The sequence below is a fragment of the Neodiprion pinetum genome, chromosome 1 (assembly GCF_021155775.2).
Source record: "Neodiprion pinetum isolate iyNeoPine1 chromosome 1, iyNeoPine1.2, whole genome shotgun sequence".
NCBI classification, from domain to species: Eukaryota; Metazoa; Arthropoda; class Insecta; order Hymenoptera; family Diprionidae; genus Neodiprion; species Neodiprion pinetum.
In genome coordinates this window covers 34,117,103-34,226,473 of record NC_060232.1, presented here as the reverse complement: position 1 = coordinate 34,226,473, position 109,371 = coordinate 34,117,103, and the positions used below count along the sequence as shown (strand labels likewise).

The 109,371-nt window shown below is 42.1% G+C and overlaps 2 protein-coding genes and 1 long non-coding RNA gene across 19 annotated transcripts in view; 2 read left to right on the top strand and 1 right to left on the bottom strand.

Annotated features, from left to right (window-relative positions):
- The first annotated feature begins 4,066 nt into the window (after positions 1–4,066).
- Positions 4,067–97,362, top strand: LOC124222020 (protein split ends). Of its 12 annotated transcripts, XM_069136219.1 has the most exons (13): positions 78,960–79,217; positions 79,603–79,703; positions 81,632–82,616; positions 82,696–82,876; positions 83,013–83,304; positions 83,477–91,758; positions 91,870–91,998; positions 92,074–93,422; positions 93,499–93,615; positions 94,171–94,284; positions 94,530–95,276; positions 95,686–95,844; positions 96,001–97,362. In XM_069136219.1, the coding sequence occupies exons 1-13, from the start codon at positions 79,110–79,112 to the stop codon at positions 96,127–96,129; spliced, it is 12,693 nt and encodes a 4,230-aa protein (XP_068992320.1). In that variant the 5' UTR covers positions 78,960–79,109; the 3' UTR covers positions 96,130–97,362. The 12 variants fall into 12 exon arrangements, with proteins under 12 accessions (XP_068992315.1, XP_068992332.1, XP_068992331.1 ...); XM_069136215.1 differs by having other exon boundaries at positions 91,870–93,422; XM_069136212.1 differs by having other exon boundaries at positions 83,477–91,998.
- On the bottom strand, positions 73,235–74,729 carry LOC124222061 (uncharacterized). Its single transcript, XR_006883929.2, has 2 exons — positions 74,464–74,729; positions 73,235–73,504 (listed from the first exon to the last, which is right to left on the bottom strand). It is a non-coding gene; the product is annotated as an uncharacterized lncRNA (long non-coding RNA).
- A 1,530-nt stretch (positions 97,363–98,892) lies between the features above and the next one.
- Positions 98,893–109,371, top strand: part of Dlg5 (Discs large 5) — a 15,936-nt gene continuing 5,457 nt past the window's right edge. Inside the window, exons 1-14 of one of the 6 annotated variants that reach the window (XM_069136238.1) lie at positions 98,893–99,306; positions 99,782–99,873; positions 100,100–100,208; positions 101,001–101,018; positions 101,342–101,489; positions 101,879–102,227; positions 102,623–103,042; positions 103,324–104,412; positions 104,597–106,481; positions 106,597–107,572; positions 107,661–107,902; positions 108,077–108,306; positions 108,462–108,681; positions 108,785–108,961. In XM_069136238.1, coding sequence (XP_068992339.1) covers positions 100,166–100,208; positions 101,001–101,018; positions 101,342–101,489; positions 101,879–102,227; positions 102,623–103,042; positions 103,324–104,412; positions 104,597–106,481; positions 106,597–107,572; positions 107,661–107,902; positions 108,077–108,306; positions 108,462–108,681; positions 108,785–108,891 — 5,727 coding nt within the window. In that variant the 5' untranslated portion in view covers positions 98,893–99,306; positions 99,782–99,873; positions 100,100–100,165 and the 3' untranslated portion in view covers positions 108,892–108,961. Of the gene's footprint in view, positions 99,656–99,781; positions 99,874–100,099; positions 100,209–101,000; positions 101,019–101,341; positions 101,490–101,878; positions 102,228–102,622; positions 103,043–103,323; positions 104,413–104,596; positions 106,482–106,596; positions 107,573–107,660; positions 107,903–108,076; positions 108,307–108,461; positions 108,682–108,784; positions 108,962–109,371 lie in introns of all 6 variants that reach the window. The other 5 variants (XM_069136232.1, XM_069136237.1, XM_069136235.1 and 2 more) reach the window with 5 other exon arrangements.

Genomic DNA, 109,371 nt, shown 5'->3' with positions numbered 1-109,371 from the left:
TATATATTATTATTGACTTAAGATTTTTAGATTTAACTAACTCATAACAATACCAAAGTTTAATGTAGCAACATCACTTTCTTTGTTTCCTACATTCCCATCGTGTGCAACGTCTATCAGTGCTCGTTTTTTTTTTTCAATCTAGCCACATAGTTATCGTACAACGTCATACCGATTCTTGTATTAAAAAATTCAATAAACTAATAAATGTAATAAACGGCAACAAAAAAGGAATTCAAGTTTTACAGTCAATTAAACAATGTTTAGCACAAACAGTATAGGTATTACCTGTGACTCGTGTGATTAAGCTCAACGCACGTCACTTTAATCATTGTATAACATCACAGATCACTTACTTTTCTGTATTTTTATCAAGACAAGAAAAATATCGCACGATCCTTGGAAATGAAAATGAAATTTGTTCTGATTCTATGCAAATTACTACGGTAATTGTAGACAATTCTAAATTCTGATTGTGTCCAATTGTGTCTATCGTTGTTCCCGTATCAGTCCAGATAAATTGAAATTATCCACACTGAACATGTCTATTGTATCTACAACTGTAAATATATAAAGAATCGTTTTGCTGTAGCTTTTGGGCTGAAAAATACGTATATGTCATTGTCTCTCTTAGCCGAATGCTCGTATTTGTCGTTGATTTACCATCTATCGTGTGATTTCTATAAGCAAGCCTTGCAGAATCAAAGAAAGATTACCTTTATCAAAAGAAAAATGTAAACCATTATATTATGAGAAAGTATACTACTACACACACACACACATATATATTATATATTTTATATATCTACGTCTTCTACATCTATATTTATTAAGAATGAGTCACATACGTCTAACATTGACAAATCTGCAAGTAAAAATGAGTAGAAAATAAAAAAAAGCCATCTAATACTGAAATTAGAAAATAATTTCCTTAAGACCGGTACATAACTATAGTGATTCCTCTTAATTGTGCACACTGTCAGTCTCGATTTTCCAGAGTAATATTCTTCGCCAATAAATGAAACTATGTATGTAATTATATTGATATTTCTGTCAATTTTTTTCATTTACGAAATCGCAAGTGGAACATCTGCTCCACGCCACGATGCGACTATCTCGTATCGGTGATAAAGTCTTAAATCTGCTTGTAAAGTGATTTACTGGTGGTATTTAAAAAAACACTTCTGAATCATGTTTAATTGATTTCGCTTCATCATCACAGATAATTAAAGGCTGTAACATGAGCATTAATTAATTAAGGCAAACTCCTAAAATATTTCGTAAAGAAAATATAACTCGTGTGGCTCTGCAGCTCGCTAGGACTTACCATTGAACATGCAACACTGTATTACCGACCGTGCTCAATAGTGCCTATCTCATCGCAGCCCTCCCCCGCCTGCCGCCACTTACAGCCGGCAAGTGCTGCCCTCTGCGTATCGTTTAATTCAGATCGATATTAACGACGCGATAGACTTATCAAATCGAATAAATTGAAACCGTCTATAATTCTAATGCGTTATGCAAAGTCACGGGTCGATCTCAGGCCACGCACAACGCACACGTATTTAACTCGCTCTTCATGATCGATCGACATGATCAACTTATTTGTGCTTCGCTCGTGTGCTTGGCTAACGAGAACCCACGATACATTATGCGTAAGAACGATATCTAGATGAAAGTTCGAAACGGCAATGGTGAACACAATATGAAAAAGTAGTCGAGTGATTTGAAAAAGCGTGCAACAATTACTCCGGATGAGAATGCTTTGTTAGACTATGGAACCTCGTACCTTTCGTTTTATCGAATCGATCTGTAATGCAGTAATGCAAGTATTATCGATCAGCGTTGGATGGTAAAAAATTATTATCTCCGTAGATATTATTTTACTTTTTCTCTATGTACTTACGTAGATGCATGTAAAGGTATGAAGTACCTACCTGCTACGGAATAGAACACGCTGAATGGGACGTCACATACGCAATACAACATAGGTAGATACATGTGCGTATGCAAATCTCTTCCTATAACATTTGCGATTTTAACGATCCCGTCGTGACCTCAGTGCTTCTCTATAATTTCATGATTATTCCAAACGACGGGTTGTGATATTTCTTGTTATTCTGCGTAATTCCTCGTCTTTGTTTTCTTCCAACTGGTAATTTTGTATGTTGCCAACAATGGCACGCGATCAAGAGTAACTCATTTGCCGTTATTAGCTATAATACCGTGGATTTCACCTGATTGCGATCAACCGGCCTGAAGTTGGAATAACCTTTATCGGTTAAGGTAAACAACTGTTGCCGCATATGCATCCTCACACTTGCCATCTGGCTCCTGAACGAATATCCGTTTCAAATTGGTCGATTCAGTGGCCGGTTTCTATCTTACAATGAAAATTGTGTAAGATGTTAAAATAGAACTTAAACACCAAGACGGTATTATTTTAGTTTAAGCTGCTGCTACACACTAATAAACTTACATAACTAGCTTATACCCACGTGGTTCGTGTCAACGCGTATGCATACTAGACTAATTATATACTCTGCAAGCAACACGTACGTACATACGTACACATTGACGTTTTGTGGAGATTGCACGAGTAAATATCTTTTAGCTACGAATAATTTTTGGAATTGTTATTCAAGTTAAATGTTTCGTGCGCTAACGGATCCAGCGGTACCTCAAACCAGCTGACCAGCCATACATTTCCTGTTGACAGTGATATCTCTGGAACACGTTAGATAAGACAGTTAAAGCCTGACTGACTTTGAAAAAATTCAGCAAATTTTGCGTAAATCAGGAAATTGCTTGTGTATTTCGGATAATAAGAAAACGCTGGCAACGTTAATTCTTCCAAGGCGAACCGCGAACTAGCGTACGTGAATAAACACGCGTAGGAACGTTATTCTTCTTGCATGAATATCGTCGCGTGGTGGATCGGCGGTTCGAACAGAGACTAGCCAGTTTCCTCCCACGCAGTGTTTAGCTTGCTTACTCGCCGACCAGAAAACGATAGGATTTATCTCGCGAGCGTGTATTTGTATACAGAGCCTAACCGGTAACGATCCCTGGAGAAGCTGAACAAGATGGGAAGAAACAAACTTATAGAGAATATCGATAACCATAGAATTACATAATCTTTGACAGAGCGAGTGAGCAATCCAGCCAGCCATCCATCCGTCTCTGTCCCCCAGCTTTTGAGATTAGTTTGTGAAAAGATTACGTCAACGTAAATACGCGTGTGCCACCTATACATGTACCGTATAACCAGTATATTGCGTAACAACAGAAATACGGACACCGTCCGACGGCGGCCGGTACGTATCTCCTTCGAGCAATGGGCGAAGGAAGGAGTTTCGTACGGGGCCAAGTTTATTTATCGTACCCAACGCAAGTATTTGAATTACACTTGAAATAACTGTTTAAGCCCAGGACAGAGATAGAGAATACCAAGAGAGGCAATAGTTCGCGTCAGCTGTCGCTAAGGGAGTACTGGACGGCGGCGTGGCCGGGAGCAAAGCGCGAGGTCGAACGTGTACCGCGTTATGTATCGCGGATGGATCCAGGGTGCGGAGTGCCGGCGGGGAACTCGAAAAAGACGCGGCAACCCAGCAACTACGGACTATCCGCGAGGGGAGTGAAACGAAACGGCGCGGAGCGACGAGGCGACGAGGAAAGAGGTTAGGAGCGGCGGGGCGGGGCGGAGAGGAGAGCGGAGGTCGTCGTCGTCGTCGTCGTCGTCGTGTCGACGCGGCGCGCGGCAAGGGCTGGGGTTAGCTCGTTCGACCCGTTATTCCCCATCTCCTCCCCCCTCCCCCGCCCCTCGGCCACCGGCGTCCTCGCCCAACGAGAGCCGCCGCCGGAGTCGCAGCTCCCCCCACCGCTCCGCGCTGCCCCCACTCTCCCCGCCTGACCGCGTTCTGTCGTTCCCCCACCAGGAGGGATGCAACCGAACGGAGGCAGACTCGCTCCGCTCCCCACCATCGCTCGCTTCCCCACCGCGACCCGCTTGCAGAGGCTGACCAGCGAGCCACGTTCGGATCCCGCCACGGTGACGTCACTCCGAGTAGTGTAGTGCAGTGCGAAGGAGCAAAGTCGGCTCCGTCCATGTACATGCCCAAGTGAACAAATCGTACGTATCACATACACACAAGTAATAAACCGCATACCCCTAATTATAAACTTATAAACATAGATAGATCGAGATCGTTTTATCACGTTGTCGCTGCATTACCGCACGAGTACAAAACGATCACCTATCCTCCCCCAACCCCATCTCCGCAACCCCCCCCCCCCTCCTCTCCATCCAACTCTTAGCCAACTTGTTTAACAATCGACAACAGTGTAATAATAAATAGTATATACCAATATATATATATATATGTATATATATATTTACATATATACGCATATGCATATATAGTATCTCTACGGTCAGTGTGAGGTGTGAACTTCTGTAACCGCCGTCATGAGTTAAAGCATTACAGCCTAGTGTGTAATCGATCGAAATCAATCACTTGAAAGGTTAAATGTAAGGTATATAATAATAATAATAACAATAACATTAATACTAATAATAATTAATAATCAATGATATCGGTATAAATATAACACCGTATGTACGTAGGTGAAAAAAAGAAAATAACTGAGATGACGGTATAGAAGTTATACCTGCGTAGGGATCGCCGCGTCGGTCGTCGATTTTAAACTCAGTGCCGAAAGTATAACAATGATAATAATAATAATAATCTAAATAACGATAATAATCGCATAAATGTATAATTAACAACCGTGTGGTACACCCTATGTGTAACGGAAAGAAGTATAAATCGCGAGTGAAATAAATAATAATCGTCGGAGAATGGATAAGTGTGGTAGTAGTGGGTGGTGTGATGTGTGATTAGCGGGTAGATAGATAGTGTGTACGATGTGGTGTCTAGCAACAGCCTATGCTAGTGGTGTCTCCTCCTCAGACCCGTCGCGGTTTTATCACGAGCATCTGATCCCTCAGCGTTGTTGCTACAACCCTCGTCGTTGTGCGTGGGGCCGTAAGCATCTCCTTGCCATGAGCATCCAGAGTGACTAGTGACCGCGCGTTGTGTGATGATCGTTGATCCGCTACTCGTTCGTCCTCCCGCAATACCGGTTGTTCATGTTAATGTTGTTGTTGGTTTATTGTGCGTTTACGGCGGTAATGTCGCAACGTAAATAGAAGGAGAGGATAAGTGTTACTGAAGAAATAGTTTTTGGTATCACTTGTTTTGTTCTCAGTGGATATAAGAGAAGCGAATAGCCGCTAGATCTAGATATCGCCGATAGTTTGGCTGTGGCTGGCTGGCTGGCTGGTTTTGTTACGCTGGCCTCCGATACTAGTTCCTTGTTGGTGCAGAGTGCGCGAGATCGGGCGAGAGTTGTGTGTCGTTGTACAGTGTCGCCAAACGATACCACAACATCCGATCCCAAATGAAGAGTTCGGAGCAAAATGGTTAGAGAGACACGACACCTGTGGGTTGGAAATCTGCCGGAAAACATCCGAGAGGATCGCATAAGGGAGCACTTCAAACGGTGAGTGGTTCTCATTCAAAACTATCTACATTTCACCCGTACGCACTGTAATCAGCTACCTACATACGTATAACACCGCACGCTCGCGATGTTCTCAACCGGCGTTCGACTAACAATAAGCCTTGTTGTTTCGCCGGCGGACGCGTCGTCCTACGAAGCAAACTCATCCCTGGAGGCGTGCCGTGCCAGCTTTGCGACATGCGTTTGTACTTTCTCATCGCTCTGATATGCCCAAACTCGTTTTCCATGCACGCGTCGTCAAAGGCTACTCGGGCGTTATTTTCCTGTCTTTCGAGCCCGAATCGATGGCTACCCTACCCTACCCTACCCTACCCTTCCCTTCCCTTTGCATCCCTTGCCACGCGGCCTTTCAGATCCAGTTTCAAATGGTCCGTAGGTAGGTAGAGGAGAATGGGTAGGTAGCTAGCTAGTTAGGTAGGTAGTCCCGAGGTACGCGACCGTAATGTTTTTGCCTCAGGGCGTAGTTACCCGAGGTGGTACCCTGCACACAGGGCCTTGGACGCCACGAACCGTGAGTACGCCATCATTTGTTTTTTTCCCCTATGTAATAATAGCGTAGGACAGCCATTTTGATCTCTCGCGGCAGCTCGGCGTTATTGTTGCCCAGTGGCTATCAAACCGAGGATCCCGGGGCGCCGACTGATATTCGACTCTGTATACCTCTCTTTCTCTCTCTCTTTCTCTCTGTCGAAATACCGAGCAGGTACACGACCCAGAAGGAGAAGGAAAAAAGAAACGGAGGGAACAAAAAGGAGAAGAGAGATTTCAAAGAAGCGTCCTCTCCGCGTTGACCCAGAGTACGCCCGTTAGGAAATATAATTCCACGAGCGAGTCGAGACAGCAGGCGCCGCCTCGGGACGACGCTCCGAGGGCAGATGCCAAGCTTAAGTCCAGTTTAATTAAATTCAAGATAGGTCTCTCGCTCTCTCTCGCTCTCTTTCTCTCTCTCTCTCTCTCGCTAAGCCATTATTTCCGAGTCGGACGTTCGGTATCCTTTCAATGGGCGATCTTTGAGCCTGGGAGGCTCATCTTCCCCCTTGATTAATCTCAGAATCGTGAACCGAAATTACCTACTCCTCTGCGACCACTCGCCCATTTGCTCTCTCCGTGGCTCGGGACAATCCTTTAAATAAATTGCACCGGGAAGGCGAGAGAAACCGTCCAAGTTTTCCAAACGAGTCGTATTCGCCTGTGTAAGAGGACGCGAGACACTCGTTCCCGCGATAAATATTCTCATATTTGTGGGTATCCGGTGATCTGCCAACGCTTGCTCGCAAGTTCTATGCCGATAGATGCTCATCGTGCCGTTTGGCCGGTCCGTTGCCAGCAGCATAAGCGTAACGCTGCGCGACGTCGTTCTTTTTCGATTCATACGGTGTTGACAACGACGACAACCTGGAATATTAATTGGCCGACAATGCGTACCTTGGGTTCATGTTTGTCTCTTTTCAATACGTACGACGAACGGACACGGCGATGACAAAATGGCCGCCCGTCCCGACGCAGCCGTGACCCCTGGTACCGAAATAAATAAACTCGTAACATCGAAACTACTCACGTATGTCTCTTGTACACACGGTTCTCGATATCATGCTTCGTACGTGTATACAGTCGGGGTAAACGGGACGTTTTGACAATAATTTTGAATATAACCTATTCGTCAACGACGGATCCAAATATACCCAAATATCGTCTCTGCATCGGGTGCTCTTCAACCAGTGTCGATTAGGTTTCAAATAATTTTTCATTCTTGTTGAAGATAATCATGTTTTAACTGACAAGCATCGTCTTGTGTGTAATCTTTATTCCATCTATATCTATATTCGCAACAAGTATCCTGCACGGAAATATCGTCCGAAGAAAAGTCATGATTTTTTCCCTGCAACACCCTGCTGAGCGACGCGTTGTCTCAACCTCGCGTACGTTTCTATCCACCTCGGCTCTTGATTAGAAATGTAATTACGAAGCCACGAGGCGCGGTGAATTGAATCGCCGTGGCGGCATGTACGCAACGTGTAAGAATATATATACATAATATATATATAACAACAACTCTCAGCTGACTGAGAAAGCCGTGGGAACATCGGTAACAAGTCTCTCAAGGAAGACGAGGAAGAAGCCTCTACTTCTGCAATCACGTGTTGCAACGCGTTTCTTTCGTTAACACACGTCGTCAGCTGGTGTGAATTTATCGTTTCTACTTATCGCGAAAAGATAAACGGCACATTATCCCGATTTGAATGGAAAATGTCACCGCTCGGCACCTGCCGCTTACATTCTTACATACCGACTAGTCCTATTCTACAATTCACCGTCACAATTCTACATACATACGCATATTGTACATGTAGCATTTATATATACTATATTATTTCTAACCAACGGTATTGCCATTCGCTCCCGCATAGCAACTGTTATTCCTAAATAATATCCGTGCTCTCTAGTTTGCATGCGTAACTTTTTCGTGGAGGCAAGGTTTCTCTACTGGAGTCTCGATTTGCGTCGCGGTGTCGTCAGTGAGACGGATTTGTGTCTATAGAGCGCTTTCAAAATTGCATCAACCACTTTTAATCAGGTTTCACGTTTCCAACGGGTCGTCAGAATTCATTCAATTAGACTTCCCTCCGGCGTTTGTTTAGACGCTTCGTGTTTATTCAAAGTTCGCTTTATAACGATCAGTCTATCGGTCTTCGTTTTCAGAAGTATTGATTAGCAAATATTTTGAAACAACTTCAAAAGTACGGTTTTTTCCAATCCCTCTAACTCTTATTAATACCGAGTTTAATACACTGACCGACGATATTTTCCTCTATACAATTTTATTCTACACTGTCAGACTGTTAAAAATTGAATGATTATTCGCGTGCACATTTTATCTAATGTACGAATTTGTACAGAATTTTAGTGAAACGTCGATTAGTAAAATTTCCAGAAATTTGTGCAAAATTAAAATTGACCTATGTAAACGGGTTGACTCGATCAACAGAGTATTGGAAGGATCTTTCACGTGGAATCGTAGAAACTGTTCTACTTGTTTTATATTAAATTTGTAAACGTAAGCGAATCGTTGAAAATAACTAACGTTAGATAAAAACTGCAGAACCATTAAAAAAAAAGTAGTGAATAAACAGAGAAATAAATTCTCGGTAAAATTGCGAATGGTATTTAATCTTTGTAATATACGTGTAAAAAATACGGGTTTTACAGATAAAAATCTCATATTATCTCTACATGCGATTATATTTTCTATACGTGTTGTGTCGAAACGGTAAAAGTAGGTTGTAATCGTACGTCCACCTTGTAGAAGAATATATACATATGCAATTTTTCCCCCGGTTTTCATTGCGGCCGTTCAGACGTTAATCGGCGTCGTATCTCTTCCTGTTTTTTCTCTCTTCTCGATCTCCTCTTTTTACATCCTTTATTTACCAATTCCGGGGAGTAAACGAGGAAGAAATGACCGGGAAACGTTCCCGAAGTATAAGAAAAGACCTAGAAAGACTCGGAGGGAAGGATACGGGGATGATATCGCTGTCGCTGGCGCCTCGTGCAGCTCGCTGCAATCCACCTTGCCTTATCCTTATCCTTATCCTTATCCTCCGCCACCCATCCGATCTCTCTCTCTCTCTCTCCCTCTTTCTGTCTCTCTCTCTTCTCTTAACTTGAGCTCCGCGCTGCCTTCTGCCGTGGCGGTGGCTTGCCGGCGTATTTTGGTATATTGATCGCGCAGCGACTCCTCCACCCTCTTCCACCCACCTCACCCCACTAACGCCGCTCCTCTACCCTTGGCTAAACCTACGTTCGGTTCCCTGTACGCGGATCTGTGCATATACACGTGTCTATATAATACGGTACATACGCGACTCTTCACAACCCGCATACGCGTTTACTATTCTATATATACAAACATTTATATATATATGTGTGTGTGTGCGTTTTTGCGTTTGTAACAGATATATACATATGTATGATGTATCCCTACGCACGAATCTCACGTCGATACTATTTCCCCGCGCATTTCGATGTGAGTAGATAGATGTGTGTGTGTGTGTGTGTGTGTGTGTGTGTGTGTGTGTGTGTGTGTGTGTGTGTGTGTGTGTGTGTGTGTACATGTGTCCCAACCTAGAACGTGTGTATATATATAGTAACATCCGTGAATATGATGGGATGTTTCTGTATAATGTGTAACTCGGTGTTTATACTGTGTTTTAATTTTTTTATAATTCTATTTTTATTCCTTTCCTTCTCGCATTTTCGCAGAGGCAGACTTGGCAATATCTATATGGTTATTACAACTGTTTGGTTAGTTTTTTTTTTTTTTTTTTAATGTTTTTTTCTTGAAACATTTCGGGTTTTAGGATTGTTTGTATAATATACTTGAAGGTTTCGGAAACGTATAGGGGAATTGATAGCTGTTAGGAATTCCGATCGTTTTGAAACGACGAGTATGTATTGAATAAACATATGTAGGCTCCTGTTTAAATACATCGACTGAATCCACGTGATACTGTACAGGAATACTGAAATATTTTCGAATAAAAAGTAAAGAAAGGATCATTTATTCGGTAATAGTTCGAAATGTGTGTCTTGTTTACGTGACGTGCAGCTTTATTTAGTTAATTTACTAAACTCTATTACGACAATATAACACTACTCGATGATTGGAATTGTTTTTGTTTGATAATGAACTTATGCAAATTGGTTTGATGAAAAATTTTCATGTTCTTTCTTCGTTGAATTTTGGTATTATTCAAGTCTAATTATTCCCGCAGTAGTAGCCGGTCTTGTTGCCTAAAGTATAAAATTAAGTTCAGCAAGAAACTTTTTGTCCTTGTCGGCTGGGAAAATGTCGGAAAAGTGGGAAAGTTTGAAAAGTGAAAGTTTGCGGCAAAAACCACGCTGACTGTACGAGCCTATCCGCTAGACCCTAGACTATATCGTCTATATACGTTACGTAGATCCGAGAGCAGCAGCAGAGCTAAGGCGAAATTAAGGTACACTGATGATGGGTGATGTTTGGTTGCGGCGAGTGTGTGCATTCTGTCGGTTTGTCCGTCGTTGGTTGGCACGTCGGAGAAACTCGAAACCAAACTCTAGAAATCTCCGTCAAATGGAAGGAGAGGATACACAGCCGCAGACGAAACGAGTCGACGACTCGCCGGAAGTCATCGGCGTTAAGTTTAGTCCTTCTATTATAACTGCGGCCGATATTCACCCGTGGGAAAAGAAGACATACGTACACGTACGTGGATGGATCCTGAGTGTCATGTCGCTTCTGCACACCCTAATGTCTATTACCAACCCTGCCACGACATCCGAGGGACAGACAGACGCCGGGGTGGCGCTGGAGTGGTTTTCGCTTCCCTTTTCTCTCTCTCTCTCTCCCTCGAACTCGAACTCGAACTCGAACTCGAACTCGAACTCGAACTCGAAGCTCTCCGACTCGAATGATGACGACGAACGCGTCAAGGTCGAGTCGACCCTCGGTTAGGAATATTGCCTGTAGACTAGAGTCGTTCCTTACTCCGAGTGGAAATATGCGGGGGGGGGGAAAAAGGTGAAAAATTAAGTAGAAAATTTCTTACGGATACGAAAAGCAACAAGGCTTAGGTCGGTGTCCGAAATCACAATTGAAGTGAGTATTTCCTCTCGCAAAGTTCAGCTGAAACTTTAGGGGTATTGGTATGTATATAACTACTCGTGAATAATTTCGAGGATATATGTTCTGGCATAAAAGATATACGATCAAAGAATTTGGTAGTTATTAGAAGAAAACCTGGAAAAAAAATTTATAAACTATTCGACGATTTATGGGAAATCTTGATCTTTAATAATGAAAATAAATGAGGAAATGAATTTATTCACAATCGCAACACCGCACCAAGTTTTGATTCAAATTTTGGAATCGTGGTTCGATCTGACGACGTCAGCTGATTTTTGACCTACGCGCCGGATAGTATTTATTGTTTTCATCTCACCACAAGTTAGCGGGCGCTCCGAGATTTTGCGTAAGCGTGTAACCACCCTCGTGAAACCAGATCCTGGATACCATTCACCAGCTCCGTGGATCGTGGGATACATGTGTATAGATTCTATTAATAATCCCGAAGCCCCTCGATGACCTAATCGCAAGTAAAGTAAGTTTATCGAACGTATGCAAATACATCCAGTGCCATGTACGTATATATAGCATTGTGCTACCCAATACAAGATACGGAAGCATCGACGTTGTTCATTCGACGAGGAAGAAGACTAAAAGAGAACAATACATTTTGTATGTATCTGTATGTGTAACGTCTCGTTATCGCGATCTTGGTCTACATATATTGTATGTAACAGGTAGCGAGGGAACATTTGATCTTATTTATCATTAGACCGTGTGTAATATATCCACCCACGCTCGTACGTTATACGTGTGCGTTGCCTATCATTACATACGTTGCATGCAAAGGTAAATATACGAGTATCCGAGGCATGGTATTGTTGTTTGTCTGCGCGTATGAGAGACATCGCGAGGCGGCTGCTGATTGTGAGATAGACGCCCGATTGCCGTTGAGCTTTGACATCATCGAGAGATCGAGTCGCGGCGGCGTGCCGCTGATCTCGCGTTATACGTGTACATATATCTCGACCTAATTCGAGCATTCGGCATGACGGCATTCGAATCCGAAAGATCCCGGCCGATCTGCGTCTCGAGCAAGAAATTTATTGCCTTGCACGAGTGCGATGTAGAATTATTTAAAGAACGAAAAAACTTCGTCACGTTATATCGTCGATTCCCGATTCTAGCATTCTCTCTTTTTCTCTTTCTTTCTATTTCTCTGTCTCTTCTCGTGGCCGTGCACTACTGAAATAAATGTTTACTAGTCGTCGTTATCTGCAGTTCGGCCTTGCCGGCAGGCGTGTAACGTCACTTCGTGTAATCGGCCGCCTGTTTTGTAAACTGCAATAGTCACGGGCGTAGCAGCGAGGACACAGTAGCGATAGAGCATCGCGATAAAAACTGGACTCGGAAGTTTCATTCTAATGACTGCTGAGATTTTTCTTCCTCCACGTACCTAGTCATTCGAATTTTTTACGCTATCGCGGGTGTATTAACGATTCGTGTGTGTGTGTGTGTAATCCATTTCTGAAACCTTGTGTAAATACATTTTTTTATTGATTATTTTTTCCCTGTCAAGTCACATATGCGCAACTCCACCTTGAATTCTTCGCACGCTATCGATGCCTCTCCGTCTATAACATGCGATATATTTATCTGGGCGTTGTCGCGCCCCCGTTTCTGTATAAACACGCACACACATATAAATGTACCGTGTATAACACTATATGATACACCGAACGACGAGGAAAAAGAACTTTCAAACTTGAAACCCTGGTTCGAGGCGCATATTACACTACCTGGACACCCAGCCTTGGATAATGTGCCCTGCTGCCTACTTGTACCTCCATCCATCCATCCATCCGCTACAGCTCAGAACTTCGTATAGTATTATTTGTAATTATAAATAATTGCTGTACCGCGTAGGCAATTCGATGCAATCGTCCCCCGTACGTGCGTGTATAACCGAATATAATGTTTGCTAATAAACGTTATTCGCGCTGTTCGAATGTTCGGAATTAACACTGGTTCGAAAGTGTTGGAATTGGAATAATAATTTCTAAAAAAATGGACCCCATTTATTCGTATTTGTGTATTATATGTATTTGTTTTAGTAACCAATTCCTTTTCACAATGGTGCAATCGTTTCGAAAGATAACCACTATGCAGGTTTTTTTTTGCCAGCTTTCGTGTTTTCATTGGCACCGCGAGTTAGATTATAACGCTGATTCTTATAATCACCCGATATGTTACGTTATATAAAGATATCGTGTAGATTTTGTCCTCCGTATAAAGATAAAATTCTTTTTCTAATTGCAGTGTATTTGCGTCTTGTACGTATACATGTGTGTGTTTATAATACATTACGTTACGCATCGAGTTCTGTTTTTCTTTATTTTCAACAATTGTGCAGCCTTGATTTGTACACCTTACAATTAGTCTTGATGTCCGCCGTTCTTAGTGCTGCTACAGGTTTTTATCCGGAACAACGTCAAAGGCTGTAGAATCAGACCGAAAAAAGACATTAACCATTCGGATTATATTTATTTTACCGCTGTCGTGCGGTTATGAGTAATCATTTTTTGTTCGCGAAATGACAAAAAAAAATGTTGACCGCCTAAATGTACATATAAGTGTATACTTGTATACTTTATACCGTAAATTACAGGTGTGAATTTTCTCTTGGCTTACGTTCGTCCAGGAATTCGTTGTAGCACTTTTCAATTCTCACAATATCGTCGCTAATGTCATTCCTCGAATAATTATCACCGCGTAAGCGGCTATAAATGACAACGCATGAAAGTTTTCACAATTTTCGTACCGTGTTCAACGGCACTGTGTAGAATCGGAGTTCAAGCTTTCTGAAACCAATCAATTGCGTACAATCGAGCATGCGATTATTATGAAGAGATGAAGAGACGACAAAAGATTTCGACAATATGACTCGTTGTTGGATCGTTGGTCTGATTTTTCTTTTATTGCATTTTGAATAAGAGGTAAAAATTCGATGGTCGGAGAATGTTTATTTACACTATCAACAACAATTATTCACGCATAACGTAAACATTAAGACTAAATACCGAATTGAAATAATCGATCTCTATGACAACTTCTTTAAGGGGGTACCCTGGTCGATTTCGATGTTATTGAAGTGTCCACGTATTTCAAACGCAAAAATGGGCTTAACAGTTACATTCTATACGCAATTTTGAACAAAAATACTCCAATAAATTTTCATTTAATAAGCCCCTTTAAGACTGGCAATGAAATTTTGTTTGTTTTCTATCGAAAGTTGAGGCGATTTCCTGCGGATTCGTTCAAGTTCATCAAAGCTATACATTTCTGCAGCAATTTACATGCGCGCAATTCACCATTAAGCAAGAATATACGAGCTCATATAATAACTGCGCGGCGCAAGCATGCACAGTATTCATACAGACACGTGTGTGTACGTCTACACAACGTGTATGCTGTGCATGCGGCGTGGAAAAGATAAAGAGAAAAGGGTCGCTGGAGTGCGTACGGCCGAGGAGAGGGACAGAGCCGATTGCACATGGGAGAATATATCTGCTCGTGTGTCTCTCTCTTTCTCTCTGTCGTGTGTCGTTTGCGACTGCAGGCCAGTTCTGACTCTGTGTACGTGTGCGGTCGTTCGGAGAATTGAGTAGTGTCGTAGGCTGACTTTCACCGGCTGCAGCAGCAGAACAGAGAACAGAGACTACAGAACAACCGAGCCGAGAACCAGAGGCCGAAGCTACGTCCCTTTCTAAAAACGTATTACCAGGGCAAAACCGAACCAAATTCATCAACGTAAGGTGGATGGATGGGAGGAGACTGAGACTGAGACGTGACGAAGAAGAAGCCTCTCTGGCGCAAAGAACAGTAGCAGGTCCAGGGACTCGCGTCCTACTCTTGCGCGGAGGAAGTGCCGAATACGACACGCTTGTCATTATATCTTAAAACTGGATTCGAGGACAAAGAACGGAAAGAGAGACTTTGTCTTCTCTCCCCTTGTAACCACTTGACTACGCTTCTCTTCTTCTCTTCTTTTCTTCTCTTCGCTCGGTGGTTTCGAACAACGCAGTTTCTTTCCCACATCGCATGCTGCGGCATTAACGTACCCTAGACGTTCATACGACTATATTTTTCTGTAACAACTTACTTTAACGTTGGAAACTCTTGTCTCTGGGTGTAAAATGTAACAATAATAATGTTGATAGTACAGTTGCTGGGGGAAAAAAAACAATTTATCTCGTCATAATCGTCTCGCAACTGATGAAATTAATAGGAAAAATAAAAATTATCTTTGTTATTAATTTCGAATGATATCGTGCAGTTTATTGGAATGTTCGCGAAGAAGACAAGAAAGTGAATGAAAAACAGAATTCTTCAGAGCGTTGAAAAAAAAAAAACACCTTTTATGCAATTCGATTCTTTACAAGAAATGACTGGGTGCGCTATTCATCCATTGTGTATTATGTAGAATAACGTATACTGACAATGAGAGAGAAAATCTCCCAGCTGCTGCTGCTGCTCATTGTCATAGCCATGCTTCGTATCTTGCGCCATGCGAAATCTTGTTCCCCATTTATGCTAATGCAATTTAGCCACCCAAATGGGCAGATCCGCTTTAGTATACGTAAGTCACCAGGTAATCCAACATTGAAATAAGGTTTAAACAAAAAAAAAAAAAAAAAAAGAGAATAAGAAAAACAAAGAACGAAATACGCTCGGGAAAATCCGGGATTAACACAAATACATAAAAACATGGATTAATTAGACGTCGTTTTTTGGAATCTACGACATAAAACGAAATCGATAGATTACTCGTTAATACTATTTCTACTTCCTTTCTTCATTCGTATGAAGTAGCAGTCATTTCCTCTTCTACTCAACACATCGCACAGTTGCCAATTCTTGATGCAGACGGTGAAACCCCGCGAAAAAAGTAACGAATAAACGAATGAATATAGTTAAAATATAGCTCAGCACGTACATCGCGAATCACAATTTCCCTATTACTTTTATCGTTACAACTCGCCGCATCGGTGCAATTTGTTTTTCCTTGTTGAACGGATATTATCGCATCGCTCTGAGTGCACGATATACGTTTCTTTTATTTATTTATTTATACATGTATCGTGGCCACATTCTGACCACGCATTTATGTGCCACCAATCCGTCATTCTCCTTAATCATTCCACTGCACAGCCGGATTAGACCCGATTCTTGACCCCCGCGCCTATTTTTACTTATTTGCAACCGCCGTCCCCGACACACTTAGAGTTCATTTCCATCTCTGAACTCGCGAGAGCCTCGCGTCCGAACAGCGGGCCGAGTAAAAGGAAAGGAGAACTCGAAGTTCGTACATGCCGATCTGGAACAACAACGTAACCCTCAGCCTGCATTTCTTCATCAATTATTATATTATCCCCTATCAAATTTTCATTCCCGTTAAACCATCATAGTCCATCCAAGCCTACCACCTGCATACTAACAAGGATAAAATTGTGCTATTTCTATGCAAGTGTGAGTGAGCTGTGCCAGTTAGTTTAACGCTAGTTCAACTACCCACCCTCTCCTTCACTCCCTTTTTACCTTATTGTAAATGTTTGATCATGTTGAATTAGCCGTAATAGTCTTCTCGAGAGGAAGGAGAAGGAGGGGGGGTCCAGGATACCTAATTGCGTCTCTAATATTAACGCCACGAACTAGTGTAGTGGTAGAATTGTTCGTGCCGGATATTTTCGCGCTCCAGAAGACGGGCAAAAGACGTACGACCGAATCGTTTCGTATTCTCCTTCCAGGAGCTGCATCTTCCGGAATTAATTTATCAGTTTTACGACAGGCGTATCGGGATCGGGAATCTAACTCACCGTTTCAAGTTATAATTTTACGTCCCTCGGGATACCGCCGCGTTCTGTAATATAACGATTTTCGTTGCTGTCTAATGGAATATCCATTATTTACTTACGAGTTGAAGTATATTAATTGATATTTCGACACCTGCAAAATCAAATGAAATTATTTTTCTGACAAGGTCTATCTTTGTTATGTTATAACATGACGATGTATTTTTTTCGGAAAACTTTGTCAATTTCACAACTTTAAAATTGTCTGAAGAAATTTCTGGCACAAATCGTTATGAAGTGAATTATGTATGATCGTTTATCAACAAACGAAATTCCTTCAAAGTTATTCGTAAACTTTTAGAATGGTATTTTTTTTTCCCTCCTATTCTTTTAGTATGATTTCCTTACCTGAACGTTACAAATTTCTACCTTGAATTCATATAATCACGACGCATGCTCAATCGATTTTTCTGATTTTCGCGAAAAAAAAAAATAAAGTAACTAAAAGGCTCGACCAAACACACACAAAGTGTGATTAATCACTCTCCATTGACGCAACTATCGCAAAAAAAAAAAATAAAAAAAAATAATTATAAAATGAATAATCAATTGGAAAAGAAGTGAATAAGTTTAAAGATAATTATTTTCGTCCGGGTTTGGGCGAGGCCGGAAAATAGCTCGCGTTATACATACACACGCTATATATACATGTATATAATTATATCAAGTCCCGACGACGACGAAGACGAAATTCTGCGTACGGAACATGCGCGCTCTTTCATTCATTGACCGAGAGTCGAGTTTGTGCCGTGCAGCTTTCTCGTCTCGCGGGGCTCGGTTGTTCGTTATCTCGGTCTCTCTCTCTCTCTCTCTCTCTCTCTCTCTCTCTCTCTCTTTTCGCCGTTGCTCGTCGTCTCAGCAACCCCGCCAGGAGTCTTCCGAGCCCGAGAAACGAGCCGCCTCATGAGTCAGGGGTATCCCGACGTCAGGGGACGACCTCCTCCTCCTCTTCCTCCTCCCTCGTCTTCGTCTTCGTCTCCGTCTTTCCTGCACCGCGTCGCGCGTGCATCTTTTCCCACAACCTTTGGTTAATTCTATATTCCCATCCTGTATTTCAAACCATGCTTCAGAACTGACTAACGCGTTTATCATCATCATCATCATCATCATCATCATCATCATCATCATCATCATGATTGTTATTATTGTTGTTGTTGTTGTTGTTTTCGTTGTCGTTGTCACTTTTGGATTACTTTGCGTTTTATTTTAGTCATATATACATATCTTCTTTCTTCTATCTCTCCTTTCCTCACTACTCTACTCTACTCTACTCTACTCTACTCTACTCTACTCTACTCTACTCGTGCCTACCTTTGATGTCAGTCTTGTCTACTTGCATTTTTGCCTTTCTCGTTTATAATTTTTCACACAAGATAGTGCCCAAGAGACTAATGCTTTAATTTTAAACTTGTTTTTGTTACTCACTTCTCGTAATCATAATTGTAGAATACTGTTTTCGTAAACTTTGTCGAAAGAATGCAACGTTTAATTCACGAGGGTTGTACGAATTTCCATTTGGTAAAAAAAAAAAACTCTGCAACAGTTTTATAGTTAGAGGAAATTTATGTTTTGAATTATAAAATCAACGTACATTATATAGTGCAAGAACCAATTAAAACTGTTAGAAATACTTTTCATCAAATTTTCAGTTTTTCTATCCTGACTTTTTTTTACACCCCAAATAATTTTGCCAACGGAGTTTCTCGACAAACGTCCGGTGGAAAGTAGGCAATAGTACCGGCATGGGGGCTGAGGACTACCTGGAACAGGAAGGCGCGCCTTAAAACTTAGGTCAGCAAACAAAGGAGCACCGAGCATAATGCAATTAACGGACGCAATACGGAGTCCTCGAGTTCCGTTGCTTCTGACGCTGAATGCCGATACTGCAATTGGTTTTGTGCTGTTTTCTTCACGCTGCAGGAAGCCAAGGCAACCTCGTCTTGGGGGTTGTAAATTTCATTTTAACCATTACTTCATTTCTACTTCACGTTTCCGCCCGTTTTTCACAAGGTCAGGGAAATGCTGTATTTTAATTTATGGATATTTGTAAGCGAATGACCGGAACTTGCGGATCTAGTGCGCATAGTCGTTATTTCGACTATCGGTCTTCTTCCCTTCGATGCGTCCATGGTTGGGTGTTGATGCCGTTGAACAACGTACACCGCGTCTTTTCAAACTCGTTAACAAGTTCTCGAGGGTCCGGAGACTTTTGGCACTTCGTCACGTCGCGATATTTATACCGTCGACAACTTGGCTTCCTGTTTTTCTCGGTTAATTTGCATGTCCGTGCTTTTCCCGTGTATCATCGATTCAAACTTTGCTTCACAAGCTTACGACAAGAAGATTGATTATTTTCGAAAGAATGTAAATTCGAAAAATTGGTGATTTCGAAAAATTAACGACGGAGCCAGAAATCGAACCTGGCGTCTAGAGATGCTTGACCGGAGCCTTACTCCACTAGACCACCTAGCCGCCCTGACTCTGTTGTCGTTAATTCCTCTCATCACCAGTGAGTTCGAATTTGTTTTCCGGTTTATTTGTGAATAAGAAGTTTCTTCTCTTCAAGCACTGTGATTTGCGTAAGGTGCATAGTGGGTAAAATGTTTCTTTAATCAATTGTAAATATCTTGCAGGTATCAATTGCATTTCAATAGATATTGCGTCGTAAAACTGAAATAAGATATTGGCTTCTACGTCGTCGAAAAGTTCAATCGAACGATAATAATTCTATATTTCGTAACAAGGAGGCAAACTCGGTCTTTTCGGGCCGGGCGTAAGTTTGCAATATGAGTCGTAGGTGAGCCCGAAGACGAATATTGCAAATACGCGAGGCAAATACATCGAGTTTGTCTCCTCGTTGCGCACGATTGTTTATACAACAAGAGCATGTTACGCGTTTTTTCACGAAGCACGAAATTGAGGTTAGGGTCGTGTAGTGTCGGATTAGTCGCGACAGCGCAGGCGCGCAATCGAGAAAAGACCACTTTTAACTCCTAGGACTTGAAAGTGGTCTTTTCAGTACTCCGCGCACGCGCATTCACAGATTCACTCTACCGTCATAGAAACGAGTACTTTGTGTACGAAAAATATGCATCGAAAAACGCTTAAAACATACTCGCGTTATATAAAATATCTATTTGCTTAATCAGAGATATATTTACCATGAGAAATATAAGGGGAAAAGGAAACTAATGAAACAGGGAAACTGGGAAACTGGGAAACTATGACCATTACATGTAATGAGTAGAAAGTCCGGTGTTGTAAACAACTCTGACAGGCAACAAACAGAATCAGCGGGTCTGTGTTATGCGGTGCACCAATTTAGACGTGCAGGAACGGAAACGAAGTTACTCGTCGTGATTCCTTGTGGATATTTTTAGCACTCGACGCGTCCTTTTACAGCATTTCTCTCTCTTTCTCTCCCCGCAGCAGCACGCCTGCACTTGAGTTGGTGCCAGTATTCCGAACGCGTTTGAAACATCCTCGTGATCTCTCGCGTCCATCGCTGATGAGTTTGATTGACATTAGAAACGGAGTCACTATCTTCCCGTCCGTATCGTTGAAAATTTATCTCCATGTATAATTGTCAGAAGTTCGTCTAAGCATGGTCACATCGTGGATCGCCGGATGAGAAAGACGTCAAGGTGACCGCCCTTCGTCATCTCATTGCCTAAAATTACCGTTATTAAATATTCCAACACCGGTGGGTACCGCATATATATGTATATCAACTGAAGTTGAGCGGTGACACGGGTTTACATGAAAAAAAAAAAAAAGAATAAAGATGAAAAATTTGAATCTATTAGAATAACAAAGAAACATACATATGCTTCGCAGGAATAAGCAAAGAGAAAAAACTAAAAGATGACGAAAAAAAAACGAAAATGAAGAATAAAATGACAACGTTCCGCTAACGAGCCTTTTTCGTTATACGGCGTATATACTTATTATACCTCACATAGGGATATACCTAGGTAGATTATACAATGTGTAACTCACAAAAGTGCATACCTACATTGTACCTATGTATTCATCCATCCAGCTGCGTGTAGTCAGCGCGTGCGTATAATATCCGGTCTCTCTTTCTCACTCTTCCTTCCTCGTGTTCTATCCGTACAATATTATTCAGCTGCAATGCATCACGTATGTAGATGAAAATGGAAATATGTATATCATGCTAATCAAGTAAAGAAAGATGCATGTACAAGTAGGTATAAGAGTTTCTAGTTGGAGAGCGCTTTCAGCGAAGCGATGTACTTGGTGTACTTCGTGTGTACATTGTACACACATAACCTATACTCGGCACCACCTTACACATCGTGCACCAACGATGACGGGTATCCGTCCAACATAACGACCTTTGCAATCGCATAGTAGTGGGCATTTACGTAGTCAGCCGTAGTACGACGGGCAGACTCTAGGAAGGAAGTTCGCAGCGGTGATCAAGATCGATCCGGCAACGTCGCAACCCGTCCCTCGGCGAGGAGACGGCAGCGTCGCCCTGCCGCCGTTATGTAACACCCGGCAACGTCGCCGCGGTGGGGGAAAACCGGCGTTGCCAAGAAGATGCGAGGCGGGGGAGGGAGAGGAGGAAGGTTCGAGCATCCCCGTACGTACGACTTACTGCGTCACGCGGGCAATCCCACCAACCCCTGTGCAATGTATAAGCGTCGTTGTTACTACAACTCGCCGGTGGCCTTTCTCCTTCATTATTGTGTTCCTGGGTCATTATTATTTCCATGACGATTATCGTTATTTTTATTAATGCTGTTGATGGTGTTGTTGTTGTTGTTACTGTTATTTTTTGTTTTTCATGCGAGAGGGAAGTAACAAGCGCTGAGGTCAAACCAGTTCTTGGATTTTCTTTTTTATAGTCCTCGTTTTATCTGGACATCCCTCCCTCTCTCTCTTTCTCTCCCTTCTTGGATATAACGCAAGATCCTTTTATATCATAAGGTATCCTACCTACAACTATTATTCCAGAAACGAACTGGTTGGACGTTATAAGAAACGTAAAGCATTCTTGGTATTCTATCTGTGTACATAATACTGTACAGACTGTGTAGAAGTGAATAGAGGAGACCTTGAAATTCGATGGCGTCCAAGGCAGGGAGAAGAAGAATGAATAGATATACTCTCGTCGCCGCATCACATTCTCTTGTAGGCGGCTTCCTTTCTTGCGTGTATCATTGGTGTGTGAAATAATGTGGCTATTATTAGGGACTTGTCAAATCTTCCTCGTGACAAATCCGACCTTAACAAAAAAAAAAAAAAAAAGTAATAGAAAAAGTATAAGCATTGGTATCTTTTATTTATTTTTTTTTATCCTCCACGAATTCGCCACCGCAAGGAAGTGACGGAACCGAATGCGTGAGTGGTACGCCGGTACAAAGCTAACAATAATACGACTTGTACATAATGTGTATGGATTTACATACTATAGCCGACTGCGTCATAATGTGCGTGCGTGTGTGTGTGTGTGAGATGTGTATCAGAGGCTAAGGCATGCAAGAGTCAACTGCGGATTTGATATGTGGGACGCATTGTTGCGTTTGTGTGTACTGTGTTATATAGATCTCGGAAGAAAAAAGAAAAAAATAACAGCCGGTGTTTTATTCGCAACGTTTTTTATTTTCACATGTAACAATGATATTTCATGTGAATTTTAATTTTATCTCAACTCAGAGGAGGGAGATATTGTCGAACGAAGAGAAACCGGAACTTTACCGCTTGTATAAAATTGTAAAACCCTTCTGATATTTTATCTATTAAAGTTAATGAGGTCGACGGTCGAAGCGGGACGTAAAAAATTATTTCTACGTTGAATTGCGAAAATTTGCGTGTCTTATTTTGATTTTCAAACCGTTCTCTAATCGTCGACATCCTCTCGCTGTCGCAACGCGTTCGGTTGGACGGGAAATTGTTTCTACTTGTATAATTTACGCATAGAGACGAGACCGTATGGACATGTACTTGCAAAGTCTAGGAAATGGATAGAACAATCGAAAGATTGCTTAACGACGCTTCGCTGGCGCATTGTTTGATTTTGCGATTTTCTACGGTAGGGTAAGCGCGACATTGCGAATAACGTTGGCCGCAATGACTGGGCGAAATTGTTCGTCGTCAGTCAGGCGTCTTTGATATCTCGCCACGTTCGCGGATCGTATAATAAGTTCAATACAACGCGGCCCTCGAGTCATCTGTGCATGGCTATTTAGGTTCGCGATCGTTATATATTTACAATTAACGTCCATTTCTTTGATAGATCGTTTCTCGTTTGCTCATTTTTGTTTGCTCGTTCTTTTTCCTTCTTTGTTTGTTTTTTCGACTGTTCGTTTTATCGCTTCCTTCTTCTTCGTATTACTCTTCTCATTTTTTTTTTTTTCTCTTCTTTTTGTTTTCCTTTTTTCTCTTTCATTTCTTTCTCTCGCCGACGTTTCCCAGTCCCCATAACAATTCCATACCTCTCACGTTACTTATACATATACCGACGCCCGTCACTCTTCCGCCTAGACACGTTGAGCTATAACTGTAACGGTACTCTGTTATAATTACACGTCGCTTCTGCAAACGCTTTTCGTTCGCTTCTTATTTATGTATATTACATGCAGACAACTTATATCGTATACATATATTTATGTATATTTGGTATATGTATTTTATGACAAATTGCTGAGTCGCTTATTGTTAACAAACACAATCTTGTGATCGATAAAATTAATAAGAAATTTAAAATTTGTTCCAATGAAATTTACAATCACTACTGTGACATGTCAATTTACGTAAATTACTAGCTGTATCACAATATTATATTGCAAAAGTCGTGTAAATTTATACAAATTTTGCCACTTATAGTGGAATAAATTACAATGGAAGTCATTGACATCGCAAGCATTGCGCGGATTTTAATGAAACTGTAATATAAGGATACGGATCGTCCAAGCAGATATCAGAGCTGGTACATTATTTGTACCCGGCAACACCTTGGGGCGTTTGGTACCCATTATACACGTGTGGCATGACGGCAAAGAGGCGCGGCGTTCGCGACGATATCTGCAACTATAACTGCACCCACGTTTAAAAAGGCGTACGGGAGATCGCGGAAGGCGTTCGCCCACCGTCCGTTCGTTCCTTTCTACCTGTATAATGTACGCAGGGTTACAAGAAGAGAAGTAGATGGTAAGAAGCCACAGCAGCAGCAGCAACAGCAAGAGGATGGAGTTATACAGAAGCGGAGAGCGTGTCCCGGCTCCGTTCGGCTAGGCAAGGCCTCAGCGCCTAGCTGCCGAGAGATCTTCTCGATGTTTTTAGACGGTCACGGTTCTTGTTTTGTAGTTCAACGACACGAACCTCAGCGACGTTGTCGCCGCACCTCCGTAGTCTTGTATCTAGTAGGATAGATAGGCGAGAGCCGCTGCTACTGTTGCTGGGCTTTTACACGGACATTAAAAAGTGCCTCAGAGTGCCCGCCCAAATTTCTATAATATTTTTCAATAAATATTCATTGGGGTCTATCCCACTTTGTGTGTCGACGTCCACGTATCCACCTATATGTATAACTGTCGCGAGGAACGACTAGAGAGAGATCCGCTAGATTTTTCACATGGAGTTTAATCCTGAGTTACGACTTTGAGAAGAAATTCACCGGACCGAGTCCTCGTTTTTAATGGATCTCGAACTGTCCAACAGTTTCTTCCCAATTATTCCATACCTACCTACATTGTATGTACTCTTCTTCTTTCAGCGATTATAAAAAAATTTTACCTTTCCGCGAAAAACTCAATTTTTGCATCATTGTTCGTTTAAAATTGTATTAGTCATAGTTTCTGTTCTGGTATTGCTGCCACTGTACTTGTTCTCCGTCGTTGATAATTTATTAATAATCGATTGGCACCATATAAATGGGAAAGAATAAATAATTTATTATATTCCGGGTTGTGTTGTTGTTCGTGTTATTTATCTCGTTTCGTGTCGATTACGATTTGTGTTATTGCCATGTTTTTCTCCTGCTCACCTCTCGTACCTTTTTTTCGTGCCTCGTACGCCTGCATTGCAGTACGCAAGTATAAAACCGAATCGAATTCATGCGGACCGTTATTTAGCACTGTCATATTTTAACAGAATCGTACTCCTCCTCGGCTCGTATTATTGTAGGCACCACACATTTGCCCAGTCATTGGAACCGTTGCAACGTTACATCTCACGAAGCAGGTATTCACGACCCGAGATGTATAATTTATTCCACTGCTTACCGAGTCGTAATATCCTATCGTATGATGCTAACTAACCACGTGTAAAAAATTTCTGTAATCACTATCAAAAAAGTGACAAAAAAAAAAAAATACTAACCTAACAAATGAAATAGACCCGCTGTTCCCGGTCATTCCCAATTCTCGAATTCTCGATATATTTGCACTACAAGGCCCTTGGGAGGCAGTATAATGGCTTTGTACATACGACGTACAGGTATTTACATACACAGGTATCCATATGAGAACTATAACGCGTCGTAGTGCAAACATGATTCAGCGGTAGCAGAGGTCTGCTGGAGATAGCGGATAGAAGCTAGCTAGGTGCTGCAGTGTTGGAAGGAGGTAAAGGTTCCCTACGTTCCTATCAATCCTGTCTGCCTGCCTGCAGGGATTTTAATAGCGCTGCAAGAATAGGCTGACTCGTACAACGCGGGGCGAACTAGGGCGTCTTGCCTTGCTCTGCCTCTTGTTATTAATATTATTATTGTCGTCATCATTATTATTGTTATTAAACGCATGCCTGCACGCTCGAGAGGTATACCTCACGAAGACGAGAGAGAGGATTGATGGCGGTGATGTGCTCAAAATTGACTCTCAAACCTCGTCGTGCACGTCGTCCGTCCCACCATCCATCCATCCATCCATCCATCCATCCATCCTTTCGTTCGCTCTTATACATATATGAGATCGTGTTGCAGCGGGAGTCGTTGGAAATATTACGTACCTTAGCTACTCACCTCTAGGCATGCTTGTGCTCGCGGAGGATAACTTCTGCACACACGTATGAAATTCGGGGGAGGGAGTTACATGCGTGCCGCTGTGCCATAACGATACAACAGAACGCCTAAAGCCTATTTGAATTCGACTCCGCGTATGTACCTCACAGCTCACGCTTTGCCTGTTCTTGCTGCTCCTGCTGTTGTTACCCGCTGTATAGCAAGGTCAACAGCATTGGCTAGATACTGCGCATTATTTTTTTCACCTGGCCGGTTTACTTGCTAGCCGGATACACATTTTACACGTTTGGGTTTTCCAGAGAACGGTGGGATTTGAAACCTGAGTAATTGTACCTAATAATAACCGATTGAAATCGGGGTTGAAGCTAGTAACGTTATCGTAATGAAACATTGGGGGAAAATAATGACTATTTTTTTATTTTCACAATAACTTTGAAGGAACGTAGATTTCGAAGTACGAGTATGTTATGTTTTATTACGGTTTACCGAATTTCAAACAATTCAAAAATCGTGAGATAACAGTTTTTTTCCGAAGCGTGAATCGTTACGATAACGTTACTAACTTAAATATGGTGATTGAATTCGTTTTAAAGATCAAGGCACTGAATACGACGTGTAAACGGTATATGAAACACATGAAAGTTTCTAGGTACCCTAACGGTTGAATTAACCGTGGCAATGGGATTATATAATTTTTCTTTCCTTGCGGGAAAGATTCTCACGACGTTTCTGTTTCTTGCTGAATTTGGAGCTGGTTCAGAAAATAACTGTTCATTAGAACCGTACCGCGGGATATTCTGTAAATGGAATAACTTGATAGTCGAAATTTATGACATGTCAAGTATTATGACTTGATTACACCGAGGTTAGAGTAAAAACGGTTACGGCGAGGTACCGTACCTGCAACGACTGATTAAATTTCCAGCCTTGATGGTTTTCACGGTCTCTAATTACAGATAATGACCCACCTAAATAGCCCAAAATACACGCGTGTAAGCTCTCTTACCGAATGTAAATATAACGTATAACGCACTTTGACGAAGATCGTATACTTGACTTCAAATTCTAAAACTCACTCATCTCCTAGGAATTCATGGCGATGATTTTTTCCGTCTACTAAAAAGGAGGTAACGAGGCATGTTTAGAAGGCGTAACTCGCTGGCGCAACCTTGTAATTATAAACCATTCAGAGTAATATACCAGCCTCTGTATAACGTATACACATATTCAGTGACATTAGTGCGGTACGCGGAATATATACGAACACATGGAGGAGAGCCCATCACAGCCTTTAATTGTCTCTTTCTCTCCTCGTTCCTTCGCCCTCTCTTAAACCTGCCCCAACAATTGATGTTAACACTCAACTCCACTTCACGTCACAGTGGTCCTGTCCAATCGACGGAGCACGCTGTTAATGTGTGCAATTACGTTGACGCGCCATGATTTTTACTTTGTACATACGTATTATTGTCTGGTTGTGCACGCCTGCTACACGGCTCTTGTGGAGAATTGAGAAAAGAATTTATTTTCTGAATTGATCTTGATTTTTGGGCCTCGTAATTATGGGATTCGTGCTGGTTTCGGTACGTCAACCGTACTTCGCGGGTGGATCCAACTATTGTGGGGAGGAATCTTCTTCCGTAACCTTCGCGAATGTTGGCCTGGAAATATGAATCGCATCACGGTCAGCCAGCAGGCGGCTGCTGCTGTTGCCACAGAAACGTGGAGAAAAAGTTCTCTCTGAAGAAGGAGGAGGAGGAGGAGGCGAAAACAGCTGGTTACAGACGGACCAACGTCCCGATCTCCGTCCGCGCGGCAATAAAACGTGTGTATATAGGGACATTGACTGGATCTGCGAACGGGAAAACACGCGAGCTGGTTGTGCCTCCTCCTCCCCCGCCTCCACCGCCGCCGTGTTTGTAGGTAGATATAGAAAGGAACTTGGAAAACCAGGTGCGTTTGACAGCCGCGGCGGCTGTGCACGTTTAATTGCCTGCCCGTGAGCAACCTGCGATCGTACTTCTGTTGCGTAGAATAAGAAGAAAGAATAGTGGAAGAAGTTGAGGAGCCTTTGGCACTGTTTTATCGTTCACAGTGGTGTCGAAATAATGATGATTCTTATTTTTTCCGTCTTCTCTCTCTCTCTCTCACTCTCTCTCTCTCTCTCTATCTCTCTCTCTCTTGCTCTCTCCCTTCATTCCTGCAGCTGTTTATTTTTCTTCCCTCATCGCAGTTAGAAACGACCGAGCGTTTAAATCACCGACGATTTATCCATCTGCAACAGCTGCCCACGCGATTTCTCTAACGGATAATGACAGCCGGTGAACAGCGTTGCCTATATATCGAAGGTTAAAGGAGTAACGAACGAAGAAGGTTACGCACGCATACACCGATGTGTACTATATTTATGTAGCAACAATCTCGTATACCTCATACCTGCGCCTAATTGTGAAATAAATATCGCGCTAAAACACATCGTTACTAATTATCCTCCAACGCACGGTATGCTGCAATTCGAAATTTCTATACTCCACTCGGTTCGCGGGATACGTTGGAATTGTGTAACAGGTTGTTTGTTTTATTTATTTTTTTATCATTATTATCATTATAATTTTTTTTTCTCCTTTTTAAACACATACGACTTTTACACGAGGCTCTAAACGGTCGAACTATGAATAGGTATATGCATGTATACAAGAAAGTAAAAGATTCTTTTAGCTGTGTGAATCAATTGCTGTTGCGTGCTTTGCTCGCGAATAACTTTGGCGGTGACCTGCTTGAGGAGTTTATTCACCTCGGTTTACTGATGCTACGTACGCTAAAGAAGAAAAAAAAAACACAGAGAGAAAAAAAAGAAAGCTATTGAAGTAAGAAGAAACGACGTCTGTGTACATAAATGTGAATGCGTAAGTCTCTTGCGATCGTTCAACATCACTGGTATAACGAACGATCGCGCAACTCGCGTCAAATCTCTACTCGACTGATAGAATTTTGGTCCAAAATGAAAATTTCATCACAAGTGATCTACAAATCGTTACGCAGGGAAAATTTAAGGTGAAATTTATAAATCTATCGCCCGTTCTCTGAATTTAAAACATCGGAAGCGTGTCGCCATGGAGATAATTCGAACACATGTATACGAAATTTCAGTCGACTACCGGTTGGTTTATTTTTGGCCAAATTACTAAGCCGCGTGGCCTGTTTTCCTCGTCGCTGGCATCCACTTACAATCAGAGTTTGACCGGCGTCGCCTGATGCAATTGTGGAAATCGTTGCAGCTTGTTACCACGACATAGAACTCGGTATATGTGTAAAACCTGTCCAGAAAAGTCCCGGCTTTAGCCTATGACCTACCTCAATATATCTATCGTTATATTACGAGCTCCACACACAAACACACACGTTCTTGGTATGTCTCCCTGCTTGCCTGCCTGCCTTCTCCTACCGACCAGCTGTGCAGCTCACCTTGTCAGGCTAATAAAACATTGCAGGCTGCCCCGCTGTGGACGTCCGCGTCTGGCCGACTCTCTTTCCTTGGTTGTTGCAGCCTAGGTTAAGTAATTGCGGTTCCCGGGGTTTCGGATATTTGAGATCGTTTTATTTGTACTTATTTTTTTCTTCCTTTCTTCCTTCTTATTATGTTTTCCGCAGCATCGCGTAATCAAGGTTGTGCAAATCTGCGAAAATAGGAAAGGTCGGGGACTTTTACTTTGACTTGTTGAAGACACCGAGTCGCGAATAACGCTCTTCTTCATTCCAATCATGAATCGGACTCGACTTTGGGTCTCGGTTCTAAATCTTATGATTTCAAATCAAAATATAATCAGCAACTGTGTATAATCAAATTTTTTTGTTTTAAAAATCTTTGAACCTGAGGATAACGTGAGAAGCTTTTTAGCGGCAGACTTATGCTCAAGGAGGAAAATACTGATATCGAGAGTGAAGGTATTTGGTCGTTGTCGTAGCAACCGGATCAGCGTGTTCGGTGTTTCACTGCAGCGGAAATCGACGCATTCGACTGCGAACGACGTGGAAGCTGTGTGTCCGTGTGCGTGCTCCGGTACATTTTCTTCGCTAGCGTGTAGAAAAGTAGAGGCGAGGGCCGTGAATTGGGAGGTCTCGAATCAGCGGGAAAGAAGGGTCGGACCTCGTCGGAGGATCGTCACACCCCCCGGGGAGTTTTCCTCAACATTTCCATTTTCGAGTCGTTGCGTTCCGCCTCTTGTTCCCGAGCGGAGAGAGAGCGGAGAGAGCGAGAGACTGATTGTGCGAGACTGAGAAATTACACGGGGAGAAAGGCCGAAAGCGGGCGGCGAAAGCGAGACAGAGAATACATATTCAGCCTCGAAAATTTCCCTTCGAAGAAACCCGTTCGCTCTCCTTAGTCGCCCGGACCTTTGAGAAGGCTGTTCCCTTCTCTCGTCTCTTCTCTTCTCTTCTTTTCACTTCTCTCCTCGTCTCGCGGACAGCTTATTGTGCGACATTCGGTTAAAACTCTCTTCTCTCCTCTCTCTCTCTCTCTCTCTCTCTCTCTCTCTCCCTCCCTACCCGCGGGCTTTATATTCGAGTACGTTACCTTCACACATGCGTCGATGTCGCATGTCGTGAGGGAGAGGCGGCGGTGTATCTCCTCCCCGTCGTCTACGTCGTCTACGTCTACGTCGTCGTCGTCGTCGTCGTCGTCGCCGTCCACGTCTCCGTGGCGGCTACCAATTTAGGTCGCCGCGTTCGGAAACCGGTATGGTAATGCATGACGGGGAAAGGCGCGGGGCAGGGGGGGGAGGGGGAGGGCACACATCTTGTGGTACAAAAAAACATCCCCCACCTTACCCGCCGGCTCCCGGTGCACAATCGTCACCCCGAATCCTCCTCTCTTCCTCCTTACCTTTTTTTTTCCACGCTGACGTCGTTGTTGTGTAATATATTCTACTATTCTGCTATCGTGCACGTTTTCCTTCCTATCGTGGAACCGGTCCCTCCCTCCCTCCCACCCTATCTTCCTCCCTCTTTTTATGTTATACGAATCGAAATTCACGGGAAAGTATTTTTTTTATTTCTGTTTTTAAACGGAAAAACGCTCTCGTCAGTTTCGATAACGTACTTCTTTTTCGCGTTAAAAAAAATTCTTTCGATGATACTTTTCCACCGGCTACTGTATAAGGTGTGCTGCGGGTAATTGGATAAATTTTGATAATCGAACAAACGTTCGTTCAACGATAAATGGGAATAAAGACGTGGAAGAAAAAGAAGACGCTATGAGGTGGGATTGAAGAGGTAGAAATCTGCGGTGCAGGGATTTCGGAGAAATTAAGTTCAGAAATATCGCGGAGGGTGGGGAAGAAGCGCGAACCCTACGTAAGCACGACAAATGCTTACCTGGCACGAAAAAAGGCTTAAGGCTTTCGCTACTGAGCCCGTAAAAATACGACGCTGAAGATTTAACGTCAATATAAAACGAAGAGGAGGAAGAACGGGAATAGGAATGGAAATAGGAACGGGGATGGGAGATGGGAGATGAACGAATCGATCGCATAATTGCCTGCTTACTGTCGTAAGCTCGGCAAGATTGAAATCAAAAACTCATATAGAGGCAGAAAAAAAAAGAAAGAATTTCATTGGAAATGAGTAATCAGTCTGCAGGAAATAGTCGTGTCGCTATATGTGGTCTCTTACTGTTGCGAGTCCTTCGATTCGAAACGTGCATTCGATGTTTCTGAATTAACTTTAATTCCTGCAATTCATTTCAGGATATGGAAAAGTGAGGCATTGCACCTAGTCACTCGCACTCGGTTATAAGACGTATCGTAGGTCCACGGACTGTGTCTGATTACCTAACGCGAGTCGAGTATAGCGGCGCAAAACGCAAACTGAATGAAACTGGCCTCCGTCCACTTCTCGGAATGAAAGCAAACCTCCTTCCATATTCCTTAACTACTGATTTCACACGAAGAACCGAACGGTATTCGTCTGTCGAGGAGCTCGCGAGACAAGTTTTGACTAAATTCGCACGACTCCTGCAACTGCTGTCTTCGGTAATCGTTATCGGGGTTGATAAAGCTCAAAAATTTCTTCCCTTACGAGAAGTTCAAGAGAAAGACGACTCGGTAGTTAAGTGCTGTAGTTTCTGCCTGTCCTCCGTTCGTCATCAAGCTAACGAAAAGATATTAAAAAAAAAGAAACCTCAAAAATCCACGATATTTTTACAAAAAAAAAAAAAGAACTATGTATCAACGTACTATGTTTGTACATGACTAGTTATGTGTGTACCTACCACCCTGCGTAGTTGGTATGCTGCCAGGTTACGGTATAGCTTTAGCACACAGGCTCTTGTTGACTTTCGAAAAAGCTGTCGTGGTGGAATGTAGAAACGAAAGGTGGTGGATGAGGATAGGGACGAGCTGGAGCTGAAGGTTTAATAAGTTGAAACTCAAGGTGGGCGCAGGGCTAATCATTGTTTGGCAAATATTTTTTTCAACTTCCGAGTCGTTAAGTCACCTGCCTTGCAGCTGGTAGCGATTATGTTATACGCGAGGCACCGAGGAACGGGTATACGTATAATATCGATGTTATCCAAACGGTTAGTAGAGTTAGCTCCGGATACTTTACCCGATGCGCAACCCTGCAGGCGTTTGCTACTTTCCCCGTATTTTACATCGATCGTAACGCAAACCGCCGCCTATAATGCACTTCCTCCTACTGCGGCTACCAGCTTTACTACATTGTGTCTAAAATACCCGTCTTGCGATGCAATATCCTTGCGGTTGTGGTGCACAGGTATCCGTGTTGTGAGATCCGAAACTTACCACTGCTGTCATTCCGGCTGTACACTGTACAGGGTGTCCCACTTTGGAAAATACGGTCAAATGTTTCCTCAAGTGTCTTGAGTGAAATTCTCAAAATTTTAAGCCATTCGCACTAAATACCCCGGTGTATCGGTTTCACTGCGAAGTCGCACGGTAATTTCGAGAAATAATCATGTACCAGGGACCAGGTTCACGAAATGGAGATCGAAATCCTCTTTACTTTTTAATACTTCCGTTTGACCTACATCGACAAGTGACGCAAGGCCGACGGTGAATTCCTGATAACTTTGTATCGCGGAAAATTTCTTTTATTTACTCAAAAATGATGTACACGGCCAAAATCTTATGCTACGGTACACTGACGGTGAGGGCAAAAAATCGTTGAATCAACTAAATGTGCGGTCACGGGCGGTGAAATGCATATTGATTTGCGGCAATTCAAGATCTGTTGGTCTGACGAAGTGTTTAAATTTGTAATGATGATGTCCAGAGTTTTGAATGCTTAAATAACAAAATGTACTATCCAACACAACTAAACATTTTGTTGGACCAACAGATCTTGAACTGTCATAAGTACATATTTATTTCGCCGCCCCGTGACCGTACATTTGGTTGATTTAGCGACTTTTTTCTTTCAGTGTATTATTTCATTTTTTCCCTTATTTGAATATGTTTCGAATTCTGACCATCCGATTTACGAGAATTAAACACCCTATGGCACGCGCATGATGATCTTTATCATATTATTATTATTGTCGTATCATCTATAGACAGAATGGCCCGTCGCCTGATACGGTTTAAATCGCATGCGTTAAAAGCCAGGGTGACCAACCGTCGTGAACGTAACGTCAAAAAGTTTGACAGTTGATGCGAATTCACGACCGTGGGTCACCCCGACGGGACAATTGCTCTCGGATTTGAGCGCATGCGCGCTAGATCATTTGTTCGTTAGCAATTCGTTTAAACTGTACTACTTTCTAGGCAGTGTGTTATATACGTGCGTATTACTAATGCAAATAATTTTTATATTTGACGTGGAGGGAATTAAGGCTTGTGTGGGCGCCGTGAGTAACACACCGATAATTTTGTCGTTTGTGTGCGCGTACGGGATGTTATAACACCGATGTGTCGTCGCGGCGAGGTACCTAAGTAGGTAGGGCACCGCTTGCTTTCTCGCATGCAGCGTGTGGTGTGTTACACGCAAGCGCACACATGTGTCATGTTTTGCGGGCAGAGACATGGATGGCGGGTATGAGATGTACGTGTTGAAACGCGACGCGAGTAAAATTCAATGACCTCGACGTGATCATTTTCTAAAATCCAGTTTGGCCGATGACAGTATGCTGATGCTGCCCGCCCGCCTTGCTTGCCTCTCAGAAGGAACAGGTTACCGTTTACGTGTCGAGCCTTGTGGGAAGATAGTCGAGAGTCCGCCTCCAGCAGCTCGCCGTCTTCTTCTTCTTCTTCTTCTTTCTCTTTTCCTCCTCCACGTCGCAAAAGAGCCTCGTTCTGTCTCTATCCAGCTTCATTTCTCTCTCTCTCTCTCTCTCTCTCATCCTCTTGATTCTCTTCTCGCTGTGTTTTCCTCTTTCAGACTTCGGCTGAATCGACTTGCTCGAAAAGAGGAATAAGAGTAAAGAGAATAAAAAGAATAAAAAGAATGAGAAGGTCTCAGTAAGTCTCGACACTTCCATCTTTGATGCTGCTGCTGCTGCTGCTGCTTGGGCGTTTCGAGATGCCCGCGAGTCAGTTTTATCCCGAAGCGCGCGGGCAAGACTCGTTACGGCTTGCCGGTGCTATAATTATCCGTTTTACTTATCTTTTTCTCACTCTTTTTATGAACCAAGATTTTCCTATCTCATTATAGTCGGCGTTCACAGAATTGTCCCTTCCTTGTTTGAATTTCGCTTATTTATCTCGCGGACGATTCTTCCTTGTCGTTTTTTTTTTCTTTCTTTTTTTCCATCATCGTTCTACCCAAACGACGAACTCGATGCATGCGGCGGATACTTTTTTTTTTTTTTTCTCCACCCTTGAGAAAAGTCAATAATGTCGTCTCGAGGTACCGTTGCCTTCGTCATTGTTTTACGTGTCAGAAAGACAGCTCCTTTCATTTCTCTCGAGATGCAAATAAACCCAATAACGGTTTTCTCCTCAAAGTAAACGCTCGAGCTAAAATAAAAATAAAACTGCAGCTGTACCAACAAATAGTAATATTATGCACTCTTCAGCGTAGGTCATGGTGCGCGGTTTAACATATTATAATATCCGGAGACGCGAGGATCATTCTGGGATTCTAAACAGCTACGACGAATGCGACTTTTTAATCGACACCGCAAAGTGTCGGTAAATATAACGAAGGCAGTCGGTTACGCATCATCCGACTTGAATCTCACGGTGTCTTATTACAAGTTTGTTTTCTTTTCTTTATCACGACGAGGAACGCTCAACCCGTCGATTGTTCCTACGCACGGTGGCGAGACAGATCGAAAAAACCGGGAATAATCAGCGAATTTCGTCTATCGGGAAAATTCAGGGAATTATGATGGACCGTTGGGAAGATAAACGTACTTGTTTTTATAAATCGTTTTGAAACTTCAGTTAAGCTAACTTTCGGAAATGGTATTGTTCAATTTCTAATTATACGTGCGAAACGAAGCAATATTATTTGTGTTTTTTAGATCCAAATTTATGCGTTGAAGGTGCACAACTTCTGGAGTTTTTGGTCGTAGAAGCTGCCCAATATTACATAAGATTCGTGGGAAGAGTCAGGGAATTCTGAGATTTGTTTTTAACAAGATTTTCGCAACCCTTATAGATAACAGGTCAAATTGGTATGGACGTATTTTAAGTTCGTCCCGTACGGTCGAACGCTCTTTGAACTGGACGTTTATCTCATATCCGGCCAAGAAACGAGACTTAGGTAGGTACCAAATCGCTCTAGGCACGTATCGTCACGGATATCTTTAACCCGTTGATCCGTGAAGACGGTTTGGTAGCTTCTTCGTCTCTTTCTCCTTAATCTCCCTCTTTACCGGTCAACGATTCGTATAAAACAACCTGGAGCGATTAATTAGTTTTTGTTCGAGGGTCGCCGATCGAATGGAAAGAAAATCTAACACACCTTTACACAGAAGGAGTGCAATCAAAATGGGATACATGAATAAATTTCACAGCATCTTCCCGGTGATTATTCTTAAAGTTACTCGCACACAAGTTGGTGGAAAAAAAAAAACTAAACTCGGCTCGCGAGGCGCCGCCGTTTGCGTATCTCTCTTCATCTCCGCGTCTCTTTCGCGCCTCCACATACGTATGTGTGCTCGTATACACCATCGGGGAGAAGCGTCGTGACGGCGGCGATGCCGATGGCGATGACGGTGGTACACGGAGAGAGAGCGTGCGAGCAAAGCTGCGCCTCTCCCGCTCGCTGACGATGATCTCGTAGCTCGGAAGCGGTACACCTATCCGTGGAATATTTTACCGGCGTCGACACGCGCTTAACGGGAAAATCCCCACCTGCGGGTTAATTACGAACCAAGCCAGCAATGCTCTTCGAATGGGTTTTGCGTTTCGCGCCGCACCGCGCCGCGCCTATTCGCCTATTTCGCTTTGTCTATACGCACACATCAACGGCGAGCGAAACTCCTCGTCGCGTTTCGTTCGCATCCGCGATTTTAATACTTTAATTAAAACAGTGGACGGTAATCAGAGATGGTTGTTTTCGTCGGTCGGACTGCCGACTCGAGATACCAATACCGATGTACAGTATTTATCATCCCACCATCGGCACTGCTAGCTGCCACCATTTTCCTTTTCACACTTGTACGCGTATCCGTCACCTTGTTTACTTCCGCCAACCACCTGCACCGTTAATTATACCCCGAACTCTCCACCTTCGATACGGGATTTCCAGCCGAAAGCTCACTCGAGCGAATTGTGCGCTGTTTGCTCGATAGTTGGTATAAACAACTCCCCCTCCACTCTCGATCTGCTTTTACTTCCGCATCGTTGCTTGTACTGTATGTTATAAGCGTACGTATTTTCCTTCTTCGTATACGCTGCTCTGTTAGGATGAAGGAAAAAGCGGCCTCTTTATCACGTAGTCTCAAAATTTATAATGCTAAAATCGTTCGCGACAAATGACCTGTGGAATAAGTAAAAAGAAAAAAAAATGCTTGACAATCGGTTGAGCCATTTTAGAGATTTTCGAACACGTACGCAAAGAGTGGTGAATCTACTCACGTACAATTTAGACGTGTACGGAGGAGAGAATAAATTATTATTGCATAGTTTGATCACACGATCAATCTACGAACTTGTTTCGTAGCCGTTTCAATCCGTCTTATCCACACACAGAGGCAGAAACAAAAGGTAATAGACAAACGGCATAGAATTGAAGAGGAAAAGTATATGTACATGTTTCCATAGAACCTTCTATACACATACATACGTGTGTACAAAGTGCAGACCGTGACGGTCTGCGTGTAACGCGTAAATTGGGTTGAAGCAAAGTGGCTGCTCGGAGGTTCAATTCGCCTCGCAAAGAAAGCGGGCCCGGACGGACCCAGAACGAACTGTCTGTCTACGTAAATTTAAGCCCCCGCTCTGCTCGGCTCCGGAGGGATATAGATTGGAAAGAGGATGAGGATGGGGATGGGGGCGCCCCGAGGAGGAGGACCCAGCAGTCTGCGGCGGGTTTGGGTTAGGAATTCTGCCTGCGCTGGTGGCTCGGTGGCTCGGCCGGGTCGCCCGAGGTCGGAGGGCGAGTTCGGGGGAGGCGAATCCATTCTCGACCCTTCCACTCCCCCCGAACCACCGTCGGCTCTCTATTCCCTAGCTGATCAGGGACGTCCCACGCTCCCGGCGAACCCGACTCCACGGGATAAACCGCGCGTTCTACCTACCCCCGAATTCCTTGCGGTTTTGGGTAGGTATTCCACGATCTAATTTCATCGGGCTCGGGTTCGCTCTTTCTCATTTCGCAAGGCCTCGAAGATGCTCGTCCGTAATTTTCTACGGTACGAAACTTCGCGATTTTATTAACGCAGGTTTGAAAATGTAGCGTGGATTCGCACGTGGGAATTATAACCGTGAGTCGTGACGTTGGGAGAGTAGCGAAATTTGGATAAATGCATATTCGGAATATATCGTGTAGATTTTGAAGAAGTTGCGAGAGGAATCTTTGACGAAAGCTAATAAACGCAACGTAAAAAGTGCAGTAGGAGATTTCAAAAACATTAACGCAAATGGTTTTCAATATTATAGTTCGATGGAGACAGTTGAGTACATATTATGAGGTTGAAATTTGTAAGGTTACGATTTTAGGGAAAAAAAACTCTATGGGATTATCTGAAATTTGGTAAACCGTGCAATAACAAAGCGAAACGTTTCATAACAAGCGAAGTTACTGCGAAAACTTGCATTGAATCGAAATTCTTTTCTTTTACTCGTTTTTTCTTGTAAAATTACAACGACTTAACCTTTAGAGGGCCGATATTTTCATCTTGAAATTCGATATTTTTTAGAGGTACGCTTGATGTATACAAATAGTCGACACGTCCGATGGTGTTTCCGAATTACCTGCCGACTTCTAAAAAAAGCCGCACCGGCCCTCCAAAGGTTAAATTCGTTGCTGACGTACCGCATTACGTAAATTATACGTACGTCGACGAGGGGTCTCTCTTTCTCTCTCACCTGGATATAACGTATTGATCGTAAAGAAACACGAGGCGGCGGTACGTCCGCGTCGTACGGAGATAGTCGGTCGGTTGATTCTCTCTAGGAACAGTGGCTTAATACACCGATATGTAACATGGGTGCAGCGAATTCTACCATCCTCGGCACCGTGCACGGTCTGAAAAGTCGTCGGGCCCCGTTTCGGCCAGGCGCGGCCCTGACCACCCACCCCCGACCGGCCGGTCGATATTCCGGCGTTGCCGTTTCAGCCCGCACGCGCTCTCCCTCCCCCTCAGCCTCTCGCCCCAACCCCCAAACCCCAAACTTAAAACCCCGCGGCCCGGTTGCCCTCACCCACTTCAATGTCTCCACTTGTCTTTTCTACGCGGGCCACCCAGTGCCACGAGGACAGTAATTTTCCCTCCTCTATCCGTATAACGCGGATTAAACTTTCCAACCCTTCCTCCCTTCCTCCCACCCCGCGATGCATTCCCTCCTAGCTATACGGAGGTCCGCCTCGTTTTTCACGCGTACGTGTGTGAGTGGAAACTCCGGGACCCCGCCTACGGCTCGATCTGCCTCGTTCTTTTCCACCCTACCGAATCCCTTTTCTGTCTCGCATGTTATACGTATGTATGCATGCCTAGGTACAAGTGTGCACGATGATCGGTTGGTATGCGTTCGAACGGACAAGGCCACCGGCGAAATTCACTCGGTGCCGCTGCTTTATCCTCTTTCTATATACATTATACATGTATACGATAAAAATCCCACCCTAGCTTCGACGACGCTGTGCTGCTGCTGCAACACTGCTTTGTACCCGAGAGCATACACGCATACGTATATGTATATTTTATATAGATGTGTATGTAGTACATAGTGAAAGTCGTGAATCGATGCTGAGGGATATTGTTTAATGCGTCTCTTGAATTCGTTCGTTCGTTCGTTCGTACCTTGTTACTTTATACATACATTGTTATTCTCGTTACGTCGTCTGATTTGCATTCGTTATATTTGACAATACGTGTATAAAATCTCTCTATGCGAGTAATGTACACTCTTCGTACAATGTAAATCAGCGTTACGTGTCGGGTTGTTATAAACACGTGGATGTTTCACAAAAATGTTGAAAATGTGTGAAAATCCACAGATTATACCTTATTGTCTAAAACTGTCCATTCGAATCCTGAGGAAAAAAGCTAATTGTTTAAGGGATATTCAAAATTACGATAATCGGCGATGAGAATTACAATTGATGGATAAATAAAAATACGCCTAAAATTCGTATTCAGAACACGCGCAAAAACACAATTATAGTAAGTCAACTATAATCGTTCAGTTACGTATGTTAATACCTTTCCATTGCGGATCGGTTCAGAATATCCGCGCATTTATCTCGGGTTCTTTAATTGGCAATGACAACCGCGCATGATCCAATTATAATCGATGCCCTTCTGTACCGTTGTTATTTATTATAACGTGCATCGAGTTGGTATACCCATGCATCGAATCCTTCCGTGCACCTATTTTCAACTGATTGGCTGACAACCCGTTCCAAATACGTTTTTCTCCCCCCGCTCTTCGTCATTCCCGATTGTCGCACCGTGTATTATCGTTAGTCCGATGATATCCCGCCACCTCGGTGTCTCTCGGATGTTAATAAAATAATGTATATTTTTACTCCATTTCTTTTTTACGTACCCCTCGAACGACTGCGCGGTAAAAACTTGTGGAACTTTTAACGTCTCATTGTGTAAGTTACATTTCAAATCGTCCACTTCGCCTTTTCTCCGATTAGTTGTAACTTTTTACCATCTCAAGAAATCTATTTACTTCCCACTAAAATTTAATCCCCGATCAACTACTTATCGGTTTTACAATCAACTATTGCAGGCACCTTTGCGTTGCTTTCCTTTTTTTTTTTTTTTTTTTTGTTTGCTTTCGTTTTCTAAAACGGTGGAAAACGGAAACCTGGCGGAACAATTGCGAATTTTATAGCAATCCGTACACGAGCATACGTACAGTGAGTTAAAGAATTGATGATTGTATCGTGAAAAGTGCAATAATGTTTAGTGGTACTCGAATACCTGTCGTTTCGATTTGTCTGTAATACTGTTACTTTTTTTTTATTATTATAAGAGTGCACAGCTTTCAGCAATGGTGGTAAAATTATTCGACGTGTACTTTTGAAACCGCAAAACCACGCGGTTTCAAAACCGAACGGACACATCTTGCGATGTTTGGTCAAGGAATATCACTGATTTATAGGATCCTGCGAAATCACTGACGTGCTCATATTATTACGTTCTAGACGACAAGGTTGCTGCAGTGGAAAGTAGAAAGTATTCAAATAAACGACGGTAATGGCAGATTACAGTATCTTTTTGAAAATAACGAATTATGTACTCACGAAATGTACGTTAGAATTACATCGTGACTAGAAAACGAATGATATCGTGCTGGGATTATTGTTATTATTATTACCGTTTAGTGGATACTATCCATATTTTCTAATCTACCGCGCAATACACGCGAAGAGATCGATTAGTCATTTGCATTTATTCTAATTCTTATCGTTAAATTACTTACAAAATATAAATCCAAAATTTTCGCGAGAGAGTAAAATTGCACAGAGAAACTGGATATTATGAAATTTGGCAAGAAAAGAGATTCACCTTGACTCTCGTCGTCCAACGTCACGAGAAGCACGAGAAACGATTCTTTCCAAATTTAGGTCTTTTACTGCAAAAAAATAAAACGTTCTTTGTGCGGTAGATATTCCTAAATAAATACCGCGTGGCCGTTGTAGGTCCTATATAGCCTACCTTATACATACCTGCAAAACGCGACCGTTATACCGTCCGACCTAGTTTCTGCCGGAGTCATAAAATTGTGTATGGTTGTATCCGGGACTACAGGCAGTATAACACAATATGCGTGCAGAGGCAACACGGGCGTACAGTCTGCCACAGAGAGATAGAACGTTTGCCCGGATTGAACCTGGTGCTTCTCATCGCGTCTTGTCGGTGCTGACGAGAAGAGTCCGCCTTGTCATCCGTCGTGTCGTATCGCATACGTATATATCCGTATATGCGTGTGTGTGTACGTATAGTAAGTCCCCGGCTTTGTGCTCGTTTTCATCCTTTTGTATCTCCTTTCATTTCCCTTCCGTAACCCGCCTCTTCCTCATCCTCGTTTCTCGTCCGGCTTTGGCTTTGGCTTTGGCTTCGCGGGCACAGAGACGCGAAGGAGTAAAACCATATAGAATTCATCCAGCGATGGAGAAGCAGCGAGCACAACGACGCGTTCTATTTCTATATTATATATAATATGTATATGTGGTGTGGGTATATACCGAACTCTGTTGCGCCTACCTCGTACACACGTATGAACGAATGTCCCACATATCTCATACCGTATTTCGCGTTCGTATATTACAGCCTTTCTTTTTCTTTTTCTATGTATCCATGTCCTTTTCTCTTCTTCTTCTTCTTCTTCTTCTTCCTTTTTTCATCATCTATTTTATCTGCTTCTTTTTTCTCTACCCTATAAGATAGATTTTTCATCCTGCACCGCAGATTCAATAAAAGCTTCAACAGGCCCCGTCCCGCGTCCCTCTCATTCCATCCACAAATTCCAATATCCAATCTGAAGTTAACACCGAGCGGAATCGTACTTTCATCCTCCTTTTCTTCGCGCTCAGGTTTCGTCGATGAGACGAATTTTTTATTCTTTTTGTTCCTTTATTCGTTACTTGATATATTTTCACCCGGTTATACTCGATATTATTTCCGGCAATTATTTTTGTTAATTAACAACTACGGCGACGAAAATCGAAGATCCAACTTGCTTGCTGCACCCCTTTCACTTTCCCTTTAACTTCCAAGATTTCTACCCTCGGATGGCGTAATATAAAAGCGGTGGTGCGGTTCATGGTCAATTAAAATTTTTTACCCTTGGATTATTACGCGCAGGTATAACCAAAGAACGGTGTTGCTTTTGTTCTCTCGCATCGTTCGAAGACAAAAGACTATTATTATATGATGTTCGAGCTCGTGAGAAAAGAGGAATAAAAACACTCTGTGGTTCTTTGATTCTAACGAATATAATAAAAATATTCGATATATATATAAAATAACGATCAAGATTCAGGGAGAGTGTCGAAAAAGAAGGTGGGATATAAAAGAAAAGAAAAGGAAAAAGAGAAAGAATAGAAATTATACACCGCAGGCGAATGAAGATAAGCTCTAAAAGTGGCAGTTGGGTGCAGGCAGGAGCTGCTCTCATCTTCTTCGCCACCGTCGACGACGACGACGACGACGACGACGACGACGACACGATCAATTGAATTCCGACCGAGAGAGAAAGAGCGGGCGGGCTGAAGGGGGTGGGGAAAGAAAAGAAAATAAAAGAGAAGAACAGAGGCCATAAAAAAACGAGAGAGGGGAAAAAATGAGTTCCTGATTACCAGGCTCCCCGTGGCACGCATTTGTGACTTCGGAACGTTCAATTCCTTCAATTTGGAGGAGTCCTGTATTGCTCCTAGACCCGAACCTCCGCATTACGTATAAGTGTGCATGTGGAGCCTGCGGTGGTGGTAACGCGTCGTATGTACGCTCGTATACTACGAACTCCAATTTTCCTTGTTCGGGGAAATCCCTTTCTCCCCTGCCGCGCCCCTTCCACGTCGGCTGATTCCCCCTCTCCGTTCTATCTCGCTTCCTTCCTTCCTTCCTTCCTTCCTTCCTTTCTTCCTGCGTGCAGGCCAGCAGCGTGCGAGCCCGGCTTCGTGTGCGTGATTCTCTGCACGAAATCCCCCGAGTCTGCGCCCTGCGAACCCCTCTTTCCGCCTCCCCCTCAACCCCGTCCCAACATCGACCGAACCGTCCTCGACGTCGTCCTCCCTTCCTCTTCCTTTCGCTCTCCCTCTCTATCTCTCTCTCGTTATCTCTTTCTTTCTCTCCACCCGGTTGGTTCCATCAACAAACCCCTACCATCAGCCGGTGCTCCCCGCGGTCTGGGATGGGAAAACGCCTCCGCGACCACGTCGAGGACTGCATCGGGGACGAGGACGACGTCACTCCGGCATGAAGTATAACACGCGGATACGCGAGGGAGAATCATTCGAAATGTTTCTGTACCTATAAGGGGATGATCTTTTTACTTTTTTTTTTTTTCTCTTTTGCTAGGAATCTTTCCCCATCAGAATAGACAGATACTGCGGAGTCACGCTTTCTGAGGATAGAGTGCTTTTTTTTGCTACTGACTCTGACTTATGGCAGTATCACGTAACGTGCTTATGCGCCTAAGCTCGCGATGCTGAATTATATACCTACTCTAGTTACGACCTACACACACACACACAGGCACGCATACATACGTGTAAAACTGAGGATGAAGACGAAATTTATATACGTCTATTAATACTGTACGCGGAGGATTTTCCACTTATCGCCATGCAGGCGCCATGTTTATTGATGTGTGCGTGTGTGTGTGTTTGTCAATTCTCCAGATAGAATCGACGAGATGAGTATTTTTCGAAGCAAAAAAAAAAATTAAATAAACAAATTAAGGTACATGATACTTTTATGTAGTAAGTTGTTCAAACTTTAAGCCTGTACAGTCGGTTTTGCAAAAATGAGAAATGTAACCGTCGGAAAGCTTGCTTGAAGTTAACCGTGCAGCTCAGTGCTATTCGAGTGCAAAGAAAAGTTTCGATTCAAAACGACCCCGCGTGCGGACGAACGGTTAAAATTAAAATATCGTATCGTAACGACTGTGTGGTAGAAGAATTGAAAAATGGGCAGAATCTGCAATTCTACAGCTGAATCGTTCCGCTGGTTAAACTTAGAGCCCTATCCATAGAACGAACTGGTCCAATTATCTGTAGTGTATGTACCTACGTACACGGTATGTATACGTGTGTATGAGACCCGATTGTTGAAGACTGTTTTATTAACAGTAAACTTACAAACCGAAGTCGCCTTCCTGTGTATATATACGCGGGTATAATATGCTGTATGCCGTGTGTGCGTGCGTGTGTGTGTATTTGCGTATGTGTGCGGCCTAAGCCAGCTCGGCGGAATATAAGCGCTCTCTCAATGTCCGTCTTATACGCGCAAATATGAATATAGTTTAAACGTGTGTATACATACATACATACATACATACGCATATAAATATATATATTATATACGTATGCGAGGCGGACTGGCTGACACGTCGTGAATGCAGATCCCCTCGTGAATGCGGTAGACTCATTCGTACACGTATCTTGTGCAGATATGCGTGTACAAATGGTGGATAGATTATACCCACACGCGTCGACGTAAGCCCGCGTATCACACACGTACACGGGTGTTGCGGACGCGGTATAATGGATGGACCTCATTCAGTCACCTCTGCACACTGACGAGATAAGGCTTGAATTGAGTTAAATTGGATCTTTGGCCTGCTCGGGATGAAATATAGCAGTGCGAAATAACCGAGGAGAACATCTTGAATCCCAATGTACGAAGGGTGAAGTCGTTGTTTGTACTCTTTATTCCACCACGCCGCGGCGCGCCGTGCCATTTACCTAACGTACGTTCGTGTTACACGTACGTATAATATACATATATATAACCTGCTGTATTTTTTTCCCTGCAAACGAAATCATTGTTTCGCTAATTCGTGTTTTTCTATTATACCTCCTGTTATACCGGTCTTGTACAACAGCGTCGTGAATTCACGAGCCGTAATCGAGAAGCGTCATCGCGTAGGACATGTATTTCATTTTTTAAACGATCCCAATTTACCCGCGGGCAATAAATGTCAGTGTATTAAAATTATGCCCCTGGCAGTTATTAATAACAAAATAAAATGTGCTTTGGGGAATTCTTTTACGTGCCTTACGTGTATCGCATTACCCTCGTCTGTTGGTACGCGTACACTCGTGTAAAAGGGGGGATGAAACCTAGTTTACCTAGAAACCGGATATTAGTGGGGAACTTTTAGCATTAATATTTAACTCATTTACATTCCACGCGCCTTATGTAACCACATGTAGTATACAAGCTAGGCGGAGAACCATTCATTCTTCTTCATCCACCGTCGTCCGACGTCGAGAACTTTACCGCGTGCATGGGGGACCCCTGACAATGTGCTTCTTCCTGAAAGGTGGTTGCTGGTATATCATGTGGTTTGTCCAGCATGAGGCTCGTGCAGAAAAACCGCGATTAATAATTCATCGACTGCAACGCGTTTTTCTCGGTGATATTAATGTCATCGCACAATATGGGTGCCGATCACTAATCGCAATGGAAATGAATTACATATTCTGAAGTTACGAAAAGAGTTGATGTGTATTGTACGTATCATTCGTACGCGTTACTTGATATATTTTTTTAGGGGCATAGGTTATATATATATCTGCGTTATATGTTTGAAAAAAGATAAAGAAAAGAAAAAAAGAAACAATTCAATGCCAGCCCAAAGTTTATAACTACCAAGCATTAACGAACCACGTGCAGTCTGCGTAGGTGGTTCGAGAGGTTGTTGTCTCGTTATTCTTATTTCTTAACTTGACGATCTGAAATATAATCGGAGTCTCGTTGAAACGATTCGATTTTAACGTGGCGATGAAATTATTTCTTTATACCTGTTACGCGGAATGCGTATACACAAGTGCATAGATTTCTTGTTCTGAGATAATTCAACATCTGTTCATTATTCGTATAAATAGTATTACAAAACAATCGGTTGTACAACAAAGTCGTAAGTATAATATGTACGTACACCGAATTTCACCGATTATGCGGATTTGATTTTTCACATTGAAATCGGTATTTTGTTCTGGCTGATTATCTCTTCGGTCATCGCGCAACTTGACCGTGAAAAACGGAAGTTGCCCTGCGGGTTGGATGCACCGATTGCACGTAAAATCTCCGGTTCTTTTCCCCCCGAATATTCCGTCGTCAGTCAAAATTTAGTAAACCACGATAAATAAAACATACTCATATTTTACAAAGCCAACTCGTTGTAAGTCACTCTCTAAAATTGTGCAACAATCATTCTTTCACCGATGTTTCGTTACGTTAACGTTACTAATTTCAGCCTCATCGTCAGTTCGCGTCCGACTTGTACTAGTCTTCTTCTCTGCCCATCGGGTATAATGAGAAGGACACGTAAAGGAAAGAATCGTTAATTTTTAACGAGCCAACCCATGGCTTATTACTCACACAGACGGTATAATTATCTCTTGTTATAAAACAAAAGGCTCGTTTGCCTGCATGTGGCTCTGTTGAAATGTGTTTCTCTCTTTCTCCCTTTCTCTCATTTTCTCTAGCTGTCTCTTTTCTATTCACGAAGTGTCGCGGTTCACCTCGTCGAACTTTATTTCTTCTCCGCTCTTTATAATCACTCTTTGTACGCCGCCGTCGCGTCGTTGCTGCAGATTGTCTTGACGAGGAACGGGGCGCGGCTGACTGCCGTCGTCGACGGTCGCATTCTCACGACGCCAACTTACCGCTCACACCCATAACTCACAATACGTTAATCGATGGGTACGGGTGTGAATCGGGTCTCGGGAGACGGGATACCCGTCATTTTTCACCGTGGAAAGTTTCACCTTAGCGTTCCTGTCGTTTCAAAATAGGACCCTGTTAGATCAAAGCCAACTGCCATTGGATAGTTGAAAATTTCATAATATATTATAATATTCGCCAGACAAAATTATGTACACCTGATCGCGGTGAGTGAATTGAACATCGTTCTGAATGTTTGTCGCACGTTGCATGAAATATGGTGAAATTCTTGTTGACCTCGGATAAATACTTTTTTCTTCTGTTTTTTTGTCTTTCGTTCAGGGTTGTTGGTAATCAGGGAATACCTGTAGAACATTCTTTATGCTTCGCAACCACTGGCGTATCGATGTAGGGTAGGCTAGTTTTTATTGCTATTATACTTTCTCACTAACTCGTGCCAAAGTCACCTTGCCTGAGGGTAGGGTGGGTAGAATGACGTGCCAATTGAAATTTGCCGTCTGAGATGTGCCAAATGAAAACCGCGGTATCCTTAGCTTGTCGACAACGATAACCCTTCAAAGTTAGTAACGTCGAATTTCAGACTCACCCAAACGAAGAGGGGAAAAAAAAAAAAAAAAAAACGAAAGAAACGTATACCTAAAATTGTCTCTAATGTCGAAGTACAAAGCTGCTCGGTAAAGAGTATCCCAGCATTCCGCAGCAATGAATGAAAGTCCACTCATTATTATTCACTGAAGAAAAAAAAAAAAAAAACAACAAATAACTACACGTGGAAAGGAAAGTTTCTTCAATTGAAATGAATCGATGTTACCATGCATCGAGCGGGTACGTTTGTTTTCAAGTTTACTTTGAACAAGTGCTCGCGTCATGTATAATATACGGTAATGTAACGTCAATCTTGCAGTTCCACGTGTCAGTGAAATTGCGATGCAGCGTATCGACGAGCAGTCCTATATAACGGCAGAGGACGAATATAGGTATTATATGCATGCACACGTGTCTACCAGGTTATTTTCAAGATGGTCGATTATACCTACGCTACATTTAGAAACTTGTTTTGCATCCTCGACCCAAAGTCACTACCAATTGGACATAGTCACCCTCAGACTTGGCCATGTTTTTCTCAACTACTTCTTCTGATTCATCGTCTCACTTTCACATTTATTATTACTCGAGAAATTTTTTATTCACCAAACATGTATACGCGTAAATTGTACACACATATGTATATATCGAATACCCCGCAAGGTCGCTCTACAGTCAGACTAACCGAGACTGGTCTGTACTGCTATTTTTGTTTCTCTGTATATTCCGGGCACGTGAGTTTTGCGATACCATTCATTTCCCTCCCTTAAATTACGTTCGATTACCAAATCGGCGCGATTTCCACCGACGTATCTGGCTTGTTGTAAAACGTATTTTGCCACCGGCTTCTGGACGTTCAGAGATTGGTGAATGGTGCTCTGTAACGTAAGAAATACTCCTCGAGCCAGCCCTGCGTGGGTGGGCACACCTTGAGCCGGGAGGCTGCGGAGGTTACACCAGCCAACTTGTCTTTCATCTTTCACATCTACGTGCACGCCATATTTTATCCTTCGTCCCGCTTCTCGTATTCTGTCCATTCCATTATTGTCATTATCGTCATCCCTCTTCCCCGTCTCGTCAATGTTTCATTATACGCAACGCTCGGGTCACATTCGGAGATCTATTTCTCTCTTCTATATATATACGTATATACGCGCGTGTATATATATAGAGGTATGCGTATACTCCTGCTTTTACTCCGCACCATATTCATCGCTCGATCTGTCGTCTCCTTCGTCTCTCTTTCTCTTTCTCTCTATTTCTCCGTCATAGACGAGCGCGCTTCGCTGCCATGCAGGTCAGGCCATCCGCCAGGAGTTCAACTCCGACGGTACGACATCTTCGCTTGCGCAAAACTGTTATATGTATGTACATACATGCAACAGCGGAGGCGGGTATACAAAACGACGAAACTGTGTACAAGACTAATATAGGAGGAAAATAAAGAAAAAAGAAAAAACAATTCCTTCCTCTCCACGGCAAGAGTTCTTGAATTTTCAACATCTCTCTTCTTTTTCTCAATTTCCACCTGTCGTACCGTCTCGGCAAACTCTCGTGTACACTGCGGCTGACGATGATTGACAACTGCTCTTCTCAGCCTGCGGAGCTATGATTATTTCTTTTTATTTTTTATTACTTTCATGTATTTTTTATACATCGTACGTAACGATTATTTCGTTGCGTCGATGTTGAGTTGCGGCCTCGGTTGCGGGCAAATCTTATTTTTGTCGTGTTTTTCCGTCGCGGCGCAAACTTGCAAGTATTTCGTCATGTCTCATACTGTATAGAAAATGTCAATATGCATTTGTCACGCGTGTGTGTACAGTAGCGCTCAGAAGTATTTCGACAAGGATAGTAATTGAGTTAATTACATGCAGGTATAAACTACAAAAATCAATAATATTATTCGTTGAAAGAAATTCGATGTTCTACATAATTGTTTAAAGTTAACTCTCGATTGCTCGAAAATAAAGTGAAAATAAAGAAAAGTAAGAAAGACGATTGATCAAAGTATTTACGAATTTCATATCATCAAAATACTTTTGAGCGCTACTGTATATATCCAGCTACAGGTACTTAATCCCCTCACATGCAACGTTGTACATAAAGGTAGATAGATCGAATCGCTCGCTTCTAATTCGTAACAAATTACGGCCACTTTACATAATAATCGGTACGGTCCCCTCGGTCAAACTGTGTTTTATACACACACGGTCATGTTCCTAGCTGCGCGTTTACCTTGTCTGGGTTACGCAACAATGTAACAACGTAACGTAGTTATAGTCGATATAACGATAATTTGACAAGTTGACCAATTTGGGTTGATTGTTTTTTTTTTTTTTTTTAAATTTTATTTCTACTTCCCAATCGGTTTCCTTTTCTTTTTACTTTTATTCGCTGTCGTTAATTTTCTCTCTTCCTCGTACGGCTTCTCTTTTAATTCGACGCTGCCCTCTTTTTTCGCTACCAAAGTACTGCTGCTGCTGCTACTGTAGTGTTGCGTCAATATACTGCCCACGTCACTACTCCCTGCTTTACTTATTTATACCTACCGGGCTTGCTTATGGACGGAGTAACGATACGTATGCCCATATAAGATTCAGGCATGGTACCTGGTTCAAATGCCTAATAATCCATACATCGGTAACAGAGGTGCGGCACGGAATTCGAGCATGTGTAGGTAGGCCGTGTTTATTTTATAATACATACCTTCTCTCGTCTTACAAGATGTCAGATTCTACACGTCTACAGGTGAGATCCGCATTCAGGTTACAAGCAAGGAAATAAAAAGTATTGTAAAGCATCGTCTAGACGTCGTAAATTGATAAATTGATCGAACTCGAATCTTTGTTGTGCAGTTTTTCTTCTTTCTCTGTTATTTTATATTTTTTTTTTATCGATGTACCAACAATTAAGCTGAAAAAGATGAGCTGAACTTTTTTTATATTGTGAGGTGTGGGGAAAAAAAAAAAAAATTACAGACCCCGATTGTTCGTAGAAATTTTTTGTGCGAAAGATTTGTTAGATTTTTTTAACTCTCGGAGATCGATTACAGTTATCAAATAATGTACTAAGAATATACCTCATGCAGTGATGATATTTTCAATTCATCGTGCCGTCTACGCCCTCGTCTGCCTGTATTCATCATTATCGGTGCGAACGATGGTGCGCAAAAACTCCTCTCATCAGAAAGCTGCTGTAATGTAGCCAGCTAAGTGAAGTATGGCGTCACTGTGTTCCTAGACGGCCGGTAAATGCATCCCTTGTGTAAATTATCTTTACGGGTATGTGAATTATGTACGTATATAACGTGTACCTACCGAAGAGCCGAACTTTATGGCGGGAAAGTGCACTATGCACAGCGATGAGCAATCGACCTGAGAGCGTTGTGTTACGGGTATAGAACGATCGGAGGAAGAAAAAGGCGAGCCTTGCTTGCAAGCCAGAAGACAACCCGATGGCATTTCACTTCACCCGGTTGCCGAGCCTCCCGATGAAGGTTTGGCATGCAGATTTATCGTACACTGGCATTCGTTGCAGATTGTATGCAATTTTGAAACGAAAACTTGACTTGTAGAAACTATTCGTAGGACTTTGAACTGAAGCGTAATTGCTTGGACGTCTAAACTTGGAATCGAGGTCTAGTTATGTACGTACAAGATATTATTCAGCAACTTGTTTTTTTTTTTAGGCATTTAAAATTGTTCGCTGCGAAAATGTTGAAAATACCAAATGTTGAAGCGCGAGACTTTATTTGATAAGAAATTGACGTCACGTCGTTGTTCGAGGTTTTTCCATCTAATTGGAATAACCAACAGACGACATTTAATTCAACGCTTAGTCAGCACTTTTTCGAAACCGCATATCAGTATTAGAGGTTGTTCCTGCAGCTGGTGATGCTCGTGATATGAAAATATATCGTATACCGAGCTGCAAGGACGAGTAAAATGACAAATCGACGACAAGGTCTAACGAAAATAAATGATACGATACCGCGTCCTGCTACAAAAAACAGCTTCGTATCTGCAGCTCGGAATGGTTGATTTCTTGAAAATCTAATCGATTAACTCTCACTCGTAACCAAACGCTCTCGTTTTCTTTTCGAATTTTTAGTTTTTTCGTTTTCCTTCTCATTTTTACCTCGAATCTTCGGCATCGGAGCGTAACAATTCCTGTATCCCGCAATTCCGTAGGTCGGACGTGATCAGAATTCGATCAATATGTAGATGATTAAATATCGTACATGCATAATTACAGACATGTATCCTTGAGGAATAGATCAAAACTATAATTTCAATTCTTATACGTAGTGCGGTGAAGATCTTTCATGCAGGCAATCTTATTTTTGCTAATCCGATCATATTCGCGTGCTGAAATTACCAAGTTTTTTTTTTTTTTTTTTTTATTACCCTGTCGTGCATTCTTGATGCAGCAGCGTCTTATTACCGATATAAATATGTAACGAATGTTGTACGTCAGTCTATAGGTATACAGGTATAATAACAATATCCCCGTGCACGTCGATAGTCCTGCAGGAGAGAGAGAGAGAGAGAGAGAGAGAGATAGAGAGACTATCGTGCTCGAAAGGCTTGATGCGATCGAATAAGAGTTGCGAAGGCGATCCGGTTACACCGTTACGTGCTGCAACACGGTCTAATCTCTTCTGCCGAGCTCCGCCGACTTCGTTGGCTCGTGATCAAGTGTAATGAAAGCGGGAGAAAAAAGAAAAAAGAAAAAAAAAAAAAAAATTATAATAAGGATACTGTTTTGCCGCACGTGCTGCATGCAGAGCGCATGGGAGTTGCATTTGAAGCCTGCAGCGGCAACGAACGATAATGCGCATGGCGTTGAAAAACGAAAAATAAGTACAATAACGAGGATAAATATAATTACATTGCTTTTCGACAGAATTTTCTCTACGCTAGTTTAATAAATACACATGCGCGATGGTTGGCAATTCCAATCAGCTCCGGTGCATACGGTAATACAGTGGTACAACAAACACACACCATGTAAACATGATTGCAATTATATTATGCATATACGTATATTATAACCGAACTAAATTTCGAACTTGTTATGTAACTGCAGGCTTATAGCGTAGGTTACGTAACGTTTTCCCCGTTGGTTAATATAACTAAATAATATCGCAATGCGTCGCTTGTTGCAGCAGCAGGTCTCTCGAGGGCCTCGATTCGGGTTCTAATGATTTCGCTCCGATCAACGACAGATGAAAGACATAACGTACAGACATAAACGTACACACGTCGCATGCAATATGCGGCCTTATATAGCCTGCAACGCGTCAGCGTTAATTGAATTCAATTCAAATATTTCAACCACACACTGTGTCTGCGGACGTATACACAATCATGCGACTGCAGCAATTCACACCACGGTGTGTTAGCGTCGACTTTGTCATTACACACACACACACACACACACACACACACACACACACACACACACACACACACACTCATGTATATATAATTTATAATTGTATATTTGCTTCGTCGTCGCACGTTATAGACTGAAGTCAAATAATGAAACGATCTCGCGTTTATATAAAGAGAAGCGTAACGCCGAGGTCAGGAATATTCTTCCTCTCTTCGTTACAGCACTCAATTGCAATTTACGTTTTACGTACACTTGGAAGAAGCTACGGTGTGTATATATATAAAATTGTGCAAGTGACGGTGTTACGTATTGTATTTGTCATTGTTTGCTGCTGCTGCCATTTCGTTGGACAAGCCGGAGAGATATTTTTCGTATGTACGGACTGACCTTTATACATAAGGTACATGAAACAACTATCTATCTAGGTATATACATATCTACGTAGTTTGCGCGCTCCGCTGGTGTCTCAAATCTATAATCTATATTGTAGCAAGTCATGTGACGAGGCGATTGTGGAAAGAGAATTCACAAAGTCCTTGATTGCGGTGACTCGGTGAATTTGTTGAAGCGAACTTTATGCGATTGTTATACTTATACAGCTCGCGACAGACCATCGCGCCGACGATGAAGAATCGACATTCACGCTTCTATTGTATGTTATATACTGTTTCTTATCAAAAACGGACTCTAATTCGTATGGCGATTTTTGTGGGCGGGTCTAATACTTATTACGTACACGTGGGTAAACGCACTGCAGATATCTAGGTAAGATATGCGCTTCGCACCGGCGCAGAAGGCGAATTACGTTAAACGTACTTGCGGGCACACGGAATTGAAAATATTTGCCTTGAGGCTCGTTTACATGTGTGCGAGGAGACTGAGTTTGTTTTTTATTTGCTTATCGCCAACACAATCTGACGGAATTGTGTTTTTTCTTTGCATTCTTATTATTTTTTCTGTCTTCCACTTTATTCCGCACGACGTGTATACGTAGGTACGACCGAATGTTGGTAAGTGCAGGCATTAGGCAAATCGTTGCCACTGTTGCCGAAAAATCGCCATCGTACAACTATAAGTATTCCATTCAGGTAATTTTTTTTACATACATTCTTTGAATCTATTTATGCAAGAATACCTACTTCATCGTCATTATTTAAATATTTAAACGAGCAAGGCTGTAGAATCGTACATATGAAATCCGTCTGCAGTAACAATTACGCGTATGCAAACACAATTTATTAGGATTTTACAATTTTCATTGTGTTATTATTTGCTTCTTTCAACTCTCATGTTACACCATTCCAGAGGTTGTCCCAACATGTCTCATTTGTTGTTTTCACTAGCAGCCAAGGTATTTAACAACTCACATCCTGCCTTAGGTTATTATATGTGTAGGATATTGTTTTTTATTTTTTCTTCTTCGTCTTCGTTAACGCAAACCCAAACTGACGATCCATCGCATTGGTGAAATATGGTTGGTAAAATATTGGTCAAAAACGCGTTACTCATCTATTCAAAATCACCCTGGGAGGGGTGAGTATGTCAAATATAAGACATGTGATATAAAACATCATCGACAGGACGCATGACAATGTCAAACAATAAAAACACGAACCATGTTTCGACGAATGAAATTGGTGATTATTCCATTTGCACAAGCAGACGTAACTGCCTTAATTAAAGAGCCAATCATACGCCTTCGCTATCCATTAAGGCATCGTCATTGTACGGTTACTGCTTGTACTCTTTCATCGCAGTACCGTCGCACGATTATACCTCGGTGTTACGATATTCGATTCTTTCAAGTGTTGAAACATTTATAATCAAAAACTTCATGTCTGCGCGATTTCACTCTTTTCTTCTCACGTGCGTGAAAAGATGTCGTTTTTTCCTGGAAAATCAGAAGAAAAATTCAAATTAAGAACAATCGTAAACATGAGAATATGTTTTGTTTACCGAGAGGTAGCTGCGTGGAAAACTTTTGTTATAAGGTTGTGACTATCGCAGGCTTTCTCTTCGAAATAATTTATTAGTACGTTTATGATCATTATTCGAAAACGATTTTTCCATCCATTTTCACCACAAAGTATACTACTGTACTACCAATTTATGTATATCTAATTTACCGTTACACGTATTTTACTGTGAAGTAACACGCTGGTTTCAATTGATTTTTATCTGGTTTCCAACGATACCGTTTGCAGTTCGCCAAATTATATCTATCATCAGATATATGGTAACTATGTATTTTAAACTTTGGTCATACCGTTTTATCCGTGAATTTTTTAAAAGAATTATTATAAATACAGACGATAGAATCGTGCGACAAGAACGAATTGCACGAATGAAAGCCTGCGGCACTATCTACTCTTCGCTAACTTTTATGACGTGAAATTATCCACCCTGTCAGTCGCGTTTAAAATTACGTAAATTGTATATCGAGCCAACATCCGGCTTTATCTATTCAGCATCGTGTACGTGTACTACGTATACAGTATAGTAATACGTACGCATACCGGACGAGTTTGTTTGCTCGTAGAAACACGGAGGCATGTACATAGGTATACAGTTTTGTGTCCACGAACGGAAACCAAGTGCAAGGCATTTTATCCGAATCATTCATCCATCGATTGTTTTCAAGTGAAAAGAATAAATTAACGAACGAACGAACGAAAGAATGTAGATTGAAACATAAACGAAGTACACATTTTAAAAGGTAAATAAAATAAAGAAATTGAAGAAAAATAGAGCAGAATAGCAGTTTATTTATATTCATAACAATGCAAATTAGACAAGGTATAGCAGATCACAGAGCATTAAAAAGAACTTGCTCTACGACGAAGGTCAAATAGGGAGAGTAACTGAAACTGAGCAAGAGGGAAGTGAACGAAATAATGTTTTTCATACCCTGCTGGGTGGTGATGGTATAATATCCAACTTGAAGTACGCGCACATTCCTACCTCGTATAAAACACATTTTCCGTGCATTATAACGAAGTAGCAGCGTAAGCCGCGACGATCGTGGAAATGGAAAAGTCAGCACGTTACACGGATGTATATAATACATAACATAATATATAATTATACCGTGTTTAAAGTAACTGGTGACCTGCCCACATGTTTCTTCGGCCTCTCTGGCACGGTGTTGTTACAGTCGCAACAGTTTGTGTTACTTTTGATGCCTAATTTTATTTATGTTAACACCGTTGCCAAGTCGTCGTCATCGTCGTCAGTTTCGTAAGGTGGTTGGGGGGGGGGGGGGGGGGGGGACTTGTATAAAAACCAATTCGTTCCACGGCCTCCACACAAAGGCAGACGCCAGTTTTAACCTTGGCCTCCGAATGTCAGCTGAACGACGTGTGACGTTTACGGCAAAGTTTGGTGTATACACGCTATACATCATACGTAACATTCCGTATAATGCCAACCCAATAATATACCCTGTATTTAAAAAGGACAAGTCTGAAATTATTTAACCGCTACCCGCAAGGACAAAAAATTTGAAAAAAAAAGAACATTCGGGACAACGAAATTTTTTACCCGCTAGCTCTATCTGTCGGGTGTGTGTGTGTATGTGTTTTTTTTATCTCGTTGTTTAGCGGCGAGTGATTTGAAGTTAGTATGGAGTGTCTTAAAGGATTTGTCACCGCAAAAAAATGTTTTATTTTATATCTTGTATAAGCAAGGAGAAATTCTCTTCGTCAACTTGAAAATACAGTGCGTATTATTTTATCATTTAAACATTGTAGAGGTGTTTATTCAAACAAACAAGCGCAACTTTAATTTTTGTGTCGTAAAAATTTCTGACGCCTACGCAGCTTCTTGTATCAGGTATATATGTGACCTTGGCTTATGGCAAAACCAGACAGTGAACATCGATATTACCGGTATTATATCCACCCCCCCCCCCCCCCCCCCCACCCCCTCCCCCCGTTGTTGGGATAATAATTGATAATCATTCTGCCGTACGCTATTATCGCAGCTCGGGAGTTGTGCGGAAATACGTGTTACGTTTGCAACGTATATACGCACTGCGGTTATCCGCATTGATAACATCATTATATGCCAGCATGTGTACGTACATACATACATACACGTACAGTATAAACTTATGCACACGTTACGACGAGGTCATGTAAAATACTTGGAGCCACAACTGCGACTCGATACGATCTATCGTGTGATAAAATTTATTATAAAAATCGTAGTTAAATTAATAGTGTTTCAACTTTCAACTACATTTATACGCGTTACGAAGAAGTAATTGAAGCGAGTCCCGCCCCTTCTGTGGATATACTGCGTAAATAGTGAATAGCACCGAAGATACATGAGGTAAGTCAATGCACGTTGCAGCCAGGAGAAAGTCCCCGCCTGATACTAGTTCCATGTGCCAGAGTATCGGATGTCTGTATATATTTATACAAACGCCAAGAAATGCGTGTGTGCACGAGTGAGTTAAACGTATAGGTATGCATCAACAGTGGCATTCCTTGAAATTTTTCTCCGCCTTCTTATTTTCTTGCATTATGCACGAAACGACCAACGACGTCTGGTACGTTTCTATGAAAGTTATACCATGTACCCTGTACCAAACTCGTAGTCAGTAAACCGTATAAAATCGATCGAACCACCCAGTTCGATAATGATAATAACAACGAACCGACACTTACGTATTTATATACTGTATGGAAACCGTTGTGCACGTTACTTGCAGATATTAGATATGTGTGTTGTGCAGATATATGATGCTGCAACAACAAAACGTGGCAACGTCGATAAATCCGCCTTCTAGGCTGCACGTGGTGGTCGCGGCATGTACATACATACCTGTGCAGAGATTAAAATCTCCCGCGATATCTTCGATTTATCGACGATGCACGATACCGATGCATACATACGTTACCACGCTGAGGATACGATGATACATTCATACGCGGCGAAAGCTACGAATATCGTACAAATTTCTGGGCTGCCAAGTCAGCTCGCTTTTCGTTCGAACTTGGAAGCAGTAAACTCCCGCCGTTAAACTCATTCCTATTTCACTGAAGTGTGCTCGTGGTGAATTGGCAAGTTGTGGAATTGAAAAAATTAAAGTAGCGATGCTCTTTTGAGTTTGTCGAAGCGACTTGTTGTCATCGTAAAGTCATCGCACGAATCATATTGTTTCGGTTCCAAATGTCTCATTATCTACTTGATTCTTGGATCATTCGTTTCATCGAGCGTTGTTTTTTCCGAAGTGACTTCGTGTGTCACGAAAGAGAATCGACCCAGAAGTGACTGATGCCAACCTTGAACGTTGCACTTTTTCATCTTCACACGTGGTAACCATTATACGGTTCGCGATGTACTTCGAATCATTCGAAGCGTGACAGCCCCGGGTGCGCATATCCTGTGCGTAGGTATCGTTCGGAGGTTGTAGGAGGATAAACAGCAGCGTTGTTCTATGCCGTGTACATACACCGGTATACGTGAAATAACGCGGTGGGTGGTGCGCTGTCCGAGAGTCGTGTGGCGTCTGTTTGGTAACGTTGCTCTATTTTCGCTGCCAGAGTAGCGGGGGGGATGTTTTTTGAGTATTTTTGGTCGCGGCATTTCAGACAGGTTCCGTTGCTCCAGGCATCGGTGTCGATGTAGCTGAGAAAGCTGCTGCTTGCAGACGCACGTTGCTGCCTCGGGTTTCTTCTTCTGGCGGTGCCGCCCAACCGGCAAAACTGCTGGCTGCAACGGCACCGCAACGCCAACGTCCTTTGTCGCTATTTTTAGGGTAAGAAACAGACGAGACAGACCCGCGAGTTATGGACGCTGAGGGTATGGAGCGGCGGACGTGTCTCGCGATGCCAGGTTATTCAAATTCTATCTCTGGACAATTACTGTCGTTATGCTCAATCTCTCCCAGCTTCCGAAACCTCCGTTTAAGGTACAACGGGGTTACGCGTTAGAGTAGGAACGCGTTCGTTTTTCGTAATTTAAGCGAAGCGAGCGGATTAGACGGTGACGGGCGAATATTTTGAAGAGTGGGCTTGAAAACCTGGAGGAAACTGCAGAGTGTACGTAATCACCGATCTAACTACGCGTTGCGAAAATTGTCTACCTGTATCCCTTGTATCCTACCCGTACTAATGGTCGTTACCGGCACCCTGAACGTTTTGCAAGCCAGCGTTTCCCAGTACATTCGTACGTTAGTATGTAATATCATGGCGGTATACCCAAAGTACCTGGATGTCATTTTACGTGGTAAAACACGTTACACGGATAGAGGATACATATAACAATAATCGCGTCAGGGAATAATTTAGCGGAGGTGAATTTGCGGGAAATTGTCTCGTGATGGTTATGGTAGTGGTTATAGCAGTACGGTACTACTACACCAGCATGCCTGGATGCTCGGGGAAGGCTAGGAAGTAACGTGCACCGAGAAACGATGCGAATTAACATTTTATCAAGGTTACAGTCTCGTTGCGTTACGCATCGAGTATATAACGGTTACGAATACTAGGTATACCTATACGTACGTACGATCGCCTTATCGGCTACAGCTCGAGAGTCAGACCCCCATGTACGGCCGATTTTCCCCACGCAGGCACGCGCGACAATGACACGCGCTAAGTTTCTTTTGCTTCGCGCCTTTTTTTTCCCACGCACGTGTGAAAATATTTAAAAGAAATATATACGTTTAATTTATTGGTATATAACGATAACGATAATAATAATGATAATAATAATAATAATAATAATAATAATAATAATAATAATAACAACAACAACAATAGAAAACTGGACTTGTCATTGCAATTGTAACGTAGCTGCGTGTATGGTGGTCACGTTTGCGGTGTGTAATTCGCAGTACGTTTTGCGTGTGTGTGTGTGTGTGTGTGTGCATGCGTTGTGCAATAAGGAAATAACTGCCGGAGGATGACTTCCGTCATTGTACGTCGTTATCCACGTGCGTCAACGGCGACCTTCTCTCGCATGGGTATGTAAAAGTATAGCATAGACGGTGAATAATTGAAAGAGGATGAAAAAAAGAAAGAGAAAAAACAAACGGCATCGAATTCTTCGACGAAATCTAGCGCGGTCTTCGATTTTGCAAGGTGTTTCCTCAGTTGCCACGTCGAGATTTCTCCAGACGCTAGACAAGCACGTTTACGATGTCATACGAGGAGGAGTCTCGCGGTTCTAGGCAAATGCGAAATACGTGTTCTATTATTATCCATACCGCAAGCAAACTTTGCGGTAAAAACAAAAGAATCGAATTTCTGCATTCTTATTTAAAACCATTCCCATATCATGCGAAAGCTTCGAACCGTTCTCCGAACAACGTGCATTATTCAATCTAACTTTTATAGGAGGTTGGTACACACTTTGGATGGAGCTTCTCTTGCATAACGATGAAACCCAACGACGACGACGGTATTCATTTTCAGTCTGAGTTTGAGTTTATTGTGTGCGCTGCTTTGTGTTACGGTGCGCATTGAAAAGTCTCCGTAGAGGGTATAGAAAAATTCATCTATAGCGCTCACGTGTGAATATTATGTTCCCGAGATTCTGATGGTGATATTTGCTGGCGCGATGTACAACTGTGTGTGTTATACGATGTGGGGGTAAAGCGCGAGAGCGTCGGGGGTTCTTCTTCTCTCTTTGGAAAACAGGATGCGTTCCTGTTTTCTGCTCCCTCTACTCCCACTCTTTATTTTTCATAATACAGTGAAATATGCACACATCCGTGTCCTGATTGCGCTGAATTGTTGAACCGTGCAGGGAGGAAAAGAAAAAAAAAATAGCAAAAAACAAAGAGAAAAAATATATAAATATTCCGATCGAATATTTTTCACGTTCAAACCGCGCGAGTGCGAAGCGAGAGAGATATGCTAGTTGCACTCGCGGAATACAATGGCAAGCTTTCTCTACCATACCATGCCGTGTCATGCAGCTCAGCTCACTGTCTCGAATAGGAAGAAATCGGACCTCCGCACGCGTTTACGAGGTCAATAAATTATATCCCTGGCATTTTGCGAGTCGTATACTCAGATTGTTGTGTTCAGGTATACGCGACTGGTTATATATATATATATATATACGCGGATAAATTATGAATCGCAGTTAGGATATACGCAACGGCAGGTACGAGGGTTGTAATAAAACGAATACCTGCGTATGGACAAATGTCCTATAGTCTACGGTACGCTTCGATAGAAGACAAATTGTTATTATTATTATCATTATTATTATCATACGGAAGAAGGCGTAACGAAGTTTCTCCCTCTCGGCTTTTCGCCGGAATACGTTATACTCGTCGAAGGGGGAGATCTCCTTTCCTTCCTTAGTCGTCGGGCGTACGCCGCGCCGTTCAGGGGGAGACGAATTATTTCTACATTATCACTATCTGTCTGTTTGTTTTTGTTTGTTTGTTTATTTGTTTGCTCATCGGATAGCGTGCTGTTTGAGAAAATGGGGTGATACGAGGGCGGGAGGTCACAGGGGCGAGGGGGAGGGCGGTAATCCTCGACCTCGTGCCTTCGACACACGCCTATAAATTTCTCTATAATAAACGGTCCTGGTCATGGCGACAAATTACGCACTCGGCTATGACCCTTACTCCTCTAACCGAGCCGTCCCGTTCGCGTGGTTCAAGGTTGTCCATTTATAAGGCGGGCAAAGTTGCTTTCTCGCGACATTTCAACTGGCCCATGTCTAGATTCTGAGTGCATTTTTTGTCGCATGGTCGCAAAATCGGTGTATATTGCGAAAGAGTGTTATATCTACCCAGTAAACTTTTATACACGCGAAAACAGTATTAATGTTTAACTTGGGGAAATAACAGGTTTGAGAAAACATTCAGTGTAATAATATTCGACAATCTTATGATTAACTGGTTGTCACATCGCGCGGAGTTACGATATGCAAAATTGTTCTCTGTCAGAGGAGAGGAACAAAAAAACAAAACAAACTGTATTTAATCGGTAAATTTAGGTGCAGTTTTATGCTCGTGTGAGATCATCGCTTACCGCTTCTATTAGCGCCTCTACGTTACTCGATGCTTTTCGCGCTCGTGTGCGTCTGTACAGAAAACCGTAGTTGAAGGCAAGAGAAAAACGAATATCTTGGAACTCGGATAACTGGCAACACCTCGGGGCTAACAACGCGCGCTTGCTAATATTAAATTTCGTTTGCATCTGTACGCGACGTAAGGAATGTGGTAGCAGTCGGAGGAAGTAGCAGTATTATACACACACAACAGAGTCAGATAAGACAGTAAGGTAGGTAGGTACGGTATTGCCGCAACGGTATCGAGAGGGGCCCCGAGAGAGTCGAAGACTTATAACGATGTTTTACGAGGTGCCAACGCCACGGCGGGTATAATGCGGTTCTGCAAAGCCCGAAAAAGCGAAGAAAACGAGAGACGCAGGAACGAACGAACGCGGGCGTCGTCGCAGGTGTAACGCGACGTTGCCAAATCTACTCCGCTGCTGCATGCCATAGAACCAACCAACCAACCAAACGGTTTGGTGTTTGGCGACGGGTAACGTCGTGCTTCGATAGTGCCGCAGAAAATTACTCGGCAAAAGCGAGAACGTGTCGTCACGCTGAACTCGACTAGGAAAAAAGGATATTTCGGAGGCTGAATCTTGAGAGATTATATATTTCTCTCTCTCGGAATTGAGAGAATAATAATCGTCCCTGATGTGCAAGAAAAACTTTACGAGAGATGCACGCCACGGTACGTCACTCGCAGCACAGCTGACACCGCCGCTCCCTTCGGCCTCTCTCTCTCGCTCTCTAGTTTTTCTTCCCCCTCCCCTCGTCCTCGCCTTCTTTCTTCTCTTTCGTCACGGGCCGCCCGCTCTGATCGTTCAATTGTTACCAGTGGATGCACACACGTACGCATGCATATTGTATCTATACAGACATACACAAGGAATACGATAGCGACGAAGAGTCGCATGGCGGCGGGTCCTCTTCGTCGACGTCTTATGTTTTTTCCTCCGCCCCGATGGGTTTTTGCGTTCGCTTCGCACGTCGTCGTTGTTCTACCACCAATGCGCTGGGGGGAAAGGAAAGAACAGCAACAGCAGCAGCAGCAACGCCGGCATCAGCGGTCGAGGCGATAGTGCGGCAATACCAGGAGGGGGAGACAGAGAGAGTGAGAGAGAGAGAGAGAAGGTGGGAGTGGGGATCTGCTGCGCGGAACAGGAGGAACGATATTCGGCGGGGGAAGGGGAACGAGGAGCGGAGCTGAGTCATAGCAGCGTTGCCATGTCGTCTCCGTCGCAGTTCCGTAGCTCTGGCCATTTCAACGCTGCCGCGAGGTATCCCAGGGGTTCGCTGGTTCTCTCTCTCGCTAGTTGTATTTTGTTTGTTTCCTTTTTTCCCTCTCTTCGTCCTCTTTTATCACGCGCTCTGATAGCAACTTTGATCCCCCCGTAGCGATAGCGCGTTGTTTTCACCGCTAGTATGATGCGATACGTGCGTCACGTCCTCGTTTTTCCCAGACGGTTATTTTAGACATTCGAATTTTACACTCTGGCGTATGCGTAGTCGAATATTCGATAACAACCTATGGTTATGTTACGGTTATTCATAGACGGAGTATATCTGCATATTTGCGTTAATTTCGTATTCCTTAACGCGATCTTCTCAGGTATAGGTGTGTACTGCGATTTTTACGGTTGGTTGCCTCGGTATCGCTGCGATTTCGACGCGCCCCGCTAACCTTCAAGAAAGATCAAGAGAGAAGAAGAATAACAAGGAAAAAAAAAAACGTATTATTTAAAAAGTGTCCGTGGCGGCGGTGATGCCAAACTTAGGCCAGCTCTTCTTTGGCCCGAGGTCTGTATATTCTTTATTGATGCAGAAATCGATGATGCGCCTCCGCGGCACGTCAACCCGTCGAAACTCTTCGGATGCCTCTGACGGGTTCTCCAGGTTCTGTTCCCACCTCCACTCTCGCCGACTCGTCGTCAACTATCGGATGCCGACTTATTGATTTCCTCTTTACCTTTCCGCCACGGACGTGGAAGGTACACACAGACCCTCCTCTCACCCTTAGGAGGGGGGTAATTGCGTTCACCAAACGAAGAAACAGACGAGCGAGTAGAATTCGTGCGCAATTACGTATCGCTACTTTTCTGCAAGCCATTTTCCGAGACGGATCGAAATCAAAGCGATAGCATTTTTCCGCATCACTCGCAGCTTACCGCAATCGATCGATCGACTCGACACCTCCGGGTCACATGGCTTCCTTCGCGTATAATGTCAAAAACATTGCGTAACCTCGCAACCTTATCGATATAACAATCGTCATCGATCATAATTGTTTTTGTCTTCTTGTTCCGCGTGTATATAGCGCGAGACATAATTAGAGGGGTTACGTACATTTTACCCTGTGTATGTATGTACGAACGATGGACGATGGACGATGGACTTTGGACCAAAAGCACTTTTTGGCTTACAGGCGAACGAATAATAAGTCGGTGCATATCGTGACGATAGATCTGCAACCATTTCACACTCACACGACTCACTGTCGTAGAATATTGACAAATTTTTTTTTAAACGGATCTCTGTGTTCCGCCTATGCATAGATATCGTCTCTTTCTCTCTCTTTTTCTCCCGCTGTACGCATTATAAATATGTACGTAACCATCGACAAAATTCTCGTCAATTTTTTCATTTTCCAGCAGTTCCGACCGTTTGCCAAGGTGGCCAAAGTTACATAATGACCACCCTGACCTACAGACTCGTCGATTTTCCGGACTCCATTATAAAACAACGGCGGAAACCACACTACGCTCTCAAATGTTTCTTCTTGATAAAACTTTTCGTCAAGCAAAGTACTCTCCTCTACTAATAACGCGCCATTGGGTCGTCGGAGCAGCCAGGGAGCGAGTCTTCCTCGGGTGTAAGATTCCTCGGCGGAATTGCACGAGAGTGGGGGACAAGTAGAGCCTGGCGAGCCAAGGCTTGCCGGGTTGGAGTGGAGTGGAGTGGAGCGGAGCGAAGTTGTAGTGGCGTGGCGTGGCCCGTAGGCTCGCTCGCCAGCCCCGCCATCGTGGCGTTTATACCTCGTCTCCTCCTTTCCTTCCCTCCTCCCCTTTCCATACCCTTTCCGTCCCTCACCGAGGAACTCCGTAGAGGCCGTAGTCCGTGGAAGTTGGATGGGGATGCGTATGCCGTGCGCCGCACCGTTGAAGAGAGGCCCCGGGGATAGCTTGTGTGCGTCGGACTTCGTTCGTTCGTGTTCCTGACTCTTGCCCGCTTGCTTGCCGCGCTTGCGTGCGTCGTGAGAAGAAAGGGGCTCCGGCGGCCGCACGGAAACTCGCTGGGTTGTCTGACTGGCTTCGCCAGCTTTAGCCACGGTCCTTCGGAGCGATGACGATCGCGATGCGACGTGGACTTGGTCGACGCACGTATTTATTCCCCTGTAGGTATTGCGTACGTGGCCGCGGTTATCAACGTGTCATCCTCGCGCACACCTACACACCGAGAGAAAGAGAGAGAGAGAGAGAGAGAGATGTAGCGAGAAGGGGGGGGGGGGGGTGGGGAGAACTGTTCACTGTTCCTCGTTCGTTCGATGACGAAGCGACGTATATTTCTCTCTCTGGCATTGAAAGAACCCCCGTGTTCTCATTAAAATGTTTGTCGCAGAAGACGGGGAAGTTTGTAGATCATACGAGTGTGCGCCGTACGGAGGGATTTACTCTCTTTTCTCCCTTTAAATTGTACTTAACGTACGGAACGAATATGAGACCTTGACTTTTCGTCGGGACACACTCAACAACACCACGTATTGTATGGACTGATGGATAATCGCGTTGCGTTTTATCCGTTATCCTTGGGACATGAACAAAAAAGAAAGAAAAAAAAAAACGAATTCAAACCAACTAACGAACACACTGGCGTGCAGAGGGATGATCTATCTCTCCCAGCGAAGCCCCAAAAATAAGGAGGGCAAAAAGAACGGCAGCGACGGCGGCGACGGTGACTCCGAAGCTTCGAGGGACGAGCCCCACCCATCTTGCTTCCAGCAAACCAGCCGCCATTTCCGTGTGTGTAATCCAGTAAATAATTATGTAACCATGGGCAGGCACACCAAAGCATCCGAATATCGTGTTACTGTGTGTAATCCTTAAAATCTTCATTGATGATAATTTTATACAAATAATCCGAATGCTTTTCGTAAAAAGGCGTGCAAATAATTAATTTTTTTTTTAATGAACAAACTCGTACGAACGTCGATCGTAGGTTTTTCTCTGGGCTTTCGGTATCTCTTACTAAAACACCAGGCCGTAAAACTCTCTACTTATAATAACTCTACGTCGGTAAGGTGTACGAATTTTCTTACTATTCTCATCTCGATATATAAACGATAGTTATACGAATAGTCGGGCTACAGTACGGTTTTCTGTAATATCAGCAAAATGATAAGGGATCTAGAAAACGTGAATATAATACTGTGCAGATTTGATCGCAAGTATTTTGTATAAAATAATGTAAGAAAACGGATACACTCGATGCTCTGTTGTTGTTCTTGTTGTATAAAAATTGATATTAAGATTTTTACTCTGACGACGTGATGTCGTTTAATGATAATTCCAAGCAGAGAGCGAAACGAGGGGACGTGCGACTCCCGCGACTAGGCACGAGCTACTCCCCGGACGAGGCGGACGCTGCCCGGGACGCCGCGCCTGCGCAACGCTCCTCCACCTCCACCTTCGCCTCAACCTCCTCAACACCCCTCACCACTCCTCCCAGGAACGACCCTCGCGTCGTCGTCGGCGTCGAGCTGCGTCGGCATCCCCACTACGCGGTCCTCTTCTGTGTTTATCCGTATTTCATTCCCACTCCCGAGTACCTACTCCGCTCGGCCGGGCCGTCATGGCCTCTCTCGACAAAAACATCCGAGAATTTTTATCTTTATGGATCCACAAACGGAGATGGAAAACTTTTGACCCCGGCGCTGCCTTTGATAGCTAGCTATTCTCGGTCTTATTCTCGTTCGATAATTAACCGAGATTCTATTTGAATCGTTTCTTTATTATTTCTTTTTCACTATAATTTTTTGTTTTTATTTTTTATCTTCCTTCATCTTCTTTCGAGCAACGGCGAGCCTAGGTACGCGTCCACGTTCACCTTTTATTCGTTTTCTTTTTCATCTTCTTCTTCGCCTTCTTTTTATACCCGACATTTGAATCTAAATGTTACGACGAGATGTGCAACTTTCTTACATACGTGTCTGTGCCACGGATAAGTTAGCGTGTACGAGATGCTCGTACTTTCCTCTTTTCACCGTACGACACGAGTTTTATCACTCTGTTTTTCCCATTTATTTGTTACTCTGAGCCCCGGTATTATTTCGAAGATATTGCTCATTTCAAGGAACTGCCTGCTGTATCCGTTAGACGATCCTTCCTCCGACTGAGGAAGATCGTCCTTGCTAGGCCGTGACGTATTCGGAAATTACTTTTGTACGTAGCGGCAAGGCTTGTACGGACGTATACGACTGGCAATAATTATTAACGAGCAACTCGACCCTTGGGGGGGCTCAAAAAAAAAAAAAAAACAAATGACATTAAACAAACAGGAGCCTGGCACGGGCTGCGAGAAACACGTAATGAATTTTGCTGGTATATTCTCTAGGATGCTGGCTTAAAGTCAAGGCCAGCAGCATCGTTTTCCTGATATATGGCGTTGAGGTATTTTTTTTCCCCCTCGCAATTCGTGCCATCGCAAGGCATATAATTTTCATAACTCTGTGTAATGTTTCTTTCCACCTAACTAATCCATAATTGCTTGTACATATTGACATTTCGTCACGTATATTAAATATATATTCGGTTATCGACGTACATACAATTACCTACTACGCAAAAACGTTATGGATACAGTTACGATACAGCGTTATCAAGGTGATTTTTTTCGTCCTCCTATCTATCACTACCTGCTTCTAATTTACAAGCAGATGTCCATTTTTCCGCGCAATCCAAGAACAGCGTAAAATTTCTATCGAGTATGTTACGAAAACACGCTTTGCAAATCTTTCCTTGCATTCCTGTTATACAAGCGAAAAATAACTGTGCAACGCGTATACTTGGTAGCGGTATTCCAAAACGGAAGATTATCTGATTCGATATAACCGATTCTGAATGGCATTGGCTAACCTCGTTGACGTATCTATAACAGTTCCCCACCAATGATGGATGCATCCCGATTTCTAACCCCGCTCTTTCCGTTCCTCTTTCTCATTGGATATACGATGTATATATTTATAGAAAATGTATACAGGCGAGTAACGGAGTTGTAACCGCGATTTACGCGTGCTCGTTTTGCGAGTGTGCGCTTTCAACGGCTATAGACCTGAACCCTCGTACCTGCAACTACGAAACGTCCGTCCTATACGTGACCGCAGGTGATGTCAGCGTTTAGACATTTTGAAATATTTATATCCAAGCACCAGTTCTTTGCAGCGTTCTCCCTCTCCGTCCAACCCCCCCCCCCCCCCCCCCCCCTCCCTTTCGCCCCACCGCCCCCCTTAACCCACATGGGCATCAATCACCTGTTCCCCGAGTCTCCTCGCTCCTCTCCTTAGCGAAACGGCAGGCGGTACAACACCTAGTCACCGATTGTCACGTTCATTCGTGCTGTGCACGCCTCTCATACAGCAGTCATATTTTTCAAACATATATACGCAGTGCATGTGGGTGAAAGCAGTAGGTTGATCGGCGCATTCGCGCGAGACGTTAGGCATTGCCGTATATACCTATGTAACACACATATACCTAGATTGAGAACGTTGTAAGGTCAAGATTTGATTTACGATATTTAAAGGTTTCGAATTTGACGACGTTAAACCGGAACACCTGTACCTACCTATATTTATTGTTAAAATGTAAACCGGACGATTTTTATTTATTGTCGTTTGTTATCTCGTTACAGGTATGGACGCGTACAAAGCGTCAAGCTGCTGCCACGGGGAGAAGAATGCCCCGTCGATGGGAGCTCCGGCGGTGAGGGGAGCGAGGGCGGGGGCGTCGGTGTCGGCGGCGTCGGCGTCGGGAGCGTCGGGTCGACGGGCACCGGGGGTGCCTCAGCGACGGTCGCGTTCATGGACATTAAATCCGCTGCGAAGGCTCACGCCACCGAGCACACCCTGGACGAAAGAGCCCTCACAACACAGTACTACGAGCCACAGCATCTTCAGCATAGGTTTCCCCCCCACGGGTACGTTGCGATCTTCTAAGCTTTTTATTGTCGTTAATTAAATCACCTCCCCTTTCATCCTTCCACGTCCTTTCGATTTCCGATTCGAGTCCGCGTACGTGCGTGAGTGAGTGAGTTGCAAAATGCATTCTCGACCTGTCGCATTTCGTCTTATACACATGTGTACGCATTTATTCCGCAAGCTACGACGACTGGTGATCGTTGCAGTTGATAAAACATTCTCAAGAAGTTTTAAAAACAAAGAAAGAAAGAAAAAAAAAAAAAATTGAAACTAACAATGTTGCGGAAATAAACGTCGTGCGTTAGTTAAAATTCTTTTTTTTTATTTCCCGAGTGTTGGTTTGGAGAAGCTGCCTAATTCCCAGATTATATTGACATCTTTGTTTTTATTATCTTATAAATTGGAATAATTATATATATGTATATATGCAAACGTGTCTCAGAGTACAGAAGCCAGTTTTGGCAACAAAATCGTCTAGTCCTCCAACGGATCAGATGCTATTTGTCCATGCCTTAATTTCCTGACTCGATTAACAAGGTTGAATACATACAAGTATTTTACAGTCATCTTGTTATATTGGTATCAGCAAAGCAGCCTCGCGAAAAATTGCCAATGCGTGATTTCCGAGAGTTTATTATCCTTGATTCGATATTATTCGACTGGGATGATACCTTTCATTTATGTATTATAAATACTGGCTTTGAAAGATAGACAAAATTCGAACATTCGTGTTTCTACTGATGAAGAAACAAAAATGTCTGCTTCGGTCGACAAGTTGTGAGGTGTGCGCGTGATGAGTGTGAGTAAATCAGCTTTTATCGAAACATTAATTTGGATAGAAAAATATTTGTTTGTCGAACCAGTTTGAAAATTATACCGATAGTATTTTATTTTATTTTTTTTATGCTCGATTTTGGTAAAATTTGAAAGGCGATTATCGTGTTTGCATAACGTGAAAACGGTGGTAATGATCTTTCCTCGATTTTTCTTTTTCGGTCGAGTGTACGTTAGAATCTTTAATCCATTTTTCATACCCGCGAAAAGAGCGTTTTCTTTGATTGTAAACCTGAATGCGATTCGTCGTCGTGTTTTGCGCATCGCCTTGATTATATTAGATGTATATGTATAAATATTCACAACACAAATCATGTCTGGAATGAAATTTAAAACGGTTGCAATTGATTAAGTGGACGATCTTCGCAGATTAAGTCGTCGGTATTGTTGAGGACGTATATATAATTTTGTTTCTCTTATTTCACATACAACTCTTTTGAAACCATTATTCATCATGCTGTAATTTACCTTTTGTTTTTCAATACTCCGCAGTTCCTAGTTTCGTCTTATACTCGTTCACTGCGCAGCTATAGTCTTAAAGCGGATCGAAAAGAATACTTTATATGTACACGGAGATTCGGTAAACGTAACTTTGGGTGTCCTTTTAGTACCGTATCAGAGGATTGTTAGTGAAACACGGACAGCTCGCAACGCGGAAAATACCGAATGATTTCACTCTGGAGTCTCATTGACTATACGTGTAAGCGATACGGCGTTATATGTGCGAAGATCAGCATGGTGGGAGTATATTTTATAGGTTCTAGACGAAGGCGGGGTGGAACGAGCTGCTCGTTGGTTAGTTGTATAAATGAATAATGCCCGCAGTGTCCCTGGATTACATTTCATTCACTCGCTAGACTATCTGCCTCTCTGAGGCTAATCTGAACGGTATTTGGACAGACGCCCATTTGTCTGTCTCCGCCTCCTCCTCGTCCTCCTCCTTCTTCTCCTCTTCCTCATCGCTCGAATCGTTTTAATGCTACTCTTTTAAATAATAAGGAATCACCGTACCTTGCTGAGGTCGCGACCTTCGCGGTCTCGCCAATCGTTCCTCCGCCGTTAGATGGATTCGAAAGATTTGACAGTAGCTCGCAAACGCGACCCGATTAGAATGCAATTTCAAAACTCTCTATTCCGCAAACAAACAGCGCAACGCGTGGGTTATTGAGGTAGGCTCATTAACGTGAGTCGGCAAATTTACGTAAACTCTGACGGTTGAAAACCAGCAGCCTTAGATTTTCGACCCTTGATTATAAAATTCGCAACAACTCGAGTACGATCTGGGTATTTTTTGCGTAATAAATTACTATTTTCATTATTACATCTTCCACCATTGTACAGCAGGATAACAGGATGCCATTTTGAGGATGCTGGTCAAGTGTGTATGATAATAAATAATAAACGTTAAACAGTGATAAAGTGACGTTAAAATTTACAGTGATCTTGAAGAAGTTAAACAAAGTTCAGTGATATGTGATTGTATTGGTGGTACCCTGTATATGCACAAAATTTCCCAAAATTTATGCCGAAGGATTTCTTGGTAGAGGAAACGAAAAAAAAAAAATAAATAAATAAATAACCACCTTTCCCCCACCTCCCCCCTTATTGGATGCAGTGTTGGAATACAGTGGATCGGATTATTGTGCGGCCTATGACGGTCTCTTAAAATAACTTCATTTAATATATACTACTGTGAGATAAACAGTATAAATTTTTAAACGAACCCTTGTGGATATTTTCTGTATGGAGTATTCAGGTAACAGGCAAGTATCGGAGGTGAGTATTTACGCTTATTCCCGCATACACAGATCGTACAACTTTTTTTTTCAACTGACAGTCACTACGGGTACTGTAAAGCGGACGAAATGCGACAGATCATTCAATCGACTTCTGTAATCGATATCTGAGTTTTTTGTAAGTGTTGAGCAGGGTTTTTAACAGATTACTCAAATCTTATTACAGATTTGTAAATAGTTTGTTATCAAATGGCGTTGAAATGATTGGCATGTGAGTAATATTGTTGTGAATTTTGAAATTTCGGCAATCAAAAACTTTATTCAGAAATTTACAAAAATATAAATAGAATATTTCCACCGAAATATCCAATAACGTATCTTTTTCACGATATATGCGTTGAAAAATTCATTGGGATTATAAAAATTTGCTCGAACAACAATAATTGTAGATTTCAATTCTGGTTGTACGCCTCGTCGCCAAAGACGGTATAAGTATGTACATGTTGTTCATTCTAATGATGAAGGAAAAAGGTTCGTTCCGTCAGTGAGACGCAAATGAAATTCTCGCACGCTATTATGTACCGAAGGATTGGTAAAACATCACGCGATTTACGAGGGTATTCCTTATTGATTTCGACCAAGTACGTTTTTAAAATGTTTCCTGAGAGCTTTCCCTGATAGAATAAAGTCGTCTTAAAAAATGAAAGACTTTCCATTTTGTACAAAATATTATCCGAAGTTTTCTCGCGACGCTGGAATAAGAATCAGGAATAAAGCGACGTTGAAAGTTCTCGAGTTTCAGCCAAGATGAAAAGAGCAGCGTCTAATGTAGACCGTCTATCGTCATCACGAGGAAAGAATTCACCGCGATACCGATAATGAAGTGGAATTCCCATCGCCCACCAGATTGTAGGCTAAGGGTATACATACGTTATACATGTATGCACGGTCAGCGGCACGAAACTATTTAAAAGTCGATAAAAAGGGACGTGGAATCTCCACTGGGAAAGTTTCTTCTTTTCCTTATTTTCATAAATATATTCATGTATCCTATAGAGCGCGTATGAATCGGACCTGACCTTGATATTCTCACGATTATCGACCTTTGTGGCGCTAAATTGGTTCAGCGATTACAAACCGATTTCGGTATAATGAATTGGTATTTTCGAGTTCTCATTATACAGCCAAACGTAAATCTAATTATTACGTAATGTCTTTGCAGAGGAATGGCCCCAATATGGCCTTGCCCTCCCGTACACTTGTCTGACATTTTCCTATCCTCTCTTTGCACACCGCGCATGTGTGTAGGAATCCTGTGAGAAGTAGTAGGTGTGTTATCGGAGTAGGTAGGAGTAGGTACACGATGGTTAGTTTTAAAAATTCTTTTTCCGTCGCTTGAGCTTATCCTACCACAGGCATATATACGTGCGTACGTGTAATAAAATGAGATACGATATCGGTGCTGTTGCCGTCGTCGTCGTGACCCACGCTTGCACAGAGATATTGGTGCTGCTGCGTAGCACGGTGCCACGTGTTCACGTATGGAAGCCGAGTGTACAAAGTGCTACGTGGCCGTCGGCGTCTCGATTGTTGTTCGTTGTTGCATGATATTCTGGTTGTCATTGGTTTCCTTATCCCTGAAAGATTGAATTTATTTATTTCTATTTTCAAATTTCTGTCATCTCTCCTTTCTATTTGTCCTTGTGTTTTTTTTATTTTTCATTTTTTTTCATCCGCTCGAACACGCAGACTTTTAATATTATTATTTACTCGTGTTATATATTACAACGTGTAAAAGCTGCAGGCCAACACGTTCAACTCTCTTCAACACGATAAATATTAATTGCGAAAATAAGGCCTTCTAAAGCTGGTGCTGATTACTGGCTGTTAAGTTTCGTGTAATTTGTCACGCGTACAACGTTCTCTTCGCGCACGCTGTTCGAAGCATCAATCGTGCCCTCGCCTCGGCACAAGGCGAAGATACATCCTATCTCTACGCCTTTTCGCACGTGCGTCCGAGTCTCGTGTTCGATTTTTTTTTCTTTTTTTTTTTCTAATTATTATTATTAGTTTTTATTACTCTTTACCCTTCATTTTACGGAACGTACACACATGTGCGATGTCGATATACCACATAAGGATAAAATTGGAAGGCAGAATAAAAGGAACAAAATATGTATTTACGTGCTTGTTCGAATTGTTTTACTTGTTTTGCTTGTTTTACTAAGCCGTAACTGTGCACAGTGCTCGCGAAATTGATTGGAACAATACGTTCTAGGAATTGAATTACACAGACATTTATGCATGTACGCATATTATGTGTATGTATGTATAAATAACGCAGAGACTGGCACGTATCGCTTTCAGGGTATGATAACAATTATACGTACATGTACGTGGCGAAAACAATGGATTATAATTGAAATTCCACGCGCGCCTTCCGGTGATAATAATATAATTGCACGTAGTCGGTCGATTTGATACAATATATATATAATATAATATATATATATAATATATACACACACACGAAAGGATGCTCGGTGAGTGAATAGATTCGCGGGGCTAGGCGACGAACCTACCTATCTCTACCTACCTACGTGGCGATCGACGAGGGGAATGATCGAGTATTCGTCAGCACCGCAGTCGATACATAAATATATATATATACACACACACACATAGGTATATATGTAACGCAATGAAATCAGCTGTCGATCGCGGCGGGAGTTTATACTTGGCGAATACATGGCTATTTGACGTTGCTGTTTTCAGCGCGATTTTAATATCTGACATGGACGACGACCACCTGCATCGACTCACTCGATTCGCTATCGGCAGGCGCGTGTCTCGATTTGCAAACTATTGCGAACAGCGCCGATTGTCATAGGCATACCCTACTTATACTTATAAGCTGAACGTTACCTTGGCGCGTTTCCACTCACCTTGGCACCCAGTTAAAGACTTCGTTATGCACTTTTGCCAACTTGATGTTTTAATTTTGGTCCCAAGTTTGATCGTACACAGGTAATTTTATTTTATATGTGTTTCTAGTTTTTACTCAACTGAGGGGAGTTTTACGACAATTAGAATCTTGGAATACTCTAGAACTCCCCGAAGCGATCTCTGCGAGCATTTGTTGGACGAAAATTTTTCGTAAATTTATCAGACGGTTCCCCGTCAATATTTCAATCACTTTTGATTCAGCCTTTCATTTTATGCACAGGGTCGCGCAGGGAGAAGTACGTAAAATGATCGATTAATCTTATAAATAAAGGATGAATTTGTTTAGCCGACCTTAATTATGACCAGTGATAATAATGGCAGCACTGGTACCGCTTCAGTGCGTCATACGTATCTGGATCTGACATTGTCGGGATATTTCCAATCTCACGGTAGGATAATATAGAACAGTTGCGGTTCGCTATTTCCAGCTCCGGACGACGATTTGAACACGCTCGGTAAACAAACTTCTCAACATCGTGACGCAATTGTTGTCTCCGCTTTTTTTGTTACGAATTCGCCCTTGGATTTACATCGCAAGGCAAATTTGTAACTATCACCTTTGTACACAAGTTGCGCATTCGCGTATGTACAATGTGTCGTGAATTTGTAGCGTTAAATTGAACTTTCCAAAGTATAACTTTGACAAAGTTATTGTATTATAATTAATTGACCGCGAATAATACTACCACGGTTTAAACGATTCGCTCTACCAACTTCTGGAACGTAATGTTAGCCCCTAATTTCTATTAACCAGCGGTATTTATGTTCTATATAACGTCAATCATGCTATTTCGAAATTTGCTTACGCATTTCTTTCTCAATTATTACAATATTTTTAATTAAGTGAACCAAGTTTAATTATCAAACTTATTTGTACGTATTATTACAGAGAAAAAAAAGATTCTAGAAAAATTCACACGAAAGTCGTAAAGTTGTTACGCTTACCTATACGACTTTCGAGTTTTTTTCGAGATGTGTAGAAAAAACTGGTTATTATTCAAATTCTCTTTGTTTGGTTTGCGAGTCGTGAAATTTCGTCACTCTGCTATTCTGGATTTCGTTTACCACTCGAAAATTTTTATTTGCCAATAGCCGGTTGATGGGTACGATCGTACGGGTAAAAATTTACGAGTGATATTCGTGGCCAAAGAGCATTCCTGAATAGACGGCAGATGCGAGGAGAAACCTTGCGGATATGAATTTTTAACCAATGTGTTTGATAACACACTCCAGTGTGGAATTTGCCAGAATCGTAAAACACAATTCAAACACATGAATCTATCGATTTTATGTCTAGAAGAACAAATAGCCGTCCATAAATTATCGTTCGTTCATTTGTATGATTACATTATTCGATTCGTGCCGAATGCGATTATAATATAACTCGATGATATATTATTATTCAAACGCAGGAAACGTAAAGTTTAATATCCTACGGCAAATGTTACACATGTCGTTATGTTGCACTATTTGTAGCAAGATACGTATTCAGAATCCTATCTGCAATTAATTCTTCATATTAGCTGTTGTTTTTTTGTCGTAGGTAGAAGAAGATTTCATTTATTTCGATTTGGTGTAAGAAACGATACGCGTACAAAGTTGCATGAAAATATGCAAAGGGTGTTGTCTCGAGCCTGTATTTTATTGGCCTTATCTTTCTGTAGGAAGCAAGCAAACAAAATACTTGATTGTATTCTTAATCATTCATGAATTTCGACCCATGCCTGTTGTTATCTCGTTGCATTAATCTTTGTACAGGTACAATGTAAACGAAAGTACACATTTAGGTAGACATACAGAGTTATTTTATTTGTATTTTTCCATGAATACCAATTCGTTTCGATGCGATATAAAGACTGGCGAATCGCGTCAAAACTGTTTATAACCGAGGGTAGAGAAAATAACGTACGTATGTGTGTCGCTGCTGCGCAGGCGACGGTTTTACATGGGCATTACGTGTAATCGCTGGTTAGTCATCAGGCGTGTTTTATTTAGCACAAAGATAACGGTATATTATCAAGTTCATTGAGCAATCGTTAATTTTGATCGATGCTGCACGTACAGCATACAATAATGCACAGTATCTATCGACTTGCCACACCAGGGATTTGCGGTATATCTGTGAAAATATTTGTTCGTAATTAGCCCACCCGTCATACACAGGCGATAATCTTTCATTTCTTTTTATTAATATTTAATTTTTTATTTTTTTATTCTCGCTGCTGACAGCGGACGGACGGTTTGCTTAAAACTCCGACACCTACAGCAATTATGTGTGCACAATTGTGCCTTGTACGTAGGTTATACTCGCAACAAACCGCAGTCGGGTCAACCCCGGTACAATGACTGCCAAGAATTCTTTGCGCAATTAATACAAACGTACATATGTACATACGTATTTTATTATATTATATTTGCCATGCTGTTGTTCGCTCGGAACGGAGTCCGTTGCAGTTTGTGACCCCCATAATTGATGTTAATCTTACGAGTTTACGAGTTATTGATAGTTTTTCCAAACGCTCTTCTTAACGTATATGCTTCTCTTATTCTTATTGGGTGTTGAGTCAAGTGTGCGTGTTCTGGTCAATCTTTACCTCTCAAGGATTATATTGGTTATTTAAGAGATTTCTTGGAAAGGTGTAACAGATTCAGATAAGTTGATATTTTTTTTTTTTTTAATTCAGTCCAATGATTTTACAACAATCACACGACCGTAGTTTCGAGCTTTTTTAAAGGCATCGTCAGTCAATCCGTTACCGCGAACTCGTAAAAGTTGTCTACGAATTGAACGAATTGCTATTTTACAACAAAATGATTTCGCTATCGCAAGGTGCGAACTTCCGGTTTGGCTCGTCCGACTTTGAATGGTAGGTAATTACAGCTTGATTTCACCCGTGTAATTCGTATAACTTTTCTCCTTCGTCAAATTCAACTTATACACACATGTATTTCTCACTTGTACGACATTTTTTCCTTTCCTTCCATACTCTGCTGTTTAGAATTATATGTATGTACAATGTACATAAAACAGACACGCGGTGTACATATAATATAACATACTCGTTAATTTGAGTACCACCCACTCGACGATGGTGAAGTTTACCCTGCATTCTACGTTTCGAGTACGCAGGTATGTACATTCCTGTAATTGCCTCGGTTGGAAACTTCAAATTTCAAAGCTAACTGGCTAACCATTGAGCGACAAGGATACGACAAGGTCTCACCGGGCTTCCGATTTCAAAGCGCTCCCTCGCGTTACTCTTTTTCCCCATTTCCCATTTCTCTTTCACGTTTACGTTTCAGGTTTACGTGTCGAGACGGTGAAAACTACGCGTGTACTTTTTCCAACAAACCTGTTGTCGATTTCTTTTCTTTTTTCCTTCTTCTCCTGGACAACAATAATACGCGGTACAAGCGCGTTAGCGCAAACCGACGACTAAAACCACGGATCAAAAAGTCCGTTTCGATACCAATACGTGACAAAATACGTTATCACTACCAAAACGCAGCCTGCAACGATCTTTCGTATATACCTACACGCGAATTCCTTGCTTCGCATAGTCTCTCAAACGTTATAACGGCGTCAAGATTCAGGAATTAGCATACGTTTAAGGACCAAGTTGCGCCGCTCGGGTTATCATCTCGTTGAATCAAACCCCTCGACTCTTTGGCACCTGTTACACACGTTCGTCAGATTGCGAAAGGCAGCAGTCCTCGTACGTGTTCTCACGTCAGGAAGGATTCGGAAAGGGTCAACCTGCGGTAACCGATGATAGCAACGACGGGTCAACGTACGTTCCTCGATCGTCGATATGCAAGAGATTAGAATCAGGCGTGTGTGCGAGCCCGGGACGTACGTAATACGTTCCTACCTACCGAGGGAAAACGAAGAAACATTGTGCCTGGCAAGGCGGCGAGTGCGGTCGCCGGTTGTCGGTGCATATTGCGGGCGCGACGGCGGCGTTCGTGATGTTTCAAAGCCCACCAAAGCCAGCCAACGGCTGCCAGCCACTCGGCCGGCTGTCTCTTGGCTCACTAGACTCAACTCAGTGTACTCGGTGCAATCGACGTGATCGGTTTACCGCATCCAGAATCAGCAGCCTTGTCCCGGTGGGCGGTGCTCGTTCGAATTCAGCGCTGAACCTTCCTATCGTTGGATCAAATTACCCGCGGTTTTTGTTTTTTTTTCTTGTCATTGTGATTGTGATTGTTTTATGTAACATCCGTATTCGCGGAATGAGCTTCTTTATCGCAAAACAACACCGTGGCGTTGCCGATGGATTTGACGTTGTTGAAACACTGCTTCAAGAACGAGACTGCTTAACAAACTACGACAAAGAAAATGTAATACTAATAGCTTATAAAAAAAATTGGACAGATAGAGAGAGAATTAAACTGTGTTATATTATATGTAGAATACTCATGTTTCTAGAGTAATTTACGCGATGCGGTTATTACGCAGTGTTTCCGTCGGTTTCCCTCGGTTTCCGTTAACTGAAATTCTAGCGGGTTTTGTGTCGTAACAATGTTATTTTATTATTACTATTATTGTCATTATTCTTCGTTCTTTTCTTGTGGTTGACGAATCATTTTGTAAAAGCTTTTGAAAATTGAATTCCATTGCACGTGACGCTCTAAATATAATTAAATCAACTTGAAGACTTTCATCGACAGAAAATAGCATGCTTATGAACTTCTATAACCTGATTTACTTAGTTGCGTTTCCTAGACCGATGGAGGGATGCATAAGTGGAAACTCTGCCAAATCACAATCGACGTACGACGTGAAAATGAATCGAAATCAGATTTGCGTCGTTCTTCGCTCAACAGGTGCGATGAATTTAAATTTTCATATATATGTATATACCTACATTTGATTTCACCATGAATTTATAAAAATCGGTTTGTTTGTCGCAATGAAATTATATTTCATAAGTGGAATCGTTGCGGCGTTGCGAACGCGAAGTTTCGTAACGCCGATGCCAGAATTAACATGTGGTTGAAGTCAGTAACGTTACTGTAACGATGTATGTTTATGAGAAATTGTTGCTTCGCAATTTTTCAGGGATTGTCTGAAATTTAGTAAACCGTAATAATAAACAAAACATAGTTATATTTTTGCAAATCCAACCTCTTGAAAGTCCTTCTAAAATTGTACAATAACAAATTTTCCCTCATCTTTCGTTCCGTTAACGTTACCAACTTCAGCCTCGTGGAATACCAAAGTGTTCGTTGCTCGCAGCTCCCATCTGTCGCTGTAGGTTCGATGAAGCATGTATAATTCGTATTATATATACACGTGTATTACAATGATTAGGAATGCTAGTTGTTATCATATAGCAAAACGATCGCGGAATGCCAAGAGCCTTAAAATACAGTTTCTTCTCAAAGTCTGCATATGAACGGATCGAATGCTCTTCTTCGAACCTCGTTTTGCACATTTCGATGACTAATACTTTTTGATGACCGGCACACAAAGCCTTTGACTTAGGATCTTGCGCAGCGTAAGAAGCATCTGCACTGAGGCATCCGCCACATGTTGATCTAGATACCCAACTTACGTAAAAACTTTACTGCGACTTTATAGGGTCTTGGGAACAATGTTCATTGTACTGAAAAATTTTAGTTTCCGTATCTTCACTAACAACGAATTTCGGCAGGAATCAGAGCCTCATTTTAATTTTTAATTATCTCGCAAACTTCACTACGATTTAGGAGGAGTCCGCAACAACGAGGAGTTGAATGATTTATCTATTCCATTGGACAGTTATTTTTTGGGTGACCTTGAAATCACGAGGTCCCGGAATTTAAGTTATTATTCTAGAATTTATTTTTCACGGTCGGGGTAAGATTATCTACGCATTTTCGAATATCAACCAATCCATATTGCAGAACATGTACACATGATTTTCATATCATCTAAATGTTTTTTTGTTTGATTGAACAAGCCTTCGTTTAAACAGCAAAAATATATTTTTGTACTTTGCATGGTACAAAAAAATAAAAAAATTGTATTTTTTGCGAATGTAACAAATATTAGGCAAATAGAGAAAGGATTTGTTGAATTTACCAAATATGGCGATCAAATGTAGGGGAGGAAACGTTTCTTAGACTCAAATTAATGTTATTCGATTCAACGAAAAAATGATCGAAACAGTAATTTAAAATCAATCATTTGAAACAATAACCATTGTCGAGTGAAACCACATTTACTTGAATGTTCGAAAGATTTCTTTCGCTCATACTTGATAGCCTTGTTTGGTAAATTTAACAGTTTGTTTAACTGCGCGTGTGTGCGTGTGGCGAATGAGACACAAGATTGTTTTGAATAGAAAATTAACCAAATAGTCTGTCCCCAGAAGATTATTTTCTCACTGAATTTTATCCTTAGATCCGAAACGGTTGGTATGTGTGCTGTAACAATCGTAAAAAAAACATAGCGATGTACACTACCGGGTTCTGAAAAAGAATCGAGAATAGGTTCTTGGTCAGTGACATAAAAAACTGTATTCTTTGTATAACGTGAGAATTGACAATATCGATTCGGCAAGTCAATGAAAAATAGGCGTGTAGAGCAGACGCAGGGAAACACACGTCATTGAATGTATCCGATACCGTCGAAATTGTGATTATTAACACCAGTTTCCACACGTCATTTTATGCTGGCGCATGACGCGTAAATGTAAAGATGTATGCATACCTACGGATACGGAGACGATACGAAGGTGATTAATAGGACGTGTCGGTTGTTTGTTTAGAAGTTCGGAGGATCATGGAACCGGCGGTGGTAGCGCTGGAGGTCCAACGGAAGTGTTCGAGCCACGTGGATCCCACGTGGGTTTCTACACGAGCGAGAGAGGGAATCGCGTCGGCGGCGGCGGCGGTATGCCTGAATCTGCCGGCGATCCCGGAGGCTACATTCCTCGCGGTCGACCTCCCCCAGTCAGCGGTTACCACGTGACGTCAGCCAGGGCGAGGGATCGGCTATATCCGCGAACGGGCCCTTACGCAGCCGGCCCACCACCTCCACATATAGAACGTCATCGCAGTAGCCTAGCACCCTCGTCCTGGTCCTCGTATGAGTCTGCGACATCTCGGTACACCTCGGCGCCGCCCCCACCGTCGCCGGCGACCACGGACGCCTACGAAGAGCCGAGCGGCGGTAGAACCCAGCACAAAAAACAGCGGCGAAAATCACGAAGCGGTAGCAGCTCGCCGAGCGGCTCGAGCCGATCCGGGAGCAGCAGTAGCAGCCGAAGTGGCAGTTCCGGTGGTAGCAGTTCCGCCGGAAGCAGTTCCCCGAGCAGTTCACCTCATCGCGGCAGCAACGCCGTTACGGAAGACCGGAGGCCGCTCGCTATATGCGTACGCAATCTGCCGGCAAGGAGCAGTGATACCTCATTGAAGGATGGACTTTTTCACGAGTATAAAAAACACGGTAAAGTGACGTGGGTTAAAGTGGTCGGTGCTGCCGGTGATCGTTACGCGTTGGTATGCTTTAAAAAACCCGAGGATGTCGAGAAGGCGCTTGAGGTGTCTCACGACAAGCTTTTCTTTGGCTGTAAAATCGAGGTCGGACCCTATCAGGGTTACGACGTCGAGGACAATGAGTTCAGGCCGTATGAGGCTGAACTCGACGAGTATCATCCTAAGGCTACGCGGACATTGTTTATTGGAAATTTGGAGAAGGAAGTGACGGCCTCTGAACTGAGGAAACATTTCGAACCATTTGGAGAGATAATTGTGCGTATAAAATATATAAACTAGGGAACGGCTCATCTCGTATAGTACATGTATTAATTTGAGTGTCCTGTTTTTGCAGGAAATCGACATAAAGAAGCAGGGTGCCGTATCAAGTTATGCCTTCTGTCAGTACTCGGACATCAGCAGTGTCGTAAAAGCTATGAGGACTATGGACGGGGAACATCTTGGTGCGAATCGCATAAAACTTGGTTTCGGCAAATCCATGCCCACCTCCTGCGTTTGGGTAGATGGGATTGGAGGTATCATCAGAAAAGGATTTATACATAATAATGATTACCTTAATCTCGGTGCATAAACAAGAACGAGAAAAAATATATACAAATATATATGGACGCCTGCTTGCCTGAATATAAAGAAATTTCCATTTTTTTCCAGAGTGTATGTCGGAAAAATATATAAACATGCAGTTTCATCAATTTGGACCAATAACGCAGGTGGCAGTAGACCGGGAACGCGGTCATGCGCTAGTCTTTTTCGAGCAAATTAGCTGCGCCCAAAACGCCGTCAAAGAGATGAGGGGTATCGCGCTTCGTGGACGTCGACTTCAGGTCGATTTTGCATCTAGGGAATGCCAAGAGGCATTTTACGAACATCTGGAACGACAGGGAATTGCCGGCGAAAGACCTTGGGACACGAGGCCTGCTACCGCGGCAGCTTTTGAACCAACGTAAATATTTTGCTCAGAATTATTTTCTCAAGTCTGTTGAAAAATTCGGCCCGAGTATTGGAGAAAAAAATTGACATTCTTGTTACCTTTCGGCGTCTGAAATTGAACTTGCACACTCGACGATAATTTTGAATTAGCCTTTTTTTTCACGTAAACTGTTTCGTTCTTACAGGAGAGAACGCAGCTTCGAGTCAGCAGTGACGGTTCCAAATGCGGGTAGCAGGTTTACCCGTTACGAAACTCCACCTAGAGCACGGACGGCGAGTTACACTCGGACTCCTGGTGGCAGTAGTACGCCAGGAGCGAGTCCTGCCCATCCAACAGCAGTCTCGCGAAGTACACGACGCTACCAAACCGATCCGTATTACGAGGGAGATTACACGGACCCAAACCCCAGGAGGTTTCGAAGCTACGACGAATTCAGCCAAGGCAGTGGCGCCAGTCATGACGATTACGAGGCCAGTTCAATCGGCGACACAAAACTACCCGATGAAGATTGTCCGCCGCCGCGTCGTCATACCGTACAAAGTGTCGTGACAAGTGTCGATCCACCCATACCACCCCCGCCGTTACTCCCTCCCCCGGATATACGGCATCTCCAAAAGGAGCGAGTACACCTTTTGGAACAGCTCGAGGAGTGTCACAGCAGTGGCGACGAGAGTTTCACGCCTAAGAAGCGAATGAAGCTCGACAACGCTGTGATGTGCGAGGACGACGAACCTGAGCTGGCCTGTCTTTTGGTCACTTCTCATTCCGGTAGAAAAGGATTGGACGTGAGAAGGGTCAGCGAGAGCAAAACCCTCGTACACCATGGAACGCGTCGGGGTAGCTGCGAGGGAAGGGGACCGGGACCTTGCAAGCGGCGGAGGGATACCGGGAGACACCACGAGCATCATGACGGTTCGAGACCAGGAACGCCACTCGTGGACGAGAGACCGGAAAATTTGGTTCCCTGTGAACCGCGGACGTATCGAGAAAGAACTCACGATAGACCCATGTCGTTACCTTTGCCAAGGTTTGCTGCCGAACTGATGAACAATAACAATAACAGCAGCAGTCGTGCTTCCACGGTGCCACCCGCAAAGGTGGCTAGTCCTCCCGTACTTCTACCATCAACTAGTCCCAGGGCGCCACCTCAGCCACCAGCGTCTCCACCTCCGAGGTATCTGAGCTCAAGTCCTACGAGTTCGGATAGCGAGACAGCGCCGCAATCCCCTAGTCTGGAAGAGAGAATTCGTTCGCTCGATGAAAAGTACGAGAAATGGTCTGGTTCTAGGGCATTGAGTGCCGCCGGTGGCGACGCGCTCGCCAAACTCGATACCACGTTGGAGAGGTTCAGGTTTCGTCACAAACTACTTGACCTTGAGCTACACGAAGTACAGCCATCTGACATTGTGAAGTCTGTGCTCGCTAAGAGGAGCGTATTCGACGAGGACTCGAAAAGACTAGAGAACTTCAACGAAAAGTATGAACCGAAAGAATTCACTGGTGTTAGTGGTGTTGGTTCAATGATGGGTGGCGGAAGCCTGATCGGAAATGCGGGGAAAGTTGGTCTCCAGTACCCCTTTCCGAGTCATCCGCCTGTTCAACCTACAACCACGGTGACGACCCTTGTTAGCACTACCTCGTCCACGTTAACGGTGTCTCCATCCCAAAAGACTGATTCAAGAACAGCCATTCATAACTGTGTGCATCCCCCAACCCCCACAACCCCAATTACCCCTAGTGTAGCCGTAAAAACAGTAAGCCCCGAACTACCACCAGTTTCGGTGACAGTGGGTGTAACTAGTGTAAGCGCAGTAAACAGTAACAGCAGTGTATCTGTGAGTAGTCTTAGCAGCAACAGTAGTATAAGTAGCGTAGTTATCGCACCTAGCATTGCAGCACCCCGAACTGGAAACTCAAGTTTATGCACGAGTCCGGCGGTTGTTACCTTGGTCACGGCCACGACGACCTGTCAAATTTCCTCGACTGTAAGTAGTCAGGCGGAAACGCCGCGAGCACGATTACGGAAAGACGGTGGAAACTGTCGAGATAGTCGTGACTCCAGAGACAGCAGAGATAGTCGAGACAGTAAGGACAGCCGGGACAGCAGAGATTCCAGGCACAGTAAGAGCAAGGAAACGTCGAGAAGATCTCGTAAAGATGCGGCTAGCGCGGAGAGAAGAAGGGAGAAGGACGAGAAAGAAGATAGATTGCATTCTTCCAGCAATAATGAAACTGAACAACAGGACAACCATGGCAGAGACGTCAAAGAGAACAAAGAAAACAAACATGATCGAAGAGACAGAGATGATAAGGATAGAAGGGAGAGGGAGGAGCGAGAAAAACAACAAGAGAAAAAGGACAAGGAAGACAAAGAAAGCCAAGAGCGTAAAGAACGAGAGGAGAGAGAAAAACGGGAAAGAGAAGAGGAGAGGTGGGAAAAGGAGCGGCAAGAGAGAAGTGACCGGGAAGAAAAAGAGAGGAGAGATAGAGAGAATAAGGAAAAAGAAGAAAGTGAACGGAAAGAAAGGGAGGAAAAAGAATCAAGGGAACGAGAGAGGAAAGAGAGAGAAGAAAAAGAGAGGCGGGAAAAAGAAGAACGAAAAGAGAGGGAAGATAAAGAAAGACGGGATAAGGAGAGATTAGACAAGGAGATGCGGGAACGTGAAGAAAAAGACAGGCAGGAGCGAGAGCGGAAAGAGAATGAACGATTGGAAAAGGATAGACAAGACAAGGAACGCCTTAGAAAGGAGAAAGAAGAACAGGAAAGACGAGAAAAAGAAGAACGAGAACGATTGGAGAAAGATCGGAAGCGAGAACGGGAAGAAAAAGAGCGATTAGAAAAGGAAAGGAGGCGGGATCGAGAGGAAAAAGAAAGACGAGAGCGGGACGAGAAGGAAAGGCTAGAACGAGAGCGACGAAAGGAGAAGGAAGAAAGAGAACGACTTGACAAGGAAAGGCGTGAAAAGGAAGAGAAAGAGAAGATCGATAAGGAAAAGCATGAAAGAGAAAAGCGAAAGGAACGTGAGGAGAGAGAAAGGCGTGAGAAAGAAGATCATGAAAGGCGAGAGAAGGAAAAAATGGACAGAGAAAAACGCCGGGAACGAGAAGATAAAGAAAAACGGGAACGCGAAGATAGAAGGCAGGTAACTGAAAATCATTACATGCCATCGCAATTACAAGCATCTCCGGCTCCCGTTAATACGAAACGGCGCGGATCTTCGCAAGATGTTCCTGAAGATGAGTCCAAACGAATGAGGATATCGGAGCATAGACGAGATAGCAAGGACAGGCCACGACAAAATCGAAAATCCGAAGACAGGAAGCATCGGAACGAGCATAGAATAAATAGAGAAAGCAGAGAAGGTCGTGAAAATCGAGAGCCAACCATACAGCCAGATATGAGAGACATCAGAGATTCGAGAGAAAGTAGAGATAATCGTGAAATCCGGGAGAATCGAGATAATAGAGATAATAGAGAAAATAGAGAAAATAGAGAAAATAGAGAAAATAGAGAAAATAGAGAAAATAAAGATAATAGAGATAATAGAGATAACAGAGATATTAGAGATATTAGAGATAATAGAGATAATAGAGATAATAGAGATAATAGAGATAATAGAGATATCAGAGAAAACAGAGAAAACAGAGACAATAGAGATAGTCAAACACGCGATTCGTCTCATTGTGAATTGCCGAAGGAACAGAACCGTGAGTCTCGCGAAAGTCGTGATGGAAAGGAGAAACAACGTAAGAAGAGTCGTTCTGAACGTACTGAAAAGGAGATCAGGGAGAGGAGTCCTCGTGTCTCACATGAGCCTGATAAAGAATTTTTGAACAGATTAGAACTATCAAGGAGAAGTGAACCAAATGATCAATCAGCTGCTCATCATGGAAGAGACAGCCAATCTATGCTGGCGATGCACAGTGACGTTGACAATGGTATTCTTTCGACACCAGAAATGCAAAGAATGAGACATACTTCTGCTACTGACACAGACAGTGACGAACCAAAGAAACATTCAATATTTGATATAATTGACGATGAACCAGCTTACATCAGTATGTATGACAAAGTGAAGGCACGCTCTACAAAGAACATGCAAAAATTAGAAGAAGAAAAACGGCAGGTACGTCTCAAAGATAAATTCTCACAATTAAAACAGAGTCGAGCAAGGCGCGAGGAAAAGAAACAAAGTACGTCTTGGGACGGTGACTCCGCGAGTAGTAAAGCTATGACTGAAGATGATGGCACCTCGGAATCAGATTCAGCTCGGGCAAAATCATTGTCAAGAAAGGGGTCACGATCTCGTATTCACTCGGATACCAGTGAGGAAGAGGAATCCTTGACCAAAGTACATAAAGTTAAAACGGAACCCTTTTCCGAAAGTGACGTAGACCTCGGTTTTGCTGATACTGAGGAAAAGCATAATCCGCTCAAATCTTCGGTTCTTCTCAATAGCAATACTATCAAAGATGAGCCGAGAACGTCGGATGAAGAAGAAAGAGTTCCTGTATCATTTCACATGAATCATCCGGTTAATAATCATGAGAGAGAATCACGGAAAAAATCACATAAGAAGAAACAAAAACGCCAGAAAAATTCTATATCTAGTGAAGAAGGGTCAAAAATGGACGCATCTGAGAATATTAATCACAAAAGTAAATCAAACCCTGCAACAACTGACATTATCATTAAGACGGAGCCCACAGTTGAAAACTCTGAAGACAGAATGCATGCTGACAAGAAACAACGTAATAAAAAAGAAAAGCGTAGAGAACGCAATGGTGAAGACAAAGCTAAGGCTAGACGAAAAAGACTCAATAGGCAAGAGGCTAGAGATACACAAAGAATGGAAGATATATTCGGCCCTCTATCGGAGGAGGATGATCTTCCCAATCGGTTTTTCAACAGGCTCAATAATCTTCCAGTTCAAAATACGTATGGTTCCGACAGTGATGGTATACACAGCCCAATTTTAGAAGTAGAACGAGAAAAAAGAAAAAAAGAGAAGAAACGACGGCACCAAACAGAAGATGAAAACAGCGTTGATCTGGCTGAAGCAGGAAGAGAAATTGAAGCTAAACTACTAGGTCTGCCGAGTTCTCCGAAACCATCTGTTGGAGAACACCATGATCACGATGTATTTAGATTCACAGATGACAATGATAGTATTGAACCATCTACTCCAAATACAGTTCTAGAAAAAGTTAAAGAAAAGAAAAAGAAACGGAAGAAGTCCAAAGAAGAGCGTGGTCGAAAGGAATATCATCACCATCATCATCACGATAAAACTGGAAACTTGCCACACCTTGGTGCAGATCCAAGCCCACCACGAGCCAGTAGTCCATTGATAGCAAAAATGGTATCACCAACTTCGTCAGCATCTAGGGAAACACTCTTGAGCCCTATACCTAAAGTCTCGTCAAGCGTACCTGCCATCAAACCTCCAACCCCATTGCCTGCACATATAAACAAACTGGAAAAGAAGAAAGACAAATTGATCCCAGGTTTTGGTACTGATATCGATGAGACAATCCATGAAAATGCAGTCAAAAGTATATCTGAGCCTGAAGAAAGAGAGAATGGAAAACAATCGTGTGGCAGAGATGACTCTGAGACTGTGGTTCCATCACCACCACCGCCGCAAGTTGAGGACAAGCCTCGTGTGGTTATTTCACAAGAAGAAACTGAAGACGCAGTGGCTGCTTTGCTTGAAGAAACATTTGGCGGTTCGACGGAAGATTTCTCGTACGAAGGTGAAGAAGAAACTGAAGCTGATAATACTAACGAACCAGCCACAGATGCCCCCCAGGAAGATGTCGAAGAGATGCAACAAGCTGTTGAGAGTTTGAATGCGTCGACCGAAGCAGAAACGGACTTGAAACCAGATACACCTCAAAGTGAACATGACTTGCAAATCGATACAGATACAGAGGAAGATCTTAGTTACGAATCATTTGATCTATCACAGCCACCAAAGACTCCTGATATACCCTCATTTTATAAATCTCCTGCAAAAACGGAACTCGCAGAAAAACCAATTGACAATCATTTGAACACACCTCCTGCCAAGGCCTCAAGCCCCTCAGCATGTGTTTTACCACACTCATGGAACTTGAGTGATCATAAACTTCGGATTGTAAAGCCTGCGGTTGAAGCAGAGCCTGCCAAAGAAGCTCCACTTCGGACATCGACACCTCCTTCTCAATACAAACCACCATTGCTCAGTCCAACGAGTCTTCCGATGTTACCTGACACGTTGAGATTACCATCTAACAGTCCTCGGCCCTTCGCAACTCAGTCTTCTCATCAAAGACTGCCAATGTCACCTCAATCTCAATTAGGTCCATTACGACAATCTTGTCCAAGGACACAGAATTCTGCAACACCTGGAACAGTAAGAACACCTGGTCTTACGCCTCTACCACCGTTGGTACCTTCGAGGATTCCTCCGCTGGTGCCAGCTCAGCATTCTCCAAGAGTCCCACAGCAGATATCTCTCAATGGTCAATGGTGTCGTCCTTCAATGCCATACATACAAAATGTAAACAAGACATCACCACCTCCGCCCCCGCCTCCGCTACCACCACCACCATTGCCTCCACCACCAGCGAGATTGCCCGTCAGTGTGCCAATTGCAGCTCACCGACCGGATACGCCTGCTCAGCAAATATACTCAACAGCTGCTAGCCAACAACCAGTTATACAACATACACCTGGTGCGAGAGCCTTGGTACCGAGTCACCCTTGTGGCGGATTACCTCCACTTACTTTGAATATACCACCTCGACCTTATATGCCAATTCCATCTCTTGCATCAAGTTCAATCAAAAATCCACGAGATGCTGAGTCTATGAATAAATCCGTCATTGAGACTCTGTTACCAGTTAATCCGAATGCACCTCAACGTATGGTGGAGCCGAAATTATCGCCAGCTGTTATACCAGAACCTCCAAGTAAAGCCTCTACGTCGCCAAAAGTTCCATCACCCAATCAGCCACCAACATATATACCAGAAACAGCGAAAATTGAGATTAATGCTAGTACTTCTAGTCCCGGGTTTGGAAAAACTATTGGCACTGAAGACTGTTTACTCTCGCCCAAGCAGCATAAACCAACTGTAATCACGGACAACACTATGCTATCGCCAAGACAGAAGCAGGAACCACCAACCATGCAATTACTGACAACTCATATACCACGAACATCTACACCGAGTCCAGTTATTGTCGCTCATAGTCAGCAACATATCTCTCCTAAATCTATGCTCAACATAGGACAACCAATAGTCTCTGTAAACCAGTCTCTGGCAAAAACCGTTGTACCAGTAATTTCGCAAGCACCTCCAAAATCTCAAACGTCTACTGCGACACCAAAGTGTGGATTAGTAATGACTCAATCAACTATCCAGCAGCAGACTGTGAATAATCAAAGACCACCTATTTCTCAAGGGCTATTGCATACTAAACCTCATATGCCGATTGTTTCGAGTTCTCAGCAAACTGTTGTAACACAGGTGACGACATCAATCATATCATCAGATACCATGACGGCGCCGACATCGCCAAAACAGCCAACAGTTTTTACCTCAAGCCAGCGACAAGCTAGTTCCGAAGTTCAGGGAGCACAGTTTGGTCAGAATACGCATGCCGTACAACCCATGCAACTTACGCCACCTATACAACCTGCGCAGCCATTACAAATCAAAGAGGAGGATACAACTTGTGACCTCCAGAAACCAAACCCCATAGAAACTGGAAAATTCTTCGAACAAATGTCAAATGAACTTGACTTGAAGCTGAAACAAGCGATACAAGAATTAGGCAACTTGTCATCACAAATAAAAAAGGCCAACTTGACCAATTGCATATCCGAAAATAAAGATATTGTGGTACCGAAGATTGAACCCAAACTCTTGGAAAAATCTGAAATCAAAGAGGAAATAAAGGAAGAAGTCGTCATAAAAGAAGAAAAAGTAGATGATATGGAATTAGAAGATGAATCGGTAGACCCACTGAGAGAACCGAGCAGTGATCCGTTAGCTCTGGATCCAACGAAAGAAGATCCAACCGATAGTAAGGAAGATAGCGACTATTGGTCTGCTAAGGAAGTTAACATTGAAAGTGTGATTAAAAAAGTTGATGCTTTATGTGATGGAGAAGCGAATGATGCAGAAGAAGAGACACAGCACAGTCAAGAATTGAATAGCGATTCTCATGACACAATCAAGAATGAAACTGATTGGTTCGATTCTGAGCAGGCTGAAATTGAAGAGAAAAAAGACATGGCACATGACGAACAAGACGAAGGTGTAGAAACTTGTGAAACAGAATTGACAAAAGGAAGACGACTTAGATCTAAGGTTCGTCGGGGAGGCAGTGGCCGTGGGGGTGTTACCACAAGACGTGGAGGTAGGACTTCAACTAATGTACCTCAACGACGTGGTGGTAAATCATCCAGAGGAGGTAAGCATCATACTGAGAAGAAATTACCAGCAGATGTTTATGAATTCCACGATGACAGTGAGGAAGACAATGCTGGTCGCCCACGTTTAATACTTACTATTAAATCACCAGGACCTAATTCTACAGGACCTAATGCACAACCTGCAACACCGGTTGCTGCTGTCAAAGAAGTACCGCCTGAGGAATTTATTTCACCTGCAGCAAATACGCGCAAGTCAAGACGGCTGGCTGAGAAAGATGGTAGTCGCAGTACAGTGGATGATGTTATTGACGAAGTTATCCGTGGCTCTGCTGTAAACAGATCTATTATTGCAGGTGTTCATGCAACTAGACGTAGTACTAGACACAACAATGTTCCACGAGGTGCTCAACAATTACAACCACAGCCAACCCCAACCGAGTCCCGTAAATCACCTAGAGCAACTCGTAAGGCTACTACTCGCAGAGCTTCGGAAAATAATGATGATAGCAGCGAAGAAAAGAGTAAGGAAGTGCAAACATTCCAGGACATCCCGATCAAACAGGAGACTCCCGTCAACGAAGAAAGTTCAAAAACTGTTACAGTACCAAGGGAAGTATCGTTGCAGAATCCAAAATCTACTTCACTGGAACCAATGACACTAATTGATCCAGTGACGGGAGTGCTAACTCCAATGCGGGAATCTGAAGAAGGGCAATACATACCAGTGTCAACTGCAGCTGGAATTGCGCAAAACGCTCGGGCTACATCAGAATCACAAGTTGCCGTCGTTGTGAGCTCTTCGAGTACACAGCAGGAGGCTAAGTCTCACACTATTTCGTCGAATCCAGCCCCAGCAACAGTGAAATTGAAACCCGAAGTTAATTTACCACCTGCCATTGCAGAACCACCAACTTGTCAGCCGCAATCGCAACCACATGTGCAGACGAAGCCTCAACCAACTGTAATAGCTACACCACAATCTCCTGTTGTGCAAACACCAATATCAGTGGCAAAACCTAAGGCAGCTGCGTCACCCAGCATCGTTGTGAGTCAGGCACCGACTACAACTGCGAGTCAGGTGAAAACACCTACCAGCCTTAAAGCTCACGTTTTGAACGCTAGCAAGCATGTGAATTCAATTCCGCAACCGATTATCAGTAAACCAGCAGTGCCCAACCTTTCTAGCCAAACTATTGTTCAAAACATTGTAAAGCAACCTGCACAAGCGGTACCAGGCCTACATTTACAAATACCTGGCGGAAAAATTCCTTCTGCAAGTCTTAGTCCACGTTTGAAGGTGCCTCAAAGTAATGGAGCTAATATAAAACAAGGACAGCCAATGTCCCCTGTGTTGAACTGCACCGCTCCACCTAATCCCAAACAACATTTGTTACAAGCGGTTAAACAGCATTCTCCGACTATCGTTAACCTGCCGCAAAAGTTGCCACTTAGTGTGCGTCCTAGTAATGTTGTAACGGTCACCACGCAAAGAGTTCATCAACCTCCGGCACAACCTGCTACTTTAAAATCAATCGGAGGACAACAACATCCGTTAAATCCAAAAGCACATTTGCTCCAAGTGGTGGGTCCTCCAATAATGACTGGGTCAGTAGCCAGTCCTCCGACACAGCCCCATCTCATTAGTTTGCAGCCAGTTGTAACTGGTGCAAGCTCTTCAAGATCCGCAATACCAAAATCTCAGGTAATATGTTCGTTTCATAGCAGACTCATACACAATTTTAACATTGTTTTTAATAATTATGATTTAATTATTTCAGATTTCTGTAGCAATGGAACCACCAAAAGTGGAAGTATCCATAGGTGGCTGTATAATGGTCCCAACAGCAAGCTCACAAGGTCGCGGAGTACCAATCCCAAACTACGAAGCCTCATTGGTAAATATTTTATTGACTCACCAGCGATGTAGTAGCATAGGCATGACACACTAACAATCAAAATCGAAATTTCAACGATTGTGGAAACAAAGGATTTCAGGTCGTTCATTGTTGCGAATCGGTTCTATAAGTATTGATCACAAAAGAATCGAGGCAATAAGTTAGTCATTGTTGAACAATTAAATATTGTTTTTACAGATTAGAACAAATCTTGAATGTTGAGAATGGTCAGGCTATTTCTATGATTGGATAAAGGTTGCATATGTGACGATGTACAATAATTCATGAAGATTCATTTGTAGAAGTCACCATACGGTTCATTATTGATTGTCATGGTTTGATACTGTATTTAATTTTATTGATTATGAGTATCGGACATAACTCCTCTTCAGTACATTTCACAAAATTAATATAAAAAAATGAATTTTTAGTTTTCAACATGTTGGCATGAATGTAACAACATAAATGTTTTACGAAGTAGTATTAAGATCTTAATAATGTCTACTAACTACGAACAGCCTGAGAAATGAAATTAATAATGCTTGGTTTCGGTAGCATGGCGCGGGTACCACTCCGTCCCCAGGGAGTCAGTATGGGCTAGGCCCACTTCGTCGCTCCCAGAGCCCCCCATTGCCCCCACCTGCCCATCATCATGCTAATACTCCTCAGGTACTTAACTCCCTGCTTTTGCAAAATTCAATTAATAATATTGCATGATTATAAGACATATTGACACTCAAAGTGACTATTGAATTGGATGAAATAAATTTTTTTACAACATGATTATCGAATCATTTGAAATACTTAAATTAGCTTTGATTTATTTACACAATCCATGTTGAATTCGCTTAATACCGAAGAATCTCCTCCAATTTGTGTGCAGAATTTTATAATCAAATCTTATGTAATTTTAGGGTGAAGTCGTCAACCACTACGGAGGAATACCTCGCGGTGATCTCCAAGCTCACTATATGCACCCACAAGTGCTGCAATATCAATATCTCCGTGCCCAACAAGAAGCACTAACAACTCCCCGCATTGCTGCGTATCATGGACCAGGAACCAGATCGCCTCACCTACCACTGGATCCGAAACTTGAGGCAGGCGGAGAAGAGAGCCACAGTCCACCTTTAGAATTGAGACGAGCAACAAGGACTCCTCAAGATCGAGCAACAGACAGTCCTCAAGTGGCTCAGGTCTACATGATGCACAATACGGCTCGTCTGCCTCCACAATATAGTGTTAGCAATGCATCGATGGGTGCTGTAGGCACAGGTGCAAGAGCCGCATACTATGAACCACCACCTGCGCATATAAGATCGCCATACCCATTAGCAGCGAGTGAAGCTCCGACGGACAGAGCCATCACTCCAGAACGCCCCAGGAGATTGCAGGTTTCTACGCCACCTCATGCATCTCAAGTTCCACCACCTGCTGATTCGTTATTGATGTTACTTCAACGGTACCCTGTCATGTGGCAAGGACTGCTTGCACTTAAGAACGATCAAGCGGCTGTACAAATGCATTTTGTCTTTGGAAATCCCAACGTAGCCAGAGACAGTTTACCATGTAATAGCGACGGATCTACGCCCCCACTCAGAATCGCTCAGAGAATGAGATTGGAGCAAACACAGGTGGATGGAGTTGCTCGGAAAATGCAGGTATGTTGTTGAGGATATTCGGATATTATACTTTTTTGATAATACTGTGAAAAAAGGGTCAAGAGAATTGCAATATATGGTATAAAGTCATGTCACTGGCCATTCCTTAGAGCTTGTTATGTAATGTCAGATGCGTGTCATCTGTTTACAACAGTTATTCATATATTCAAAATTAGTTATAAATAATTTGAATGTAATCAGCTTTAACAGCTGCTTTGAATTTGTAAATTAAATAATAGAAAATGATGGAGCTAATCTAGTAAAGTACTTTCTACCATAGTTTATCATTGTGCCACAGATGGAGCTTAATGTTTTTATGGAGTTTCATACAAATTAGTATAAATTGTAACTTGCAAATTTGGTCCAGTATATTATCAAACAATTATTGAATGGTGTCATTTTCTTTTAGACTGACAATGAACACTGTATGTTGTTGGCACTTCCATGTGGGCGAGACCATATGGACGTTCTTCAGCAGAGTAAAAATCTTCAAACCGGATTTATCACCTACCTTCAACAGAAACAAGCTGCAGGAATTGTTAACATAGCTGCACCAGGCTCACAACAGGTTAATATACGTTTTTCACTGATGATTAAGTAATCCAAATTGAACAATAGGTACTTGATATTATTTTAAGTTAAAGAAGGTGTCATAATCATTCTAAAGGTAACTCAATTTTGTGGCTTGGAAATTTTTTCTAACATCGCTTTTATTACTTTGCAGGCTGCCTATGTGGTGCATATATTCCCATCATGCGATTTCGCTAATGATAGCCTAGCTCGCATCGCACCAGACTTGTTATCCCGAGTTGCGGAAATTGCCCACCTACTGATCGTTATTGCAACAGTTTGAGACTGGTTGGCTGGTTGGCTTTAGCTGCAACTACTTCTTTCCTTGGTCGGATGTTTCGACGATGGCATGAAGCCTTGGAACATCCTGTAATACCTATTGGGTCATATGGACATTGGATGAAAATGATTCAGTCGCACCCTTGACAATCAGATGCAGAACTGGCCAAGTGTCGGATCTACGTAAGATTGTAGGCTTAGAGGGGGAGGGGGTTAAAGAAGAGGCTAGCACGGTTTTGAAACTGTGCGTACCTCCCCTTTGGCATTGTGGACTAAAGCTCTAAACGGCTCGTTTGCTAGTTACTGACAGTTTGTGGGGGCGACCGACGTCACTCTTGGTCTCCCCGACAAGTGAGTTAGGCGCTCCTCTTCCCTCTACAGAGTCTTCTACCGCTCTGATGTAAACACTTACTATACTCACTTCTCCAGACAAAGTTATATACCCCTAACTATATGGATAGTACACAGCTAACTAATAAAATAATCTACCTATACACAAGCTACTTTGTAAGCTTAGACATAAGCATTGTAAATTAAGTGAGCCAGCGAGGGCATAACTACTGTGATTTTAATTATTTAACGATATTTGCATAAAATATAAAGGCCCTTCTTGGTCCGCAATATGTGATGTGTTTTTGTATAATATTGCTCTATATAAATACCTATGTATTATACTATAATGATAATGATGATGATAATTGCTGCTGTTGCTGCTGTTGCTGCTGCTACTGCTGCTACTGTCGAAGTAGAAGAAAAAAACTAAGTTAGATTTAAAGAGAAAAGTAAGATCTACCTATGTAGAATTATCCCTAGTGTATGATATTCCCCCAACATGATGTAACATATTATTATGCTTAGCGTTATGTACATTATAAAAATTTGTAATATTAATTATTATTATTATTATTAAAATTATTAAAATTTATTATTATTATTATAAATATATACAATTAATATACGGGCTAGTTAGATTGTACCATCCCGCAAACTAAGGGGCTAAAAGAATATCATACCACTGTTGAGTATGATTGATCTCATTCATCATTGACGCTGCCCCATGTGCACCCTTTCCCACATCTACCACCCTGCAATGCTCAAGTGTGAACTCATCAAGTGTTGCGTCATAGACTCTTTAGGATTTGTGTCCAAGATGATAATGCGCTTACATATGTATAGACCATAACTTACATTATGTTATATTACACAAGGCCCTAAAAATAAAACTACAATAAGTAACTATCTATTTACTATACTACGCTGCTGTGCATAGAGCGTACGTCGTTAGGGTTAAAAAAAAATGTAAAAATTAGAGGGGTGGACGGGAAACATGATTACAGATTAATTAAAAGAGTATGCAAAAAAATTTAAGTATCTTTATATCGTTTGTTACTTCCAAATTTAAATCAGTGGCAATAGAGAATAGTCATGTACACAACATTACTTTCTTCTTACGATTTGATGGCAGAAATTTCTAACATACACTCGTTTTTTAGTATTTATGCGTTTATTTCGTCAATTTACCGGCAAGAGTTACATCTTATCAACTTCACCTCATATGCACATGACTGCGCAAATTGTTAAATCATGGTGAAATGGTCCAAGTAGTTATTATCGCGTTTAATGTTGTGGACTAAAATATGTTAAAAACTATCCTATTGTCTGTGAAATTGTAACAATTGTATATACATATATATATATGTGTATGTGTATGTATGTATATATATATATATATATATATATATATATATATATATAATCATTTATCTCAGCCTATTTAAACAACGTAAAATCATACATTGTAATTGGAACATATTGTGTAGTAAGCGATAAAAATTTATGGGCAACATTGCGGTATATTGAATTCCGAGTAAAAGAAATAAATGCTGTATATATTTTTAGCTGAAGTATCATAGATAAATGAATTATCAAGATATCAAATTTTTCAGACATTTCGAGGATCCCGTTCATTCCTTAAAAATAGCTGAGTTAAGGCAGCGCAGATACTTGTGGATCGTGTGCATGTACAGTGTAAAAGATGCGATGTGCATATGTACAGTGTAAATGTAGGAATAATATGAACGCACGAGTAAAAAAAAGAAAAAGATAATACGAGAGAAACTTATATTGCGTATGTGAATATGAATCAGGGTGCTTATGGTGCACACACTTCGTAAACATTTTTAGTTTATATATTTAATTGCGGAGGGATGGTGTTTTTCTGTTTTTACATGTGATTGTTTAGGTACAAACAAAAACGCAGTGTGTGCACTTGCCGCGCCTCTTCTACCTTGTAAAATATCTGTGAATATTATGATTTAGTTTCTTCTTATTGTAAGCTATGATACTGGTATACAAGAGTTTACGTTATTCATGTAGGGAGAATGTACAGGTATCACATTTTTTGTTTTGTGTTTTACTGTAGTTATTGATAATTATATGGATATTAACGATAATAATAACTATGATAAAAAAAAGTTCATCGCGCAATTTATTCATTTAAAATTTTATTATCTCTCCAAATTTTTTCCACAATTTTGGAAAGCAGATCACGAAGTGACCTGAATATATTGTGAAGTATATTATGTTCAAAGATAATTGAATTGAAAAATTTTCACATAGTATGTAGTTTCAAAATAGTTGAATAAAATTCACTTTTCACTCGCATTCCAAAAAAATATGCAATCGATTCAACGTGTTCGGATGATAAAAATATTGAAAATATTGAATAATGTTGAGTTTCGAAGGTTCTTGATAAATATGTACGTAACATCACGTATTTTCGATTCAGGTGGAATTTCATTTACAATATATGTGTGAGTAATAATATTTTAGAGTGTGAAAGCAATTTAAAAAATGACTAAAGTTTGAAAATTGCCCACGCTCTTACAGCGTATTTTGAATCACGCAACGTCTACAGAATGCAGCGCCTCAGCCATAGACTATTCGAGAGATGAGGGAGAGTCACGGGTTGAGTACATATTCAGCCCACGAATCGGCGAGTAGCGCTAGTGTTACGCTTACGTCATCGCTCAGATTCTTGGATGTCGCCATTGATATAGTTAGACAACGATGTCACGGAATAAACATTCATAAGCATATTTATCAATGCTCGATGCTGTCTCGGGTTGATAAGTCGACAGTGAATGAAAATGGCTAATTGTCAGATTTGTTGGTGTAACAGGTGAGGTGCTAATTGTAGTTATAAGCGATACTAGGCTCAGCTATATAATTTCTGAGAAACTTGACTGTCGAAGTTACAGTCGTGGTGGTAAAATAAGAGTGTGTGATGTTAGTTAACGTGTAATAGAACTGTCTCACAGGGAAGAGTGCGATAAGTGGAACAACATCAATGGATAATTCAGTTTTTCCTCATCAGACATAACGATTAAACAGGCGCCGTGTGATCGCGACGTCTCAACCAGGATCCAGTAAATCCGATGTGTATTTTTTTACTGAGTATCAGAAAGATGTTATCGCTGAATATTACCGTGAAATGACACAAAGTGTTGGCTTGAACACATCATCAAAATGTAGACTAGCCCGCCTTATGACCATTCAAAAAACATACGGTTTTCCTTTCATTCTTAAAATTAAATCTCCTTTCATTAATACATTTATACATATAATATTATTATTTCCAATACTTATTTTTAAAGTTGTTCGTTCCTTGGCTGATGAATACTTTAATATCTGTAATGCTCACCTTGCCTTTCGACACAATAAAACTTCACACTAGTACAAATATGAGGTTTGTAAATGATTTTTGTAGTTAAAAGCAGCCGTTACATCTGTCAAAGTTGTTACATGAAGCATGTGACTGTATTTATAAAATGATTTATATACATGTGTATATGTATACAGTATATACAGATACATGCATATATCAATTATTTAACAAACCTTCACCACTGCGTAATATATCCCTTTGTTTCTTCATCGCTTGGAAAAAATCTAACCGTGTCCTTGATTTTCAGGCTGATTCCAGTACGCTTAGCTGCGGCAATATACACATGCTAGGATTTCACGAGTGATTGAGCAATATGGCTTCTGGTACATCTTCCCTGGACAGCGCTGGGAGTAGCGGTCAGTTTTTCAATTTTCTTCTATAAATTACAATTGTTCCTATCAGCATACTGATTTGTTGATCTGATGTCCATATCATACATCCCTGAAAAAATTGAAGCTAAAGATCAGAACCTTGTTTGACTATACACAGCACATTATGATTATCACTAAAAGTTCGATTATAATTCGTGGTTCTTAACAAAAATTTGATCTAACCCAAACTTATAGCAATAATGTATGATTAATTTTTTTATTGAGATGAGTTCAAATGTGTCATTTTATTTCTTTTAAATTCTGTGAAATCCTTCTTTGAAAATTAAAATTACTTAGAATTCGAGTGTGTGTTCAATGAAACATAAACCCATTCCTTATAATTAATGAAATTTCAAGTTAAAATTATGTGCTGGTTAAGAAAGCATGAATAGCAGAATCCCGAAGCGTAACATACCGACTCATCATTGGTGAAAGCGATGAAAAACTAAATACCTTGCGACTGCTACCATAGCGACTAGCTCATTACTTGAGCCCTGCTCCATTTTAGAAATGTAGTTGATTTAACTTTTTATTTTATGATGAACAAATTGCAATGCGTGTGTTTTCGAATTTGTTTGAAGTAACATTGAATTAGTATTATCAGAAGGAAAAAAGATTTGCCGTTTGTGTAGTTAATAACTCAGATGTGTTTTACACCTTTACCTTCAGTCGAGAATAGAGGCATAATTAATGAGAGTGTACGCACATATATCCAGTATAGTCGTTCAGTGTGTTGTGCGATAGAAAAATAAATCACTTGTTTCTTTTGTTCCATAGATGGCGCACTTAACATAGGTAAGCAATATCATTATTAGAAATTTGTTGATACTTGTAAATACAATTTCTCTCATTTCTTAACTATCCATTCGTTCAATGTATCGATAATTGTATATTCCAGGTAAATTGAAAGTGAACGAAACTGACTTGCTTATTATCCAGTTTATCAAAGATTGAATCAATTCGGGAATATCAATGTGTTTCTTAATTATTTTAAAAAGCATGTCACAGAGTTTGTTTTTTTCCTGGTATGTACATGACTAGTATTTTACGTTTTATTGTATTGTTTTTGCTGTACTGCTATGTGTGCTGTTGAATTTGCATTATGTACATGGGTTCAGAGAGGGATAGCGGAGGCTATGGCAGTGTTGGGAGTCCTGTAGGGGGACCCGAGTGTCATAGCGACTACGATGGCTTGCAGGCTCAATGTGATCCAACTATGCACCAACTTCAGCTGCTTAGGCATAAGCACTCCGACACTATTCGACGGTTTGTTTTGTTTGCCTATTCATTTTTATTATTTCCATTGCTAGTATTGTAATTCATTAGAATTACATTGCATTGTTTCTCCTGTATTTTAAAACATTTTGTTTTCATCGATTTTTTGTAATGGATTTCATTGATAAGATAAACGATTATGTGTGGTCTGAAGCATCTGAAAACGCATGGCCTTGATAGCTTTCTTGTTGAGTGCATTGGAAAATGTGCCTTCTCGGTCGAGTCTTTAATTCTTTGATAACTTTTACAAATCACACAATTTGCCATCTGTCATGTCTAGAAATATTTCTGGAATAGATTTATCAGCTTGTCACCATTAACTTGTTATACTGATATTTTACATTATTGCATCAGTCGAGTGATAAATCATTTATTCACAGCTGTGAGCATACTATGAAAGAGTTGGAATATTATCGGGGGCAACATAGGGCAGCTATGAATCAATTGGAAGCAACGGCTCAAGAAAGCTCCACCCTGAGGGGAAAATATAGCGACATGGTAAATGACAAGCAACGTCTCGATCGAGAAGTCCAAGCTTTGCAGAAGGAGGTATCGGAGTTGCGATGCCAAAATCAGGAGGTCTTAGTCACAGATGCGAATAATACTGATGCTATGAATCAACACTACTTATCAGCCCTTAGAAAGTACGAGGCTATCAAAGATGAATATGATTCTCTTAGGAAGAGGTACGATGATCTCATATCGTCACATTCATCTGCCGTTAATAAGGTAAGCTTGTGTATGTTGAATTATGGTAACACTGTTTTCTAATCACTTACAAACGTATCTAATCGTCCTGTAAGTCTGCAAGTTCCTTACACATTGTGGAAATCGTGATTCTTTGATGATTCTGGACAAATGGATCTTTCAGCTTGAATATCTATATATACCTGTGGAAAATTCTACAGGCTAACGCAGAATATTATAATAAAGATTAGAGGATTTTGATTGAACCCTTAGAAATTTGAATACAGTAAATCGTCTCTTATCTGAACAGCTAGTTAACTAACCACAAACACAACATGTATCAACAAAAGACATTGCCATTACTTAGTTCGTGTATTGTACATGATATGCTAGACATCAGGTAAGCTAAAGTTGCTTGATATTTTTTTTTCATCTAGCTGGAATTGGCACAAGAAGGTGCTGCCAGGTTAAAGAAACAATGTGAAGAAATAGCACAGGAGCGGATCAGTGCAGTGAGAGAGCGTAACGGGTTAAAACAGCAGTGTACGGCTGCCATTCGGCAATGGGATATTGCATTGCGAGAACGAAATGAATACAGAGAAGCTTTAGCCAAGATTCAGCAGCAACATGAAGAAGCAGTTAAAGAGATTAACCAGGCTATGGTTGTACGTATGAAGGCTAGCAAGGATATGAAGCGATTAACAGAAGAGAGAAACGCTGCTTTGCAGGAGTACAGTTTAATCATGGGTGAGCGCGATACAGTTCATAAAGAAATGGAGAAACTCGGTGATGATCTTACTCAAGCCTACAACAAAATTACACATTTGGAAAACCAGAATAAGCAGTTTGTTGAAGAAGTAAGTTTGCATTTTTATTCGTTTATAAATTGTTAAGGTATTTGGCACCCATCCGAGTCTTCATGAGGCATTCATGGAATGTAAGACATTAAACTGTGACGTTTGTCTGGCTGAGATCCAATCTGCAAATATTTTTAGTATTTCATTCACGTCAGGATTCGATTTCAGAGATTATTGATAATGATTGATAAAATTCATTCGTTAATTACCAATAAACATTTATTTCTCTGTTAAGTTTTTACAATTCACTAATAGTCCTTTGTAATTCACATTATTTTTAGAAAAAGACACTTTCTTACCAAATCGAAACTCTAAGGAGAGAAATATCATCTGCCTTGCATGATCGTGACGAAGCACTTAAAGAGTGTAATGATCTTCGTCAGAAATTCGGCGATTATTCAGAAGGCTCCAGCAGGGATTATAAACATCGCCTGGAGTCACATTCGTATAACTGTGAGAGAGATAATGCTAACAAAGAAGCAGAGCGCGAAACAAGTACACGTGATTATGCGAAAAGAGAAAAGGAACGAATGGATAATTTGGATCAAGCGAATCTTGAGCTTGACAAGTTACGAAAATCCGTTGATACTTTGCAAGCAGAACTTGAAGAGGCTATTCAAGAAGCTGAGGTTTCTAAACGTAGAAGAGACTGGGCTTTTAGTGAAAGAGATAAGATTGTATTAGAAAGAGAAAGTATTAGAACTTTGTGTGACAGGCTTAGAAAAGAGAGAGATCGTGCTGTTTCTGAACTTGCCAGCGCTCTGCGAGACTCAGACGACATAAAGAAACAACGAAATGAAGCTTCGAAAGAGTTGAAAGATTTGAAAGTGAAAATTGAATCAGGAGATCACGCGTTGCGGTCGACTCAATTTGGTCAGAGTCATGGACATAGTCACGATTCCGCTATTGATGCTGATCTTACTGAATGGGAAACGCTGACAGTTCACCTGGACTTGACAAGGTTGTGTCTCGAGTCAGATCGGGAGCTGGGGTTCTTATTAGTTGGAGGCAGAGATGATCCTCAATATCCAAATGATGGAGGAATTTACGTTGCCCAAGTCACGCAAGGAAGTGTTGCTGATGGTAAACTCAGAGTTAATGATTGTATAATCAGAGTTAACAATGTGGATTGCACGTCAGTTTCAACTAGAATGGTGCTTGAGACACTAAGAACAAGTAGCGTCAGTCCAGCAATATTGACCATTAGGAGGCGTCGTTTAGGAAGGCGTTCACTGCGGACTACTCAGCTTCCTGTGGGATCAGTTCCTCACGGAATAGCACTTGAACTTGGCGTTTATATATCGAAGATCTCTCCTGGTAGTCTGGCTGCTAAGGAAGGAAACCTGGCCGTTGGTGATCGTGTGCTGAATGTAAGAATTTTTAAACTTGGTAATCCTGATTGAGGCTTTGTTTTAATTCTATTGAAAACCATCTAAATCGACCCTAAATAGTTTTTTATGGCACTTTCTGTCGGTGACGTCAATGAAAAACATGATGCATAAGAAATAAATCTTGGAAATATACAATCATTTTAATGCATGTAAATTTTTTCAGATCAATAGTAAGCCAATGGACAGATTAAATTCAGCGCATGAAGCAATGGCAATTTTAAATGACAATTCTACAGACGTGCTGACAATTACGACACTAAAAGGAATACCTTTACCTCCGAGTAACAGTAAATCTATTTCCTCTGACAGTAATTTTAGTCCAGAGAAGCATAAAATGGTAAATAGCTTTTCGCAAACTGAACAGGAGAGGTTAATGTTAAAAACGACTCCTGAAGATTATGATAGACGCTACGTAACATCAAATTTCGGTAGTGTGTATAAAGTGTCAAAATCAACGAATGGAGATAAATCAAGCGGTATTAGCAATGCTTGGGATAATATCAGGGAAAAAATCGATATCGTCAGAGGTCGTAGGCATAGCAAAGATAGGGAAGAAAAAAAGAAGAGACATCGCAATTCTAGTCCAAATACTTTTGAACAGGAACAAGATGCTATAGCAGAGCTTGATTCTGTGATAGAGAGCTATCATAAAAAAGCTAATAATGGTGTTTTAAAACGAAGTAAACGAAGAGGAGAAAAATTAGAAAAAAATGGTGGTACTTGGCCAAAGGCTAGAGGCGGTCCTCAAATACAGAATGGGACAGGTACTATACTCCATCCACGGAAAACCAAAGAAAGGCTTCCATTGAGCGTACTTTTAAATCATCCTCCGAAATATGAGAGCTACAATTATAATCGCAACTCTAATCCCATCCCTGCAGCAACATTTTCAAACGTTAGCAACAGGCATACCGTCTACAAAGCAGTTGAAAGTCCATTACCTAATTTCAGTAAATCTGGTAAGCTTTTCAGTCAGAAATCGTTTTCACCTGCTGTACAGTTCAAGGATATAGATAAGAAGTCTGTAAACGAATTTGAGGTGAATGAAAATCGTTTAAGTGCTGCTCTTGCTCCGTCTGAAACGAGCATCGATTTTTCCGTAAAATCATGCAATATTGGAAAAGAACTGGATTACTATACCAAGAAAAAAGCCCAGAAATATCTAAGCAACGACAATCAGATGGATGCTATGCAACACAATAGAGTACACTCGCAACTTTACAGTCTAGGCTCGGCTTCGTCTGGGCCACGACAGCTAGCGGCTAATTTCTCGTTCCCCCCCTACACTCATTCCCATCCCCATCCTCATCAGCAAAATTCCTTACCTTCCAGGTACCCTTCACCCCCATCTTTACCATCTGCACAGTCCGGAGAGTCTATAGGTCTCCCTGATCCGAGATCGTATTGTTTCGAGCCTCCTTATAGCCCATCAACACAACCGGGGTTTGGGCATTTGCACACCCCATCCATGGATCTGCACTATCACAAGCCTCGTCCTCATCCTATAACCACTACTTACGACGTACCGGCGTATACTCATGGGTACGAAGGAGGAACCTTTCCTCGGAAGAAAGAGAATCAAAGATTTCGCATTCCGTCCAATCCCAGCGTGACATCAAAGAGTAGCGTTGGCAAACTATCTACTGGAAGCATAGAACGAACCTCTGACAGAGGCAGTCCAATGCCTACGTTTCACGTCGAAGTTCTAAGCCCTGGGACAGGAACTACCAGAGGGGATAACAAGCGTGCCAGTATGCCAGAATATTGTTATGCACAACCCAGACCAGCACCAGGAGAATTACGACGTGTTCACATTGATAAATCTGTCGAGCCATTGGGTATTCAAATATCCTGTTTAGAGAGCGGTGGTGTATTTGTGTCAACAGTAAGCGAGCACAGTTTAGCTTCACAAGTTGGACTGCAAATTGGAGACCAGCTGCTGGAGGTCTGTGGCATTAACATGAGGAGCGCTACTTACCAGCTTGCAGCAAATGTATTACGACAGTGTGGTAATTCTATTACTATGCTGGTACAATACAGTCCAGATAGTAAGTATTGCTAAGAAATTGTAGTTGATACACTGAAATCCCACCGTTTTTTCGATTGGGAGATAACCGACTATAGTGGTTGTTTAATTTTTAATCGTTTTTCCGATTGTTTTAGAATACAACGAATTGGAAGGCTCGGCATCTTCTAGTTCTTCGGAAGCTGGTGGAGAAGAAGAAGCGAGTAGAAGTGGTTCACCAACACCTTGTAACAGTCCTGAAGCTTCACGTAAGGTAGCTCAAAGCTTGGATTCATCTGAACCTGAGCGAGATGCTTCATCTTTGAGCGTAATGAGAGGAGACAGAGAAGCTAGAAATTCGGCATCCCTAGATATCAGGAGTACTCAAGACAGAGAACGAGATATCAGAAATTCAGCATCACTTGATATCAATGTGCGGAATCCAGAACTTCGAAATTCTACTGCGCTAGATCTCAGAAATAGTACAGCATTAGATAGCATTAGAAATTCTGCAACAATGGAGACCTTGAGAAGTGGTAACAACACTTTGACTCGCGCGCAAATAAATCAAGCAGTTACGACGTTGCAGCGTCAAAATGCTACTGTCCGAAGTCCGACACAAGATGAGCAAAGTAGACAGAGTCCACCGCCTGGGGAGCCTAGGTATCTCTTCATAGAAACTCGAAAATGTTCTAATCTCGGCATTTCCCTTGTTGGAGGTAACAGCGTTGGTATTTTTGTAAATTCTGTGCAACCTGGGTGTCTGGCGGAAGGTGCTGGGTTGCGAACCGGTGATCGTATTCTTGAATATAATGGAGCTGACCTGCGACAAGCTACTGCCGAACAGGCTGCTTTAGAGCTTGCAAGGCCAGCAGACAAAGTCACGTTAATAGCACAACACTTACCTGATCATTACAAAGAAGTTAAGGACAAGCCAGGTGATAGTTTCTATATACGAGCAATGTTTGACAGAGTGGGAGAGCTCGGTAATAACTTGCAACTGCGATTCAACAAAGATGATGTTCTATATGTCGATAATACGATGTTTAACGGTACACCAGGATATTGGAGAGCTTGGCTAGTAGATCAAGCAGGACGACGCCAACAATGTGGTATTATTCCCAGTAGGTTCAAGTAAGTATAAGACAAATATGTCTTCTAAATTTACATTAAAACCGTACAATTAACTTTGTCTTCAATATTTACCATATTTCTTTGATAGAGTTGAAGAAGAATTATTGTTACGACGATCCTTGGGTGATTTGGAGACAGATGCTGGCAGGCGAGGTACAACTAGTGCTAGACGTAGTTTTTTCCGTCGTAAAAAGCATCAGCGATCGTCTAGCAGAGACAGCAAAGAACTTTCCCAACTTACTGGAGTGAACCTCGGGTGGTATAGCGATAGTGGTACTCTTAACGAAGAAAACATACCAGCCACCTACCAGCGTGTGGAACGACTCGATTGTACGTAGATAGAAATTAATATGTTTAGCTGAAGATTAGACGTTTTAATACTAGGGCTTCGCCAAGAATTTTTAAGTGGTAGATAGTTTAACTTATTACTGACTACTTATTGTAATGTTCTGAGGAAAAATCATAATACCAATCAAAAATATTTTTTTATTTATTTATAAATAGATCCTACTTTGAGACCGGTGTTAATAATCGGCCCATTGAGCGAGTGTGTAGCAACAAAACTCCTGCAAGAGTTTCCTCGAGAGTTTATCAGATGTTTGCCAGAAGCTATGCACTGCTCACAGGTTACATTAGAGCAGCACTTGCGTGATTCACTATACGTTGACTACAGAAAGAAAGGCAGCTATTTTGAGTGCACCACTGTCCAGGCAGTTAAGGAAATTTGTGAAAAGGTAGAATTAAATTTAATTTTATGTGTAGGAAAATTTATTTATGGATGCCATCGAAACCTCTTACGTTAGGAGGTGTTTCACATGCTCAAGTTGTAAATTTTTAACAACAGTTTTAAATTATTAATAATGGTCAATGCTTACGTTACTTTTTACAGAATTCACACTGCATCTTAGATATATCTATTGCTTCTATTGAACGATTACATAGACACCAGATATATCCGATAGTTTTGCTAATCAAGTTTAAGAGCACAAAACAAATAAAGGAAGTTAAGGATTCCAGGTATCCAAGTGATAAAGTTAGTGCAAAGGCGGCTAAAGAGATGTATGAAAATGCTCTCAAACTGGAGGCGGAATATAAACACTATATCTCCGGTGAGTCACCATTCATGTATAGTTAACTAATTCTCATCTGATTTCTATAATTGAGAAATGTATATAATTTATATCAAACATTAATGAGCTGTACGAATCATAGCTGTGATACCAGCTGGCGTAAATGTGGCATACATATGCACGCAAGTGAAGGCAGCAGTGGATGATGAGCAAAGCAAAGCGTTGTGGGTCGCCCGTGGACCACCTTGACAGCAGCGAGGGGGGTCCCATAAGCCACAATGGAAATCGATCTAACTGCTTGACAGGGCTCTCATAAAAAGTATGCAATTACTCTTTTTATTGGCAAATTATTATACATTTTTATTTTTATTAGACTGATTGAAAACAATCGACATATCTACATTATATATATATATATATATATATATGTATATACGTATATATGTGTATATAAACATATATATATATCATATATATACATATAGGTATATGTATGTATAACGGGTGACTAATTATTTGAGCCAGAAATTCCATGATTGAGTTTGTAAAGTGTTGATGTTACCTTTATTCTTACTTTACTTATATTTTACTCTCAAAGCCGAACTCGTGACAAATATCCAATATACTTTTGTATGTCATCTGGAACCCTTCTATGGAAATAACCATAAACATTTTGTTATTCTTTATCGTGTTGTTAGTCGAAGCTATAATGCTCCGTTGGGTTAACAA

Coding starts and splice junctions, on each gene's coding strand:
- LOC124222020 (XM_069136214.1), top strand. CDS start 5,483: ATGGTTAGAGAGACACGACACCTGTGGGTTGGAAATCTGCCGGAAAAC. Junction 82,617..82,695: donor AACCATTTGGAGAGATAATT/GTGCGTATAAAA, acceptor CTGTTTTTGCAG/GAAATCGACATAAAGAAGCA. Junction 82,877..83,012: donor TTGGGTAGATGGGATTGGAG/GTATCATCAGAA, acceptor ATTTTTTTCCAG/AGTGTATGTCGGAAAAATAT.